The following is a 127687-nucleotide window of genomic DNA, read 5'->3' on the forward strand; positions in this document are numbered from 1 at the left end:
CCGACCACCTGCGCTCGAGCTGCCCGATCTGTCGGCGTGAGCCGAAGGAGCGCAGGCGGCGGCGAACCTCCGCATAGGCGGATCGCTTCTGGCGGTTGCTGATGGGGGAGGCTGGCTGGTGATCCGACGGTCCATCACCTCCGTTAGGACCAAAAGCGCCCGCCTGGTAAACGCGGAGGCTCTCATGATGGCAATGGTTTTTTTTTTTAAAAAACAGTTTTAATAAAGGCCAGAGAAAAAATTTGATTGGCTAATGTAGTTGGTAAATTAACAGGAACCATTCTATTGGTAATTGTATGAGTCATGTGTCCTCCAGGCTAAAAAATATAATGTGAGTTATGATAGGCTTGATGCAGTGACATTCGTAAGGTAATTTAAATAAAGAAATGAAAAAACTAAAATATGCCTAGCACAAACACAGGAAAACAATAGGATCATTGGTTCAAACATGTATTTTTTATAAAGTTAAACATTGTTGAAACCATACGTATTCTGCGGGAAAAATGACACACGGACAAGATTAAAGTTTGTTGAAAATGAAAAAAAAACGGATTGCAAACATGTGAAGAGCAATTAAGCTAATTAATATATTGATTTGCATGAAACGATTAAAGTATGTATGCAGAATGAACGAGCAGGTAATCGAAATCTGACAGGCCCACTTCCGGTTTGGACTTGTGCGAGCGTTCTCTGCAACCAAATTGGGAGATGGATGGTCGCAATTTTGCTCGCTCGTTAGCTAGAGGAGGGGTTGGGAGATTTTGGGGCGGAAGATTAGCTACGAGCGAACTTTCAAGCGGGCGCTGGAATTTACATTTTCTCGCTCGTTCGTCGAACGAGCGTACTGCTGCTTACGAGCGTCTCTGAATCAGGCCCTTAATGCATGAATGAGAAGTTCACAGGGGTAAGACAGTAATAACAGATTCAGAGATTTACACAATGCCAATATTTATGCAGATTGAGCGTTTGTTAGTCATTGCGCATGCGTAAATGCACTGTGCACGCGCAGCGATTGTATTGCGATCATGCTTGCACAGAGGATTCACTCGCAAAAGTGAGTGACAGGTAGTCAGCATTTGGGGGAGGTAACAGTGTGGTTAGGCAAACACGGGCATGTTGGGAACGTTTAAACTCTGTTTCATGGGCGTCCATAAATTAGCCATTGCGATATCCTTCACAGCATCAGAGCTCTCAGCGTGTCAGGAGAGCTGCAGTGTTTGCGGCTGGTCAGACTTGACTTAAAAGCTACCTGGCTGCACGATCTGCATCGATGTTACTGATGTTTATACTGTTGTACGTTGTTGGACGGATAGGAAGGCATTAATATTTTAGCAATTGCGATCCGTAAGAGATCACAGTTGAGATTGCTTTAGCATACATCTCAGAACAGGGGCGGATTGGGCCGCCGGGACGTTTCCCGCTGGGCCGGTCCCTTTGTTCCCCTTTTGTGGCCGCTACCCTTTGCTCACCCCTGCACCGCTGGCCGGGCTGCTGCGATCGGATCGGGCAGCTCACTGAAGTAAAGAAAAAAAATGGCCGACGGGGGAGCTGCTGCGCATGCCCAACTGCAGCAGCTCCTCCCATAGGCCATTGCGGAGTCCGTCAGTAATCACTGACGGCTCCGCTTGCAGCCCGCCCTCTCTCCGGCTTGTACATCAGCCGCTCTCCTCTCTCTGGCGGCTACATCAGCCCGCCCCCCTCTCCGGCATTTGCATCAGCCCGCCCCCCTCTCCGGCGTCTGCAGCAGCAGCAGCAGCTGTCCCCTGCACAGTGCAGAACACACAGAGCACAGGGTCAGGAGGAGCCGCCATTCTGCCAATAAGTAAGTAAACTAAACTTTGTGTATATATATATATATATATATATATATATATATATATGTGTGTGTGTGTGTGTGTGAAAATCTACCTGCCTGTTTATGATAGGCTCAGCTACTGTGGCAAGAAAAGTAGTGTGTGTATATATATATATATATATATATATATAAACACATACTACTTTTCTTGCCACAGCAGCTAAGCTATTATATACTATATTAAAAAAAATATATATATATCTATATATATGATTTTATATATATATATATATATATATATACATACATACATATATATACATGTAAATACACACACACACACGTCCAGTGCCGCCCAGCCATTTGCTATATATATATATTTATATATATATACACATATACATACACACACACACATGGCCCCCCTCAACAGACCCGCCCCCATTAGGGCTGCTACCGGAATTTCCCGGGCTGGTTTTCGATCCCAATCCGCCCCTGTCTCAGAATCATGCTCTGTGACAACACTGAGGAGAACAGCAGTGTTTAATTATCTCAATATTTTAGATTAAACTATTGAACACCATCCAAAACTAAATTGGGTTGAGCTCAATTGTTTCTATAAATGGCATTGGCATCAACACAGCAGAAATCTTGTTTTCTGAAGATCTAGAAATCTATTTATAATGTTACTGGCAGGAGTGAGAAATTACATCAGTGTCCCAACCACAAATAAGAACATTGTCTACTGCCAGCATTGCTGCATTATTGTCAATAGGAAATGATGAGCCCTTGTCACCATCATCCCAAAATCTTACCTCCTGTTTACATCTCAAATATTTTTGGAGCTGTTTCGTTTTACTCTGCTAATGTCCTTGGTTTAAATAAATATGTGGAATGTTAGTATTGGCTAGGATATAAGAATGATGTAGTGACTTTCCAGACATGTCTCATATCACTAATATTTTTTCATTTCCTAGAAGACTGGCATATGTGTACAAGCCTGTGTGCTGCAATATGAGTATTTTACAACCATTTAAACAACTGAAGAGAATGGACCATGCAGCCTTTCAGGCAGATATGGACTATTCAATGTGACATTTCATATCTTTCTGTTGTACTCCAAAATATTTCACATTCAAAGTCAGTGGAGTTCATTTTTGAAAGTAAGGGGACAGCAAAAGAAAAAGTGCTGACAGATATAATGTTCTAATAATATAATATATAATATATAATATAGCATCTCTAACGGGGAGAGCAGAGCCGGGAGTCGGTCCCAGTGATCAGCTGTGTGGTCTAAACAGACCGCAAGCTGATACACTGCAAAAAAAAATAGTAACAAAAAAAATTAACTTACCTGACTCCAGGGACCGGTGATTGGTGCTTTGGGTATTGTCCTCCCTCCGGTCAGCTGGTCTCCCATGCTGCACTGCGGCCTGGTCATCAGGTGAAAGGGTCCCAGTGCAGTTTGGGATATCACCTGACCGGAGGCATGGAGGACATCACCGGAGGCCCGGATCATGCAGGTAGGTGTAATTAAGGGAGGGGGGGTTGCGGGGGGGGTGGTCGCGGGGGGGTCTGCGATCGCATGGGTGGGGCTTAGTGTTGGGGGTGGGGCTTAGCGCCTGGGGGGGTAGCAGCGACGGTCGGTCGACGCATGCGCCTGGCACTAGTCACGGTATTTTTTGGCGAAAATATCATGACTAGAGTGCGGAGGGGATTCGCAGGGACAGAGCTTTCTTGCAAGCTCTGTCCCTGCAAGGGATTTGTAGTAAATCCCTGTGATATTGCCTGAATTCGCAATGCGAATTCAGTCGGTAATATCACACTACAATCTGCATTATAAATGCGGATTGTAGTAAATAGAGCACCTTACCCCCTTTATTAAGATTTGTGTCTGTTCGAGATTGCATTCCCGGCCATGTTTCGCTTGAGTTTCAAACACAGAGATTTACCAAAGGGAAATAAGGGTCTAAAAACATGATTCGATCTGCAAAACACAGCCGAACACACAAATACAAGTAAATACACCATTTAATACAATCCCCAGTGGGCCCCACTGCCTTAGGGCCCACCCCCCTCCTCTAGGTGTCAGGTTTCAGACCTCAAATTATAATTAAATTGTCACTCTATTAGACAGTCAGTTACCTGGTGGAGCAGGACCACTGATCAACATGGGGGCTTGGTTCCCTTCTATAGAAACTACACCAAGATTTGCCTAATGGTTAGCCAAGTGTCTGTGGTGGCTGGTCACACCCCCTCTGGTGGATGACCACACCCCTTAAACATGGGCCCTTACCACTGATTACCCCAGTGGGCCCCTCATGCCCCAGTCCGACACTGTGTGTACCTGTCAAATCAACCCCCCTTTCCTGCTGCACTATCACTGTGGGCCACTGCCACTGGTGACCTGACCTCCCCCTGTAACTTGGATCAGTACGTGCAGCCCCCCACAGGGTCTGTGCAGGAGGAGGAGACACTTAGATGTGATGGCAGTAGCGCACCCCTGGTCCGGACCGCAGTTGGTTTGTGGAGGTTCCTATGGTCTTACTAACTGACAGCCAAACAGAAAGAAGGGACACAGGAGGAGAGGAGGGAAAAAAAAGGCGGCTTAGAAAAGTAAGCGCAGGGTTCCCTGGGCTAAAATGGGGTGGTACGGATGAGGTGGGCACAGCTGGTATGAAATAGTGGTTCTATCCTCTCCTCTCCTCACCCTGCACTCTACAGCTGTACATGTGACGTGAGTGAGGGTCCCAGTGAGGAGTGAGGGGCGTATTAGCACTGGATGCCCGGGTGTTTGAATTCTGTATCCACAATACTGTGAAGCCACATATGGTACAAGCTCACATTCTATCTAGGATGGTACAAAAAGTGTTAACATTCCATAAAGCAGAAAAAGTGGTATCAGATCTCCAGCTATTTGGTGCCTATATAATAATTGTGATTTGTATTGTAAAAAGTTTTTATATTGAAACATTGTTTTAAAAAATGTAATATTTTTATTATATGTCAAAATGTTCACTATTGGGTACATTTGAATTAATGATATATCAACAATCAAGAGACAGAAACATCACTAGTTAATTAGACTACATATGTGACATACTAAGAATTAGCCATATACATACCAAAGCGCCCTTTAGATTCAAATTAGGTTTTTACATTGTTAGATAGAACTCTTGCTGGTGGGTTCTTTTCAAGAGGTGCAGCTGAGATTCAAGTTATAATAGTACTGTTAGCTGGTAATATTTTAATCATCATCTTGTGTTTAGCTATATATATATATATATATATATATATATATATATATACTACTGTGAGGACACTGACAAATTAGGTTTTTCTTGCATATAGACCAAACATCAGGCGATGGTTTTTCATGACCTCATGCACCAAGGCCATGTTTTTTGACTAACTATGGATTTGACAATTCGGTCTGTTTATATTTTGCCCCTCTGGCTGGGCATGTCATCACTGTCCCCATCAGTGTCATGGGTCTCCTGACAAGCCACCTCTTCTACCTCACTCTCTCCCTGACCTACCTCGGTCCTGGACATCCTCTACTCTGTTTTCTGTGGTGGGGAGACCACAGGATTGTTCCCTCTCAACATAACATTTTAAGCCTATTGCAGTCTGTCAGTTTAACCCCCCACTCCCTGTTCCTATAAGTCACAAAAATAGGTCTGTGTAAATGCAAATAAGGCATATATGGTATTCTTATCACACCATCTCCTAGGTCCGAAAACCCTACGGAGTAATACCTTTTTCTCAGATGGCCTTGTGTCCTTGTTCTTTATAGACCAAACATGACTGAAACATATGAGGCATATTTACCAATTATCAGGTTTTACACCCGATAATTACAATTTTTATTCATGGCAATAAGAATTTATGGATAGCCTAAATGTATTATTGATCACGCAGAGACAGGGTCCATGCGATTTGTTAGAAGTGAACTGATCGCTATTGCCATAATTTCTCTTCTCTATCAGGACCGCACAGTGCTACTGATATGTATATGAGTATTCCTTTGTCCTGGTTAGTATGAGAGGCTGGCTGGTTTTGGATTAACGTGTCACTTAAAAATTGACATATTAGTCCACAGAGTTTTAGGCCAACTATTTATGACAACAGCCATAAACCATTACCTGTCCTCTCGATCTAAGCAAATACATCATACATTTGGCTGACCCTTTGTCTATGAGAAGGTCATGAGAGAAAAACTACACATTTGAAATCCAATTGATCAAATAATATATTTATTTGTTGCATTTACACATGATAATTACATATTCTGTAATCAAATGTACAACTACAAGCAATGACAAAATAATCAGGAAATTGTGCACCCACCTGTTCCTACAAGTTTTTTAGAATTCCTATGCAGCATCAATATCTCAATATAGATGCAAAATGCATAAGAATAGTCACTGCAGTTGGAGCAAAGAGGTATAAAAAATATAACTTGTTAAAATAATATATTTAACAGTGAGAGAGGCTGTAATGATAACTGCACCATGACCCGATTTTAGCCACATTGGCCTTTCCCATAGGATCATCATGTGATTATCATAGTAGTAGTTCATTTATTTTCATTACTAGGTAAAAATACTTTCCACAAATATTATAAATGAGCACCAAGTTGTGTCCAGCACTTATTTCTGGTGCTGGAGTTTAAATGAAAGTCCCTGTTGTGCATTGCTCTGTTATATTTAGATGTTCAGTAGAAGAATGTGTGCTGACTAGGGCCAGCAACTAACCAGCATTTATAAGCAAAATAATAATATTATTATAACCAAGTACAGTAGACATATATATTGGGAAATGTAGTGCATGAAGGTTCATCTAGACATTGCAGCGGATAAAGGACTTACTGTAGATGCACTGACACAAAGCAACAAAATACATCCTGAAATCTATGTTATTTATGTATGCATGAGATAGACAAATAGCTGCATTTCTGTAACAATATGTTGCAGATGACATAGTTTGCACATTTGTTATACTGTGGTTTGAAAACCTGTGTTTGGCTACCAGAGCTGCCAGGAAACAACATACAGCAAATAGGCCTGATTCAGATTTGTACGTAAACCTGATGGTTTACGTACATATCTGTTGTTTCGGGGTCTGTGCATGACCCATTCTGCACATGTGCAAAACGGGTCCTGCGTGAACGCTAACAGGTTCAGATTCAGTCCTGCTCGCTGGGCTGCGTTCGCACGCAGCCAGCCGATTTTTGCAATCTGCGCATGCATATACATCGCAGTGCGCGTACTAGTCCATGTGATCGCTAGCTAGAGTGACAGGACACGCTGTTTGTGGGTGGTGACAGGGGATGGTCCATGAAGACAGGGTAGTGGTGGAGCGAACGCAGGCTGAGCATCTTAACGCCATTTAAGAGGCATGCATAATTAGGACGCAGCATCAAAGTACACGTCGCTTGGTTGTATTTCACACTGAAGCACTCGCAGTGCTTGCGGAAGGGTATGGTCCACCACAAGAGCTGCGATCGCATCCGATGGTACTCGATGTTACTGATGGTTGCATACACTTCCTGGAGATGACGTGGGACAGTGCGCGTCTTAGGACACGCTGGTAGGCATCTGCATACACAAAGCGATCGCACGCTAAGACAGTGGGCGCATGCTAATGCCTAGCTGTGCAATCGCGGATTTGCATACTTTTGCAGTGTGCATACGCATCTAGTGAGCGGGTCTGAATCGAGCCCACAGCCCCCCCTTAGCCACAGCATGATTGACTGGGACCGTTCTACCTAATGGGGGTGCGATGACACAGCTTTGGAGACGTGCCAAGCTCAGGGTCTACGTCGTCGGGCGCAGACTTCAGCATTTGCAGCCTGGCTGGGGGCAGCAACCATCGTGACTGATGGTCATGTTGGTGATCCCAAGCTGTGTCTACGGATGCTGCACTTGGATCACAGATGCAGGCAGGCGGTGTCTATTTCTTACAGATACCTCCTGCTGCATTGGCATTTAGTTGGAGAGTATTAGACATTATTAATCTTGCGGGTGTGCAATGCCAACCACATCTGAACCAGGCCCAATGTGTTATAAAGAGTTTTGCAGTTTTTGTGGCTGTTTATAAAAGCAGGATAGGCTAGAGAGCCTTGATATTCCATATTATGGTACAGTGGATGAGTGTCATACTAATGCATCAGAACATAGCATTTGGTAAGTCAGGGTCACTACCTGACCAAGTTGTGTTCCGAAAATATACGTACACATGCCTACATGTCTCATTTAGCTTGTGGGCACAATGTAACACAGGGCATGATTCAATAGTGGACACTATTGCGATTTCAGCTGTGATTTTGCACGGAATGCTGCTGTAAAAATATTCTAATGCCTGTCAAAGCTCAGCCAGCATAAAGATACCCACTGCTGCTTTCTCATATCCATCCAATGTCGCTCTTCTGCATAGCCATCGGTACCATCGATGCACATAGGTCAGTCACGCAACATTTACAAGTCTGACCAGTTGCAAGCACTGTAAGTCTCCCCACATGCAGAGAGCTCTCATGCTGCGTAAGCAATCGCAGTGGCTAATTGGTGACTGACAAACGGACAGACCCGCCTGCATTCTTCCAACCACCCCTCCGTTACCACTCCCAAATGCTGACAGCCTGTCATTCACTTTGCAATGAATTCCTCTGTATCCGTAATCACAATGCAATCACTGCACACGCACGGATTTAGTATGAAATAAAGTCAGTTGGGATCCCGGCGGTAAGAATCTTGACAGGGTTAACATACTGACATTTGTTGGTCAGTACGCTAACTCTCCCCCTCTCCCTTCCCTAATCCCTTCCTCTTTGGTGCCTAACCCTAACTTGCCTCCTTATGCCTGAACCTAACCTCCCCCTCCCCACACCCTAAACCTAACCCTCCCCCCTTAGTGCCTAACCTAAACCCTCCCCCTAGTTCCTAATCCCTAAACCTAACCCCCCCACCCCGTTACTTACCTTAGGCATCCCGCCGGTCGGGATGCCGGCATCGGGTTTCTGACCGGGGGTTGTTATTCTGGCGCCGGTAATATAAGCGTCGGCATCCCGACTACCGGGATGCCGAACGCATACCGCACGCGCAGTGCAGCTTATGCGCATGTGCAATGGAAAACAATCTGACACAGAGCAACGTGCTCCCATACCTTTTATCAGCCCATAGTGAGGTTATGGCCATGTCTCTGATGACATGGAGTGCTTCCTGGTTTAGAATCTGTGCACATATGAGTCAGTGGGGGATGACGGAGAAGGATCTGGAGGATTCTTTACTGAAAAAAATCTGTGCAACAAAAGCCCATAGGCTATTATAGGTTAATACAAAGCAACAGAATGCTTCACATTCCAGAGATATCTGCTGCAGTCCCTCCATATTAAAACCCAGGGATCCTTAATATTTGCGGGTTTGCGAGATTCACAGGTGGAACTTATAAACAACTGTCAGAGTTAGAAGAAAAAATTGGGGCACAGTAATCATTGATAAGACACCAATTCTAAAAAAAAAAGATGCAAATGGTATACCAAATTAGCAAATACAGTTTAATAATATAAAATGGTTAGATCAGGGAAGCTCACATTTTCCCCCGCCCCAAAAATTCTGTGTCAGGATTTCTTTCATTTGTTTTGTTTTGTGACTTACCCCTGCCATCTGACCTGTGGATCTGGATGTTCTGCAGCCATGGCCAAAAGTTTTGAGAATGACACAAGTATTGGTTGTCACAAAGTCTGCTGCTTCAGTGTTTATGATGGCATTTTGCATATACTCCAGAATGTCATGAAGAGGGTTAAAATGAATTGGAATTATTAATATTATAATTTATTTATATGGCACCACAAATGTTCCACAGCGCCTTACAAAGTACATAAACAAGTTGTAGACAAGCGACTTATAGAACAATACAATACAGGACCAGGACATGGATAATATACATTGCTACATTAGCGACCATAACACCCAGATAAGCAACAGAGCATAAGCAACCAAGTGTTAGGTGCCCTAGTGGTGAGTAAGAAGTAGATGAAACTAAAGTAAGGAGAAGCACAAGAGGGTAGAGGGCCCTGCTCGTAAGAGCTTACAATTAAATGCAAAGTCCCTCTTTACCATGACAATGAGTTTAATTCCAAAAACATTTCCACTGCATTTCAGCCCTGCCACAACACTACCAGCTGACATCATGTCAGAGATTCTCTCATTAACACAGGTAAGAGTGTTGACAAGGACAAGGCTGGAGATCACTCTGTCATGCTGATTAAGTTAGAATAACAGACTGGAAACTTTAAAAGGAGGGTGGAGCCTGAAATCATTGTTCTTCCTCTGTTAACCATGGTTACCTGCAAGGAAACACATGCAGTCATCATTGTTTTGCACAAAAAGGGCTTCACAGGCAAGGATATTGCTGCTAGTAAGATTGCACCTAAATCAACCATTTATTGGATCATCAATAACTTCAATAGTTGTGAAGAAGGCTTCAGGGCAACCAAGAACGTCCAGCAAGTGCCAGGGCCATCTCCTAAAGTTGATTCAGCTATGGGATAGGGGCACCGACAGTGCAGAGCTTGCTCAGGAATGGCAGCAGGCAGATGTAAGTGCATCTTCACGCACAGTGAGGTGAAGACTTTTGGAGGATGGCCTGGTGTCAAGAAGGGCAGCAAAGAAGCCACTTTTCTCCAGGAAAAACATCAGGGACAGACTGATATCCTGAAAAAGGTACAGGGATTGGACTGCTGAGGACTGGGGTAAAGTTATTTTCTCTGATGAATTCCCTTTCAGATTGTTTGGGGCATCTGGAAAAATGCTTGTCCGGATAAGGAAAGGTGAGCGCTACCATCAGTCCTGTGTCATGCCAACAGTAAAGCATCCTGAGACCATTCATGAGTGGGCTCACTCATAATTTTGCATAAGAGAACACAGCCTGAAACAGGTAACTCTGTCACGACACCCGTCGTGACATTCTGTTACTATGTATTATTTAGTCAAGCCTCTGTTGTATGATAATGACACTGGTTATATTTCTACGCAACCAGGTGTCATCCAGACCATGTGATCTCCTGGATGAATATTGAATACCAACTGAAAACACTATCTGCCCAGGGATTCTCTGTTTATTCCCTGTTATATTGAAACCACCATATAAGTAAGAAAAGATTTAAGCCGAGCTGCCTGTACCTATAGGGCAGGGCTGTGGGCCTCCCTAAAACATGAGTGTACCAGGCCCCAAATGTCTGTTTCCACCCTTGTGGGTGTTTTCAGGGGATATCCTGCAAATTATTTACAAATATGCCCAATAATTAGAGAGAATTTGGTAAAAGAGATGGGCTCTCATCTTTTTGGTCACTGCTACTATTATCACAGCTACTATTTTTTATTATGTAATTTATGTGTTGGCAAACGATATATGCATCAATATTACTCGAGGGGTAGTATAAAAAAAAAATAATAGTTTTTGTTCCCGCACATGTAATAATGTCAAAGCCCAAGGAGCATATTTATTAACATTATTTTTGCTAAAATAATGTGAAACGTGTTTTCACACCCTTTTCACATTATTTTAGTATCACATATATTTATTACAAGGCAATTGGAGTAGTTTTCAGGAAAAACTAGTCCATCTCCTCCAGTTCACATATTTTTAGTAAGCAGATTGCATTCCCATAATTGTAATGGCAAATGCGATCTGCCTGAAATTTACTAAAAATAAATGGTGAAAAAATACATGGGGAAGCCCTGTCATAATAACGCCACCTTCAGATGGCGTTATTAGGGCTTTCCCTGGTTTCCCGACTCCTGCTCTGCTCTGACAGCCAGAGCAGAGCCGGGAGCTGGCCCCTGTGATCAGCTGTGTGGTCGAAATAGATCACAAGCTGATCACTTAAAAAAAAATAGTTAAAAAAAACCCCCAAACACTTACCTCATACATGCTGACATTGTGGCTGCAGCCATAACTGTACAGCATGGGGGCGTGCAGCTAATTTAGGGGCGGATCGAGGGGCGTGACTTCGCGATTGCGTCATCGCGGCCACGCCCCCACACACAATGCCGAGATTACCGGCATCGTACGGCTGGGGGGCGGGGCCACGGTGACGAGATTCAGCACGAATCACATCATCGGCTCCCCTGGACCGCCCACATTGGCACTTACAAGCAGGAGAGGATGCCGGAGGAGGGGGGGAGCCAGGGGATGTGGCGCCGACTGGGAGACTTGCCCAACTTTTCGGGGGGGCGGGAGCGCAACCCAATTTTTGGGAGGCTTCCAACCTTCCCGGTAGAGTAGGCAAGTATGATTTACTTGCATCCAGGTTCCAGCGATCCTGGGGTGAGACAATCGTTGGGGAGGGGGGTGCACGTTGGTGAGCTGACGGTGCATGTGTAGACACCTCACTGCAATTTTTGTGAAAAATACAGTGAAAAGTATGTTTAGTGGATTCATAGGAACAGAGCTTTATCGCAAGCTCTGTCCCTGCATGCGATACCTGTGATGTATTCTAAAATCACATTGCACTATTGGCCGAATTTACACAACCAATCTGCATCCTGAGATGCAGCTTGGGATATATATGCCCCCCAATGGTCCTATGTATCAAAATCCAGATTATTAATTTAAATAATTTTTGCTTAAATAAGCAATGTGAAAGTTAATATTTTCAGAGGAATTTACCAAGAAGCTCTTACAGGCACACGGGAGAGACTGTCAAGGCAAAGACTGAAAGCGGAGTGATCAATCTGCCTCCTGGTTTGTATCTACCATGGCTAATGTGTCATCGGGGGCCGACAGAGAGGAACCCTGAGGTAAAATTTGGGTACAATACTTGTATTTTGCATCCACGAGTAGCACTGACTGACTACTCACTCTACACACAGGTACCTTTCCTTTCTCCCCCCTCACCACTCTGGTCTGGTAGTGGTTCCCTGCAATGCTAACGCCAGACAGCAGAAGCGATCTTACATCCCTACCCGTTTACCCACAGCTGGTCACTACATTATGCACAGAGCAGGAGGCAAGAGATAGGGGTTAGGATTGGCTTCTTTTTTTTTTGAGCCAAATTTTTATTGGTTTTTACAACATGAAGTACAGTGATAATGGAAGGATAATTACCAACAAGAGAAAAAAAATCACATACAGTAGTCTGCAGAGAAATGAATGGCAAAAGGGTAGATTTCTATCTCAAAATTAAAAATTTACCATGTGAAAGAAAGATAGCAATATGTAAACTCTTGTTATGGTATGATATGACAGTATTCACAAATACTGAAATATAAATCCACCATACTTAAAATGACAAACTGCAGAAACAGTTAAAAAAAAGGGGAGAAGTAGTGGAAAAAGAAAAACATGGGGGAGTGGGTTACAAGAGGGAAGAAGAGGGAAGGGAGATTGGAGAAAAATTTATATATTATTAGCTTGTCTCAAACTAGAGTTAGTATATAATACATAGCGATCATAAAAAGTACAAAAGGCATGTGTATATGAGTAGGAAAAGGGTTTGATCTCAGCTGCTTAAACAGAAGATGAAATACATCTAAAGTAGGGATGTGCAGGCTCGGTTCTACTCGGTTCCGTTCGTTTTTTTTTACCAAATCTTATTGGCTATCCAAAACTCGTGACAGCTGAAACCCAATAAGATTCGGGAAAAAAAACCTAACGGAACCGAGTAGAACCGCGCCTGCACATCCCTAATCTAAAGAGATACCGATCAGTACTTTTGAAAAGTTTAATAATGTGGTCTTGAGATGATATTTCTAAGGTGTTAATAAAGGGTTCCCATTTCTGATAACATTTCTCTACTCCTTTGTAATATCGGGTATGGTTGAGCAGTAATCATAGTAGAGGAGTTGTAGCATTCTGTGCTTAACCTCAGAAGGGGATGGAGAAGTTTTACTGTTCCAATGTAAAAGAATAACTTTCTTAGCAACCGTTGTAAAAGCAGTCAAAAGACAGATTTTAGTTGCTTTATCCCGGCCTAAATTCCATATTTTAACCTTACCACAAATACATGCTAATGGGTTGGGTGTTAGTTGAAGGGAGAACATATTATTTAGAGATTTAACTAATTTGTTTACACCAAAATTTTTTTCACTTTTCTACATCCCCATATACAATGAAAGAATGTGGCATTGGTCATTTGGCATTTTGGACAATTACCAGATTCTGAGTCTATCATGTGCATCCGTTGAGCTGGTTAATTGTACACCTTATGAATTGTACGGATATGAACTTCATGTAAATAAGCAGATTGCAAATACTTGATAGTGGAATCGAAATGGGTAAGAAGGTCAGGTAGTATGGTTAAGGAAGGAATATCTGTTCTCCATGTATTAAGTAGAGAAGTCCAGGAAGTGTTACAAGTCGCGGTCACGACTTGTTTCCCTCCAGCAATATACCTTCATCTGCCAGTGTTTCTCCTGGAGTCATTCAGTTGGTTGCTAGGCGATCTGGACGCTGCAGGAAGTTACGTGTGAACCACAACACAGCGTGATTGGATCCTTTCCTTATTTGTACACGCTGGTCTTTTGCCGCCTCGCCAACTATAGCGTTTCTTTTTGGATCCCTTGGCTTTTTGGTGTTACTATTGTTCCTTATTTCAAACTATATCATTTACCAGCTTCCATGCTGTTCCGGCTCACCAAGCCACACTACCGGCTCTCTAGCCACACCACCGGCTCTCAGGCCACGTTCCTGGCTCACAAGCGGCACCGGCTCTCAAGCCACACCGGATCTCAGAGCCGCATCACCTGCTCACAAGGCCACACCACTGGCTCCCAAGTCGCACCACCGGCTCTCAAGCCACACTACTGGCTCTCAAGTCACGCCACTGGCTCTCAAGTTGCATCACCTGCTCACAAGGCCGCATCATCGGCTCTCAAGCTGCACCACCGGCTCTCAAAGCCACATCACCTGCTCACAAGGTCACACCACTGGCTCTCAAGCCAAACCACCAGCTCTCAAGCCTCTCCACTGGCTCTCAAGCCACATCACCTGCTCACAAGGCCGCACCACCAGCTCTCAAGCCGCACGACAAAGCTGAACCACTTGCTCACAAAGCCGTTCTACCAGCTCTCCAGTAACACCACCAGCTCTCAAGTCACATCATTGGCTCTTAAGCTGTACCACTGGCTTGCAAGCTGCATCAGCTCTCAAAGCTGCACCATCTGCTCATCAAGCCGCTCCACTAGTTCTCAAGCTGCACCACAGGCTCTCCAGCCGCACCACCGGCCCACAAGCCATGCCTGCTCTTGAAGCCACACTATAGGCTCTCAAAGCTGCATGACTGGCTCTGTTGCCACACCATCAACAAACCAGTTGCATCCAAATCTCTGGCTGTATTAGTCACACTATTTCCCATCAAGCACCTACTCTCTCACCTGAAACTCTGGTCTTCCTAGGTATCTGTGTAAACCACTACTACTCCAAGTTTTAAGTCCAGACGGCCACCTAAGTACCTGTGAACATTATCAGTTCTAAGGGAACAATGGGTGGTTGTTATTGGTGGAAGACCTCATTAGCTAGAGTTCTATGGGGTTTACACAGGGTGGCCTTGGAAACCGTAACATTATAGTTGGCCACATTAATAATATAAGACATTTGTGGCTTATGGAACAGTCACAGAACCCTGCTCAGGTGCTTGCTGCACAGATTCAAGTGCTTACTCAAAAAGTTCAGGAGCTTACTCTTCAAGTAGAGGATGGCCGAACTACGGCAGCTCCTGGTGGTCTTAAAGAACCAAAAATGAACTTGTCAGGTCGATTCTTTGGAGATCACAACAGTTCCTTAAATTCCGTGAGAGTTGTAAACTTCACTTCAGATTATAACCCGCTTCTTTGGATCTGAGTCTCAGTGGGTAGGCCTGGCTTTATCCTTACTCCAAGGAGACCCTCAGACTTGGGCATTTAGGTTACCCTCGACTTCAATCAGCTAACACTTTCTTTACCGCTCTGGGGATTTTGTAAGATGATCTAGATATAACTACCTTGGCTGAGTCAAAGCTGCGCTTCCTCAGACTAGGATAAAAAACAGCGGAGGATTATGCTTCTGAATTTCGTAGATGGGCAGTTGACTCCAGGTGGAATGATCCAGCATTATGCAGTCAATTCCATCTTGGGCTCTCAGAAGCTATAAAAGATATTCTTGTCCAGCATCCTCTTTCTGAATCATTAGATGCTCTTATGCATTTGGCTATCTGCATTGATCATCATCTCCGTGAGATAAGATGAGAACAGAATCTTCCTACAAGATCTCCTCGGTCTCCCACCTGGGTTCCATCTTTAGATCAGGAGGAACCCATGCAAATTGGTGCCTTTTACTTACCACCAGAAGAGAGGAGCAGGAGGTGTTCCCAAGGTCTCTGTATGTATTGCGGAGAGAAGGGACATTCCTTGAGTAACTGTCCACTCAAACCAGTAAAAGGCATGGCCTAAATGTCCAGGAGGAGTAACATTTAGGCCTGGCTCCAATCTCCTCCAAGAATCAAGAATCCCGTTCTTATTCCTGCGGCAATCCAACTTTCCAATTTTACTTTGGCCACTTCCACATTCTTGGATAGCGGTGCAGCTGGTAATTTTATGGATTTCTTTTTTTTAAGTCTCTGGGTCTTTCCATTGTTCCTTTGGATCAACACATTCCCATTTGCGGACTGGATGGAGGACTGGTCTCCAATGGATTCATCAAATTCAAGTCACCTCCCATTTGTTTGTCCATTGGTCTTTTATATTTGGAGGTCATCTTTATCTACCTTCTCCAGTGTCCTCTTGTGTCTATTGTTCTTGGTCTCCCTTGGCTCAGGGATCATAATCTCATTATAGATTGGTCCTCTGGGGAAATCATAAAATGGAGTCCTGCATGCCATTCTCAATGTCTCACCTTACCTATTAGGATGATTCAACTGCTGCACCTGAAACACCTACAGCTATACCTGTCCAGTATCAGGATTTTTCCAATGTCTTCTCTAAATAAATGCTCTTCCACCTCATTGTTTGTATGATTGTGCCATCAATTTGGTCCCTGGTGCTAAGTTACCAATAGGTCGGTTATATTTCCAAAAACAAAGCTATGGAAGAATACATCGAGGATGCATTAGCTAAAGGTTTTATCCGTCCTTCCAAGTCTCCAGTTGGGGCTGGGTTTTCTTTGTAGAGAAGAAAGACTGTTCCCTCCTTGCATTGACTTCAGGGGCCTTAGTAATATAACCATCAAGAATTCCTACCCAGTACCGCTCATTTCGGTCCTCTTTGATCAACTACGTCAAGCCACTATCTTCTCAAAAATCAACCTTTGGGGAGCCTACAACTTGATCCGGATTAAGAGTGGTGACAAATGGATGACGGCCTTCAATACTTACTCAGGACACTATGAGTAATTGATCATGCCATAAGGGCTTTCCAATGCCCCAGCGGTTTTTCAGGATCTTATTATGTGGCCTGAGAGCTGATGTTCTTCGTGAATTCCTGGGAGTCTTCGTGGTAGAATACCTTGACAACATTCTCATTTACTCACATCAACACAGTCGTATCAACACCATCAACATGTTTGCCAGGTACTGCAAAAATTGCGACAAAACCATCTTTTCGCTAAATTGGATAAGTGCGATTTCAACGTCACTCAAATCTCTTTCCTAGGCTACATCATATCTTCCCAGGGCTTTTCTGTGGATCCTGATAAGACCAAAGCAATTCTGGAGTGGGTCCAACCAACTACCTTAAAGCTATTCAGCGAATCCTCGGTTTCGCTAATTATTATTGAAGATTCCTCAGTTCATTATCAACTATTGTGGCACCCATTGTGGAGTTAACCAAAAAGGGAGCTGACACTCTCAACTGGTCATCCAAGGCTGTTCAAGACTTTGAAGATCTAAAGGCTGCTTTTACTCATGCTCCTGTTCTCCGTCATCCTAATATGGATCTGCCATTCATCCTAAAAGTAGATGCTTCTGAGATAGGAGCCGTAGGGATCCTCTTCACAAATTGCACCCCAGTGCTTTTTGTTCCCATAAATTCACCACTGCGGAACGTAATTACGATGTGGGCAATCAGGATTTACTCACTATTAAATGGGCTTTTGAGGACTGGAGGCACTGGCTGGAGGGGGCAAAGCATCAAATTACTGTTCTTACTGACCATAAGAACTTATCATACATCAAGTCTGCTAAAAGATTGGATTCCCAACAGACATGTTGGGCGTTGTTTTTCACCCATTTTAATTACATAATTTCTTTCTGTCCTGGGTCAAGAAACATTAAGGCTGATGCGCTTTCCAGAAGCTTTGTACTGGTTCAACAAACTACTGTTTCCAATGAACCTATTGTTCCCAATTCTCGCATCCAATTTGCTCTCACCCGGAATTTGGCTGAGCTCATTCAGGCCTGTCAGTCAGAAACTCCATCGGACAAGCATCCTGGTCTTTTGTTTGTTCCAAAAAGGTTCAGAAAGTCAGTTTTGTTGGATTTCCACTCTCAACAAGCTTTTGGTCATCCCGGCATTAGCAAGACTCTGGAGTCACTATCCCACTCAGTTTGGTGGCCTTCTCTGACCAAATATGTCCGCAAGTTTGTCCTAGCATGTGAGGTTTGTGCCCGAAATAAGACACCTCGGACAGCCCCTTCAGGTCTATTGCTTCCTCTCTCTCTATACCTAAGAGATCTTGGATCCACATTGCCATTAACTTATTGTCGATCTCCCAGTTTCTGCTTGCTGCTCCGTTATCTGGACAGTTGTGGACCGCTTAAGCAAAATGGCACACTTCATTCCTTTGTCTTAATTGCCCACTGCCAAAGAACTCTCTGTGTTGTTCCTCCAGCATATCTTTCGCCTGCATGGATTGCCTGTGTCGGATCAGGGAACACAATTTGTTGCACAGTTCTGGAGAGCCTTCTGTTCCTCTTTAGGCATCTACCTCAGCCTTTTCTTCAGGATATCATCCTCAAGCCAATGGGCAAAAAGAATGCACCAACCAATCTCTGGAACAATATTTATGCTGCTTTTTCTCCAAATGCCATAACAACTGGGTTTCTCATCTGCCTCTTGTGGAATTTGCATTTAACAACTCGTGTCATTTAGCATCTTCAGTCTCTCCTTTCTTTTGTCTAACTGGTCAACATCCCACAGCAAATTTGTTTGATTCCAGCTCCTCCAATTTGCCTGATTCACATTCTGTTTCTTGGCTCCGTCGCATTTGGAGCAATGTGCATCAAAGACTCTGGCCACACCACCGGCTCTCAGGCTGCATTCCCAACTCACAAGCTGCACCACCGGCTCTCAAGCTGCACTGGCTCTCAAAGCCACTTCACCTGCTCTCAAAGCCGCACCACCAGCTCTCAAGCCACACCATCAGCTCGCAAGCTGCATCGGCTTTTAAGTCGCACCACCGGCTCTCAAGCCGCATCACCTGCTCACATGGCCGCATCATCAGCTCTCAAACCGCACCACCGGCTTTCAAGCTGCACCGGCTCTCAAAGCCACTTCACTTGCTCACAAGGTGCATCATTGACTCTCAAGCCGCACCATTGGCTCTCAAGCCACACCAGCTCTCAAAGCTGCATCTCCTGCTCACAAGGCTGCACCACCGACTCTCAAGCCACACCGGCTCTCAACTCGCATCACCTTCTCACAAGGGCACATCATCGGCTCTCAAGCCGCACCACCGGCTTTCAAGCCACAACGGCTCTCAAAGCCGCATCTCCTGCTCACAAGATTGCACCACCGGCTCTCAAGCCGCACCGGCTCTCAAGTCACACCACCAGCTGTCAAGCCGCATCACCTTCTCACAAGGCCGCATCATCGGCTCTCAAGCCGCACCGCCAGCTCTCAAGCCGCACCGCCAGCTCTCAAAGCCACTTCACTTGCTCACAAGGCCACATCATTGGCTCTCAAGCCACACCACCACTGTCAAGCTGCACCGACTCTCAAGCTGCACCACCTGCTCATAAATCCGCACTACCAGCTCTCCAGTCACACCACTGGCACTCAAGCCACGCCGGCTTTCAAAGCCGCACCATAGGCTCTCAAAGCCGCATGACTGGCTCTTTTGCCACACCATCAACATACCAGTTGCATCCAAATCTCCGGCTGTATTAGTTACACTATTTCCCATCAAGCACCTACTCTCTCATATGAAACTCTGGTCTTCCTAGGTACCTGTGTAAACCACTACTACTCTGAGTTTAGTTCAGATGGCCACCTAAGTACCGGTGAACATTATCAGTTCTAAGGGAACAATGGGTGGTTGTTATTGGTGGAAGACCTCATTAGCTTGAGTTCTAGGTGGTTGACACAGGGTGGCCTTGGAAACCATAACAGGAAGTAGTCGATTGATTATACGTCAGATATGTGTAAAGCATTTTAATTTTATAAGGTATTGTAGAAATCAAAGTCAGAAGTGAGAGGAGCGGTTTTGGACTAGTCTCCGCAACTGGATTTGTACATAAAGAAGATATATAGCGCCTGGTTTGAAGGTACAAATAAAAATGGTGTTTTGGCAGCTGAAATTTTTGTGCTGTCCTCCTGGATCAAATACTTTGGAGGTGATGGATAAACTTCTCTCCATTGGAGATAATTACAATTGGTTAAAGAGGGAGGAAAAGCTGGATTTGCCCATAGAGGTACATATGGGGAGTAGAGAGTATTGCAGGATTGGCTTCTTTATATTTCTTCTATGCAACATACTCAATACCACCTGTATACAATTACCACCTTTATAATATAGGCATCAGGGACCCCAATAGGTATCCCTGATTTAGCAATGCTTAAGTCAGAGCCTATGACTGTATCACCCTGACTGGTACTACACTAGCGTCAGGACTGTGATCACGCAAATGTCAGTGCTATGCACAGAACCCAAAGTGCCTATGTAGTGAGGGCAAAGCTGAATATAATACAATGAATATGCTATTACTGTTCCCGCTATACAATATATCTCTCTACTGTGGTAAATACACAAAGGAGCCACAGGTCACCTAACATTCTATCACAATTGTACAAGCTCGCTGACACAAACCACCACTCTCTTAGTTGGTCTCCTCCTGCTTCTAGCAATACATGTTAGTTATAGCATAACCTTAGTGATCTAATAGCTTCTTCAAAGAGCATATAGGAAATAGACTAAACAAGGATTACTTTACAAAAGGAAATACAATGCTTAGTAACAAACATATTAATAGAAAGGGTTAATGATTACATAGACAAACATGATTTCAAAATAACAGCGAGAAACTTTAGAATTAATCCCCCAAGTCTGAAACAGAGCAACATGCTCCCATACCTTTTATCACCCCATAGTGAGATCATGACCATGTCCCTGATGACTGGCTGGCTTATTAATTAACCCAGGATTCATACCATGACTGCTCACTTACTTTTTAACCTAAGTACAAATAACTGTACATAATTTCTCTTGTGTAATACTGTAGCTACATTAAATATGATATCTTCACATTAATCTATATTATTAAACTCCACCCTCCGGCGATCCCTGCAAGTCCCCAAACGCATCAGCCTAGTGTACGTTGCCACCAGACAACACATATACTGGCAATTAATCCTACTTGTGTGTGAAAAAACAATTAGCCACAGAAGTATGCTTATCATTCGCAGATACCATTGAGAAAAATTATTTTCTATACGTTATCTGCATTCATACATGTGTATGACCGATGCAAGTATAAAATAGTGCTAGTTATAGCATGTATGTTACTCTTACCACCATGTTGTACATCTACCCCATAGACAGAATTGCAGGCTAATCTGGGTTATGTTTATGCACAGGGGTGGCTCAAGGGGCGGGCTCGCAGGGCTATTGCCCGGGGCGCTGTAGCCTGGGTATGTTTGTGTGTCACAGCTGCAGCCCCCTCCCCCACTAGAGCCATCTGTTAGAGGCATGCTCTGAATGTGCACTGCCTCTTTTTATTGCCGGGCCTGGCCAACAGGCGATGGTCACTAGGACCCAGGGACCTTCCATGCAGCGTTGCTTGGTGTACTTCATGACTTCATCATGCAGTGCTGCCAGAGTAGTGCAAACTGGAGGAGCATGCATGCAGTCAATAAGAGGCTGGAGGAGGCTGGGGAGACAAAGGAGGCAGGAGAGACACAGGAGGTGGAAACAAATGGTTGCAGGAGCCTGAAGTGACGGGGAAGGATGCTAGATTGACACGGGGGGAGGAGGATGAAAATACAGGAAGCTGGAGTGACAGGTGGCAGGAGAGACACAGTGCATTAGGCTAGAGAGATACAGGGGGCAGGAGGCTGATAGGGACACGGGGCAGAAGGTGACACATTGGGGATGAATTTGGTAGTACCTTTTTTGTATGATGATGACACTCCCCGTTACCTCCCCCAAATGCTCCCTGACTGTCAATCACTCTGTGACTAAATAGTCACTCCGGGCGACTACGGCAATATACCTTGACGCATGCACAGTTTGACTCAGATGCATGCACAGATGGCCAGTAATTGCTCAACTGCGAAAACATTGGCATAGCACACAACTCTGAAAATAAATATAAATAACTGCAAAAGTGCTGATGCTGCCAACTTGATTGGCAAATCCATGTACCTACCTATTAACTCAACTGATTTTTTTGTTTAAAACCGCTCCAAAATTGTAAGGTTTTTTTATGATTGAATTTAGTCAAGAACATCTATTTAATACTTATCCAACACAACTTTATTACAAAAAGTAAATCTTTTTTTAAACATTTAGGGCGGGATGTACTAAAAGGGAAAATGAGGTAAAATCCCTGAAAATGCAATTTTTCGGGATGCCTCTCCTGAGAGGGATCCAATCGGATCCCTCACATCACCCCCCGCAGCCTTTTGTGCATTCACAGAAGGAAGCTAGAGGGACTTCTGTGTGTTACACCCGGAAGTCCATCTCCCTGGAGCCATTGCAAAGGACAGCTCTTATCTGGAGAGCTGTCCTTTGTGATATTCTAGGTACATACCGCGGTATGTACCCGAAGACAGGTGGGATGTACCACATCACGGATGCGATGCTTAGTACATCCTGCCCTTAATATTAACATTGATTTTTTAATATATCAGTCATCAATTTGAAGGACTATGGATTGCGACCATTGCGACTTTGCTCTCCCCCACAGCTGCTCCTCTGAGTACACAATGGGGCGCTTGGGGGGTAATTTACATCTCCTCCCGACTGCTGCAGCTCTCTGCAGCCACCAGGTGGGGGGTCCTGCCAAACTGACCGATCAGCAGTGTCTTGCTGCATGGCAGTCACTGGGGGAGGGTGCAGGGATGCAGACAGGCCAGGAGGTCCCTCTGCTAGTGGCGGCTGCTATAAGATTATCTGTTGTCAGCCGACCACTGTACATTACTGACAGGTTGCATTGTTTGCGACCATATCAGATAATGCACTGCTTGGTGTGGTCGCAAATGATGCAACCACGCCAGACAAGTGGGTAAAACGAATAGGGGAGTGTTGTCATGTACAGTATTTGCGCTGCAGGTCTGCACTTTTGCACTTATAGGAGCACAATAAACTATATTCCGAATTAACAATGCATTTCGCTTAGCGTGTAATTTAGCATCAACTTTTATTATTATTTTAATGATAATGAGACTTTGCAACCTCAGGTCAACAACTCCTTTGTGTGCAGGTTTGCAACAGTGAAAAATGAATTTGAAATCTCTGCTTGCCCCATACTTGCCTACTTTTGAAAAAGCATTTCAGGGAGATTGTGAAAGCAGCACTTATGAGCGTGGCGGTAAGTGGACGTGTACTAATACATGTGGGAAGGCGTATCATAAAATTGACTTGTATCCAAATGTAAATGAGCTGCAAAGCAGTTAGTAAGATCTTCATGTTGAGGAAAATACACTGATACTTTTCAGAAAATGCATGTAGCCATATGGATCATTGTGCCTTGTTACCAATACAGGGACATGATACTAATTATCTCATTTGAATGTAGATATCTCTATTTTTTTCTTTTATATAACAGCTACATAATAGGGGTAAGGTGCAATCAGAGGGATTGGCAGACTCTTCAGGGAGACAGGGAGATTGCTACTACTTCAGGGAGTCTCCCTGACAATCAGGGAGAGTTGGCAAGTATGGCTTACCCCCATATTGGACCTTCACCTGTATTGACATTGACATTGGCTTTTCACAATTTTAATTGGTCTTCATTTAAATAATAGAAACATAGAATTTGACAGCAGATAAGAACCACTTGGCCCATCTAGTCTGCCCCATTTTTAAACATATTATTACCTCAACCCTTATTGATGCTTACTTCTTCTGAAGGATATCCTTATGTCTATCCCATGCATGTTTAAATTGCTCTACTGTCTTAGCCTCTACCACCTCTGATGGGAGGCTATTCCACTTGTCCACTACCCTTTCTGTGAAGTAATTTTTAATCAAATTTCCCCTGAACCTACTACCCTCCAGTTTCAGAACATGTCCTCTTGTTCTAATACTTCTCTTTCTTTGAAGAATGTCTCCTTCCTTTACCTTGTTAAAACCCATTATATATTTGAATGTTTCTATCATGTCCCCCCTATCCCTTCCCTGCTCCAAACTATACATATTAAGATCTTTTAGTCTTTCCTGGTACGTTTTGTGGTGTAGACCTTGCACCATTTTAGTTGCCCTTCTTTGTACAGTCTGTAATGTATTTATATCCTTCTGGAGATATGGCCTCCAGAACTAAACACAGTATCCGAGATGAGGACGTACCAATGACCTATACAGTGGTATTATCACTTCTTTCTTTCTGTTACTGATTCCTCTCCCTATGCAACCAAGCATCTGACTTGCCTTCCTCATTGCTTTGTTACAATGATTGCTTGCCTTTAAGTCACCTGAAATTGTGACTCCTAGATCCCTTTCCTCTTCAGTAGTTTCCAGTATAGTTCCATGAATACTATATTTAGCCTTTGGATTTTTGAGACCCAAGTGCATGATCTTGCATTTTTTGGTATTAAACTGTAGTTGCCACATTCTTGACCATTCCTCTAGTCTACCTAGATCATCAATCATTTGTTTTACCCCTCCTGGTGTGTCTACCCTGTTGCATACCTTTGTGACATCTGCAAAAAGGCATAGTTTCCCTTCAATACCATTTGCAATGTCACAAATAAAAATATTAAAAAGCACTGGTCCAAGTACAGATCCCTGAGATACTCCACTGGTAACATTTCCCTCTTGAGACTACACTCCTAAATCTTAAATAAATCCCCCAATTCCCTATAGTAAATGAACATTAGAGTTGTCTTTATTTTAGCCATCATACATGTGGAAATTTTCAGTCTTATCACACTAATACATTTGATATTTTGTATTTGGCTTTTCAAACAGCACCCTATATTTGTATTGGACCGATAGCTAGTCTGTGGGGAGGGGCGTATTTATAAATGGGTGCAGGGTGTGCGGTGCACACGGGCCCATGGGTCCAGGGGGGCCCACATCGCACGACGTGCACCCATATTTAGTTATACTTATCTTTCCACCAACCCTGGTGTGCAGAGCTGTAAAAAAATCACAGGGAAAATGGCGGTGGACATTTTGCCGGTGACTTGCGCATGCGCAGAAAAGATATCCCCGGGGAAAGGGCACAAGCACCATTTTTCATGGAGACCTGCATATGAGCAGTGGATTCTGGCATTAATCCAGAATACACTGCACCGACAGAGAGGAGAGGGCCCAAACGGAAGCTGCACACCGGCCCTCTCCTATCTTAAAACGCCCCTCTCTGTGGATGCTTATAAGCTTCTAGAAGATATATGTACATGTACCATCCTATTAACGGTTTTAAAGATTAACAGTTTGGTAAAAATGTCAAATTATGAGAAAAAAAAATTATTTTCTATTTTCATGGAAATGTAACAGTGACCTCTAGTGAGCAGAGCATACAACCACAGGCTGTCCTTCAGTTTCTTTGGTGTAACTTCTTTGGTGTAACTTTTCCAGACTGCATTTATCTAATGTTATTGTACCACTTGTTCACCTTTGATTGGATTATGGGAGACAAGACACGTTACATCAATAAGATCAGTTTCTTCTCTATTCCTAATCTCTTTCTGGCAGTCATGGTGCCTCCTACCTAAGTCTTCTTGTTGTTGAGTGAAGAGGGGAATCCACCAGGGATCAACACAAGGACCTCCCTGGTCCAACATGTTGATGTGGTGGACTATGTTCCGAGCCTTCAAATAAGTCAGTAATACAACAATGAATAAATAGGGTAATAGTATTTTATTCAAGGATGCAAAGAGGGGTCAGGTAAAAGGCAACACCCAAAATATTACAATTAACAATTCAGTTATTTAAATAGTTGAAAATATATAGCCCTTTATATTAAAGTTGTTACTCTAATGAAACTACACCTTTAAACAAAATATAAGAAATGATCTCTTAGGCTTAGCAATGCAATTTACAACTTCCTCCATAGGCGTTAACTATCATAGGGTTGTGGCTGCTATAGGGTGGGAGGTGTGGCTGCCGCAGGGCGCAGGCTGGCCTGGGCCACCTCTAAGGACCTGCCCTCGTCCTGCACCCAGTCATGGTGCACTATGGAAGGATTATAGCTTGCTGCTGCCTGGCCTGCTAGGATGTACCTGCACCATGGCCACGCTCCCTCCTAATGTCAAAGAGGAGAGATGGAGTCAGTCAGGACTGGAGTCTGCAGCAGCTTTGCAATGCCTGCACACTGCTAAGAAGAAATAAGAAGCTGCTGGCACCTAATAGCACTAGAACTCGGGAGGGGAGCGTCCACCTCTGAGTTGTGACTAGTGTGGTAGATTGAAGGCAGAGGAGCTCAATTTGGTAGATGTGCCTCGCTGGCACATGGGGTAGCGGTGGCCAGTCAGCGTATGCGCAGCCACCACGTCACTGTATTTTTCCCGAAAAATACAGTGATAAGGCTGCTGAGGGAATTCACAGGGACAGAGCTTTATCGCAAGCTCTGTCCCTGCAAGGGATTTTTAATAAATCCCTGTGATATTGCCTGAATTCGCAATGCGTATTGTAGTAAATAGAGCACTATGTGAGTAGAGGGACAGAAGCGCTAACTGTAGCTATATAATTTTGCAACCGTTTTTGTATATTGTTGAAAAATGTTGCATAGGCACTTTATATTACTCTGTTTGTTTTTTATTTATGTTACAATTTCACGCATTTATTTTCATTTTTTAACACTTCCATCACTAAGCAGCTACTTTCACTTATATAACACTTCAACATTTCACTATTATTTTATTATGTGTGGTGCTCTGGGGTGGTTTGACTGGGATGGTTTGGGGGTGCCCCATGCCCCAGACATGAACCCCCATAATGTTAGGGACTTACCTGATGAAGGTTACCTTGACGTTGGTGGGTAAGCTCATAACTTTGGCCAAATTTATGCCAAAAACCTTATATATGATGTATAATTAATAATGGTTATATGGTGCATCTGCTCTCCCCCTTTTTTCTATCCTTTATGCATCATGCACTCCAAGTAGTGGAATTTTATGGTCCTTTCATTAAAACAGTCATAGCGCTGTATTATTTACAAAGCAATTGTGTTAGTCTTTACTCACGGATGTTCCTCTTCTCCATATATAATCAAAAGCGGGACTAGGTAGTGTCGTACCATCTCTTTTATCTCACTATAGAATCCAGACATCACAAGCATCAATGTTTTATGATCCGTGGCAGCGGATCATCTTGGTGGCAGGTCCCGGCTATATTAGGCGACTGGGACACTGTGTTATGCCTTGATTCCAGTTCCGGCTCTGCAGGTAGCTGGAACTCTGTCTATTTCTGTGTGCAGCTTATTGCTGCATTTCTGCCTGTCAGTTTGTGTGCAGAGATCAGCTGTGATTAGGGAAGCTCTCTGCAGGGATTGCGCTGATTGGTTCCAGTTTCTAATAAATTTCAGCCAGCCCTACACTTCCTGCCGGTGATATTGTCTGACTTCCAGAGTAGGTGTTTTTCCTGTGCTCAGAAGCCTGAGTTTTAACCGGTCTCACCTCGTTCTGCAGTTCCTGCATGCTGAGATTATTTCTCCTGTGTCCTGTGCCTGTCTACCTGATCAGATGTCTCCTGTGAGTCATCTGCTGTGGTTCCATCTACTCATGTCCTTACTGTTGAGAAATCCTGAAACTGTGATTTCTGCATACGCGGCCTACAGTACCTCTCCACAGCCTGCGGCATTTCAATAGCGCAACCCAGTCCAGCCGCATCAGCCTGTGTCCAACCGATTCAAGCCAGCAGTGTTCTCTTCCTCGCTGCCTCCAGCCTGTGTTCCAGCTGCGCCTGTGTTCACCTGTCTGCTCAGTCAGTGGCTTGTCGTACATTGGCCCTCAAGGCTGCAGTTTGGCCCTCAAAGCTGCTCCGTGTTGTTTCTGCCACATCTTGGCCCTCATGTTCACTCTGTGTTGTTCCTGTCGCACTTCGGCCCTCTAGGCCACACCATGTTGTTCTTGTCGCACCTCGGCCCTCAAGGCCGCACCATGGCCCACAAGGCTGCATTGTGTTGTTCCTGTTGCACCTCGGCCCTCATGGTTGCTCCATGTTATTCCTGCCACATCTCGGCCCTCAAGGTTGATCCGTGTTGTTCCTGTTGCACCTAGCCCCTCAAAGCTGCACCGTGTTGTCCCATCACATCTCGGCCCTCAAGGCCACACTTCGGTCCTCAAGGCTGCACCGTGTTGTTTTTGTCGCACCTCGGACAGCAAGGCCACACCTTGAACCTAGCCTGTTACTTCAGCGAGCTGCCCAGCCACATTATAGTGCATTTTCTGTCTGTCCTGTCATAGCCTGCAACGTGGCCACGCCGCATCTGTTGTCTTGCCTGTCTAGTCCTAGTCTGTAAATCCTGCAGTATCACAGTCCAGGTCACTCCGGTTCCTCAGCTTGTATTCATTGTTTAGCCGTTTCTTGAGTGAAGATCTAGATGCACCATAGTCCCAATAGATGCACCATAGTCCCAATAAATAACCTGAGACCTTCATCATATGCTGCTGCTAGTGAACCTTGTCCTTCACATCTCTGCAAGTAACCATCTGCCTGCAGCCTCACTCCAGCTGGTTCCAGTAGTGGTGGGACTGCCACTCCTCAGCTCTGCCTTGTTTTTAGTCAGCAGTTCTGTGGTCTCTTGTCGGTTGTGTAAGCCTCTACTGCTGGAGGCTTAAATCCAGGCGCCACCTAAGTACCTGTGTGAGTATAAATCCCTAAGGGAACAATGTGTGGCTGTTATTGGTGGAAGATCCTCTCCTTGGCTCTAGAGGTCTTACACAACCGTGCGAGAACCATAACAAAATGCTGGCTTATTCTAGCATAATTGCTGTTTCATGGTGACGATATTCTTCTCACTATTAATAAACCCCATATATCCCATCACATCTCGGCCCTCAAGGCCACACTTCGGTCCTCAAGGCTGCACCGTGTTGTTTTTGTCGCACCTCGGACAGCAAGGCCACACCTTGAACCTAGCCTGTTACTTCAGCGAGCTGCCCAGCCACATTATAGTGCATTTTCTGTCTGTCCTGTCATAGCCTGCAACGTGGCCACGCCGCATCTGTTGTCTTGCCTGTCTAGTCCTAGTCTGTAAATCCTGCAGTATAAAGTGTGAGTATAAATCCCTAAGGGAACAATGTGTGGCTGTTATTGGTGGAAGATCCTCTCCTTGGCTCTAGAGGTCTTACACAACCGTGCGAGAACCATAACAAAATGCTGGCTTATTCTAGCATAATTGCTGTTTCATGGTGACGATATTCTTCTCACTATTAATAAACCCCATATATCTTTTTCCTCCGTATTGAATAACATTTTAATTTATAGTCTGCTATCCAATTTTAACGTCAATCCCAATAATACAGAACTTCTAGTCCTTAATATTTCCCCAAACAAATAGCAGCAGCACAATCTTTCTAATTTTCAGTTTAAAAGGCAGCCTTAGAAGCTGAAATACATAATTATCTATCTTGCTAAACGTTATTGTGACCAACTTTTTGAGATATACTGTATATCCTCTCCCTCAGAGTCTGTTAAAAAAAAGTCTTTCTGCATGGGCCAATCAATGTATTTATGGTATGGGCAGAATTTCTGCTGTGAAAATGAATGCCTTACCCAGGCTTCTCTACTTGTTTCAAACCTTTGCAGTCAGAGGTCCCTCCACTGTCCTTAAGGATACACAACAATGCCAACAATGCATTTTGTGGTTCATCTGGTCATGAAGGAGACCCAGAGTCCATCTTAGAGTTCTGTAATAGACATGCTAGGGATGGAATCTGTGATCTACACACTAATACAATCTTGCTACTCATCTAAGTCAGATTGCACTACCCTCCCGATTTGGTCGAGAGCCTCCCGAATATCGGGTGCTGCTCCCGACCCCCTGTAAAGGCAGGCAAGCCGCCTGCCGCCTGCCTTCCCAACAACCTACTAGAAACCCCCGCAGCGGGGGGCCCGATGACGCAATTTGCGCTGAATCACGTCATTGTGGCTCCGCCCTCTGCTTCACAATGCCTTTATTTTCAGCATTGTGAGGAGGGGCGGAGCCACGATGACACGATCATGTGACCACGCCCCCAAAATGGACCAATTGCTCAGCCACGCCCCCCGCAGTGTGCAGGCATTCAGCTCCCTCCCGGAAGGAGGGAGCTGAATGTCGGCAAGTATGGTTCAACATTCTGCATATGGTCTTTGCATACACTCTGGTTTGGATGGCACCAAAATATAATCCTTGTATTTCGCTCATCCCTAAGGTGCTTTTTCTCTGGTAACTAATCCCCACAGGATGATTCCCCTATGGAATAACCTGACATTTCCCCCAGGCCTTGACCCTATGATGTTTCACCACTGGATGTGGCATGATATTAAGTTCTTATCGCCATAATTTTCTGGAATTCTATCAGCTCTGCAATCTCCTAAATCTCTTACCTAACTGAATTTACCAATATTTGCATCTTTGCCGTAGCTAAACCTAGTGGTCCAATTCAACCCTCCACATTTGAGGGTCTGTGTATATGCAGATCCCCTGATAGAGGCTGTGGCCGGAGGCCGGCCCCACGTGTATAATGGCGGCCACAGCACTGAAGGGGTTAACCCCCGTGCTGCGGCGCCATTTTTGAATTGTGTTACCGGCGCTAGGCGCCGGGTGTGTAGGGGATGTGTTTTGTGCTGCCGCGGCCGGACCGCTCTGTGGCCACGGCAGCGTTGTGGTTTAACCCCCGGTGCAGCGACTGTAGTGAAGCGCCGCACGCTGCCGGAGGTGAGCTGCGGAGATGGCGGAGGCTGCCCCTGCAGTCAGGCTGAGTCCTGGGCTGCTGGGTGGGGTGCAGAGCGCTGGAGATCAGGTCACCAGGAGCACAGCTCCCGGCCCTCCAGCACGCTCCAGGTCAGACAGAAGCCACTGCAGCCGGAATGAGTGTCCCCAACTGCAGGGCTGAGCACTGCACGCGGGGGGACTGGGCAAGCCAGCCACCCATACAACAACACTGCAGGCCAGAGTAGCTGCATACAGGGGACGGAAGCACTGGCTCCCGATACCCCGTGCAGCGAGAGAGGGGCAGATGCCGCTGCAGCCGGGACAAGTGTCCCGGACTGCAGGGCCGAGAGCCACGCATGAGGAGACTGGGCTAGCCGGCTCCCTGTGCGCCGCTAGTTAGGACAGAGCACTGACCGCTGGGGACCGAGAGCGTTGCCCCCAATGCCCCAGCATTCCCAGGCAGATTAGCTGCCCGCTGGGGGCAGGGACAGTCAGCTCCCTGTACCCCCAGCGCAGAGAGGGGGACAGCAGCTGAGAGCTGCTGGGTGAAAAGTACAACTACTGCAGCCAGGGCATGGTCCCAGGCTGTAGAGCTAAAAGCCCTATGTTGGGGACTGGGAGCTCGGCTCCCAGAGTCCCAGCATGTAAGGGCTGAGTTAAGTAAAGCCCAGCGCTGGGCACAGTTAAAAGCACACCCCTAGGTACTTATTGTTAAATAAAATGTGTATATAAATTGTATGTAAAAGGTATAATTTTAAATGTATAATTTAAGAAAATATGGTCTGTGAAGGTCCAGGGGGATCCGGAGCCCTCTGTGGGCTGCTGGGTCCCCCAGCCTCTTCCCTAGGGGAATAAAATGTTCTCCTATGCAGCATTCCTGGAAGTGGTATGAGGGGGTGCATAACTCTGGCAGGGAGCTCCAAATGAGCTTCCCTTCCGTGGCCAGGAGTCCATGCCCAGGGACCCTGCTAGCCCACCTTTGGAGTCCAGATTCAGGCAGAGGTAGCAAGCTTGGTCCCTTAGCAGATTCCTGGAAGTCTATTTTTGGAGGGAGATCCTTATCTCCCCAGGCTGTATCCAGATGGAGCAGAGCTGTGGGTGTTGCCCAGCTCTGAGGTTGAGCCCAGGCACAGGGGAGTCACCACTCCCCCTTGCCATAAGGGACAATGTTAAATGTGCATGAGGCCAGCACATGCACAGCTCATGCACTTCAATTGATTGGTTAGGGACCACAGGGCGGACTTACCCCCTGTGGCACTGTGCCCTGAGGGAGCATAAAAGAAGGGCTTGTGGGCTCTGAAATGTACATCTTTGACAATCCTTTGTGGAGAAGGACTGTTGTTAAGATTCCTGTAACATCTTGTACTGTATGCTGATTATTCTCCTTCAATCCGAAGGGACGAGTCTGTTTTAAGACATGGAGCAATAAACACCTTTTTGCCTTTACTTTGATTACATCTGTACCCTGCGACCAACAGAATTGCGCCAAACGCTATTCCATTCTCCGGCTGTTCTGGGTAAGAGCTCAGCGTCTCCAAGTTCAAGCCCTCTGCCAAGCTACCGTGCAGACCTGGTCCATTGCGAGGGATCAGGGGGAATCAGCCGACACCAATCAGGGGGTGTGGCTGCAGCTAATCAAATGCATATGCAGCAGAAGCGGTTCCAGGTGCCGAGGTAGGAGCCTGATTGTACGTAAAAAGCGATTCCAAGCGCCGCTGAAAGGAGCTTTGTGGTGGCAGCTTCAGTAAATGCCCACGGTGCAGTGGGCAGAGTCAGTGACAGGCGGTCACTGATGGTGAGTGGGAGTCCAAAAGTGCTAACCCATGACCAGGGCCGGCCTAGACGAAAGGCGTCCGGTCACAGAGGTCTTATATTCATGTTTTACTCATTATTGTTTAAATATGGCCAGCCTGACAAAGAGCTGTGTGAGTGTAGGTGGGAGGAGGACACGGGGAAGACACTCAAACGTGAAGTCTGGTCTCAAATCAGAGAAGAAATGGCCAAGATCTCAATATGCACACACTTTAAGAAGAATTCTTATAAACTTGTTTCGCTGGTACCAAGTACCGCATCAACTGCATGCAATTTACCCATCTTCATCTGACCACTGCTGGAAGAATTGCATTCCACAAGGCACCTTGTCCCAGATTTGGCAGAGCTGCTCTAAGTTACACTTGTTCTGGCATAAAGTAATTGATTTAATACAGTCTGTTACACAAGTCAGCCTCCCCATTAATTTGTCCTACTCCTTTCTCCCACAAGCAGCTCCTGAAGTACTCAGAAGCTTATAAACCATATACTCACTTTGTCTAGATACCTTATAAACTGAAAGCAATCAGACCCAACCTCAATCCCTGCTGTAATTAACAAAGTCTGGAAGATTAACACATCTGAGCAAACACTGGAATCCTTCATGACTGCCCCCAGTACTTGGAACGCTTGGTTACTACATTTTGAATCCAACACCTCTTCTGGCAGGTGAACTCCCCTACAGAATGTCTCTTTATTATTTTTTTCACATGCAATTACGAATTCCACGTCTGCTTTTTCCCATCCCTTCTTCAAAACCTATAATTGCACTCATGTTTCCTATTCTCTCTTATACAGTACATACTGATTTCCTTCTCCGAAACATTTGATTTTATGATTACAACCATTACTCTCAAATGGTTGTGAACTCCAAAGTTTCCAATCTTGACAACTGCTTTATATAACATCTCATAATGTTGTTGATCGCCATCTGGTTTGTAATTCTGTTTCCCCTGCTCCACATTATGATCATCCCTGCATGTCCATTCCTTTTTTTTTCTTCTATACACGCCTCCTTGAATTGTAGCCTACTAAATTTTGGCTCTACACGTATTGGACAGACCGACTAGCTCTAGTGAACACATCCTGCTAACCATTCAAAGATCCACCTCATAAGACAAGAGGTATGGGTCTATCTATAATGGGTGCACATGGTCCCTTGGGTTCAGCGGGCCCGCATCCTGTACTTATTTGCAATCGTTACCTCTCTCCGTCACCGCCACAGATATCACTGGAACATGTTGCAAGCACCATGTTTCTTGATATCTATGTCCAATATATCAACATAAACATGACACAGGCACTATGTTTTCATAGATCTGTGCATGCGCACTACATAATTCACTGGGAAAATGGTGCACGCACACATGCACAGTAGGAAACTGAGGAAATCTGCTGGCAAGAGGGGGACACACAGACGCTACAAGCGAGAACAGGTAACTAGACATAATTAAAAGAAGGACCCATGGGGATGTGAAAAGATATACCTATATGCCCACCCAAACATCTGCATGAGAGAAGAAGAGGATGAGGTAGAATACTCACATTCCGCCGTTTCAGTTTACTCCTTTTATATCTGGTCTGTGGTGAAGTTGACAAATCCCTGTTTTTTTGGAGCGACTGCTCTTGAGTGCATATAACACTAGTTCATATCGAAGAGATATGCTCTACAAGTCATCACATTTATACACTTGGTTTCACTTCTGTAAATTGGTGCAACAGAAATGTTATAGATGAATCTATTTTTATTTATAGTCTGTCAGGGAAGTCAATGCTTTTGTTGCACCCTCTTTAAAACTTTATTTTTTAACAGGGGCGTATTATACTGTAATTGGTGCAGAGTGTGCGGTGCACATGGGTCCCTGCGGGAAATCACCAGTAGGGAAATCACCAGGAAAATGTCTGCCAACATTTTCCTGGTGTCCTACAATGCACAGTAGACTCCGGGCACAGACTAGTGCCCAGAGTCTACTGCTTCTGTCAGTTTATTTATTTATTTTATTTATTACCAGTTATTTATATAGCGCACACATATTCCGCAGCGCTTTACAGAGAATATCTTACCATTCACATCAGTCCCTGCCCCAGTGGAGCTTACACTCTATATTCCCTACCACATGCTCACACACATACACACTAGGGTCAATTTTGGGAGGAGCCAATTAACCTACCAGTATATTTTTGGAGTGTGGGAGGAAACCGGAGTACCCGGAGGAAACCCACGCAAGCACAGGGAGAATATACAAACTCCACACAGTTAGGGCCGTAGTGGGAATCGAACCCATGACCTCAGTGCTGTGAGGCAGTAACGCTAACCATTACACCGTCTGTGCTGCCCCTACTGGTGGCCGCCGGGGAGAGAGGGGGGGGGGGCCCTGGAAGGGGAATGCACATGGGCCCCCTCCTCTCTTAATCCACCCCTGATATTCAAAGATGTATAACACAGCCAAAGAAACAAAAAAATTGTTTCATTGCCAAGGATATTTGAACGAATTGAGATATTTGGGTAGCAGTTCTTGAGATAATGGATACCCTCAAATAATAGTGATCTCAGCCATAAGTAAATCTATCTGAACATTCTAGAAGGTGAGACACATGCATATTCTAGGTGTTCACCCTGCGATCATTCTAGAATATTCCCCCTCAGTATATAAGTGATTGGCCACCCAACCAGTTGTTTGTTGTTCATTGTGTTTTTCTTGTTTTTAGTGTGTATATCTTAAAAATTAGAGCCAATTTTTTAGCCCCTATCTGGGCAGCAATCCATACTCTCATCCTTCAGGTTACTAATGTCACCATGCCGGCTTCACCAACTTATTACCTCCTGCCCAGGACTACAGCTATTGTCTATAGACACATGCAAGAACTTATATGGTATATTTTAAACGTGGTCAAGTGCCGTATAGCATATATCTGGAAATCTCTTCTACCCGCCTGCCTGACCTTCATTACAGAAGCCGTCTGGGTCACTTACCAAATGGAATTTATCTCTAGTGTCATTGACAATAAATCTGCTCTTTTTTCTTCCTCCTGGCTCCCTTGGTTATTATTTAATAAAGCCTCGCAGCCTATGACCCATGGGCTTTAACTTTGATTTTTGTTGTGATTAATCTCCCAGGTGCGATGGGCCCTCTTATGTGTGACTACGCCTCCTGTAGCTGCTACTATCTGATTCTTCTCATTGGAGATGCAGGAAGAGCTTGTTGTCATTTTCAAGTTTGTTGATAAAGATTTTTTTTTTTAAAGCCACTGCTGCCGGCTGGGATGGTGAGTCAGACACAGGCTGTCAGGGGAAAGGGGTCTCAGCTGTTACCGAGGGGGTGACTTAGCGGTCACTCTCCTTGGCAGGTTTATTTTTAGTAACAGCTGCGGTAGCCGGCTCCTGCTTTGCAGTGCTAGCATTAACTCCACGGTATGTGGAATGTTGATAAATAGACCTTATAGTTACTGTAGCAATATTATTTTTACTAAAATAATGTGAAAATGGGTGTTTTCACATCCTTTTCACATTATCAGCTAACTGTATGAAAAGGCTTCTGTAGGAGAATTCCCAAAATTCTCCTCCAAGTCCTTAAATTCGCATTACTTTTAGTAAGCAGACTACATTTCCCAAGGGGTAATGTGATCTGATAAAATGTGCTAAATAACAGAGGGAGCCCTGTGATACTAACACTATCTTCCAATGGTGTTATTTTGGCTTCCCTCCCGTTTCCCCTTCTCCAGCTATGCTCTGACAGCCAGAACAGAGCTCAGAGATGGCACCTGTAATCATAAATGTGTGTCTAAATAGACCACAGGCTGATTACTGAAGAAAATAAAAAGTTAAAAAAGAAAATAATAAACTAACACTTACCTGCACGCTGCTGCCGCCAGGGATTGGTGTCCGGCTCCAGTGACCCCAGTCAACTGATGCTGTGAAACTCTTAGCTGGAATCTCACATGCGCGGTCACAATCTCTGCAATAAATAGCCTGAGAGTTGCGGAGACTGGATTCGCATCGACAGAGCTTTCTCACAAGCTTTGTCCCTGCATATGATATTTGATACATCCTTGCAATGCAAATTTTCAAACAATTTATCACATCCCATCTGCATCTGAGAGGAGGGTCATTCCATGTCAGTTCACCCAGGCCATGACACCCACCGACTCAGATTTTCATTAAACTTTGTACACTTAATAAATACTACCCATACTTGCCTACTTTTGAAAAAGCATTTCAGGGAGATTGTGAAAGCAACAGCTTTGAGCGTGGCTGTAAAGTGGGCGTGTACTGCTACATATGAGAGGCGTCATAACACTGACTTACATCCAAATGTAAATGAGCCCCAAAGCAGTTAGTAAGATCTATTTTTTTTATGAAAACACACTAACACATTACAGAAAGTGCATGTAGCCATAGGGATCACTGTGCCTTATAACCAATGCAGAGAAATTATATTAATGATCCCATTTGAATGTAAATATCTCTGTTTATTTTTATATATAACATATTCGTAATGGGGGTAAGCTAGAATCAGGGAGATTGCTAGGCTCTTCAGGGAGACAGGGAGATTGCTAGTGTTTCAGGGAGTCTCCCTGGTAATCAGGGAGAGTTGGCAATTATGATACTACCACATAGCTACAAACCCATGTTCAATTTTCTTCTCTAGCCATCATAGTGTTTGAGATGTAGGGGGTCAAAGTTGAAAAAAAATGCTGGGAAATGTCACTCCCGATGCTCCTTTTTTATGTGAGGTGTATGTGCCTAGTCCACATATCACTTTGAAATTTTGGCCCTTTGTCAATCAGAATATGGAGATTCCAGAAAATGAAAATGTTTTATCAACCTTGCCTGACTCTGAGAGTCATTATACATTCCTTTACTTTAATACTTAATACTTAATTATTTTTTTGGTGCAAAAAAAAAGGTGGGTTCAATTCTCATTATCAACCTAAGGCAGATGAGTTATCATTTCCCTTTTTTTTTAATTGAACCTTAAAGTATACTTTAAAAGCCTATGGAAGAAAACTAATGGATGTTGATTGCCTGTATGAGTGTTTTAATGTTTAATTAAAAATCTCTCTTTAAAAATGAAAATTACCATTAAGCATAATTTTGCTCGCCAGGGGAGTATTTTGATTTGTATATTTATTTATATCCAGAGTCTTGGGACTCTCTGGTGGTAGCTTTGTGGTGGCTCTCCTGTCCTGACAAAGGTCCTGTCGTGACCGAAACGTCGACCATTACTATGTGATTCGTGAGTAATTAAAATATGCCTTTTACTGATTGGTGAGTGCCCATCCTTTTTGCTTGTATTTTGGACTTTACTGTCTCTAATGGAGTACTTCTCATTATACACTCTGTGATATAACAGTGCAGCTTCTCGGATTGATTGTATTTTATATATATTTTTTTATATATATATATAAATATACAGTATATATATATATATTAGGGGTGAGCGGGTTCGGATTTCTGAAATCCGAACCCCCCCGAGCCCCCCCAATCCGAGGCCGATCCGAGTCAGGCTCGACTTTTCCCGCCTGACTCGGATCTGAAATCGAGGCAAAACGTCATCATTCTGCCTTCCGGGTCTCGCGGGTTTTGGATCCTATATAAGGTACCCGCGTTGGCGCCATTTTCTCACTCGGCTGTGGACAGTGAAGAGGGAGGGTGGGAGTTAGGGCTGGCTGGGCTGTGTAGTGTAGTGTAGTGTAGTGTTGTGCTGTGCTGCGCTGTGCTGCTGTTGTCCATAGGGGCAGTGTCCACTACTTCAAAGTCCATAGGGGCTGGCTGGACTGTGTTGTGCAGTCAGTTGTCCATAGGGGCTGTGCCCACTCCAAAGTCCTGTGCAGTGTCCCTGTCCTAAAAGGGTGCTGTAGTGTTGTCCAGGGGGTGCTCTGTCTGTCAGGGGTGCTCCCCCCAAGTGCAAAAAAAATATATATTTTTTCTGTGTTTGTGAATTGTGTGCACTGTGGCTGCACAAGCATCAACAAAGGAGCAGCGCCAAGCGTGCGCCTGTGTCCCATAAGTAAAAGGCCGGCTGGCTTGTCCGTTAAAGGGTGCTGTAACCCCCAAAGGGCACTCCAAACAAAATAAAAAAATATATTTTTTTGTGTTTGTGAATTGTGTGCGTAGTAGCCGCACGTGCATCAACAAAGTAGTGCCAAGTGTGCGCCTGTGTCCCATAAATAAAGGGCCGGCTGGATTGACCGCTAAAGGGTGCTGTAACCCCCAAAGGGCACTCCAAACAAAATAAAAAAAAATATTTTTTTGTGTTTGTGAATTGTGTGCGCAGTAGCAGCACATGCATCAACAAAGTAGTGCCAAGCGTGCGCCTGTGTCCCATAAATAAAGGGCTGGCTGGATTGACCGCTAAAGGGTGCTGTAACCCCCAAAGGGCACTCCAAACAAAATAAAAAAATATATCTTTATGTGTTTGTGAATTGTGTGCGCTGTAGCCGCACTTGCATCAACAAAGTAGTGCCAAGCGTGCGCCTGTGTCCCATAAATAAAGGGCCGGCTGGATTGACCGCTAAAGGGTGCTGTAACCCCCAAATGGCACTCCAAACAAAATAAAAAATGTTTTTCTGTGTTTGTGAATTGTGTGCACTGTGGCTGCACGTGCATCAACAAAGGAGCAGCGCCAAGCATGCGCCTGTGTCCCATAAGTAAAGGGCCAGCTGGCTTGTCCGTTAAAGGGTGCTGTAACCCCCAAAGTACACTCCAAACAAAATAAAAAAATATTTTCTGTGTTTGTGAATTGTGTGCACTGTGGCTGCTCGTGCATCAACAAAGGAGCAGCGCCAAGCATGCGCCTGTGTCCCATAAGTAAAGGGCCGGCTGGCTCATTTCTTAAAGGGTGGTGTAACCCACAAAGTGCACTACTCTCCAGCAAAAATAAAAAATATTTTCTGTGTTTGTGTGCGCCTTAGCCGCACGTATATATCAATATCACATAAATGGAGGACCAAACTTTCTCCGATAAAAATAAAATAGGGAAAGATCAAGAACCACTTCCTCCTAGTGCTGTTGCTGCTGCTAGGAGTTGTTCATCATCCCAGAGAGGAAGTAGGAACACCCCTACTTTTACTAAACAATTGACCCTTCAACAGTCCCTAGCGAGGAGGATGAATTACGACAGCAGTCATCGTGAAGCAAAATGTATAACTGAGGCCTTGACTGCTATGTTGGTGTTAGACGTGCGTCCGGTATCCGCCATTGGTGCAGTGGGATTTAGACAATTGATGGAGGTAGTGTGTCCCCGGTTCCAAATCCCATCTAGATTCCACCTGCATCCTCAAAGCAGCAGCGACAAGCGTGCGTCTGTCTGTTAAAGGGTGGTGTAAGCCTCAAACTGTGCTCCACAAACAATAAAAAAATTCTTCTTTTTTTTTCTGTCTTTGTGAAATGTGTGGGCTGTAGCCGCAGCTGCATCCTTAAAGCAGCAGCGACAAGCGTGCGTCTGTCTGTTAAAGGGTGGTGTAACCCTCAAAGTGCGCTCCACAAACAATAAAAAAATTATTATTTTTTCTGTCTTTGTGAAATGTGTGGGCTGTAGCTGCACCTGCATCCTTAAAGCAGCAGCGACAAGCGTACGTCTGTCTGTTAAAGGGTGGTGTAACCCTCAAAGTGCGCTCCACAAACAATAAAAAAATTCTTCTTTTTTTTTTCTGTCTTTGTGAAATGTGTGGGCTGTAGCCACACCTGCATCCTTAAAGCAGCAGCGACAAGCGTGCGTCTGTCTGTTAAAGGGTGGTGTAACCCTCAAAGTGCGCTCCACAAACAATAAAAAAATTCTTCTTTTTTTTTTCTGTCTTTGTGAAATGTGTGGGCTGTAGCCACACCTGCATCCTTAAAGCAGCAGCGACAAGCATGCGTCTGTCTGTTAAAGGGTGGTGTAACCCTCAAAGTGCGCTCCACAAACAATAAAAAAATTCTTTTTTTTCTGTCTTTGTGAATTATGTGTGCCTGTGTCCCATAAGTCTGTTAATGGGTGGTGTAACCTCCAAAGTGCTCCAAAAAATAAAAAATAAAAATTTTCTGTCTTTGTGACTTGTGTGCGATGTAGCCGCACGTGCATCAACACAGTAGCAGCGCCAAGCGTGCGCCTGTGTCATAAGTCAAGGGCCGGTTTGGACATCTGGCCGGACTGAAGGACGTGCCAACAATTTCTGACAAGTCTACTGTCACTGCATATGATACTGTCCTCAAAGCAGCAGCGACAAGCGTGCGTCTGTCTGTTAAAGGGTGGTGTAACCCTCAAAGTGCGCTCCACAAACAATTAAAAAATTCTTATTTTTTTTTCTGTCTTTGTGAAATGTGTTGGCTGTAGCCGCACTTGCATCCTCAAAGCAGCAGCGACAAGCGTGCGTCTGTCTGTTAAAGGGTGGTGTAACCCTCAAAGTGCTCCAAAAAATAAAAAATATTTTTTTAATGTGTTTGTGACTTGTGTGCGATGTAGCCGCACGTGCATTGTGTGGGCTGCATCCTCAAAGCAGCAGCGACAAGCATGCGTCTGTCTGTTAAAGGATTACATCGGTGACAGCATCCAAGTAGGCATGTCAGACAGTCCGTACCTGTACTGGCAGGAAAAAGAGGCAATTTGGAGGCCCCTGTACAAACTGGCTCTATTTTACCTGAGTTGCCCCCCCTCCAGTGTGTACTCCGAAAGAGTGGTTAGTGCAGCCGGGATCCTTGTCAGCAAAAGGCGTAGGAGGTTGCTTCCACAAAATGTGGAGAAGATGATGTTCATAAAAATGAATTATCAACTCTTCCAGGGAGACCAGCCTCCAGAACGTACAGAGGGACCTGTGGTTGTGGATTCCAGCGGGGACGAATTAATACTCTGTGAGGATGAGGATGTACACAACACTGAAGAGGGTGAGGAATCGGTGGATGAGGAGGATGAGGATGACATCTTGCCTCCGTAGAGCCAGATTGTGCAGGGACAGATTAATTGCCAGCTTGTTTTGTGGGGGCCCAAACGAACCAATCATTTCAGCCACAGTCGTGTGGCAGACCCTGGCGCTGAAATGATTGGTTTGTTAAAGTGTGCATGTCCTGTTTATACAACATAAGGGTGGGTGGGAGGGCCCAAGGACAATTCCATCTTGCACCTCTTTTTTTTCTTTGCATTATGTAGTGTTTGGGGCCTAGTTTTTCAAACTGCCATCCTGTCTGCCACTGCAGTGCCACTCCTAGATGGACCACGTGTTTGTGCCGCCCACTCGTGTCGCTTAGCATAGTCATCCAGCTACCTCGGTGCAACCTTTTGGACATAAAAACACTATTGTGAGGTGTGAGGTGTTCAGAATAGACTGGAAATGAGTGGAAATTAAGGTTATTGAGGTTAATAATAGTATAGGAGCGGAAAAACCCACAAATTCTGTGATTTTAGCTGTTTTTATGCTTTTTAAAAAAAAAAAATACAGATCCAAAACACAAAACCCAGAACCCAAAACACAGAAGGGTGGTTTTGGCAAAACCAATCCAGATCCAAAACACGAAGAAAGATCCAGATCCAAAACCAAAACACGAAAAGTGGCCGGTGCACACCCCTAATATATATATATATATATATATATATATATATATATATATATATATATATATATATATATAACCACTAACACTTCCTGAAGCAGCAAAGTGTAAAAGGCTGCACTCACGTGTAGTGGGTAGAAATGTTCCTTTATTCACATAGTGATGAGCAGCACTGCTGCAACAGCTCAAGGTCTAAGGGCTAAGGAGAGTATTCCCGATAAATTATTACAGCTAATTGAAAAGGTTTTTTTCGCAGTAAAATAGCAGTTTTTCGCACGAAAACGTGTAATCGCAGGTTAATTGAATACCCCCTATGTATAATAAGAAATCTGCACAGATATATAGAAGTATACAACTTAAAATACTCCCCAGTGGGCAAAATTATGCCTAATGTTATTTTTCATTTTTAAAGAGAGATTTTTAATTAAACATTAAAATACTCATACAGGCAATCAAAATACCATTATTTTTCTTTAATAGGCTTCTAAAGTATACTTTAAGGTTAATTAAAAAAAAAAAAAAAAAATGGATATGGTAACTTATCTGCCTTAGGTTGATAATGAGTTTTGAACCCACCTTTTTTTTGGCATCAATCATTAAGTATGAAGTAAAGGAATGAAGTAAAGGAATGAAGTAAAGGACTCTCAGAGTTAGGCAAGGTCGATAAAACATGTTTTCTGAAAGCTCCATATTCTGATTGACAAAGGGCCAAAATTTCAAAGTAATATGCGGATTAGGTACAAAGATAAAATTTGAAATGGGTTGTTGCTCTGAGGTAGTATCAAGTGTACAAAGTTTTATGAAAATCTGAGACTGTGGGTGGCATAATAATTTTTTTCTGGGTGATTTCACATGGAATGACCCAGGAGGATTGTGATAACTATGCCCCAAAGTGAGATAAGATAAGGCGGTGATCATGGCATTGGTTGATTACTGTTGTGAATTAAGTAGAGTCCTGTTTGACTGGTACAGATGAGTGCTCTGACTTCTCCCCAAATATTACACACCAACTATTGGGGTAAAAAGACAGCATTAATGTTATAAAAAAGTTCTGGGGCTGGAAAGTAGCTAACCCGGGTAAAAACAGCACACTTTGACATTGGAAGAGAGCGACAGACTAGTAAAAGTAGACTCCTATTTTACTTTTATGTGGCCTAACATTTTAATCTCAGCCGGTAAAACAGCATCTAAAATTAATTTCACACTAACATAATCACTTTGTTTACTTACTTTAGATTCCATTACATAACTATGTGCATGTGGTATCATCGCTGTCATACATATGTTTTGACTTTCTCTTGTGCTTCACTAATTGTGTTTCCATTGTGTGTTTATTTGAGTACAGTAGATAAACAAAAAATTTAAGTTTTCAAGGGGCAAATTTTTGCAATGGGGATTATCAATACCAGTTATTCCTCTGATCTAAGTGATTATGATACATGCTACATTATATTGCTTTACATACCGTAACTACTAGAATCACAATTTAAAATAATAAACTAGATAGCCATTAGAATGGCAATAATAGAAACAGAAGAGTTTGTGCTATGTAACATACATTAACATCCCAAGAATGCTACTAAGTCAGTGGGCACGATTCTATTCAATTCAAAGTGAATAGCGGCGGGAATCAGCTCCTGGAGCTATTCAATTCATATGCGCTGTTAAGCCCGACTAGGATTTCTTCTCGCATCCCTTCGGGGATGCGAGCAGAAATCTCACAAAAGTCCAGGCACAATGCTGTTTTCTGCCCTTAGCGCCGGGAAAACAACATCGCGCCGGGAAGTTTAGTAGGAGAATGCCCGTTTAAGGCGCAAGAACGAGCCTTCCCCGACCTAACATCGTGATGTATTGAATAGCTCCGGGAGCTCATTCCTGGCTCTATTCACTTTGCGTTTAATTGAATCGTGCCCAGTGTCTTTATTTAGTCCTGTTGATGTTAGAGTATTAAGTTGGTGTATTCAGAAGGGCTCCCTTTTGCACAGTAGTAACTCTCTATTCCCTCCTAAAGAGACATGTTCAATTGCTTTACATTTAAACGTATCCAGATGTTTCCAATATTTAGTCATATGTTGTGATAAGCTAAAAGTAGTAAGTACATTTTCAATGTACATAATGTGTTCCTTCATATGATTTTTATCTGCCTCTTAGGGGTAAATTTACTAAGCGTCAAGTTTTGTGTTTTTCTGCATTTTTCAGATTCTGGCCCGTATTCAATTAGACATGAAAAGTCGGAAAGGTTTGCCTGTCCGACTGTCCGCCTACATCGCCAGTTTCAGACGCGAAAACTTTTCGTGCGTTTCCCCACTTTTCGCCCTATTCAATTCCAAACCAATGGAAAACAGCAAGCAGGGAATGTAGAACAGGCAGAAAGTACTGTCAGAAGTCGGGAAATCAGTCTGTACCCCAAAAAAAGATGCACTAACATAGAGAATCAATGTAGATGTGTACTAATAGCCCTAATAAAAGTGTTTCTGCTACTTATTAGCGTCTTTGCAAAAGTGGTGAAGAATGGCATAAAGCAGTATTTTTTGGTGAAATAAGTAGTCCAGTCAAATTTGGGATACTTGAAAATGGGTGCTAGCATGTTTTTTAGTCTCTAAAGTGAAGTTTAAAAAACATAAAAAACCACCCTCACACATGCACCTGCAATCCTAAAAACACTTGGCCCCTCCATACAACACCCCAAGAACCTTATTTCGCTAGTTTTTATAATTGTCCCCCCACTTTTTTGCCCCCAAAGTACTTTTTTGAGGTGTTTTGAGGTAATTATTTGGGTAGATTTGTCCCTTGGGTGTCTGCCCCAAGGGTTCTGGGTGGTTTCCCCATGTTTGCACCCCAAAATATAGATTATGCACTTCTTTTCACCTGCTATTCATAGGCAAATATTTTTCGCCTATTACATTGCATTGAGTTACCGCTTATTCCATCCTGGAATTGAATATGGAGATACTTTGAAAACAGGCGGAAAGTCTGAATCTGCAGAAACTTTTTGCCAAACGGCAATTTTGTGGGTCTTACAAATCGGAGATTCAGTAAGGGCATATCCATCATAAATTCAACTTTAGACGGCAACAGAACATAGGACCAAGATTCAGGGATGCTAAATGAACTGAAGAGGATGTGAACCGTTATATTTTGTGAGTAATAAATGGTTCAACAAGGGCTGTGTGGGAGTGTTTTTATTTTTCAGAATAATACAATATCCAGTGTGTGTCTCTTATCTTTTGTTTAATATTTTTTTTTACAGATGGAGTACAGGTGCCTGCGGGCCCTTGATGTCCTGGCATGCTAGCACTTGTGGTTCAACAAGTGTCACCAAGCCTGGTCAGCCTTACTGGGGCAGGTAGTTCATCTGTAAAGAATAATATTATTTATCCATTTCATGTCACTATCACATCTGCACCCAAAGCCCAGAGGGTGCGTAGAAGAGTTCTGGGCTGGTTGTCCATGGAGAAGGGGGACCCCATTTCCATAGGGATTCTAGTCATGGGCTGACCAGTTTCGGGTTGGTTGCCGTTATGGCAGAGAGACCCCTCGCTGTGTGTCCTCCTGCTATAGCGTCAGCTGCACTGGCTGTTTCAGCCTACTGCTGGTTATTGGAAAATAGGGGGGGACCTCATGCCATTTCCCCCCCCCCCAGTTTTCCAATACCAGTCTGGATTCAGAGGCAGATTATTGATTTTAAAAATTAGTATTTAAGAATAAAACAAAGCATGCACAGATCATAGTGATCAGTGCAGTGCTTTAAATCGGCCGCAGATTAACGGTGGATTCTATCAGAAACAGGTAATCCGACGGGGTTTTAGACACAAAATATACTTCATCGACATTGGACTTCTATTGATGCTCAAATCCGATTCTTACTAAATGCTGGGTTTATTTGATGGCAATCCAACAGCGATGTCCATCGGGTTGCAATGGATGGCAAAACCGATTTTTAGTAGACCCTTTAGTTTCACAGTAACTATATATATTATTAACTAAAGAAAAACATATAAAAGCATGGCTATATAGGTTTTTTTTTTTTAGTCACAAGTTAACACATATATTAAAGTATAAACAGTGGTTGCATCCCCTGTTACAAAGTCAATTTAGCCAATTATTTGTGGTCATAATATTTAATACTGAATTGGGGCTAATATAGAACAATAAGCTCTTCTATATACTGTAGCAGATTTGTGTCACAAGCCGCCACACTGAGAACGCAGGGTGAGGCGAACGCCGGGCAATCGTTTGCTGAACTCCTCCCCATCAGCTGTCCATGATCCTTGGTCTCTCCTGGATTGGCTCCTGTGACTATTTACTGCTGGTGCGAAGGCTGCTCCGGTGCTGGTGATAGCGTTTCATGTGTTTCCAGTTTTGGTGTTGTCTCCTGTTATCCAGTCAAGTTTGTGTCATCTAGGCGGCACGGTTCGCGTATCCACGCTCTGACCTTTGTGTTATCCAGGCGGCACAGTTAGCACTCTGAGTCCAGAGTGTGCAGTTCTGCGTCCAGCTGCTTGTGTCAACCCAGCGGCACAGGGCGCACTTCAGCGTCCAGCTGCTTGTGTCAACCCGACAGCACAGGCTGCAATGCAGCGCACCATCGCTTGTGTCAATCCGGCGGCACAGGCCGCAATCCAGAGTTCAAAGTATGCAATCCAGTGTACCAACGCTTGTGTCAACCCAGCGACACAGACCACAACACAGCATCCTAAGTATGCAACCCAGCGTACCATCGCCTGTGTCAACCCGGCGGCACAGGTCCTTCATCAGTCTACCGCAGCCAAGGTTGATGCACGGCCCAAAGGCCACATCTTGTTCTACGGCCCACAGGTCACAGCTTGCCAAGGTTTACCAGCCCACAAGGCTGCTGCATGGCCCAAAGGCTGCATATCATTATACGGCCCACAGGCCACAGCTTGCCAAGGCTGCTACACGGTCCAAAGGCCACATCTTGCCCTACGCCGTCAGGCCACAACAAGCCAAGGCTTACCAGCCCTCAAAGCTGCTACACGGCCCAAAGACCGCATCCTGTCCTACGGCCCACAGGCCACAACAAGCCAAGGCTTACCAGCCCTCAAGGCTGCTACACGGCCCAAAAGCCGCATCTTGTCTTATGGTCCACAGGCCACAACAAGCCAAGTCTTACCAGCCCTCAAGGCTGCTACATGGCCCACAGGCCGCAACTCATCTCATCTCACTGCCCTCGGGTCACGACTAGTCAAAGACTTACCAGCCCTCAAGGCTGCTTACCAGCCCTCAAGCTGCAGCTAGCCAGTGTTCCAGCCCTCAAGGCTGTTGCAGGACTATACCCTCTAAAAGATTATACCCGTTCCTTAACAGTTTGTGAGGTAGGCAAGTACCTAAAATTCCTTTAGTCAAATTATATATTTTATGCCCAGAACATCTGTATCTAGGGAATCGTTATGTTATACCACCAGACGTCAGTCCGGGGGATGAAATACCGACACTGAAAGTCCGCCAGATGAAGATCTCGATGGGGAAGGTAAGTAGGCTATCCCTAACTTCCTCCGCCCCCTAACCCTCCCTTAGGGGTGCCTAACCTTCCCCTTAGTGCCTAACCCTAGCCTCCCACCAGGGATGCCTAAACCTAACCCCCCCTCCCCGCACCCTAAACCTAACCCTCCCGGGGGGTGCCTCTCCCTTACCTCCCCCTTCCCCCAGCCTAACTGTAACCCTCCAGGGGGGGGGTGCCTAACCCTAAGTCCTCCCGGGAGACCCTAAACCTAACCCTCCCCCCGCGCGGCTATTCGCTCCCGACGCCCAGCTTACCTACAATCGGTATGCCAGGCGTCAGAAGAGGATTTCGGCATGGGGCTAATGATAGGCGTCGTTATTTAGACGCCTATCATTAGTGCCATGCTGGGATTTCACTGTCGGGAAGCTGGCGGTCGGCATTTCGACCGCCGGCTGCCTGAGAACATACCGTATCTAGTAATAAGGGATAAACAGGATCTTGTGATAAATTCTTATCTTGTTTAGATATTGAAACCTTTTTATATTTTCTATATTGTAATAGATCACATCACAATCTCTCTATGTTTTAAGTTCTTTTGGCTGTACTGTGACTGTACTGTGAATCAAGTGATCTGAAAAGTTAAACCCAGCATAAATACATTTTGTTTATTGATGATTCTCTAGTGCTGCCATTTATATTAATATGTCCTGTATATACTTTTCAAATGCATTTGAGTGGGCATCACTTTTAAGATCCAAGTCTGTGTGATTAATGTATTATTGCTTAAAATAGTTATATAAAATAAATGATCAGGAAAAATAGTATATATGGAAATGCACAGAGGGCTTGATTCAGCAGTGCACACAAGTGCACTGCTGAAAGCAGATTCCCAATTGTCGGGAATCTGCGCGTGTGCAGGATACATTCTGCGAGTGTGCATTTAAGCTGAGGTTTACTCAGCTGTCCGGCCGTCCACCATTGCGACCATCGACCACCAACAGTCGTGATGGTGATCCCAGCCTGTGACCTTCGTCGCAGTGCTGGGATCGCAAATGCACCTCCTGCTGCATTTGCTTTATTACATGCGTGCAGCTTTGCACTTGCGATCCTTGCTCAATTAGGTCCAGAGTTGGAAGGTTTTTTGTTGTTGTAAAATCTCTTGGAAGCCCACTAGGTGGCAGTATGTATTACTAATCTAGACCTGAAGAAAGCACGTTTCATGTGTGCACCCTGTTAAACACAATATGACACACTATATAATTTCAAGGTCATAAAGGAGTCTTTTTAAAAATAAATTGTACAAACCTCACATTTATTATCAAGGCTAGCATAAAATACAATCAGGATTTCGAGATTTGTCCTGAAAATATTTGCAACTGATTAATTCTGATCTTTTAATAAAGATTATTTACAAACTTTTACTATGGGGCTTATGCATCATGGTGAATGGGCCAGTTAATAAAATAATGGTAGTTTCTGTATGTTTTAAGTTAAGGACCCATACAACAAAGTAACAATACAAGAACTATCTCCTGCACACACAAAAGACCTAATATGCAATGTACATTACACTAATATGTGGACGTATTAATTATTCTATTCATGAAAGTACAAAAACTGAAAGTTTTTGGAAATTGAATGCTGTACTGCTATTCCCTATGGAAAGTAGTGCCATATTGTGAAGATGATCCTTTTGGATCCCTCTAACTTCTCCGGGCCTCATAGTGCACATGTGTGACTTAAGAATGCACATGTGCAGTAACACTGTCAGGACAGAACCTGGAAGTGCTGTTACTATTAGCAGCAAAAGTGGTAATGTTAGGGTTTTGTTGGATAGCTGCTTTTTGGATCCTGGCTGTAATTTAAGGGAAGGAAGGATTAAATTCTATTTTCATTTAGTGTCGTAAATAATTGTTAATGCACACCGCCATCTACTTTTGCATCCTGACCTGGCCAACTGTTTGCATAGCGACCGGTACACTGGTTTATACACTGCAGCAGTCACATTGGCCAAATTTTGAATAGTCACAATTTAGGCTTCCATAATTTGTGGGATAAAGGAGGAGGGGTAAGGAAGGGATAAGCAATAATTACAGAGTTAAGTTAAGTGATAAGGGTTATTTCTTTGGCATCATTTTTAAAAAGAGTTGGTAAAGACATGACATCCACTCAGTGGCGTCCCTCCCTGCTGTGACACCCAGTGCAGGGAAGTTTGCCATGCATGTGGCTGTGCCATGCGCCGCTGAAAAGAGAGTGTGGCCTCACAGATGGGGCATGGTCTCACTAACAGGTTGCATGGCTTCCCAACCCAAACCCCGGCCCGTGCCATGGGTATCATCACTGGCGTGGTGGGGGGTGTCGGAGGTGCGGAGTTCCAGCTCCCTCACTGTGACAGGAGCCGAGCTGCACTTAATGCTACAGTTATGGGTTAGGGTTAGGCACTAGAGGGAGGGTTAGCAGGGCCAAAACTAGGGTCTTTGTCACCCGGGGCAAGACAGTAATTTGGCACCCTCCTGGTAATTCCCCTATAGTAATGCCCCCTTCAGCAGTGCACCTATAGTAATTTCCCTGTACTAGTGGCCATATGGTAATGTCCCCATAGTGATGCCCCTGTAGTGCCCATATGGTAATGCCCCTGTAGTGCCCAAATAGTAATGCCCCTGTAGAGCCCCCTGTAGTGTCCCCTGGTAATGCCCCTGTAGAGCCCCCTGGTAATGCCACCTGGTAATGCCCCTGTAGAGCCCCCTGGTAATGCAACTGTAGTCCTCCTGTAGAGCCCCCTGGTAATGTCCCTGTAGTGCCCCCTGGTAATGCCTCTGTAGAGCCCCCTGGTAATGCCCCTTAAGGCAATGCCACTGTAGTCCCCCTGTAGAGACCCCTGGTAATGCCACCTATAGTGCCCCCTGATAATACCCCTGTAAAGCCCCCTGGTAATGACCCTGTAGAGCCCCCTGGTAATGCCCCTGTAGAGATCCCTGGTAATGCCCCTGTAGTGCCCCCTGGTAATGCCTCTGTAGAACCCCCTGGTAATGCCCCTGTAGGTAATGCCACTGTAGTCCCCCTGCAGTACCCCCTGTTAATGCCCCCGTAGTGCCACATACACACACACACACAAAAAAAAAACTTACCTTAAACCCCCTCCTGTGACTGACGCCGTCGGGTCTGCACGGCTGCTCCCTGGAACTATGGGACAGATGTCATTACATCCCTCCCATAGTGCCTGTGGGGAGAGCCGGAAGCTGGAGTTCAGGAGAGAACTCCAGCCTCCGGCTAGCGCGGCGCTGCAGAGAAGGAGCTGGTAATAAAATCTCAGCGGGCGTCCAGCTTGGAATCTCCCTGCGGCGCCGGGCTGGAGGACACTGGCGCCAGGTGCAGCGGCGCACCCGGTGCACGTGCACCTCCAGCCCCCCCTAGTTGCGGCCCTGGGGTTAGGCTGTGGGGGGGAGGGTTAGGTTTAGGCTGTGGGGGGATGGGTTAGGTTTAGGCTGCGGGGAGGGTTTGGTTTAGGGGTAGGGTTAGCTTACTTACCGGTAGGTGTCGGCATTATAGCCCAGTCGGGATGAGCGCCAGGATCTTGAGCACAGGCATCCCGTACCCAACCCCTCCAAAGTGAATGTGAACAGTGAGCCCGGATGGCAGAACACTGTTTGCCTGCAGCCTGTCTCACCCCACTCACTGTAACTCTTTCCACACTACACTAAGCTTCAGTGTCTATTGATTTCCCTACCTGCATCGCTATGTCTTCTCTTGCTGCTGCTGACTGAGCTCCGATCTCTAGACACTGCAGTACACTTCCTGGTCACGAAACATCCAAGGTGTCCATCAGTGCTCAAGGCACGCACCCCATACTCAGAGGCATGCCTTTGTTAGCTCTCTTTCTGTGCAGCTTATCAATATAAAATGACCTTAAACAAACAGGAATACAATTCAGATAAAATTTATTTTTTCAACAGCACTTTTATTATCATTTATTATCATTTATTATCATTTTATGGCACATGTTTGATAGTTCACAAAATGCAGTGTGACATCATATCATTTACAAATAATATATTGATGGGAACAGAGTAAATCACTGTAACTGGAATATGCTATGTAGAATTTGAAACTAGAATTTTTAAAGGAAAATGATAAGAGGTTGAACGTTTCAACTGGTTTTATATCTATCCAAACACATTGGACCTGTCTCAGAGACGCACGCAATGCCGATATTCATGGAGTTCAGTGATATTTTTCTACTGTGCGTGCACAAAGATACCTAAAAACTCAGATGCACAAAGGCGCTGTTGTGATTGAGATGCATGGTATCAGAAATGTCTCGGAAAAGACCTGGGTGTTCCTGGGCAGTGACTTTTGCTAAACAGATGCATGGAGATGGGGGCGTGTTATGGGTGTTTTATTGGAGTGTCGCGGGCGTGTTGCTATAGTCTTTGCTTAAACAGACGCTTCATTGTTCACATAGGAGGCCATACTTAGATGAAAATCTGCCTTTGCCATAGGGCTGGTGCAAGCTTTCATGGTGCCACTGATGGTGGCTTTCATGGTGCCACTGATGGTGGCTTTCATGGTGCCACTGATGGTGATGTCTAAGGATGCACCAGGCGGTATAACAGCATCTACAGACGCTCACAGTGGCCGTCTCATTCCTTGCACCGTCATACGCACAGATGTATAGTAGGGAATTGATTTGTAGTGGCATTTCCATTAAAGTCGCAGACGTACAACCGGCAATAGACGCAGCAACGGTCGCATAGCGCTCACCTCTTAAACATGCCCATTGTCTCCTATTTCATCGTATGAATTCCTTATGCTACAGTCTGCTGCCACCTGCCATGAGCTTTATTGTAGGATTAATCTGCCAGACTACTCAAAAAAGATTTTATGACTAAAATAAAACTAGTGTATGTAGGAGGATTACAGAGAGTGAGCAAGGTTCTGTATGGTTCCTTGTATGCCACAAGTGGCTGCATCTTTTGAACCCTTAATATTTTTTTATAAAATCGAGTTAGAAACGTTATTTGTGTCCATAATATATTACAGTGATTTTCTAATGACAATTCCCTGTAATCATGTCTCTATCTAGTGTCACATCACTCAGTCTCTAGGTGTTTAGTGGTAATTATTTGCAGTCCTACTATTAATTGTGTTGCTGGCTACTGTCACTGTCACTTTCAGAGGAACTGTGTCTGTGATAGTGAGGATGACGACGGCTACCACCGTATTTCGCAGCCCGTTGTCTGTGCCTTCTGCTAAATTTGACATTTCTTCCAGTGCTGTATTTTTTCGGGGATTCTTTTTCATTCACTTTAGACTTGTCAGGTTTCTTTTTCCCTTTATTCTTGTTTGTTGAAACAGTTTTTATTGGTTTTGCGCTCCCTTTGACAGTGCGGTTTACTGTATTTTGCTCTTTGGTTACATATGCAACAGTACCAGGGCTGCTTATTGTGGTTTGCAAAAAGTCTTCATCTGTTGTTTGTTGTGTCACAAGATCTTCTAAGTAGTTGGATGAGTTTCTGCATAGTCCACCAGTGCATCCAAGAGTGCTACTGAATTCATCATTATTAGAGGGAAGATATATATTTGGGTCTTTTATGTCTGCATCACTGTCATTGTAGGCTGGAAGGTCAGTGAGTGTGCTTCCTTCTGTACTATAATAACCATCACTTTGTTCATTGGTCCTACGCACCTCTCTGTTGTGTGTTGTCTCCGCTTGGCTTCCTCCTGCGATTTTAGATCCTGGAGCACTGTCTCCATACATTTCAGTGTCATCCTGTATAACAGTGCCCTGGTCATTAATTGTATCCAAATCAGGCATATAAATGCTGCTCTGGGTACTACTCATCAGCTTATCTGAAAATATTGAAAAAGTACTTTTCTGTGTGTCCCCTACCTCTGTGGTTTCATTGATGAAATCATTCTGCATGTCTGACATCCGATTGTTCCCATATGTACTTGCCGGTATATTGGTTTCAGGAATTGTGTCTCCATATTGTTCTCCATTACCTATATGTAGATTTTCTTCACCTTTCAAAACATCTTTCATAGTTGTGTATTCAGCATATTCATCTTTCATCTAGATTATATGAAAAAAAATAATAAAATTTTTTGTGTCAAGTTTCAAATGCTTTCATAGATTCATGAAGTAAAATCGAGGGGCTAACTAATTCCATAACATATTTCGTACACAAAGGGCCGCATTCAAATAGTTGCGACTTTGCCGCGATTCATGGGTCAAAACTTGCATTCGTGAGTCTTTGCTATTTGCTTAGAAATCCAAGTTATGTTGCGTACAGACGGGACGATCGACAACGATATCGTTGTTTGATCTCCCGGGTGTGCTGGACAATCGATATCGATCATCCAGCACACCATGTACCCACCAACTACTATAACGATAGTTATAGTAACCTGGTCGATATCGACCAGGTTGGTCTGCATACACGGGCGATGGTCGATATCGTTCATACATTAACGGCAATCGCAGGTGGTTGGTAGGCGGAAAATGCACGATATGAACGATAACTATATGATCAATATGATTATCGTTCATATAGTCCATTTTAATCTTACCGTGTGTACACATCTTTAGTTTACCGTAGTTGTCAATGGAGTTACCATGGCGTTTGGTATACACTTCGTGAGTACCGCAGTTGTCAATAGGAGTTAATATGGCATTTAGTACACACCTCGTGAGTAGGTGAAAAGGTGGAAAAAAATTCTTAATCTTAGGGTAAAAGTGTTGGGACATGTAACAGAACCTCTGGTACAAACACTCCCAACCCCCATAAATAATAATGCTCTTGAGAGGCATTTAAATTAGAGATGAGTGGTTCGGTTGTACTCAGTTATGTTCAGATGTCAAAAATGGCATCCTATTGGCTATCCGTCTCTCCCGTGTTTTGGATAGCCAATAACATAAATCCAAACTTGCGCTAATTTGGCAAAAGGAACCCAGTCAAAACCGAACCATTCATCTCTAATTTAAATAGTAAGGTCTAGTCAGTAAAGCCATGTCATTTTTCATGTCATTATGAGTAAATTGCTCACAGATGAGTATATTTTGTGGGTCCAAGTCACCGTTCCTGGAAACGGGGATGCAGATTCCTGGCCTCTTACATGACCAGCACTCAGACAGGATGCGGGAAGCTTCAGCTCGACAGAAACTTGATCGAAGGCGCAACCATTGCGAACAGTGGCGGAACTCCCGAAGACAATGGAGTCATTTGCCGCCGGGCGCCAGCCCTGAAGGGTGCACCTTGCTCCATTGTCCCCCGGCCGTTCCGGGCACTGCTGAGGAGCAGCATGGAGAAGGAGCGCCGCTGATCAGCTCTCCTCCTCCAGTGTCATAACTATGGGCGGTGCAGGGGGTGCGGTCACATCCCCTGCACCTTCCATTTGCCGGGTGCCCACTGAGTGTAATGCCCGCTCCTTCTTTCTTCCCCCCCCCGGCGCCAGCGGCAGCCGGAGCGCACTCCTGAGTTCCGCCCTCCGTGTCCCGCAATGCACTATGGGAGTGACGTCATGATGGAAGATGGTCGCGATGGTCTTGACCATCGCGACCATCGGGCTTGCGACGAGACCCTTGTGGTAGGGTCTTGTCTGCCGCAAGCCCTGGAGTGCTTTCGGCTCTATCAGAGCCGAGAGCACTCCCACTGACATCACTTGTGATGTCAGTGGGGCCGGCCCCAGACGGTAGGCGTTCCCATGGGAATGCCTCCGACTGGGCAGCCATGTCCCCGGCACGCCCACCAAAGGGGGCGTGCTGTCACTCACCATCGACAGCACGCCCCATTTGTAGCGAGACCCGGAGCGACGGCTTGTCCGTCGCTATCAGGGTCTCGCACATGCGCACGACGGAGCCGCCTCTGTCGTGCGCATGCGCACTGGCCCAACATCGACCCGCTTGTGAGCGCTCATTTTTTCATGATGGAAAGGAAACAACAGTTATAAAGCATACTTTGCAGCATGCACTTGTGCCCACCTAGGCATATGCATTGCAAATTTGCATATTTTAAGAAACAGACATATGCCTTACTCAGCATGAGCCCCACAGTATGTAATGTGTGTGGGCAGCACCTATGTACTGTATATACTACTGGATTTTAATGCGTTGGCGTAGGAAGTGGGTGTCCTTATGTTAGGATGCGATTGCAATGTGAATGCAAATATTTAAATAGCACCGCTCATATTAGCAGCTGTGGTGCATGCGTATAAGCAGAATAGCGATCCATAGTGAATCAGGCCCTGTAAATGTAAATATAGTCTACCCTACTGTCCACACAGCACAGCAGTGCTGCTAGCTACACTACAGAAGACATAGTGTATACGTTGCTCCGGGCCCCGGCCCTAGCCACGCCCCGATCCCACCCCCTGCAAATTGCGCTGCAGGGTTTTTTACACATGCACAAATCATATAAATAGGTTTTACCATCAAATACTTTTGCTGCTGCTTCCGATGTTCATCCCTACTCCCTACCTAGACAATAATATTAACAGAATACCTGAAAATAGTGCCACTCGATCTCAGGAGCCACGCAGCACAGGTGGCATTTTGTGGAAAATTGCAATATTTTGACCTTTTGGGGGGGGGGGGCACTGACCCCTCTTAAACGTCTATCCCGAAGGTTTGTATCTAACTGAGTTCAACTGAAGCGTTTTCACCTAAAAACAACTTAATTGCCAAAATATGTGCCCCAAAGCCGTGTCTTCACCTGATTACAAAATATCCTAATTTGTGTCAAATTTTCAAAACTTCAAGCGCCAACGGGGGATAATAAAATGATCCAACCGAGCTGAAATTTTGCACAAATGTTATTGTTATGGATCCACAACTTTTCCGCACTATTGGAATTTCGAACTCGCAATTTAGTTTTTTCCAACCCACCCTAGTACATATCCACGGGCCCCCTCCTCTAGAGAGGAGGGGGCCCATGTGCAGTCTCTGACATGGGCCCCCTCTTCTCTGTCCTGCGGCCAGCAGCGCACTGAGCTGTGCGCGGCCAGCACCGTAGTTATAAACTCTGGGCACTAGAGTGCGCCCAGAGTCTATAGAGTTTGCGCAGGTGACCGGGAAAATGGCTGCGGCGGCCATTTTCCAGTAGTTTTTACAGCGCCAGACCACCGCGCCGACGTGGGACTCCAGAGAGGTAAGTAATACTATGGGTGCAGGGTGTGTGCACCCATTATAGATACGCCCCTGTACATATCCCAGTTGCCATGATGAATTAGAAATGCACCCACATGTCCTCGTGTCCAGAGCATGTCTCTTTCTGTTATTGCTTCTACTTCCTTTTAGCACTGGTACTGCATAGTTGCTTACTGTCCTTGGGTGGCACTTCCCGAGCAAAGTGGGCGATAACGGCGTCTGATGACGTGATTCGAGCTGAATCGCGTCATCATAGCTACATTCCCTGCTTTACAATGCAGATAATCTCAGCATTGTATAGCAGGTGGCGGGGCCATGATGACACAATCGCACCACCCACCTATGCCGCGACACCCCACACGCCACCTTGCTGTGGCGACCAGCAAGAAAGTTGCCATGTATGTTTTACTAATTTTACTATAGTGTTACTCTGGCTGCAATAACAGGGCAAGCATGTCATGTTGCTGATTTTTGGAGCTGCTATAGCTGAAGACCTAGTAATTACTTGTGGAAGGTATACAGCACAGCAGAGGAGGAAGAACGTCATGCAGTTACTGGCATGCAAAGTAATTTGGACACAGATCAGCTATGTGTATTGGTGGACAAAGGGCCAAGTCATAGATGTACGCTGTCAAAGCTGGATAATTGGATGAGACAAGATCAGCTTAAAATTAGATCATAAAGATGACATCTTGAAAATGAGATCGCAAGACGCCATTTTGTGAATGGCCGCCCAGCGCCATTTTAGCAAAATTCACACTTAATATGGCGATGTTACTATTAGCATCATGCGATTGCATCTTTTCACTATTTCTCATACACACATAAACACGCACAATTGCACTGTTAACGAGTCGCAGATTAGCGAATGAAAACGCTGTTTATTAGCCTCATGCGCACGCATCTGCCCCAAGTTAACTAGCGTCTTTACATCAAACCCCACATACTTACACATTACATATTTACATACAAGGTTCCATAAGCTTTAAAGTATAAGAATCAAGTTTGTCCATTTATTTTAAATGCTGTGAGATAAAGGTTATTTAGTAGCTCAGGTTTAATACATGATAAGTATGCCGTGCTTGGTATTTTACTGATCTGCATCCTCTCAACAGCTTCCCGGTATCATCGGTGGAAAGATCGCAACATGCATCCGCAACTTATGGACCGCAGAGACTTAAAGCACCGAAATGTACATGATATGACCAACTGTTAGGATTTGCATGAGGCGGGAAATAGAGGCAACCAGCTGTCGGAGGTTGGACTGTGTCTATTTGAATCAACCTGTTAAATGCTCTGTAACAGATGCGTCCCCCTTGGGAACCAATGGCATCAGCGACAAGCCTCTCCTTTATGTTGTCTGTTTCTGTGAGGGTATAAATGTGTGTGTTGTGACCCCAGTCGAAAGTCTTCTTGCTGAATGCTGATTGACGGAGGTTTCTTGCTGATGCCAGGATCTGGTCCATAGCGCATGCGTATGTATAACTGTACTTGGGTCTGTATAATTCTTAGCGCTAAATTGTACTTAGATCATAGCGTGTAACTGACTGTACTTTTGCTTGAATAATACTTTGTGCTTTGGAAACACAGGTTAAAGGTCTAAAGTCTTTATTTAATGTATGACTGCGTACACAAATAGCGTCAACCTTAGAGGTTTATAGGCAGGATACTAGAAGGTATAGGCAGGATATTAGAAGGTATAGGCAGGAGTGTATAGAGACAAACAATAATAAGATAAAGCGCTCTGTGGTAATTGGTCTACTGTATAAAGTTAATTGACTTTCTGTAGTCCCGTATAATATATATGTAAGTGCTTCGTACAAAGACTGGTTAGCAAAAACTTGGGGCTGTGTGTTCAAAATGGATTGATTTGGTGGGAGGTGTCTAAGCAGAAAGACAGCTCTCTAATATATAAGTGTATATATATATATATATATAACACAGTCTGCTTATGTTATCAAGCTGGTGGGCAATAACTTGAGGCTGGATTTTCAGGACTAGAATTTTATACGTCTGGAGTTCAAGTTTGGCATGAATACCAATATGATGTAGTCAGGATATGTCTCTCCAATGAATGTAATGTAACAATCAACAAGTAATATGCATATCAGGTGGGCAAAAGCTGTTGGCAGGATATTCAAAAATTCTTATAGCATTAAGCTAATTGCAGATAGGCAAAAACTGTAGGCAGGTATTTGTATGCAAAAGAGACCTTTAACCAGGGTATGGTGAGAACGTGAACTCCTCTCCTCCACTGCACTCTCCACCTCAGGAAAGGAACGTAGTATCAGAGAGACATGCGACACTAGAATTGCAGTGACTTTAGGTATGGAATGTTTGCTTACCTGACCATGAAGTCTGCTGGTCCTGTGTCAATCTGTATCCGCAATCCCTGTGTGTGAGTATGCAGGGGGAGGCTATGGTACTATAAATGACTGATTGTCAAATAATACAACACTGTTTTATTGAACAGTATTGAAATGGTACAAAATAGAAAAAAATGGCAAAATACCCTTCAAACAGGGATTAAGGTTAAAAGTACATATGCTAATATATATGTCCCAACGCGTTTCATCTCTTCCAGAGACTTTATCAAGGGCAAGTGATGTTCCTAGTGTGCAATCCATCTTTTATAGGCATCCTCTTTGATCATCAGTCCCCATGTGAAGCGGCGCCGCACTTCCGGTTGAATCACTTCCGGGTCGTGCGCGCCGCGTGTGTGGGGGCGGGAGTTGAATATGATTGTTGTTACCAGCGTCTGCCTGGGTGTCAGGTGATGTGACCATACACGTGGCAGGAGTGTATAGAGGTTCAAAGTCAGTATCATTAACGCTAATGCCACCGCTGTTGCGAATTTGTACGCAGCAGCTGTGCAAAAGTATGCAAATGTTGCAGCCTCCAGTGGCTTTACATATCCAAGCAACTGTGTACAAAGATGCAGCACCAGCCGCTGATCTGTCGATTATCGGAGTTCTGGTTACTCAGAATGGCCGCTGAAACTGAGACGCTGGAGCCATTTTTACTGCATATGAGATCGCAGACTGAGACACTCTCCAAAAGCAGTCATGAGATGCCTGCATTGGAGTCATCACCTCCCTCCATTGTTGCCCACAAACGGTCCCTGCTCTGCTCCCCTCACAGCCACCCACCAGATGGGCATCAGAAAGCTGCATCCGATGGCTGGCAACCATCAAATTCCCGCTATTCGATGGAAAAAGTACTTCCATCGAATTGGAATCATTGTTGGTTGCTAACCATCAGCCTCTGATGTCCATCCCTACTGTATAGTAGGGATGGGCAATAAGTGGTCCTCCAGATGTTGTTGAACTACAAATACCAGCATGCATTGCAACATTTTTAGCATGTCCACATAGCAAAACTGTGGCAGGGTATACTGGGGTGTTTTAAAACATCTGGGGGGCCACTTATTGCCCACCCCTAGTGTAGAGAGTTTCTTATTCTACATACTTAACTATTAACCATATAATCCAACAAATACAGTGATGTGATACATCTTCTGTGCATAGGTTTTTATTTGAATGATCTCTAACAAACTATTTTATGACAATGTCTGTTTATTCATATAGGTACCTTTGTTGCACTTTAATGCATCATTTACACATGTTGTTTGGGCTGCAAGCATCATGTTTAGTATAAGGAGCTGAATGGGTTAATACTGTTGGGGCATGCACACAGTGCTGCTTCTCATGCTGCACTCAGGGGAGTGAGAAGGGCTTGCAACCTGCATCGGGTTGACTGAGATGACTCCCAAGTGTAACCTCTGCATCTATCACATGTTGTGTTCTGGGACTGGCTTGTTTATTCACAGAGCAGTCACAGACTGTCATACACGGGGGTTGTTCCAAAAGTCTGTGTCCTGACGTAATAGTAGATGTACGTACTAGAGGTCTTATTAGAACACTATTGAATATTACAGCACAATTCTTTTATTTTTGCAGATGTTGAATAATAAAAAGAACAACATCACTAAAAGTTGACAAATGGAGAATACTGAAAAGTGGAGAAAAATGAATAAATAACTGCAAAAGAAGAAGATGACGCCTACTGTAATTCACACTTAAACTCGGAGAACATTCGTGGGAAGACTTTTGCGTCTGATGACGATGTCATGACTACTGGTTTGAGGACCATTCACCAGACGTTTTCCTAGATGTTGGAGCTTCGATGGGAGAAGTGTATTGAAGTAATTGGAGACTATGTTAAAAAATTATATGTCATTTGAACATAAATTGCCAGCATGAACATGTCAACATGCTATAATAAACAAGCAAAGTAAACGTGGCACTCAGGGGCTTCAATAAGACACGTAACATCAAATTTCCTGGAATATAGACCCCAGGAAATTAGGTGTTACGAGTCTTATTGAGACCCCTGAGTGCTGCGTTTACTTTGCTTGTTTTTATATATATATATATATATTTATATATATATATATATATATATAGCACAACATAAGCAGATGGCACTCCGAGACATGAAAAAAATACAGACAAACCGTGTCTAATAAAAGTATTTTATTATACACGGCCTGTCTGTATTTTTTTCAAGTCTCGGAGTGCCATCTGCTTCTGTTGTGCTATACATCCAGGCACCCCGGTATGTTGTATTTATCCTTTTTCTGAGTGACGGTCCACATTTGTTTTGCTATATATATATATATCCCTTGAAGAAGTCCAACAATCGGACGAAACGCGTTGGAGACTCCTGATTCCGCCTTCCATGAACTTACCTTTAATATCCAGATAAGCCATTCCCTATTTATTTCCTCTCTCCCCCCCTTTTTATTCCCTTATGCTAACTGTTTTTTAACATCTGCCAGTGGCATTTTTATTTCTATTGTATGTTGTTGCCTTGTATATTCAGAGTTTTTTTGTAATTAAATTTATATATATTTTTTATGATTATAAGAACTTGATTTTCACTTTATTCTATATGCACGTTATACACTTTATATTGCGATAATTGCACATTACGTTTATATATTGTTATTGCTCAGTTTATCATTTACACTTTGGTTGTGTTTACTTAGCACAGTGCGCTTTACATCAGTTTTATTATTTATATACTTTTCTTTTAACAAATCACCATTGTTAATATTTTTACTGATAAGCTGACACCCACACCTATGGGGAGTGCTTTGTTGGAAAAAAACTTATCACCTGAATAACGGGTTTTAACTTTAATTAAAGGAATCTCATTTGTCTTTGGTGCTATAATTTCTCATACATATATATATATATATATATATATATATATATATATATTAGGGGTGTGCACCGGCCACTTTTCGTGTTTTGGTTTTGGATCTGGATCTTTCTTCGTGTTTTGGATCTGGACTGGTTTTGCCAAAACCACCCTTCCGTGTTTTGGGTTCTGGGTTTTGTGTTTTGGATCTGTATTTTTTTTTAAAAAAAGCATAAAAACAGCTAAAATCACAGAATTTGTGTGTTTTTCTGCTCCTATGCTATTATTAACCTCAATAACCTTAATTTCCACTCATTTCCAGTCTATTCTGAACACCTCACACCTCACAATAGTGTTTTTATATCCAAAAGGTTGCACCGAGGTAGCTGGATGACTATGCTAAGAGATACGAGTGGGCGGCACAAACACGTGGTCCATCTAGGAGTGACACTGCAGTGGCAGACAGGATGGCAGTTTGAAAAACTAGGCCCCAAACAGTAAATAATTCAAAGAAAAAAAAGAGGTGCAAGATGGAATTGTCCTCCCACCCACCCTTATGTTGTATAAACAGGACATGCACACTTTAACAAACCAAACATTTCAGCGCCAGGGTCTGCCACACGACTGTGGCTGAAATGATTGGTTCGTTTGGGCCCCCACAAAACAAGCTGGCAATTAATCTGTCCCTGCACAATCTGGCTCTACGGAGGCAAGATGTCGTCCTCATCCTCCGATTCCTCACCCTCTTCAGTGTTGTGTACATCCTCATCCTCACAGAGTATTAATTCGTCCCCGCTGGAATCCACAACCACAGGTCCCTCTGTACGTTCTGGAGGCTGGTCTCCCTGGAAGAGTTGATAATTCATTTTATGAACATCATCTTCTCCACATTTTGTGGAAGCAACCTCCTACGCCTTTTGCTGACAAGGTTCCCGGCTGCACTAAACACTCTTTCGGAGTACACACTGGAGGGGAGGCAACTCAGGTAAAATAGAGCCAGTTTGTACAGGGACCTCCAAATTGCTTCTTTTTCCTGCCAGTACAGTTACGGACTGTCTGACATGCCTACTTGGATGCTGTCACCGATGTAATCCTTTAATAGACAGACGCACGCTTGTCGCTGCTGCTTTAAGGATGCAGGTGCGGCTACAGCCCACACATTTCACAAAGACAGAAAAAAAAAGAAGAATATTTTTATTGTTTGTGGAGCGCACGTTGAGGGTGTCACCACCCTTTAACAGACAGACGCACGCTTGTCGCTGCTGCATTTAGGATGCAGGTGCGGCTACAGCCCACACATTTCACAAAGACAGAAAAAAAATAAGAATTTTTTAATTGCTTGTGGAGCGCACTTTGAGGGTTACACCACCCTTTAACAGACAGACGCACGCTTGTCGCTGCTGCTTTAAGGATGCGGGTGCGGCTACAGCCCACACATTTCACAAAGACAGAAAAAAAAATAAGAATTTTTTTATTGTTTGTGGAGCGCACTTTGAGGGTTACATCACCCTTTAACAGACAGACGCACACTTGTCACTGCTGCTTAAAGGATGCAGGTGCGGCTACAGCCCACACATTTCACAAAGACAGAAAAAAAAATAAGAATTTTTTTATTGTTTGTGGAGCGCACTTTGAGGGTTACACCACCCTTTAACAGACAGATGCACGCTTGTCGCTGCTGCTTTAAGGATGCTGGTGCGGCTACAGCCGACACATTTCACAAAGACAGAAAAAAAAAGAAGAATATTTTTATTGTTTGTGGAGCACACTTTAAGGGTTACACCACCCTTTAACAGACAGACGCACGCTTGTCGCTGCTGCTTTAAGGATGCTGGTGCGGCTACAGCCGACACATTTCACAAAGACAGAAAAAAAAAGAAGAATATTTTTATTGTTTGTGGAGCACACTTTAAGGGTTACACCACCCTTTAACAGACAGACGCACGCTTGTCGCTGCTGCTTTGAGGATGCAAGTGCGGCTACAGCCCACACAATTCACAAAGACAGAAAAAAAAAGAATATTTTTATTGTTTGTGGAGTGCACTTTGAGGGTTACAACACCCTTTAACAGACAGATGCACGCTTGTCGCTGCTGCTTTGAGGACAGTATCATATGCAGTGACAGTAGACTTGTCAGAAATTGTTGGCACGTCCTTCAGTCCGAACCAGATGTCCAAACCGGCCCTTGACTTATGACACAGGCGCACGCTTGGCGCTGCTACTGTGTTGCTGCACGTGCGGCTACATCGCACACAAGTCACAAACACATACAAAAAAAAATATTATTTTTTGGAGCACTTTGAGGGTTACACCACCCTTTAACAGACAGACGCACGCTTCTCGCTGCTGCTTTGAGGATGCAAGTGCGGCTACAGCCCACACATTTCACAAAGACAGAAAAAAAAATAAGAATTTTTTAATTGTTTGTGGAGCTCACTTTGAGGGTTACACCACCCTTTAACAGACAGAGGCACGCTTGTCGCTGCTGCTTTGAGGACAGTATCATATGCAGTGACAGTAGACTTGTCAGAAATTGTTGGAACGTCCTTCAGTCCGAACCAGATGTCCAAACCGGCCCTTGACTTATGACACAGGCGCACGCTTGGCGCTGCTACTGTGTTGCTGCACGTGCGGCTACATCGCACACAAGTCACAAACACATAAAAAAAATCTTTTTTATTTTTTGGAGCACTTTGAGGGTTACACCACCCTTTAACAGACAGACGCACGCTTGTCGCTGCTGCTTTAAGGATGCAGGTGCGGCTACAGCCCACACATTTCACAAAGACAGAAAAAAAAAGAAGAATATTTTTATTGTTTGTGGAGCGCACTTTGAGGGTGTCACCACCCTTTAACAGACAGACGCACGCTTGTCGCTGCTGCTTTAAGGATGCAGGTGCGGCTACAGCCCACACATTTCACAAAGACAGAAAAAAAAATAAGAATTTTTTTATTGTTTGTGGAGCGCACTTTGAGGGTTACACCACCCTTTAACAGACAGACGCACACTTGTCGCTGCTGCTTTAAGGATGCAGGTGCGGCTACAGCCCACACATTTCGCAAAGACAGAAAAAAAAAAAAGAATTTTTTTATTGTTTGTGGAGCGCACTTTGAGGGTTACACCACCCTTTAACAGACAGATGCACGCTTGTCGCTGCTGCTTTAAGGATGCAGGTGCGGCTACAGCCCACACATTTCACAAAGACAGAAAAAAAAGAATTTTTTTATTGTTTGTGGAGCGCACTTTGAGGGTTACACCACCCTTTAACAGACAGACGCACGCTTGTCACTGCTGCTTTGAGGACAGTATCATATGCAGTGACAGTAGACTTGTCAGAAATTGTTGGAACGTCCTACAGTCCGAACCAGATGTCCAAACCGGCCCTTGACTTATGACACAGGTGCACGCTTGGCGCTGCTACTGTGTTGCTGCACGTGCGGCTACATCGCACACAAGTAACAAACACATAAAAAAATATTTTTTATTTTTTGGAGCACTTTGAGGGTTACACCACCCTTTAACAGACAGACGCACGCTTCTCGCTGCTGCTTTGAGGATGCAAGTGCGGCTACAGCCCACACATTTCACAAAGACAGAAAAAAAAATAAGAATTTTTTAATTGTTTGTGGAGCTCACTTTGAGGGTTACACCACCCTTTAACAGACAGAGGCACGCTTGTCGCTGCTGCTTTGAGGACAGTATCATATGCAGTGACAGTAGACTTGTCAGAAATTGTTGGAACGTCCTTCAGTCCGAACCAGATGTCCAAACCGGCCCTTGACTTATGACACAGGCGCACGCTTGGCGCTGCTACTGTGTTGCTGCACGTGCGGCTACATCGCACACAAGTCACAAACACATAAAAAAAATCTTTTTTATTTTTTGGAGCACTTTGAGGGTTACACCACCCTTTAACAGACAGACGCACGCTTGTCGCTGCTGCTTTAAGGATGCAGGTGCGGCTACAGCCCACACATTTCACAAAGACAGAAAAAAAAAGAAGAATATTTTTATTGTTTGTGGAGCGCACTTTGAGGGTGTCACCACCCTTTAACAGACAGACGCACGCTTGTCGCTGCTGCTTTAAGGATGCAGGTGCGGCTACAGCCCACACATTTCACAAAGACAGAAAAAAAAATAAGAATTTTTTTATTGTTTGTGGAGCGCACTTTGAGGGTTACACCACCCTTTAACAGACAGACGCACACTTGTCGCTGCTGCTTTAAGGATGCAGGTGCGGCTACAGCCCACACATTTCGCAAAGACAGAAAAAAAAAAAAGAATTTTTTTATTGTTTGTGGAGCGCACTTTGAGGGTTACACCACCCTTTAACAGACAGATGCACGCTTGTCGCTGCTGCTTTAAGGATGCAGGTGCGGCTACAGCCCACACATTTCACAAAGACAGAAAAAAAAGAATTTTTTTATTGTTTGTGGAGCGCACTTTGAGGGTTACACCACCCTTTAACAGACAGACGCACGCTTGTCACTGCTGCTTTGAGGACAGTATCATATGCAGTGACAGTAGACTTGTCAGAAATTGTTGGAACGTCCTACAGTCCGAACCAGATGTCCAAACCGGCCCTTGACTTATGACACAGGTGCACGCTTGGCGCTGCTACTGTGTTGCTGCACGTGCGGCTACATCGCACACAAGTAACAAACACATAAAAAAATATTTTTTATTTTTTGGAGCACTTTGAGGGTTACACCACCCTTTAACAGACAGACGCACGCTTGTCGCTGCTGCTTTGAGGATGCAAGTGCGGCTACAGCCAACACATTTCACAAAGGCAGAAAAAAAAATAAGAATTTTTTAATTGTTTGTGGAGCGCACTTTGAGGGTTACACCACCCTTTAACAGACAGACGCACGCTTGTCGCTGCTGCTTTGAGGACAGTATCATATGCAGTGACAGTAGACTTGTCAGAAATTGTTGGCACGTCCTTAAGTCCGGACCAGATGTCCAAACCGGCCCTTGACTTATGACACAGGCGCACGCTTGGCGCTGCTACTGTGTTGCTGCACGTGCGGCTACATCGCACACAAATCACAAACACATAAAAAAAATATTTTTTATTTTTTGGAGCACTTTGAGGGTTACACCACCCTTTAACAGACAGACGCACGCTTGTCGCTGCTGCTTTGAGGATGCAAGTGCGGCTACAGCCAACACATTTCACAAAGACAAAAAAAAATAAGAATTTTTTAATTGTTTGTGGAGCGCACTTTGAGGGTTACACCACCCTTTAACAGACCGACGCACGCTTGTCGCTGCTGCTTTGAGGACAGTATCATATGCAGTGACAGTAGACTTGTCAGAAATTGTTGGCACGTCCTTCAGTCCGGACCAGATGTCCAAACCGGCCCTTGACTTATGACACAGGCGCACGCTTGGCACTGCTACTGTGTTGCTGCACGTGCGGCTACATCGCACACAAATCACAAACACATAAAAAAAAAATTTTTTTATTTTTTGGAGCACTTTGAGGGTTACACCACCCTTTAACAGACAGACGCACGCTTGTCGCTGCTGCTTTAAGGATGCAGGTGCGGCTACAGCCCACACAATTCACAAAGACAGAAAAAAAAAGAAGAATATTTTTATTGTTTGTGGAGCACACTTTGAGGGTTACACCACCCTTTAACAGACAGACGCACGCTTGTCGCTGCTGCTTTGAGGATGCAAGTGCGGCTACAGCCCACACAATTCACAAAGACAGAAAAAAAAAGAAGAATATTTTTATTGTTTGTGGAGCGCACTTTGAGGGTTACACCACCCTTTAACAGACAGACGCACGCTTGTCGCTGCTGCTTTAAGGATGCAGGTGCGGCTACAGCCCACACATTTCACAAAGACAGAAAAAAAAATAAGAATTTTTTAACTGTTTGTGGGGCGCACTTTGAGGGTTACAGCACCCTTTAACAGACAGACGCATGCTTGTTGCTGCTGCTTTAAGGATGCGGGTGCGGCTACAGCCCACACATTTCACAAAGACAGAAAAAAAAAAAGAATTTTTTTATTGTTCGTGGAGCGCACTTTGAGGGTTACACCACCCTTTAACAGACAGACGCACGCTTGTCGCTGCTGCTTTGAGGATGCAGGTGGAATCTAGACGGGATTTGGAACCGGGGACACACTACCTCCATCAATTGTCTACATCCCACTGCACTAATGGCGGATACCGGACCCACGTCTAACACCAACATAGCAGTCAAGGCCTCAGTTATACGTTTTGCTTCAGGATGACTGCTGTCATACTTCATCCTCATCGCTAGGGGCTGTTGGAGGGTCAATTGTTTAGTAAAAGTGGTGGTGTTCCTACTTCCTCTCTGGGATGATGAACAACTCCCAGCAGCAGCAACAGAACTAGGAGGAAGTGGTTCTTGATCTTTCCCTATTTTATTTTTATCAGAGAAAGTTTGGTCCTCCATTTATGTTATATTGATATATACGTGCGGCTAAAGCGCACACAAACACAGAAAATATTTTTTTATTTTTGCTGGAGAGTAGTGCACTTTGTGGGTTACACCACCCTTTAAGAAATGAGCCAGCCGGCTCTTTACTTATGGGACACAGGCGCACGCTTGGCGCTGCTCCTTTGTTGATGCACGTGCAGCCACAGTGCACACAATTCACAAACACAGAAAATATTTTTTTTTTTGGTTTGGACTGGAGTGTACTTTGGGGGTTACAGCACCCTTTAACGGTCAAGCCAGCTGGCCCTTTACTTATGACACAGGCGCACGCTTGGCACTACTTTGTTGATGCACGTGCGGCTACTGCGCACACAATTCACAAACACAGAAAATATATATTTTTTTGGTTTGGACTGGAGTGTATTTTGGGGGTTACAGCACCCTTTAACGGTCAAGCCAGCCGGCCCTTTACTTAAGACACAGGCGCACGCTTGGCACCACTTTGTTGATGCACGTGCGGCTATTGCGCACACAATTCACAAAGACAGAAAAAAAAAGAAGAATATTTTTATTGTTTGTGGAGCACACTTTGAGGGTTACACCACCCTTTAACAGACAGACGCACGCTTGTCGCTGCTGCTTTGAGGATGCAAGTGCGGCTACAGCCCACACAATTCACAAAGACAGAAAAAAAAAGAAGAATATTTTTATTGTTTGTGGAGCACACTTTGAGGGTTACACCACCCTTTAACAGACAGACGCACGCTTGTCGCTGCTGCTTTGAGGATGCACGTGCGGCTACTGCGCACACAATTCACAAACACAGAAAATATTTTGTTATTTGGTTTGGAGTGTACTTTGGAGGTTACAGCACCCTTTAACGGTCAAGCCAGCCGGCCCTTTACTTATGACACAGTCGCACGCTTGGCACTACTTTGATGATGCACGTGCGGCTACTGCGCACACAATTCACAAACACAGAAAATATTTTTTTATTTGGTTTGGACTGGAGTGTACTTTGGGTGTTACAGCACCCTTTAACGGTCAAGCCAGCCGGCCCTTTACTTATGACACAGGCGCACGCTTGGCACTACTTTGTTGATGCACGTGCGGCTACTGCGCACACAATTCACAAACACAGAAAATATTTTGTTATTTGGTTTACAGTGTACTTTGGGGGTTACAGCACCCTTTAACGGTCAAGCCAGCCGGCCCTTTACTTATGACACAGGCGCACGCTTGGCACTACTTTGTTGATGCACGTGCGGCTACTGCTCACACAATTCACAAACACAGAAAAAATATTTTGTTATTTGGTTTGGAGTGTACTTTGGGGGTTACAGCACCCTTTAACGGTGAAGCCAGCTGGCCCTTTACTTATGACACAGGCGCACGCTTGGCAGTACTTTGTTGATGCACGTGCGGCTACTGCGCACACAATTCACAAACACAGAAAATTATTATTTTTTTGGTTTGGACTGGAGTATACATTGGGGGTTACAGCACCCTTTAACGGTCAAGCCAGCCGGCCCTTTACTTATGACACAGGCGCACGCTTGGCACTACTTTGTTGATGCAAGTGCGGCTACTGCGCACACAATTCACAAACACAGAAAATATTTTTTTTTTGGTTTGGAGCGTACTTTCGGGGTTTCAGCACCCTTTAACGGTCAAGCCAGATGGCCCTTTACTTATGACACAGGCGCACACTTGGCATTACTTTGTTGATGCACGTGCGGCTACTGCGCACACAATTCACAAACACAGAAAATAATTTTTTTTTTGGTTTGGACTGGAGTGTACTTTGGAGGTTACAGCACCCTTTAACGGTCAAGTCAGCCGGCCCTTTACTTATGACACAGGCGCACGCTTGGCACTACTTTGTTGATGCACGTGCGGCTACTGCGCACACAATTCACAAACACAGAAAATATATATTTTTTTGGTTTGGAGTGTACTTTGGGGGTTACAGCACCCTTTAACGGTCAAGCCAGCTGGCCCTTTACTTATGACACAGGCGCACGCTTGGCTCTACTTTGTTGATGCACGTGCGGCTACTGCGCACACAATTCACAAACACAGAAAAAATATTTTGTTATTTGGTTTGGAGTGTACTTTGGGGGTTACAGCACCCTTTAATGGTCAAGCCAGCAGGCGCATTACTTATGACACAGGCGCACGCTTGGCACTACTTTGTTGATGCACGTGCGGCTACTGCGCACACAATTCACAAACACAGAAAATATTTTTTTTTTGGTTTGGACTGGAGTGTACTTTGGGGGTTACAGCACCCTTTAACGGTGAAGCCAGCCGGCCCTTTACTTATGACACAGGCGCACACTTGGCATTACTTTGTTGATGCACGTGCGGCTACTGCGCACACAATTCACAAACACAGAAAATAATTTTTTTTTGGTTTGGACTGGAGTGTACTTTGGGGGTTACAGCACCCTTTAACGGTCAAGCCAGCCGGCCCTTTACTTATGACACAGGCGCACTCTTGGCATTACTTTGTTGATGCACGTGCGGCTACTGCGCACACAATTCACAAACACAGAAAATATATATTTTTTAGGTTTGGAGTGTACTTTGGGGGTTACAGCACCCTTTAACGGTCAAGCCAGCCGGCCCTTTACTTATGACACAGGCGCACGCTTGGCACTACTTTGTTGATGCACGTGCGGCTACTGCGCACACAATTCACAAACACAGAAAATTATTTTTTTGTTGGTTTGGACTGGAGTGTACTTTGGGGGTTACAGCACCCTTTAACAGTCAAGCCAGCCGGCCCTTTACTTATGACACAGGCGCACGCTTGGCACTACTTTGTTGATGCACGTGCGGCTACTGCGCACACAATTCACAAACACAGAACATATTTTTTTTTTTGGTTTGGACTGGAGGTTACTTTGGGGGTTACAGCACCCTTTAACGGTCAAGCCAGCCGGCCCTTTACTTATGACACAGGCGCACACTTGGCACTACTTTGTTGATGCACGTGCGTCTACTGCGCTCACAATTCACAAACACAGAAAATATTTTTTTTTTGGTTTGGACTGGAGTGTACTTTGGGGATTACAGCACCCTTTAACGGTCAAGCCAGCCGGCCCTTTACTTATGACACAGGCGCACGCTTGGCACTACTTTGTTGATGCACGTGCGGCTACTGCGCACACAATTCACAAACACAGAAAAAATATTTTGTTATTTGGTTTGGAGTGTACTTTGGGGGTTACAGCACCCTTTAATGGTCAAGCCAGCTGGCCCTTTACTTATGACACAGGCGCACGCTTGGCACTAGTTTGTTGATGCACGTGCGGCTACTGCGCACACAATTCACAAACACAGAAAATATTTTTTTTTTGGTTTGGAGTGTACTTTCGGGGTTTCAGCACCCTTTAGCAGTCAAGCCAGATGGCCCTTTACTTATGACACAGGCGCACACTTGACATTACTTTGTTGATGCACGTGCGGCTACTGCGCACACAATTCACAAACACAGTAAATAATTTTTTTTTTGGTTTGGACTGGAGTGTACTTTGGGGGTTACAGCACCCTTTAACGGTCAAGCCAGCCAGGCCTTTACTTATGACACAGGCGCACGCTTGGCACTACTTTGTTGATGCACGTGCGGCTACTGCGCACACAATTCACAAACAGAAAATATATATTTTTTTGGTTTGGAGTGTACTTTGGGGGTTACAGCACCCTTTAACCGTCAAGCCAGCCGGCCCTTTACTTATGACACAGGCGCACGCTTGGCACTACTTTGTTGATGCACGTGCGGCTACTGCGCACACAATTCACAAACACAGAAAAAGTATTTTGTTATTTGGTTTGGAGTGTACTTTGGAGGTTACAGCACCCTTTAACGGTCAAGCCAGCCGGCCCTTTACTTATGACACAGGCGCACGCTTGCCACTACTTTGTTGATGCACGTGCGGCTACTGCGCACACAATTCACAAACACAGAAAATATTATTTTTTTTGGTTTGGACTGGAGTGTACTTTGGGGGTTACAGCACCCTTTAACAGTCAAGCCAGCCAGCCCTTTACTTATGACACAGGCGCACGCTTGGCACTACTTTGTTGATGCACGTGCGGCTACTGCGCACACAATTCACAAACACAGAACATATTTTTTTTTTTGGTTTGGACTGGAGTGTACTTTGGGGGTTACAGCACCCTTTAACGGTCATGCCAGCCGGCCCTTTACTTATGACACAGGCGCACGCTTGGCACTACTTTGCTGATGCACGTGCGGCTACAGCGCACACAATTCACAAATACAGAAAATATTTTTTTTTTGGTTTGGAGTGTACTTTCGGGGTTTCAGCACCCTTTAACGGTCAAGCCAGATGGCCCTTTACTTATGACACAGGCGCACACTTGGCATTACTTTGTTGATGCACGTGCGGCTACTGCGCACTCAATTCACAAACACAGAAAATAATTTTTTTTTTGGTTTGGTCTGGAGTGTACTTTGGGGGTTACAGCACCCTTTAATGGTCAAGCCAGCCGGCCCTTTACTTATGACACAGGCGCACGCTTGGCACTACTTTGTTGATGCACGTGCGGCTACGGCGCACACAATTCACAAACACAGAAAATATATATTTTTTTGGTTTGGAGTGTACTTTGGGGGTTACAGCACCCTTTAACGGTCAAGCCAGCCGGCCCTTTACTTATGACACAGGCGCACGCTTGGCACTACTTTGTTGATGCACGTGCGGCTACTGCGCACACAATTCACAAACACAGCAAAAATATTTTGATATTTGGTTTGGAGTGTACTTTGGGGGTTACAGCACCCTTTAACGGTCAAGCCAGCCAGCCCTTTACTTATGACACAGGCGCACGCTTGGCACTACTTTGTTGATGCACGTGCGGCTACTGCGCACACAATTCACAAACACAGAACTTTTATATTTTTTTGGTTTGGACTGGAGTGTACTTTGGGGGTTACAGCACCCTTTAACGGTCAAGCCAGCCGGCCCTTTACTTATGACACAGGCGCACGCTTGGCACTACTTTGCTGATGCACGTGCGGCTACAGCGCACACAATTCACAAACACAGAAAATATTATTTTTTTGGTTTGGAGTGTACTTTCGGGGTTTCAGCACCCTTTAACGGTCAAGCCAGATGGCCCTTTACTTATGACACAGGCGCACACTTGGCATTACTTTGTTGATGCACGTGCGGCTACTGCGCACTCAATTCACAAACACAGAAAATTATTTTTTTTTTGGTTTGGTCTGGAGTGAACTTTGGGGGTTACAGCACCCTTTAATGGTCAAGCCAGCCGGCCCTTTACTTATGACACAGGCGCACGCTTGGCACTACTTTGTTGATGCACGTGCGGCTACTGCGCACACAATTCACAAACACAGCAAAAATATTTTGTTATTTGGTTTGGAGTGTACTTTGGGGGTTACAGCACCCTTTAACGGTCAAGCTTGCCGGCCCTTTACTTATGACACAGGCGCACGCTTGGCACTACTTTGTTGATGCACGTGCGGCTACTGCGCACACAATTCACAAACACAGAAAATTATTTTTTTTTGGTTTGGACTGGAGTGTACTTTGGGGGTTACAGCACCCTTTAACGGTCAAGCCAGCCGGCCCTTTACTTATGACACAGGCGCACGCTTGGCACTACTTTGTTGATGCATTTGCGGCTACTGCGCTCACAATTCACAAACACAGAAAATATATTTTTTTTTTGGTTTGGACTGGAGTGTACTTTGGGGGTTACAGCACCCTTTAACGGTCAAGCAAGCCGGCCCTTTACTTATGACACAGGCGCACGCTTGGCACTACTTTGTTGATGCACGTGCGGCTACTGCGCCCACAATTCACAAACACAGAAAAAATGGTTTGTTATTTGGTTTGGAGTGTACTTTGGGGGTTACAGCACCCTTTAATGGTCAAGCCAGCTGGCCCTTTACTTATGACACAGGCGCACGCTTGGCACTACTTTGTTGATGCACGTGCGGCTACTGCGCACACAATTCACAAACACAGAAAATATTTTTTTTTGGTTTGGAGTGTACTTTGGGGGTTACAGCACCCTTTAACGGTCAAGCCAGCCGGCCCTTTACTTATGACACAGGCGCATGCTTGGCACTACTTTGTTGATGCACGTGCGGCTACGGCGCACACAATTCACAAACTCAGAAAATTATTATTTTTTTGGTTTGGACTGGAGTGTACTTTGGGGGTTACAGCACCCTTTACTGGTCAAGCCAGCCGGCCCTTTACTTATGACACAGGCGCATGCTTGGCACTACTTTGTTGATGCACGTGCGGCTACTGCGCCCACAATTCACAAACACAGCAAAAATATTTTGTTATTTGGTTTGGAGTGTACTTTGGGGGTTACAGCACCCTTTAACGGTCAAGCCAGCCAGCCCTTTACTTATGACACAGGCGCACGCTTGGCACTACTTTGTTGATGCACGTGCGGCTACTGCGCACACAATTCACAAACACAGAACATATATTTTTTTTGGTTTGGACTGGAGTGTACTTTGGGGGTTACAGCACCCTTTAACGGTCAAGCCAGCCGGCCCTTTACTTATGACACAGGCGCACGCTTGGCACTACTTTGCTGATGCACGTGCGGCTACAGCGCACACAATTCACAAACACAGAAAATATTTTTTTTTTGGTTTGGAGTGTACTTTCGGGGTTTCAGCACCCTTTAACGGTCAAGCCAGATGGCCCTTTACTTATGACACAGGCGCACACTTGGCATTACTTTGTTGATGCACGTGCGGCTACTGCGCACTCAATTCACAAACACAGAAAATTATTTTTTTTTTGGTTTGGTCTGGAGGGAACTTTGGGGGTTACAGCACCCTTTAATGGTCAAGCCAGCCGGCCCTTTACTTATGACACAGGCGCATGCTTGGCACTACTTTGTTGATGCACGTGCGGCTACTGCGCACACAATTCACAAACACAGCAAAAATATTTTGTTATTTGGTTTGGAGTGTACTTTGGGGGTTACAGCACCCTTTAACGGTTAAGCTTGCCGGCCCTTTACTTATGACACAGGCGCACGCTTGGCACTACTTTGTTGATGCACGTGCGGCTACTGCGCACACAATTCACAAACACAGAAAATTATTTTTTTTTGGTTTGGACTGGAGTGTACTTTGGGGGTTACAGCACCCTTTAACGGTCAAGCCAGCCGGCCCTTTACTTATGACACAGGCGCACGCTTGGCACTACTTTGTTGATGCATGTGCGGCTACTGCGCTCACAATTCACAAACACAGAAAATATTTTTTTTTTTGGTTTGGACTGGAGTGTACTTTGGGGGTTACAGCACCCTTTAACGGTCAAGCAAGCCGGCCCTTTACTTATGACACAGGCGCACGCTTGGCACTACTTTGTTGATGCACGTGCGGCTACTGCGCACACAATTCACAAACACAGAAAAAATGGTTTGTTATTTGGTTTGGAGTGTACTTTGGGGGTTACAGCACCCTTTAACGGTCAAGCCAGCTGGCCCTTTACTTATGACACAGGCGCACGCTTGGCACTACTTTGTTGATGCACGTGCGGCTACTGCGCACACAATTCACAAACACAGAAAATATTTTTTTTTGGTTTGGAGTGTACTTTGGGGGTTACAGCACCCTTTAACGGTCAAGCCAGCCGGCCCTTTACTTATGACACAGGCGCATGCTTGGCACTACTTTGTTGATGCACGTGCGGCTACGGCGCACACAATTCACAAACTCAGAAAATTATTTTTTTTTTGGTTTGGACTGGAGTGTACTTTGGGGGTTACAGCACCCTTTACTGGTCAAGCCAGCCGGCCCTTTACTTATGACACAGGCGCATGCTTGGCACTACTTTGTTGATGCACGTGCGGCTACTGCGCCCACAATTCACAAACAAAGAAAAAATAGTTTGTTATTTGGTTTGGAGTGTACTTTGGGGGTTACAGCACCCTTTAATGGTCAAGCCAGCTGGCCCTTTACTTATGACACAGGCGCACGCTTGGCACTACTTTGTTGATGCATGTGCGGCTACTGCGCACACAATTCACAAACACAGAAAATATTTTTTTTTTGGTTTGGAGTGTACTTTGGGGGTTACAGCACCCTTTAACGGTCAAGCCAGCCGGCCCTTTACTTATGACACAGGCGCATGCTTGGCACTACTTTGTTGATGCACGTGCGGCTACTGCGCACACAATTCACAAACACAGCAAAAATATTTTGTTATTTGGTTTGGAGTGTACTTTGGGGGTTACAGCACCCTTTAACGGTTAAGCTTGCCGGCCCTTTACTTATGACACAGGCGCACGCTTGGCACTACTTTGTTGATGCACGTGCGGCTACTGCGCACACAATTCACAAACACAGAAAATTATTTTTTTTTGGTTTGGACTGGAGTGTACTTTGGGGGTTACAGCACCCTTTAACGGTCAAGCCAGCTGGCCCTTTACTTATGACACAGGCGCACGCTTGGCACTACTTTGTTGATGCATGTGCGGCTACTGCGCTCACAATTCACAAACACAGAAAATATTTTTTTTTTTGGTTTGGACTGGAGTGTACTTTGGGGGTTACAGCACCCTTTAACGGTCAAGCAAGCCGGCCCTTTACTTATGACACAGGCGCACGCTTGGCACTACTTTGTTGATGCACGTGCGGCTACTGCGCCCACAATTCACAAACACAGAAAAAATGGTTTGTTATTTGGTTTGGAGTGTACTTTGGGGGTTACAGCACCCTTTAACGGTCAAGCCAGCTGGCCCTTTACTTATGACACAGGCGCACGCTTGGCACTACTTTGTTGATGCACGTGCGGCTACTGCGCACACAATTCACAAACACAGAAAATATTTTTTTTTGGTTTGGAGTGTACTTTGGGGGTTACAGCACCCTTTAACGGTCAAGCCAGCCGGCCCTTTACTTATGACACAGGCGCATGCTTGGCACTACTTTGTTGATGCACGTGCGGCTACGGCGCACACAATTCACAAACTCAGAAAATTATTTTTTTTTTGGTTTGGACTGGAGTGTACTTTGGGGGTTACAGCACCCTTTACTGGTCAAGCCAGCCGGCCCTTTACTTATGACACAGGCGCATGCTTGGCACTACTTTGTTGATGCACGTACGGCTACTGCGCCCACAATTCACAAACACAGAAAAAATAGTTTGTTATTTGGTTTGGAGTGTACTTTGGGGGTTACAGCACCCTTTAACGGTCAAGCCAGCTGGCCCTTTACTTATGACACAGGCGCACGCTTGGCACTACTTTGTTGATGCATGTGCGGCTACTGCGCACACAATTCACAAACACAGAAAATATTTTTTTTTTGGTTTGGAGTGTACTTTGGGGGTTACAGCACCCTTTAACGGTCAAGCCAGCCGGCCCTTTACTTATGACACAGGCGCACGCTTGGCACTACTTTGTTGATGCACGTACGGCAACGGCGCACACAATTCACAAACACAGAAAATTATTTTTTTTTTGGTTTGGACTGGAGTGTACTTTGGGGGTTACAGCACCCTTTAATGGTCAAGCCAGCCGGCCCTTTACTTATGACACAGGCGCACGCTTGGCACTACTTTGTTGATGCACGTGCGGCTACTGCGCACACAATTCACAAACACAGAAAATATATATTTTTTTGGTTTGGAGTGTACTTTGGGGGTTACAGCACCCTTTAACGGTCAAGCCAGCCGGCCCTTTACTTATGACACAGGCGCACGCTTGGCACTACTTTGTTGATGCACGTGCGGCTACTGCGCACACAATTCACAAACACAGCAAAAATATTTTGTTATTTGGTTTGGAGTGTACTTTGGGGGTTACAGCACCCTTTACCGGTCAAGCCAGCCAGCCCTTTACTTATGACACAGGCGCACACTTGGCACTACTTTGTTGATGCACGTGCGGCTACTGCGCACACAATTCACAAACACAGAACATATTTTTTTTTTTGGTTTGGACTGGAGTGTACTTTGGGGGTTACAGCACCCTTTAACGGTCAAGCCAGCCGGCCCTTTACTTATGACACAGGCGCACGCTTGGCACTACTTTGCTGAAGCACGTGCGGCTACAGCGCACACAATTCACAAACACAGAAAATATATTTTTTTTGGTTTGGAGTGTACTTTCGGGGTTTCAGCACCCTTTAACAGTCAAGCCAGATGGCCCTTTACTTATGACACAGGCGCACACTTGGCATTACTTTGTTGATGCACGTGCGGCTACTGCGCACTCAATTCAAAAACACAGAAAATAATTTTTTTTTTCGGTTTGGTCTGGAGTGTACTTTGGGGGTTACAGCACCCTTTAATCGTCAAGCCAGCCGGCCCTTTACTTATGACACAGGCGCACGCTTGGCACTACTTTGTTGATGCACGTGCGGCTACTGCGCACACAATTCACAAACACAGCAAAAATATTTTGTTATTTGGTTTGGAGTGTACTTTGGGGGTTACAGCACCCTTTAACGGTCAAGCCAGCCGGCCCTTTACTTATGACACAGGCGCACGCTTGGCACTACTTTGTTGATGCACGTGCGGCTACTGCGCACACAATTCACAAACACAGAAAATTATTTTTTTTTTGGTTTGGACTGGAGTGTACTTTGGGGGTTACAGCACCCTTTAACGGTCAAGCCAGCTGGCCCTTTACTTATGACACAGGCGCACGCTTGGCACTACTTTGTTGATGCACGTGCGGCTACTGCGCACACAATTCACAAACACAGAACATATTTTTTTTTTTGGTTTGGACTGGAGTGTACTTTGGGGGTTACAGCACCCTTTAATGGTCAAGCCGGCCGGCCCTTTACTTATGACACAGGCGCACGCTTGGCACTACTTTGTTGATGCACGTGCGGCTACTGCGCTCACAATTCACAAACACAGAAAATAATTTTTTTTTTGGCTTGGACTGGAGTGTACTTTGGGGGTTACAGCACCCTTTAACGGTCAAGCCAGATGGCCCTTTACTTAAGACACAGGCGCACGCTTGGCACTACTTTGTTGATGACGTGCGGCTACTGCGCCCACAATTCACAAACACAGAAAAAATGTTTTGTTATTTGGTTTGGAGTGTACTTTGGGGGTTACAGCACCCTTTAACGGTCAAGCCAGCTGGCCCTTTACTTATGACACAGGCGCACGCTTGGCACTACTTTGTTGATGCACGTGCGGCTACTGCGCACACAATTCACAAACACAGAAAATATTTTTTTTTTTGGTTTGGAGTGTACTTTGGGGGTTGCAGCACCCTTTAACGGTCAAGCCAGCCGGCCCTTTACTTATGACACAGGCGCACGCTTGGCACTACTTTGTTGATGCACGTGCGGCTACGGCGCACACAATTCACAAACACAGAAAATTATTTTTTTTTTGGTTTGGACTGGAGTGTACTTTGGGGGTTACAGCACCCTTTACCGGTCAAGCCAGCCGGCCCTTTACTTATGACACAGGCGCATGCTTGGCACTACTTTGTTGATGCACGTGCGGCTACTGCGCACACAATTCACAAACACAGAAAATATATATTTTTTTGGTTTGGAGTGTACTTTGGGGGTTACAGCACCCTTTAACGGTCAAGCCAGCCGGCCCTTTACTTATGACACAGGCGCACGCTTGGCACTACTTTGTTGATGCACGTGCGGCTACTGCGCACACAATTCACAAACACAGCAAAATATTTTGTTATTTGGTTTGGAGTGTACTTTGGGGGTTACAGCACCCTTTAATGGTCAAGCCAGCTGGCCCTTTACTTATGACACAGGCGCACGCTTGGCACTACTTTGTTGATGCACGTGCGGCTACTGCGTACACAATTCACAAACACAGAAAATATTTTTTTTTTGGTTTGGTCTGGAGTGCACTTTGGGGGTTACAGCACCCTTTAACGGTCAAGCCAGCCGGCCCTTTACTTATGACACAGGCGCACGCTTGGCACTACTTTGTTGATGCACGTGCGGCCACTGCGCCCACAATTCACAAACACAGAAAAAATGTTTTGTTATTTGGTTTGGAGTGTACTTTGGGGGTTACAGCACCCTTTAATGGTCAAGCCAGCCGGCCCTTTACTTATGACACAGGCGCACGCTTGGCACTACTTTGTTGATGCACGTGCGGCTACGGCGCACACAATTCACAAACACAGAAAATTATTTTTTTTTTGGTTTTGACTGGAGTGTACTTTGGGGGTTACAGCACCCTTTACCGGTCAAGCCAGCCGGCCCTTTACTTATGACACAGGCGCACGCTTGGCACTACTTTGTTGATGCACGTGCGGCTACTGCGCACACAATTCACAAACACAGAAAATATAAATTTTTTTGGTTTGGAGTGTACTTTGGGGGTTACAGCACCCTTTAACGGTCAAGCCAGCTGGCCCTTTACTTATGACACAGGCGCACGCTTGGCACTACTTTGTTGATGCACGTGCGGCTACTGCGCACACAATTCACAAACACAGAAAAAATATTTTGTTATTTGGTTTGGAGTGTACTTTGGGGGTTACAACACCCTTTAACGGTCAAGCCAGCTGGCCCTTTACTTATGACACAGGCGCACGCTTGGCACTACTTTGTTGATGCACGTGCGGCTACTGCGCACACAATTCACAAACACAGAAAATAATTTTTTTTTTGGTTTGGTCTGGAGTGTACTTTGGGGGTTACAGCACCCTTTAACGGTCAAGCCAGCCGGCCCTTTACTTATGACACAGGCGCACGCTTGGCACTACTTTGTTGATGCACGTGCGGCTACTGTGCACACAGTTCACAAACACAGAAAATATTTTTTTTTTTGGTTTGGACTGGAGGGTACTTTGGGTGTTACAGCACCCTTTAACGGTCAAGCCAGCTGGCCCTTTACTTATGACACAGGCGCACGCTTGGCACTACTTTGTTGATGCACGTGCGGCTACTGCGCACACAATTCACAAACACAGAAAATAATTTTTTTTTTGGTTTGGACTGGAGTGTACTTTGGGGTTTACAGCACCCTTTAACGGTCAAGGCAGCCGGCCCTTTACTTATGACACAGGTGCACGCTTGGCACTACTTTGTTGATGCACGTGCGGCTACTGCGCACACAATTCACAAACACAAAAAATATTATTTTTTTAGCACTTGGGGGTAGCACCCCTGATGGACAGAGCACCCCCTGGACAACACTACAGCACCCCTTTAGGACTGGGACACTGCACAGGACTTTGGAGTGGACACAGCCCCTATGGAGAACTGACTGCACAACACAGTCCAGCCAGCCCCTATGGACTTTGAAGTAGTGGACACAGACCCTATTAACAACAGCAGCACAGCACAACACAACACAGCCAGCCCCTATGGACTTTGAAGTGGTGGACAACAGCAGCACAGCGCAGCACAGCACAGCACAACACTACTCTGCACTACACTACACTACACTACACAGCCCAGCCAGCCCTAACTCCCACCCTCCCTCTTCACTGTCCACAGCCGAGTGAGAAAATGGCGCCGACGCGGGTACCTTATATAGGATCCAAAACCCGCGAGACTCGGAAGGCGGGATGATGATGTTTTGCCTTGATTTCAGATCCGAGTCAGGCGGGAAAAGTCGAGCCTGACTCGGATCGGCCTCGGATCGGGGGGGCTCGGGGGGGTTCGGATTTCTGAAATCCGAACCCGCTCACCCCTAATATATATATATATAGCATACAGAAGGCGGCGGCACTCGTCAATAATATAATTAAGGAAACGGGTCACAGACCATCAGTGAAGTTTCAACGTTTCAATCTTAATAGATTTTCATCAGGAATAGTATACAATACAAAAAGCACTTACCTAAATACACTTCTAAAACACCCCCAGTGAGCTGAAGCCCGAGTCCATCTGAACAACGTATTGACGTCATCACGTTGCATAGTGCAAGCGGATGTGACGCCCACCCGTCAGAAGTTACTGTGGCAACAGTAAACAAAAGACAGTGAGCCCTGCACCACATGAAACAAATACAAAATATGTAACAGCAGCGGAGAAAAAACATTGATGGGTATCAAGATATCCTGTCTTACGGAAATGTCGGCATTAATAATAATACATACATATTAAAGAAAACATGTCAAACTTCGATTTTCATTCAAACCGTACGGTTGTACGGTATTAAGAATGTGAATCCAGCGTGCTTCACATTTTAAAAGTGCTTTGGCTCTGTCTCCTCCCCTCAGACTGTCTGGGACAAAATCTATCATTTTATAACGTAACGTAGATAGGGCATGTTTATGTTCTTTAAAATGCCTAGCAACAGGCTGATCCTCTTCTCTACCCTGTAGTGCTAGTCTAATAGATGACCTATGTAAGGCCATCCGTTCTTTGAATTGTCTTGTAGTTTTCTCTACGTACATGTGTCCACACGGACACCTGATGTAATATACAACATACTGACTAGAGCATGTTAAGATATGTCTGATTCTGAACTTTTTTCCGGAATAAGGGTGCACAAATGTGTTCCCCGTTTCTAGGTAGCCACAGGTGGTGCAACCCAGGCATTTATAATTGCCCATTTTTTTCATCAAAAAGTAGGTAGGGTGGGTAGCTTTCCGTCATGATGACGTGATGACGTCAATACGTTGTTCAGATGGACTCGGGCTTCAGCTCACTGGGGGTGTTTTAGAAGTGTATTTAGGTAAGTGCTTTTTGTATTGTATACTATTCCTGATGAAAATCTATTAAGATTGAAACGTTGAAACTTCACTGATGGTCTGTGACCCGTTTCTTTAATTATATTATTGACGAGTGCCGCCGCCTTCTGTATGCTGTATTCATCTTATTGCGGAGGGCACCGATATTTCATTTGCTGTGGAAGAGTGCCAAGCCTTTGCTGTATATATATATATATATATATATATATATATATATATATAATTAGGTATCTCTTCTAATCATTATGCCTGTTGGAATGACATGCTAAAAAGTCTAATTACAACACCAGTGGGATATGTTCAGTATCCCAGCACAGGGGATGCCGGCGCTTAGAATACCGGTGCCGGAAATCCCGATTCCTGTCAGAATCCTGGCGCCGGTATCCCGTCTGATGGCATCCTGAAGGAAAGTAGCAGGGTTGGTGAGAGGGCTAGGGTTAAAGTTAGGGAGGTTAGGTTTAGGCACTAGGGGAGGGTAAGGGATAGTGTAGGGAGAGGGGGAGGATACCTACCGACAGGTGTCAGTAACCTAACGCTGTTGGGATGCTGGCATTGGGATGTTGACCAGCAGGGTCCCGAGCACCGGCATTCCGTATCCATTCCACATCAGCTACACCTGCATGTAGCAGCTAACAAATTCAATCAGTCTCTCATAAGCAACTTGTGATAGAGTCACCGGTGAGTAAAACGCATTAGAGGGACAGATATACAGCGACTACCAGAAAGGATTTCATGTATAAGAAGGAATTCCCTTGATTTTTCCACTAGCCTGCTGCGGTAAGAAGCCAGAACACCAGTGAATGATTGCCCCTCAAGAAAGCATCGGACCAGTGACACAGCAGGGAAGAGAAGGAAGACTGGAAGCAAGGGATATATATCCCAGAGCAGTGGTAAAGATGGGACTTCTAGGAGCTTACTGGTAAGCACATAACATTAAGCAGGATATTCTCATTCGTACCATTTCGATTAGCTGTATAAGTGCCGGCCTTAAGGAAGGCTGTGATGTGGCATCCCTACCATCATAGACGGAGCTTTTGCGCTGCTATCCGGTGGGTCCCTGCAGGTCCGGTAAGCTACTCCAGTCTTGTCATATACGGAGTTAACATCACTGAATGGCATTAGCGTGACTTGAAAGAGATTTACTGTTTCTAAAGAAGATCTGTTTGGAATCTCGTTTTTTGTTTTTATTGTGACTGTTTTTTTTTAATTTTATTAAAAGGATTTGCTTTGGGAGAGTATCGAGACTTTTATATTTATTTCTGGGTGAATTACAATAATTTGATCCACCTTTTAGGATCTACATTTGAAGATGGCTTTGAGGAATAGAGTCCTCCTTTTGCCTTTGTGACTAATAAAACCCGCCCAGGACGGTTATTAAGTTGTATACAGGAACTGTTACTTACTTGGACATTATTCATATAATATCATCAGACGCTATATGGTGTTGTCCGTTATAAGGAATACCCTTTATTGCTATCCATTACAAGGAACACCCTTTTAGTGTACTATTTGATGGACATATAATTTCCCTTTTTTTATTTGGATGTGGTTTATGTATATTACGATCTGTCATATCACATCAGATTTGAACATTTAAAAACACAGCGCTGCAGAGTCTACCACGGTGTATTGCACCATTTGCATAGTAGTGATTATCTACACCCAGCTGTCGGGTGTTAGTGGTAGAAGCAGCAGCAGTGTGAAGCGCTCTATTGATAATCCTTTGTATATCTTACACTGGTATTTATGTTTAAGCTGCACCCAGCAAGCAGGTCGCAGCCCTTTGCTCAGGTATCCAACACAAGTGGGGAATAGAGAAACACAATCACAGGTAGAGATGAGCGGGTTCGGATCTCAGAGATCCATACCCACCCGAACTAAGTGATCCGAGCTGAGCCGAGATCCGAGTCGGCTCGGGTTTTCCCGCCTGACTCGGATCTTAAAACGAGACAAAACATCATCATCCCGCTGTCGGATTCTCGGAGGTTTTGGATTCTAGAAAAGGTCCCACAATCGCCGCCATTCCGGCTGTGGAGAGTGAAGAGGAAAGAGGGGGCTGTGATCGCTGTGCTGTGCTGTTGCTGTGTTTGCATAGGGGCTGGCTGCTTAATGTCCATACTGCATAGTGGCTGGATGGCTGTTGTCACTTGTCATAGGGGCTGGCTGACTGTTATCCACTAGTCCATATTAGGGCTGGCTGCTGGGCTGTGCTGTGCCTCTTGTCCATAAGGGCTGTATTACTCTATACTAGGAGCTGTGCTGCAGACAGAAGAGGGGGGCTTCAGTGGCTCCTATGTCACTGCAGTCCATAAGGGGTACTGCTGTGTTGTCCAGGGGGTGCTCTGTCCATCAGGGGTGCTCTCTTCACCCCCAGTGTGAAAAAATAAAGAAATTGTTTTTTTTTCTGTATGTGTGCGTGCGTTACCCACACTTATCAGCAATGTAGCTGCGCAGGGGTGCTGCCTGTGTCGTTTATCAAGGGGCTGCTGCCTCATTCAGGAGTGCTCTCCTTCCCCAAGTGCCAAAAAAAAAATGAATCAATCAATTTGTTTTTTTTTCTGTGTGTGTGTATGCATTATCCACACTTATCACCAGCAACATAGCTGCGTGGAGTTGCTGCCTGTGTCATTTATCAAGGGGCTGCTGCCTCATTCAGGGGTGCTCTCCCTCCCAAGTGCCACAAAAAATGAATGAATCAATGTGTTTTTTATTTCTGTGTGTGTGTGTGTGTGTGCGTTAGCCATGACATCACAAACACCTCAGCTGAGATTTGCGTAAACATTTTCAAAAGGTGAAAATAGAGAATATGGTTTAAAAAATAGAATAAAGCAGCTAAAACTGCATTCTCTGATTATAGTGTCCCTACTTCCAGTCCCTACCCATGGCCCCTCTAGCTGCATTTCAGCGAGTCAGAGGGGCAACTTCATGCAACTGTATTCCAGAGTGCAGCTGCTCCTCTTGTAGCCCAGGTCAGAAGATGTGTAGGGGGTGTGGTGATGATATGGCCTAAAATGGAGCTCACATCCACCAAAGTGGACAATGAATCCTAAATCTAACAGGGAGCGCAGCTGAAATTTATACACAACACAGGATGGGATGACGATATAGGCTTGGGTGCTGGTAGAATCTGGGGTGATATATACATCATCTTCTTCACACAATATTAATTTGTCCCCGCTGGAATCCACCAATACAGGTGCCTCTGTAATTTTTGAATGTAATTGATGGTAAAGGTCTTTCTCGTAGAATTTGTAGTTCATTTTGATGGACATCATCTATTCCACATTTTGGGGAAGTAGTCTCAGGATGATCACTGACAAGGTTCCTGGCTGTGCTGAAAACTCTTTCTGAGTACACACTGGAAGGTGGGCAGCTCAAATAAAGTAAAGGCAGTTTTTCCTGCCAGTAGTTATTTACATCTCTTCAGATCTGTGTCCATTGGAAAGATGAAACAATGTCTTCAACCCTTCTGCAATGAAAATCCACTCCCAGCAGCAGGCATGGCGCTCAAGAATTCTCAAGCAAGACACAACGTAATACTTACACCTTAAATCTGAAATGTTGCATTTGCTGCTTTGTTCTGCTTATCCACATATCTGCTCTGGTTAAGTGGACAGTGGGAACAACAGCAGTTGGAAGGCCACTAACTATGTTTTTTTAATGTCCCTGTACAGGTTGAGAAATGTTCATGTAGAAGCTTTGCAAATGATTATTTTACAGTCAATTGTTTTGGAAAGCAGTCTTCCTGAGTCCCTTCTTTGATGAAAATCCACTCCTAGCAGCAGAAGTTGGCACAGGATTCTAAAGAAAGACAACGTAAGACCTTAAGGGGTAAATTTAATTTACTAAAGTGAGAGTTTTTAGAAGTGAGTTTTAGAAGTGTTGTTGCTTGCCCATAGCAACCAATAATATTCTAGCTATTATCTTCTAGAAAGTGCTAGGTAATTGTTAAGTAGAATCTGATTGGTTGCTATGGGCAACATCACTTCTAAAACTCACTTGTAAACACTCTAAGTTTAGTAAATTAAATTTACCCATTAATCTTAAATCTTGCACTTGTCCACATATCTGTGCTGGCTAAGTGGCAGTTTGGAGGCCACTAACTAACTATGTTTTTTTTAATGTCCCTGTACAGGTTGGGAAATGCTTTTTCATGTGGAAGCTTTGCAAAGGATTATTTAACAGTCAATTGTTTTGGAAAGCACTACTAGAAGTCTTCCTGGTCCCCTTCTGGGATAAGAAAATCCACTCCCAGCAGCAGCATCAGGCATGGCGCTTAAGGATTCTTCTGGGGCAAGGACTGATGTGAATGAGTAAAATATTTTTTTGTAAATGCATCCCCTCCTCCACTCCCCTTCTCCCTCATAAATTTACTTCAGAATCCAAAAATGAAATAAAATTTACTACCAATCAACCCTTCCTGCCCCTGCCTTCAACTACATACATACTCCAACTCCCTCAGGCCTCTCTTGAATAATAAAAACATTTGTTTCCTGATGTGCCATGTTGGAAGTTGAACTGCCACGTGTTTGTGCCGCCCACTGCTGCTGCTTAGCTTAATCAGCCAGCTAGCTTGGTGCAATTGACTGGAAATGAGTGGAAAAAAATGTTATTGAGGTTAAAAATACTGTAGGAACAAAAACAGGCCCATTTTATGTGATGTTAGCTGTTTTTATGATTTTTTAAGGAAAAATCCAGATCCAAAAACAAAAAACAAAACATGGAAGGGAGGTTTTTTCTCAAAATCAATCCAGATCCAAAACCAGGGGAGATACAGATCCAAAACCAAAACACGGGGGTCGGCGCACATCTCTAATCACAGGTCAGGCACAGGAGGATGAGATGGAGGGTTAGTACTCAGGTGACGTACTGAGTACCCACACTCAATGGCATCATTGGGGGGGTGCGTGCCGCAGGGTGTCACCCGCCAAGGGGTAACACCAAGGTGCAGACTCAACCCTCAGTGACAGGAACTGGGTGCTGCACTGTAGAATTACATGCAGCACTCAGCTCCTGACACAGTGAGGGAGCCGGCACTTCAGACAGGCTGGTCCCCGGAGGCAGCCCGCACCTCTGGCACCCCCTATGTGACAAAAACAGGGACAGTACCGCAATGTCATGCCCCTCCCGTGAGGCCACGCCCCCTTCTCCCCGTTTCAAACTATGAATCCAGCCATCACTACTCCCCGCACCATGTGTCAAATGAGGTAGGGATGCCACTGCCCACACTGTAGATGCAGAACTGGCACAAGAGAATGACACTTCTAGTTAGTACTCAGATGGCGTATATTGAGTACGCATGCTGTGAACCCAGATGCAGTACTTGACACAGGAGAATGACACTTCAGAGTTAGTACTCAGATGGTGTACTGAGTACACATGCTGTGGACCCAGATACAGCACTGGCACAGGAGAATGACACTTAGTAGTTAGTACTCAGGTGGCGTATTGAGTACACAGGCTGTGGATCTACATGCAGAACTGGCACAGGAGAATGACACTTCGAAGTTAGTACTCAGATAGTGTACTAAGTACACACACATTGAGAGTAGACACTAGGAATAGATCTTGAGAAGAATCGAGAATGGAATCTGGAATGTTGAAACAGCAAGTAAACAGTAGAAGCAATGACGTTGTACAGGCAACTTCCTGTTGTTCAGAGCAACCAGTGCTACAATTGGGTAAAGGGCTAGTCAGGTGATGAAGACTGTCATGGCTGCGCGGTAACTGCAGGAACCAAGTCACGGAGCAACGCATGGATGTCCTAGCGGACCCTAGGTATACTCCTCAGCGCGTCACTCGCCACAAACACCTGGCGTCTGACCGCTCAAGAAGTCAGGGGAAGTAGGCGCTGAGGTGAGTAGCGGCTGATCCTAGGCCGAAACCTGACAATTCCATAATTATCCCACAAACAAGAATCTATATATTAGAGATGAGCGGTTCGGATTCTGTGGAATCCGAACCGCTCCGAACATTGGGGATCCGAGTCCACCCGAACCCTGTTCGGGTGTTCACCGCCTGACTCGGATCCCCGTTCGGGGCCGAACGGCGGCCGCCTGATGTCGGATTCTCACTAGAGAATCCGACATCAGGTCTCCTCGCGTGTAGGGCAGAGCGCAGTGATAGCGCTCTGCCCTACACAGACACAGACACACAGCCGCCAGCGGCAGCTGTGTGTTTGTTACAGCAGCCAATGAGAGTCACACAGACTCTCATTGGCTGCTGCACGGAGGGAGCCGGCTGGAGCTCACACATGAGCTCCGTCTTCCGGCTCCCTCCTCAGCGTGTGACAGAGCGGACGGCGCGGGAGCGGGGATACAGGTAAGTTTTATTTTTTTTATTTTTTTACTTGTCAAAGGTCCGGGGGCGCTACTGGGGGGGGGGTCTGCACTACTGGGGGGGTCTGCTACTGGGGGGGGGCTATACTACTGGGGGGGCCATACTACAGAGGGGCCTGCTACTGGGGGGGCTATACTACTGGGGGGGGTCTGCACTACTGGGGGGGGGTCTGCTACTGGGGGAGGCAATACTACTGGGGGGCCATACTACAGAGGGGCCTGCTACTGGGGGGGGCTATACTACTGGGGGGGGGTCTGCTACTGGGGGGGCCATACTACTGGGGGGGATCTGCACTATTGGGGGGCCATACTACAGAGGGGCCTGCTACTGGGGGGGGGCTATACTACTGGGGGGGTCTGCACTACTGGGGGGGTCTGCTACTGGGCAGGGCTATACTACTGGGGGGGCCATACTACAGAGGGGCCTGCTACTGGGGGGGACTATACTACTGGGGGGGGTCTGCTACTGGGGGGGCCATACTAGTGAGGGGCCTGCTACTGGGGGGGGCCATACTACTGGGGGGGCCTACTACAGGGGGGGCCATACTACAGGGGGGGGCCCATACTACAGGGGGGGCTACTACTGGAGCAGCCTACTACTGGGGGGGCCTGCTACTGGGGCAGCCTACTACTGGGGGAGCCATACTACTGGGGGGGCATACTACTGGGTGGCATGCTAATGGGGGGCATACTACTGGGGGGGCCTGCTAATGGGGGACATACTACTGGGGGGGCCTGCTAATGGGGGGCATACTACTGGGGAGCATTCAACTGGGGGCACTGCATAGTGGACCGTACTACTAAGGGGACTGCATAGGGGGCACCACTGCTGGGGGACATTGTGTAAGGGACACCGCTACTGTGGGCATTGTGTAAAAGGGTCACTACTGTGGGCATTGTGTAAAAGGGGCACTACTGTGTGTCGTAACATAAATAAGAGACACTACTTTATGGTGTAATGTGAATCAGGCCCTATGTGCGGTGTAATGCTAATAAGATTGTGCACTGTGACTCCTAGGGCCGTAGCCCACTTTGTAAACAAGTACTGTGACTCTGCTGGCCGTACCCCACTGGGTGGGTGCACTACTTTTCATTTCTGCCACTGCTGTGTGGCAATGTGTCATAGATGTGCTTTATACTGTGGTGTCTGTGTCGTTGTGCCGCTGCTTTGTCGCTTAGTAACCAGTCAGCTCACTGCAACCTTTGGCCAATAATGTTGAAAACAATATTATAAGCTGTGATATGGTCTAAATTGACTGGAAATTAATGTTATTGAGGTTAATAATACTCTAGGAAGAAAAAAAAGACCAATTTATGTGATTTTAGCTTTTTTTGTCAATTTTTGTAAAAAAATCCAAATCCAAATCCAAATCCAAATCCAAAGCCAGTCACCGCAGTTTGGCAAATCCAAATCCAAATCCAAAGCCGGACGACGAATTAGAACCAAATCCAAATCCAAATCCGGCAAAAATGGTCCGGCGCACATCCCTACTATATATTACACCTGCATGCAGGGCCGGACTGACCATCGGGCACCTCTGGCAAATGCCAGAAGGGCCGATAGCTGCGTGGGCCGGTCTGTCCATCTACAGGGATACAGTACTATTGAAATTGTCTCTCCCAAAATGGCCGCCGCCTCATAGGAGACATCGTAGCACATTGACATTTGAGAGGTCTTCATTTGCCATGTTCTGCTGCCAGACGCTAGAGGACCAGCTGTACCTCTAGTAACAGGGAGCAGCTAGTTCAGCAAAATACCGGGCAAGACCTGCATGCTGCCTCCCCTGCCTTTCAGGTAAGTGTTTTTTTTTTCTTCATTATGTGTGCGTCTACTGGGGGGTGGCACTACTGTGGGGGGATTACTACTAGGGGGACTACTACTACAAGGGGGGGACAACTACTAGGGACACTGTATCAGGGGTGCTACTACTGTGGGGGAATTACTACTAGGGGGACTACTATTACAAGGGAGGGAACAACTACTAGGGGTACTGCTGTGGGGGGATTACTACTAGGGGGACTACTACTACTACAAGGGGGGGCTACTAGTAGGGGCACTGCATCAGGGGACCACTACTGGGGGTACTGCATATGGAGGGACTACTAATAGGGGCACTACAAGGGGGGACTACTACTAGGGGCACTACAAGGGGAGGGGACTACTACTAGTGGCACTACAAGGGGAGGGGACTACTACTAGGGGCACTGCATAGGGGGGAGACTACCACTGGGATCACTGCACCACTACTGGGAGCTCTATATAAAGGGCAATACTGGGGGCACTACATCGGGGCATAACTACTGGGGGCTCTATATAAAAGGCAATACTGGGGGTACTGCATAGGGGGGGACTACCACTGAGGGGGACTGCATCATGGGACCACTACTGGGGGCTCTATATAAAGGGCAATACTGGGGATACTGCATAGGGAGGGGGGGAGACTACAACTGGGGCCACTATTTAAAGGGCACTGCATAAGGGGTACCATTATTGGTGGCACTGCATGGGGGGACTACGACTGGGGGCACTGCATAGGGTGTACCACTACTGGGGGCACTGCATAGGGGGCACTACTACTGGGGACACTATATAAGGGGCTTACTACTGGGGGCACAAGGGGCACTGCACAGGGGGGACCACTACTGGGGCACTGTATAAGGGGCACTGCATAGGGGGGATCACTACTGGGGGCACTACTGGAGGCCTGCATAAGGGGGACCTCTCCTGGAGCACAAGGGGCACTGCATAAGGGGACCACTACTGGGGGCACTGAATAGGGAGGACCACTACAGGGGGTGCTGTATAAAGGGTACTGCATAGGGGTGACCACTACTGGGGGCACTGCATAGGGAGAGACTACTACTGGGGGCACTATATAAGGGGCACTACTGGGAGACTGCATAAGGGGGACCACTCCTCGGGCACTGCATTGCACAGGGGGAGGGGACAACTACTGGGAGCACAGTAGAAGGGGGATCACTACTGGGGGCCTACATAGGGTGACCACTACTGGGGGCATTGTGTACTTTGAGTACTGTATAACGGGAACTACTGGGGGGACTGCATTAAGGTACATATGGAAAGGACTGTTACCAGAGTGAAGAGAAAGGGGTATGTGTAATGATTATGGCTTTTTCATGAGACCACGGCCCCTTAATTTGTTTGGGCACGCGCAATAATATGCCTGGGGGCACCAAAAAATATATTTGCTTACCAAAAAATTTGGGCTTTGGCCGTTCCTGTCTATACGGCTGGGATTCTACAAACTGCTGGTGACTGGGCAAGATAGAGGAGGAGGCTTGTGTACTGTACCATATGCGTATTTATATATCCACAACATGTTCTATTGGATTGCTGCAATAGCCCTCTCTGAGTGTTGTTTACTGTGTGCCTTGGACACATTACAGCTAGTGTGAACTATATATACACATATTGTTTCCCATATTTTTCTCACTTTTCATCAAATTTCTTTGTTTGTTAGAAACTGAGCTTTTCATACTTACCCTCCCCCCTTCTCCCCCTAACCTTCCCCATTAGTGCCTAATGGTGCGTACACACTGGGCGATTAAAGTGGACGACTGAACGATAACGATATCGTTATCGTTCAGTCGTCCACTTTATCGTCCATTTTTAACACAAAAAAGATGAACGATGACGACGACGCGCGTTCCCGCGGGTCGTTCGTCATCCTCGTTCATCGGGCTGACATGCAGGCCAACCTGACGACCTCGTCAGGTTGCTGCATGTCAGGGAATGGGTGAGAGAGCCCGGCGCTGAACGATATCGCTAATGATATCGTTCAGCGGCTGTGCTCAATGTCATGAACGACATTGAGCACAGCCTGCCGGGGACACACTAGACGATATCGCTCAGGGAGCATATCGTCTAGTGTGTATGCACCTTAAACCTAACCCCCCCCCCCTTCGTGTCAGGATTAGTAAGGGGAGGAGTCTATGCCAAGAGCCAGGTGCTGACGCGAGGTGGGCCTGTGTGCTTTAAAATGCCAGGGCCTATTTTTAGTCCCAGTCCGGCCCTGCCTGCATGGGTTACATAAATCTAGATCCATTAGTCATTAATTGAGGATTATTTGTGAGACAACATTGTATTTTTTTTTCTATCTATATATATGTTTAGAATTTAATTTGTATCTGTTATTCAAAACAATTGTAGAACAGTATAAAATATTAGGTATTGCATATGTTGGATTTTATATTTCTGTAAATTTTTACGGTAAATAAATTTAAGTATAGTAAACATATAATACTAACATTCTTACACACTCAGCGCCAATTACTCCTACTGCCCTTATTTAACGCTGTTCACAAGGGAGGAACCCTCAGACATGGAGTAGACTGCCGACGCGCATGAAGGGGGGGTTTCTGAGTACCTAGAAACTCCCCCTAGCCGCCGATTTATCGCAGCTGACCAGTGCTCAAAGTGCACTTCACTTCGGCACCTGGCGGCTATCACTGTCCCCTTTAAATTTGAGCGCTGGCGCCAGTTGCACGAGTCAATCACAGCTCGCGTACTGGCAGCCAATCAGGGGCGGCTGTCCTTAATTGGCTGTCTGCGCGACCAGCACCATATTCAATATACCGCTGAGGAACCAGATGGGAAGGGAGCACGGCGATCAGGCGAGTGATGCGGGGCCATGATGTGTGTAACTGTGTACAAACGGAGGAGGGAAAGAGCTGTATGTGTACAGATAGAGGAGGAAAGGGAATTAAGACTGTTCAAGAGACCAAAGGAACCAGAATCATCAGTCAGTAAAAACATATAGCACAATTAAAAAGAATTGATTTACATGCCATAAAACTGTAACAAATACTTGCCAACATTTACCTTACTTTCTTCAGTTAGTGGTGGAAACTCAAACACGTAGACATTTATACCATGCTTGGGAGCACGACCCTGGTAAATTAGCTGGAAAGGGAACAGTAGGAAGAAAGAAAACTATTTTTAAAACAAATTTTAAAAAAGTATAAGCCAAAAATGCATCTAATATGGGATTTAGATTACTAATTTATTGTCTTCCTAAACTGAATGTTCAGAGTTAAATACAAAAAAATATTAAGTGTCAGAGTGTATCTAACCAATAACAGCTAGAAAGGGACGTTTAGGTGAATTATGGCTCTATAGCTATAAATCAACTATAATGGAAAATGCTTTGCTTAGCCATACCCGTCCATGCCACTTCTACTTTGTTCAAATTAAATAAAAAAATATTTCCTGCCAATCCATCACATATGTACAACTACACCCTTAGTATGTACTCAGAGGCCCTATGCTAGTTACTTTTTGGAGTCTCCTTATTATTTTGAGGCCACTACAATCATCTTCTTGGGGATATGCACCTATATATGAATAAGGCCTTTAGACATAAAATAATGTTGATAATGCCAAAGTTCAAATTAAACTTTTGTCTGCTAGTTTTGTTCGCTGTGACATTACAGGCCCTATATGTGGGCAGAAATCCATATACTGCAGTGTGTACACAGCCTGTCTGCAACTAGAAAAAAAATTGCAGCCTAAAAGTATGTTATATATTATCTGTCATCAGGGCCATTTCTAGGGGCGGGTGAGCCATGCAACTGCTGACATTTAACTTCACTGCAGCGGCCGGTGCAATAAAGTTTTTGTTTATTGCGGCGTGCATGGCTGGCTGGAGGGACACTGGGGGCTGGCTGGTGGAACACTGTGGGGATTGGCTGGAGCCTGGAGGCACACTATGAGGGCTGGCTGGAGGGACACTAGGTGCTGGCTGTAAGCAGGGAAAGATTCCCTGCAAGGCCACGCCCCCTGCTGTGAGGCCACACTGTGAGGACTGCCTGGAGGGACACTAGGGGCTGGCTCTAAGCATGGCAGGATTTCCTACAAGGCCACGCCTTCTGTTGTGAGGCCACACCTTTTTTTGTGCTTGCCTGAGGCATGCACATATATATTCATTATAAAAATACCTGTGGGGGGGGCACATTTTGACTCTTTGCACTGGGAGCCATATTGTCTAGAAACTGCCCTGCATGTCATTATAGCTCAGTGATGCACATTATATTAATACCTGTAAGCGATTTAACTTGCTCTTCAAGATTTACATTTTATCTCAAACGACTTTCTATTCTTGACTTCTATGATTGCTTTTATGCATAATGTTGTTGGCTTTTGTTGCAGATAACTGAGTGAGGAGCAGGTGCACTTCATGTGCGAGAGAGAGCTTAAACCATTAGGTAGTTTCAAATTAGGGGATTAGTTGCAGGGAGCTATGTGGTTAATTGTTTGATAGGTAGTCAATCAGAGTCTTGCAAGGGGGTGTGTTGATGGGTTGGAAAGGTGAACTTAGTGGTGTGTTAGGCAGGGCTCTGCCTCTTTTACTTTGGTCTCACTACATCCCTGTTTTTTTTTTCTCTTTTTTCCATGCTTTTTTTCGACCTTTTTATGGGAAAGAACGGCAGTCCAGGGAAAACTCTTTGCAATACCATCTGGATATGCTTCCCTGCAGTACATTATTGTGGCTAACTTTACCCTACAGGGGTCAGCGGCAGTGGCTTTCTGGCCTGGCCGCATTTTGTTTTTATACTTTAGGAGTGGTGCTTCCTAACTCTTGCCGTTGAGAAGGGCAATTGGCCCTGCAAGTTTGTTGTTACCATCTTGTTGTCACTGATCAGCTGCCATTCTTTGCCAACATTAGTTTTCATTTTGGAATTGTAAATAAAAGGTTGATCTTGGTTGTCGGTGTCGTTATTTTTAGTTATTATAATAGGTGTTAAGTTACCTGCATTATTGGTTCACATCTGAATTGGCGTTTAATTGGGCACATAGAGACTTTTTGTCAGCAAATTTCACTGGTGTTTTTCATTATGAAAAACATAATTGTGTTGTTTATTATCCTAAATTATGTTTATAAGATTTGCCATATTTAATAGTTTTAATTTTATTTAGTGATTACATACCTGTGGTTGTCCAACACAACAAGGCTTTTTATTTTCAAATTTGCGAGGAGGCTCTGTCTACAAGTAACAATGAAAGCAAAGCATTATATACTAATACTGCTAGACTGGCATCTTACTGCATAGTCAGGGGCGTATTTATAATGGGTGCAGGGTGTGTGGTGCACACGGCCCTTGGGCTCACACCGCACACCCCGCATCCATATGTTTTAATACTTACCCCTCCGAAGTCCCGCGTCGGGCTGTAGCGCTGGAAAAACACCTGAAAAATGGCTGCCGTGGCCATTTTTGCAGTGTTTTGCGCATGCGCACTAGGAGAATCACTGGGAAAATGGCAGCCGCGCCATTAAGTCGGTGACCTGCTCACACTCTACTGCCCAGAGTCTACAGGTCCAGCACTGAGTGCTGCTGGCTGCCGGAGAGAGAGGAGGGGGCCTTGACGGAGACTGCACACGGGCCCCCTCCTCTCTAGAAACAACCTTGTGCATAGTAGTGCAACATGTCTGTTTCATTAGTTTATGTTTGACTTTTGTTAAAGACAGGCATAAAAATACTACTAAGTAGATAATTAATTAAATACTGTAAGTAAATGAGAAAGTACATAAGCCTTCTCTAAACAATTTCATATACAGTACATAGCTGGTATATAATGCCAACAGAACCAGAAAATGTTTGCTTATTCTTTACCATAGCAATTGTTGGAGAGACATGTACATCTTTTAGTAGGTGCCCAAGTGTATAAGGGGTCTATGTACTAAACCTCAGAGAGAGATAAAGTGCAAACCAATCAGCTCCTAGGTATCACTTTACAGGCTGTGTTTGAAAAATGACAGTTAGGAGCTGATTGGTTGGTACTTTATCTCCGTCCACTTTATCTCTCTCTAAAGCTTATTACATAGACCCTTTTATACACAGAACAGTATGGCGACATCCTGAGATGCAAACCCGAAAAAGAACCAACTTGCCGACAGTTACTTATATCTCATGAATGTAACATGTGGAACAATGTCTTCTGATTATGCCCTGCACTGTAAGATATGTTAGAGATCCGTATAATTTGAACTAGAGCACTACTATGGTTCATAAAATAGGGAACTACTATAGGGCATAACATAAACTATAGTTCAGAAAATTAACTAGGGCACTATTCAGCAGGATTAAATGAACAACTGCTGCTGAGAGATGTCTCTCTAGAAGCATATATAATATTGCTATGGGGCCCACATAGTTCTGGCTACGCCCCTGTCTGTGGTGTCATGATGTCACATGTGTTGGGGCAGCGAGGGCCAGCCCAGGACCAGAACTACCCTGCTAAGACTCTGTGTTATTATTAGTCTTTTGTCAATAAGAACATATGAGGCACTGTAAGACAAGATAAAGTTGCTTAATTTGTGGATATGAGACTCTGAGGGGTACTGTATATTTACTAAAGTGCAGGTTTTTAGAAGTGGAGATGTTGCCTATAGCAACCAATCAGATTCTAGCTATTATCTGCTAGAAGGTGCTAGATAAATGATAAGTAGAATCTGATTGGTTGCTATGGGCAACATTTCCACTTTTAAAAACCTGCTCTTTAGTAAATAAACCCATGGGTCTGGAATCTGGATAGGAGGATTGTCAGGCTCTTGACCTTACTTAATGTGCTTACTCCTTACTCAGTGTTGCATTGTCTTGAAGTTGCTTTACCCTGTAATGACAACAGATGTATTTTGCTCCAAAGGGTAAAACTGACTTGTATAGCCACATACACTACTGAGGGAGACTCTAGTTGCAGTGCAGGGTCAACACATGAAGGTGTCTATTCATCATCCCTTAATTTCTTCAAAAGTAGATTTAAAAAATTAACATTTTCACCTACTTTTGAAGAAATTAATTACCAGGCCTTTCATTCTAAAGGTAATGCAGGACATATCACGTTTATATATCTCCTGCTTACCTTTCAGCCCTGATCTGGCTGCGGGAACCTAAATTAATCAAGCCCCAAAATACAACATTTTCAGAGCTTAACAGCGAGAATCTTCGCCATCTTCAGATGGCCGTTTGTTCAGGAAGGAGGTCTGGTGTTGCGGAGACCGTCACTGCTCCGCTCCTTCAGCTGGATGCTGTCACAACTGACCATAGAGACCCCAGAATCAGACCCCGGCACTTAACTCTCAGAGTGTTGCGGCGCAGCTTCCTGCTTCCCCGCCGGTCAGTTCCTGCATGCGATCACTCCCTCTGCTCCCCGGCGGCTTCTGCATTCTGTTCTCAGCCTCAGGTCCGGTTTCTCACTCGTGGGTCCACCACGGGTCTCCGGTCCATGGGTGCGGCCATCTTGGATTGCCCATGTGATGTGATTTCCTCCAATAGACTTGCTTCTCCCTCTCTTCCAGCCAGTCAGCATCCAGCACTCCCTTTAAAAGGATCTTCATCGCTCTCACGAGTTGCCAGTGCAACAAGTCCCCTTAGCCTGTCTAAGTGAGCCTCCACACTGCACTCTGATAGTGTTTGCTGACTTCTCTGCTTACAGCCGCAACAAGTAGCTTCCACGCTACCATCCAACCATCTACGGCTCCCAGGCCGCGATAAGTAGCTTCCATGCTACCACCAACCATCTACGGCTCCCAAGCCGCAACAAGTAGCCTCCACGCTACCATTCACCACCTACAGCTCCCAAGCAGCGACAAGTAGCTTCCATGCTACCACCAACCATCTACGGCTCCCAAGCCGCGACAAGTAGCTTCCACGCTACCATCCACCACCTACGGCTTCCAAGCCACGACAAGTAGCTTCCACACTGCCACCAACCACCTACGGCTCCCAAGCCACAACAAGTAGCTTCCACGCTATCACCAACCATCTACGGCTCCCAGACCGTGAGAAGTAGCTTCCACGCTACCACCAACCAATCTACGGGTCCCAGGCCATGACAAGTAGCCTGCGCTACCACCATTCATCTCATGGCTAATCTGCTGCACCAAGTAGCCTGTACTACCACCGTTCACCTCACGGCTAATCTGCCACACCAAGTAGCCTGTACTACCTCCATTCACCTTGCAACTTCCTGGTCGCTCACAGCAGTGCCCTAACTACTAACCCACTCTCAGTCACTCCAGTATCCTCTTCATGCGTAGGAACTTCATTAGACCTAGTCTCCTCCAGAGGGCAACTGAGTTGAATAGAGCTAGTCCTAACCCCAGCCCGGGAACACAACTAAAAGAAACCACATCCGTGACAGATGCAGGGTTCTTGTGCGCATGTGTGAACTCTAGTCTACTCATGCGCACTAGCACTGCTGAGTCTAAAGTAGCTATTATAGGAATTGCGGGAAGTTATGCAGGGGTTTCATTGCAGCTTTCTTCAGCGGGCTTTCAGAAAGGCTTAAAAGATGACTTGGCTTCTCGAGATCCTGCTCCCAAATTGGATGAATTAATTTCCCTTTGTAATAAGGTGGATCTCCGGCACAGAGAACGCACTTTAGAGAGGGGCAGATTCGACCGGAGCAAACTTCGACCTGCTCCCCAATTCCATTCACCACCTGTGGGAGAGGAAGTTATGCAGGTCAATCTTTCCCACTTATCCATGGAGGAGCGACTGAAAAGGCAGAGACAGAATCTTTGCATGTATTGCGGTTCATCTCAACATTTAATTAAAGCTTGTCCCCTCCGTCCGGGAAACGCCCCCTCCTAACTTATTGCAGAGAGGTTAAGTTAGGCGTAGCCTTTGAATCGCCTAGGAAGTCAGATTCCACCACTCAAGCTCAAGCGACACTTCCGCGGGGTCCTACTGCCGTTCTAGCCCTTCTCGATTCTGGAGCTGCAGAAAATTTTATGACTACAGATTTTGTTCATAAATACCGGATTCCTGTTGAAACCCTAACTCGAGTGGTGACCTTAACTGCCATCGATGGTAGTCGAATTAATAGTGGAACCATCACCCAACGAACCAAACCACTTAAACTTACCATCTGGGTTCTCCACTGTGAGGAACTATCATTTCTAGTGATTCCCAAAGCCTCTCATTCTCTAGTTCTCGGCCTACCCTGGCTACAGAGACATTCTCCACAAATTGACTGGTCAACCATGCAAATTATCTCCAGGAGTACCAATTGCTTCAAGGATTGTCAACATCGGGTGGTTCCAGTTCGGTCCTCTGACCTGCAACATCCTGTGGGCCTGTCTGAATCCTATTCAGATTTCTCAGATGTGTTCAGTAAGCAAAAGGCGGATCTACTACCTCCTCATCGCAATTGGGACTGTCCCATAGATCTAATTCCTGGGAAGAACCCTCCTATGGGACGCACCTATCCGCTCTCACTCCCTAAAACTCAAGCTATGTCCGAATACATTGAGGAAAATAAAAAAAAAGGTTTCATTCATCATTCTTCTTCTCCAGCAGGGGCTGGATTTTTCTTTGTCAAAAAGAAAGACAGAGGATTACGTCCATGCATTGACTTCCGCGGATTCAATGACGTAACTATAAAAAATTGGTATTCTCTACCTCTCATAACTGAGCTGTTCGACATAGTCAAAGGAGCCACAATCTTCACAAAGCTTGATTTAAGAGGAGCCTACTACTTCATTTGGGATGCGATCGGGAAGCCAGCTGCCTTAATACTGACAGCCGGCTTCCCGACTGTCATATCCCGGCGAGGGTGAAATGCCGGCCATCTAGATGTAGACGCCTGACATTTTCCCGACGCCGGGAGACAGGCGCCCGGCATCCCGATCGAAGGGATGCCGGGCGCCGCGAGCGGACAGCCGTGGGGGGGTAGGGTTAGGTTTAGGGCACCCGGGGGGCACTTAGGGTTAGGCCCCCCCTCGTGAGGGTTAGGGATAGGCTAGGGGGAGAGATGGTTAGGGTTAGGCACCCCCGGGGGAAACTTAGGGTTAGGCACCCTCTGGGGGACTTAGGTTTAAGCAGCGGGGAAGGAGTGGGTTAGGGTTAGGCACTTAGAGGGGGGATTAGGGTTAGGCACTTGGGGGGAGATTAGGGTTAGGCACCCCTAAGGAGGGTTAGTGGGTTAGGTTAGTTTATACTTACCTTAGGGACGATCAGGATTTCCAACGCTGTCGGGCTTCCGCTGCTGGGAACTCTGCTTCTGTCGGCCTGCCAATGCCGGGAATCGAACCGTGCGGCCGGCGGTATTTCATACCAATTTCATACCAATTCCCTTCATTTGTATCCATCCCGGTGATGAATGGAAAACAGCTTTCAACAACAGAGATGGGCATTACGAGTATCTCGTCATGTCCTTCGGCCTCTGTAATGCCCCAGCTGTTTTCCAATTCTTTGTCAACGAGATCTTCCGAGATCTTCTGTATAAAAGTGTGGTCATCTACTTAGACGATATTTTGATCTTCTCTCAAGATTTGGCAAGTCATCGGAATCAGATTAAGGAGGTTCTTCAAAGGTTGCGCTCCAATCAACTTTACTGCAAGTTAGAAAAATGTGTTTTCGAAGTATCTAGTGTACCATTCCTGGGGTACATCATCTCTGGGTCTAATATTCAAATGGATCATGCAAAGCTTCAATCCGTCATCGATTGGACTATCCCTACATCCCTGAAGTCCATTCAATGATTTTTAGGTTTTGCTAACTATTATCGCAAGTTTATTAAAGGTTTCTCCACCCTGGTAGCTCCTATCACAGCTTTCCTCCGTAAGGGTGGCGGACCCAACCACTTGGTCAGTCGAGGCCACTTCTACCTTTCAACTCCTGAAACAGGCCTTCATTTCCGCTTCGGTGCTGAAACAATCAGATTTAACACGACCCTTCATTCTGGAGGTTGATGCCTCGTCTAAGGGAGTTGGAGCAGTTCTCTCTCAATGCTTCGAGGACGAGAAACTTCATCCCTGTGGATTCTACTCCCGGAAGTTTTTGCCTGCTGAGAGGAAGTAGTCCATTGGAGACCAGGAGTTACTTGCCATAAAATTGGCTCTCGAAGAATGGCGATATCTTTTAGAAGGGGCTCAGTATCCTATCACCATCTACACAGACCACAAAAACTTACTTTATTTGAAATCTGCTAATTGTTTGAAACCAAAGCAAGCTAGATGGGCGATGTTCTTCTCCTGATTCAACTACAAGCTCTCCTATCACCCTGGTTCACAAAACTGTAAAGCCAACGCTCTTTCCTGTTCCATGGAGAGTGGCTCTAAACAGCTCGCTGAACAAGTTCATCCCATCCTGGATCCAACTTTGTTTGCCGCTACCAACATCGCTATGACACCTTCCATTGGAAAGACATTTGTGGAGCCCCACCTTTGTAAGAAGTTGTTACAATGGGCTCACGCATCTCACTTCCCCGGACACTATGGCATTGAGAAAACGATTGAATTTATCCGGCAATCTTATTGGTGGCCTTCCATGAAAACAGATTTTGCTTCTTACGTCTCCTCATGTGTTAAGTGTGCTCAGCACAAAGTACCTCGACAAGCTTCATCCGAGCAACTCCAGCCATTAGCCATTCCTTCACAGCCATGAACACACTTATCCATGGATTTCATCACTGACCTCCCTCCATCTCAAGGCCACAACACAGTCTGGGTTATCGTGGACAGATTCTCCAAAATGGCCCATTTCGTGCCTCTCACTGGACTTCCATCCACTCCATTACTCGCTCAAAATTTCATTAAGGAGATCTTCAGACTTCATGGCAGCAAGAAATTGTCTCTGACAGAGGAGTACAGTTCGTAGCTAAATTTTGGAGGTCACTCTATTCAGCACTTCGGGTGAAACTTAACTTCTCTACCGGACCAACGGGCAAACCGAAAGGGTCAACCAAGCAGTTTCTTCGCACCTTTATCTCCTCTTCCCAAGATGATTGGATGGAGCTCCTCCCATGGACCGAATTCGCTCACAACAATCATTACCACACATCCACCAATTCCACTCCTTTTCTTACAGTGTTTGGTCATCATCCTCGAGTTCCAGATTCTCCACTTCTTCTGACACTGGATGTACCAGCTGCCAAGATTTCTCTCCAGCAGTTTTCTGAAATTTGGAAGAAGGTTCGCTCCTCGCTCGTTAAAACATCTGCTCAATATAAAAGATTTGCTGATCACAAGAGACGAGCGGTGCCTAGTCTTCAATATGGAGATATGGTCTGGCTCTCCACTCAAAACCTCAGACTCCGGGTTAGCTCAATGAAATTTGCCCCACGTTATATTGGTCCATTTCCTATTGCCAAGGTTCTGAATCCAGTAGCTTACAAGCTAAGACTACCTCCATACCTCCACATCCCTAATTCCTTCCATATCTCTCTCCTGAAACCATTGGTCCTCAACAGATTACAAAAGGATCCTCCTGAGGCTGCTAGTGTTCAAACCAGACAAGGACAGGAATTTGAGCTTGACAATATCCTAGACTCTCATTTTTGATTCAATCGTCTGCAATATCTCATCGACTGGAAGAGTTTCGGTCCAGAGGAGAGAATCTGGGTTAATGCTTCTGATGTGCATGCACCTGTCCAGAGGCCACTCGTCAAGGGGGGGTACTGTCACAACTCACCATAGAGACCCCAGAATCAGACCCCGGCACTTACCTCTCAGAGTGCTGCGGCGCGGCTTCCTACTTCCCCGCCGGTCAGTTCCTGCAGGTGATCACTCCTTCTGCTCCCCGGCGGCTTCTGCATCCTGTTCTCAGCCTCAGGTCCGGCGTCTCACTCGTGGGTCCACTGCGGGTCTCCGGTCCATGAGCGCGTCCATCTTGGATTGCCCATGTGACGCGATTTCCTCCAATAGACTTGCTTCTCCCTCTCTTCCAGCCAGTCAGCATCCAGCACTCCCTTTAAAAGGATCTTCACCTCTCTCACGAGTTGCCAGTGCAAAAAGTCCCCTTAGACTGTCTAAGTGAGCCTCCACACTGCACTCTGAAAGTGTTTGTGGACTTCTCTGCTGACAGCCGCGACAAGTAGCTTCCATGCTACCATCCAACCATCTACGGCTCCCAGGCCGTGACAAGTAGCTTCCATGCTACCACCAACCATCTATGGCTCCCTAGCCACGACAAGTAGCTTCCACGCTACCATCCACCACCTACAGCTCCCAAGTTGTGACAAGTAGCTTCCACGCTACCACCAACCACCAAAAGCTCCCAAGCCGCAACAAGTAGCTTCCACACTACCACCAACCATCTACGGCTCCCAGGCCATGACAAGTAGCTTCCACGCTACCACCAACCATCTACGGCTCCCAAGCCGCGACAAGTAGCTCCCACGCTACCACCCACCACCTTCGGCTCCCAAGCTGCGACAAGTAGCTCTCACGCTACCACCAACCACCTCCGGCTCCCAGGCCGCACCAAGTAGCCTGCGCTACCATCATTCACCTCACGGCTAATCTGCCGCACCAAGTAGCCTGTGCTATCACCATTCACATCACAGCTAATCTGCATTCACCTTGCGACTTCCTGGTCGCTCAAAGCAGTGCCCGAACTACTAACCCGCTCTCAGTCACTTCAGTATCCTCTTCATGTGTAGGAACTTCATTAGACCTAGTCTCCTCCAGAGGGCAACTGAGTTGAATAGAGCTAGTCCTAACCCCAGCCCGGGAACACAACTAAAAGAAACCACATCCGTGACAGATGCAGGGTTCTTGTGTGCATGTGTGAACTCTAGTTCACTCATGCGCACTAGCACTGCTGAGTCTAAAGTAGCTATTATAGGAATTGCGGGAACTGTTGATCTTCGGATCAGCTGTCTCTGCACCAGAACAATGTAGAATTGCCCCAGTGATTTTGTATCCACCACTGCCACTCGCAGCGAGTTGAATACTTAATTATCTGGGAGCCATTGACATGTTGAATAGCCACCTAAGTACATCAAGTATTTCAAACAACTTTCTGAGCACAACATTGGAAAGTGACAGGCTGGCACCCAGAGGAAAGGAGAAGACTGGAGAAGAACCACCCCTACTGTTGACTCTACCTCACTAACAAGTGAGAGTGCAGTGCCAGGGTCTGGGGGAGTTCCTGCGTCAGCTTTGGTCATCAGTAGTCCCTGCTGGCACTGATAGAGTAGGGATGGCCATCATCGATGGTTTATGGCCGATGTCGAATGCTTTTACCATCAATTGGGGAGAACCAGATGGTTTTCCTCCATCAATGGTAAAGCATAACCGAATGTTTTTTTTTTTAGCAAGGTATCGGGACTGAGTATAGCTCCGCCCCTGTCACCCATGATGCCCCGCCCACAGGTTCTGATTGGCCCATGGGCCAGTCAGTCAAAGAACAGGGATATCCATCAGTTGGTGAAACCATTGATGGTCATCCATTGCATAGTTGGTTACCATCAATGGCCACTTGCTAATTCGCCATCAATGGTAACCATCGATGGTAACCACACCGATAGCCATCCCTATGATAGAGACATCCTTCTTTTTTTTTATGGACTTAGCAGCGACCTCCAGTGGCTGGTGCTCTTCGGCAGCCACCTAAAGTGGCCTAATGGTAGCATTGGCCCTGAGTGAATGCTGCAAATCGGTAGATTCTACAGTGAGTGCAGTTAGCATTCGAAACGATATGAGATAGTTGCAAAGTTTAAATGCACATTTTCATTATCATATCTCTTTCCATATATGTATCCACTTACAGGAATAGCAATTAAGCACATATACAGTATAAATCCAATTCTTAGGGGCATTTATCGCTGTAACAAAGAATCCTTATTCACCCATACGTATTATAATTGTGAGTTGCCGGAAATTACCCGTTTTCCGGGAGTGGCCAGCCCAGGATCTGCGTTGATGAACGCAGTATGATCAGTGTGATCGCTCCCCCCCACAGGCATAGGAGACTGCTGTGTGCTGGGCTGCTGTGAGGGAGGTGAGGGGGTAATCCTCTGGTAATTTTTACCTGCCCCCCCCCTCTCAGTGCCCTGACCATAGCGACCATCGACCACTGATGGTCGCGATGGTGATCCCAGCACTGTGACCTCTGTCATAGTGCTGGAATCGTAAATGCAGCAGGGGGTGTCATACACCTCTGGTGCAGTTGCATTATTGCAAGGACGCAATTGCAATGCTGGCTGCATGCAGCTTTTCTTGCTGAATCAGGGCCTGCTGCTGCTGTTGGAAATGGAGGGACCACGGCAGATATGGAGATATTTGCTGCAGTTCCATCATGGTATATTGGGATGATACTTAAAATTTACAGGGGATATCCCACAAAATATTATTTCATAAATAGACCCTTTAACATGTATTTTCCCCCTATAATATCACATGTCTAATATACCTTGGCCAACAATATCTAATCCATGCTTGCTGGCTTTCTGGCTGCCCCATTCGGGAGAGTCGGCAAGTATGAATTCTAATCCCTTTATTTAAAAATATTGATGTTGGAAGTATAACTGGGGTCCCTAGACATATAAAACATGCCTTTTTAAGAATATGGTGCAGTGAGCAATTTCAATTTTATATTTTCAGGCTAATATCTGACAAGTTCCTATGGGTTACAGCACATCATTGTGCTGTAATTCATGGCAATTTATGGGGCAGCACAGTGGCTGAGTGGTTAGTTTTGCTGTGTCATAGCACTATGGAGCAGGGTATGTATGTTTGTTTGGTAGGGAATTTAGACTGTAAGCTCCAACGGGGCAGGGGTTGATGTGAATGCTTACATATTCTCTGTACAGCACTGGGTAATGTGGTGGTGCTCAGGGGCATTTCAGGAGAGGAGGGAGTCCGTGTGCCGTCTCTCTCTGGGGCCCCCTCCTCTCTCTCCGGCAGCACATACTTGCCTGCCCTTCCAATTCGGCCCGGGAGCCTCCCAAAAATCAGGTTCCGCTCCCGGCCCCCCGGAAAGGTAGACAAGCCTCCAGGCAGCAGCTGAACCATCCGGCCCTCCCAGACTGCAATAGAAACCCCCCGCGGCTGAATCACGTCATCATGGCCGGCCCCTGCTTCACAATGCCCTTAACTTCGGCATTGAGAAGAGGGGACGGGGCTACAATGACGCGATACTGCGGTCACGCCCTTACTCCGCCCTCGCTGCCACTTCATCTCCCTCAAAACGCCCCCTTTATGCCGCACCACGTCCCCCGCCGAAGAAGACTGGCTTCTGCCTCCCGGAATGCTGGCCCTGGATGTCGGCAAGTATGCACTGAGCGCAGCGCCACAGCGGTAGACTCTGGGCACTAGTCTGTGTTTTTCCTACTGTTCATGCACAAAACGCCGGGAAAATGGCCGCAGTGGTCATTTTCCAGGTGATTTTGATAGCACTGATACCGGCAGCGATGTGGGATTCCAGAGGCAGAGTGGTAAGTATTAAAAATATGGGTGCGGGGTGCACCCATTTAGATACACCCCTGGTGGTGCTGTATAAATAAACAATAAAAAAATTGCCTTATGCTACTCCCTTATAATTATTTGTCATATGACAACAAAATATTTACAATACACTTTTCTGTCCTCCAGTTGCTGGGACACAATTGACGATATGGAACCGTACAATATGACAACACAACACTTCCAAATATAAAAAATGTGCACAATTAAACACAGGGAGAACCATCTTTATATTGATGATTTGATGTTAATGTTTATGGCCATTATTCCTCCAAATAGCAATTTGCATGTGATTAGTACAAAATCTTGTTATATAAACAATACATAATGTAGTTAGCATACTTACTGGAAATGCAAATGTCTCAGAAATGACACAGAGCCAGAAAAGAATAAGCTTCATTTTTATATGTTACTGTGGACAAAACACAACAATTACAGGTTGTCTAGCAGTTAAGAATTTATATTTTTTACAGTTGTTGCTTTAATATCATTATGAACCAGAACAAAGAATATGTTTATGCAGGGTATTATGCAGGGTATTATGCAGGGCATTATGCAGGGTATTATGCAGGGTATTATGCAGGGTATTATTTGCACTACGGGGCCTTTTTCTCATATCACCCCAAAAAAAAACATTTTTCCAGAGCACAGCGGCTGTACTTGTTTAATTGGCATTTCCCTATGCTTTCCACCTGGAAGCTATCACAGGAGTAGGCTACCAACGGCTATACTCGTTGATAGCCACTAATAACAAAAAACCCTAAGGGGTATATTTACTAATGTTCGATTTTGAGCTTTGTGTGATAACCTTTAGTAACCTAGCGGTTTTCACCATTGAAATCAATGGTGGGAACCGTTCATTGGCTGTGAGAGTGGGGGAGACTCGCCTTTCTCAGCCAATGAACTCTCAGCCAATGCATTTCAAAGTGAAATGCCACAGCTAAGCTGTCATTCGGGAAGTCCTTGGCTCTGGACTTTGTATTTTTTTGTTTTAAGAAGACACGAATGCCTACATGGAGAAGAGGACGTGTACAGGAATTTTTGGGTTTAAATGAGAGTATAATAAAGTTCTACTTTCAATGTGTGTGTCTTGTGTTTATTTTAATATTTATTTTTCAGGTGAACTAGAGGTACCAGCGGCCCGTAATGCCCCACATGCTGGTACTTGTGGTTCTCCAAGTACCAGCATGCGGGGGAAGCTTGCTGGGATCTCTAGTCCTACTGTAAAAGACAATATTTTTTTGTCTCTATTTTATACACAATCAACCTGGCACCCTTCGGCCAGTGGTGCTGGGGATAGCCCCAGGCTAACAGCCCAGGCCTGGGGCACCCTGGAGAGGGGGAACCTCTGTTTTGGGGGTCCCTACCTCCCCAGGGATCCCAGACCTGGGCTGACTAGCGGTCAGGTATAATGCTTTGGCCGGGGGACCCGGTGAAAGGGTACCCAGGCTGTGGTATTACATCCAGGCTCGGCAACAGGGGAGACTAAGGGGACACCCGTACTGGGCCCTGAGGTCAAGAGGGGCCCCGAGGTCCAGACAAGAACCATAGCCACCACCGCTCAGCCCCAGCTCCCTTGTAGCCTGGCGCATGCAGCGCTGGGCTCTTCCAGGTGGCTCAGCTGCAGCCCAGGCATGACCTTTACATCATTAGTCACATGGCCGCACATCTTCCCTGCCCGGGCAGGGATGGATCCCCGGCCAGCCATTAGTTTGTAAGTAGTTGAGGCTGCTGTTAGGGCTGGGGATGGTAGAAGGTGCAAGGGGCAGATGAAGCTGACGGGGGCTGGGGGTGGAAGGTGATGGGCTGGACGCAGAGGAAGGTGATGGTGCCTGGTGACGGAGGAAGGTGATTGGAGCTGGGGCAGAAGGTGACAGGGGCTGGACGCAGAAGAAGATGAAGGGGGCAGAGGAAGATGAAGGAGGCTGGGGCACAGGAAGGTGCAGGGGGCACAAGGTGACAGGGGCTGGAAGCAGAGGAAGATGAAGGGGGCAGAGGAAGATGAAGGAGGCTGTGGGCAGAGGAAGGTGATGGGGGCTGGGGGCAGAAGCTGACGGGATGGAGGCAGAGGAAGGGCATGGGGGCTGGGGGCTGGGGGCAGAAGGGGACAGGGGTTGGAAGGTGATGGTGCCTGGGGACGGAGGAAGGTGAAGGGGGCAGAGGAAGATGAAGGAGACTGGGGGCAGAGGAAGGTGCTGGGGGCAGAAGGTGACAGGGGTTAGAAACCGAGGAAGGTGATGGTGCCTGGGGACGGAGGAAGGTGAAGGGGCAGAGGAAGATGAAGGGGGCTGTGGGCAGTAGAAGGGGATGGGGAGCTGGGGGCAGAAGGTGATAGGGGCTGGGGACTGAGGATGGGGTCTGGGGACGGAGAAAGGTGATGGGGGCTTCTGGGCTGAGGATGGTGATGAGAGGCTGAATTTGAGGAAGGTGATGAGAGGCTGACGACTGAGGATGGCTGGCTGCAGACACATCCCTCCTACCCCTGAGGCATCCACAGCACTGACATCAAGAAGATCTTGCAAGAGACTGCAGACAAGAACTACAGCCTGCATCATCAGTGACAGAGAGATAGTGTGGTAAGTCATAGTGTATTTTTACTTTATTTAAAGGCTGTCATATCTTTCAGTTAACATTCTCATCAGGGGCGTCTTTAGAGGGGAAGGGGCCCCCCGTCACGGGCCCCCTCCTCTCTGGCGGCTGCCCGGCCACCACAGAATCAATAAACTCTGGGCACTAGAGTGTGCCCAGAGTCTTTTGTGCATGCGCAGATCGCCGGGGAAATGGAGTGGCCACCATTTTCCCAGCAATTTCCTCAAAACACTAGAAAAATGCCCGTGGTGGCATTTTCCGGCGTTTGAGCAGCGCTGGGAGACCCAACGCGGGACCTCGGAGAGGTACGTTTTACATAATATGGGTGCAGTGTGTGTGGTGCGGGCCCCCTCTGGACCCAGGGGCCGGTGTGCACCGCACAGCCTGCACCCATTACAGATACGCCCCTAATTCTCATGCTTCACATAACACACATAGTGTACTGAGCCCCGAGATTTCTGTTGCCAGCCCTGATTACACCCCCGCTAGAAAGAGTCGGGTATTGGTTTTGGAAAATACGAGGGACCCCTACGTTTTTTGTTCCCCGTATTATCAAAACCAGAATTTTCAAAAATTCAAGCATGAAGCAGGTCTATTATTTTGAGGATTTGAAGTTTGTACTTGTGTTTGATTTGGTGCTTGTTTTGGACATGGGCATGCAAAATCAAACAAGAAATCATTGTTCAAAATGTAACCAAATCGAATTTGATTTAGAAAAAGCTTCCAAAAATCTAATTTTAGTAAATGTGGGATTTTGACAGGGATTTCTACATTCGATTTGATTTGATTTTAGGTGAGCTTAATCGAACATAAAATCGTATGCAAAATCGAACTTGGATAAATACACCCCTAATTATCTGTTTCAATGGAATTAGAGTTTTTCATGGTTTAATAAATAGACCCTTAAGGCCTCTGGTTATCAAAATGATTGTGTCACTTATCGCTGCAATTTATCTATAAAATATCGTAAATTCTAGGGGCAAATGCAGGATTTCTAGAGGAGGGCTTCCAAATGCTTGATTAAGAGTGAGTGTGGCACTTAATAAGCTAGTCTGCCTTCTACAAGCAGAAGCATCACAAAGAGTGGTGACACACGGGCAGCACCTACTGTCCTGCAAAATGGGTGTGATGTTTTCGAGGCGTGACCGCGTGTCATGCCCCTGTCCTTGTCATGCTGGGGAGCTTGCCCAGCGTTCCGGGAGCTGATGGGCAGCCCCTAGCTTCTCCCAGCACAGTGTTGATGATGAGCGTCACCATTACCACTGCATCGCTGTTTGGTGACACTATACGCGGGGATGACACCAGCAGAGCAGCTCACTGGCACGGATGGTGTCACCCATTGCAGCCCGTACCCCCTGCACCCCCTTGTGATGGTATACTTTAGACATATACAAGGTCAGCTATCACTGTAAGGTGTTAAAATGCTGCAGTAGGGTCAGTTTGCATGATTGAATGTATTTTTTTCCCAGAATGTAGGCACAATAGAGGTTATATTCAGATGGAGAAACTGCACCTGCGATAGGGCAGACACAGATGTGTCCACATACGTACATCTATCCTCCGTGCGCTACAAGTCGCGTTACATATATTGCGTGAGTGCCGTGTGACTCGGTAGTGTTGAGCGTCTTTTAATTCTTTTTTATTATATTAACACTTATTGATTCATCTTTAACACATCTATACTTTACACTTCACTATCACCTTTCTTCCATTTTTCGTGTGATGCCCTGGGAGTGGTCCTTGGCTGGGTTCTTTTGGGCTGCTCTGCACCTCGGAAGTGAACCTCTTAAAGTTAGGGATGCCGGTATAGAGGAGCCTTGACGTTGGCCTGGCGCTTAATCATATATTTGCAAATGTATATAACTAATACCTCTGAATTTCTATTATCATGTAGGATTCAAGTATTTTTGCCAATATTGCTGCAGTGTGCTGGAGGGAATATCATCTTTTTTTTCTGTGATTCAGTGTAAACCCCGCCCTTTACAAGCACCTGGGCAATATCATTAAGCTGATTTGAGCGACCACCATACTTTCTATATGTAGTGTTGAGCGTCTTGTCATTTAACTTTTTTCTTGATATGCATCTTATTCACAAAATGATGCAAACTGGATGAACAAGCTTCTGCAGAATAAAATGATATGTGGCATGCCTATATTCTCTGTGTGACTGCGGTTATATCTGCATGCGAAACGCTACATTACAGTGTCAGCAGCTGCTTTGTGAATAAGACGCATTTGAAGGGAAAAGTTGCACGAAAAGATGCTCAACAACAAGTCACATGGCGCTCATGCAATATGTGTATCAAAACTTGTAGCACACGGAGGATAGATGTATGTGGACACTCCTGTACCTGCCCTATGGTAGGTGCAGTTTCTCCATATGAGTATGGCCTCCTATGTGAGTGGCTGAGCATCTCTGTACACAACCACTTTGAACGACATGCCTCCGACACTACTATAAGATTCTCCAAGATCTGTGTGCATCTTTTTAGCCCAGGAATGCCCCTTCCATTTCTAATACCAGGCGTCTAAATCTTTACTGCGACTCTGTACATACAAAATCGGGACACATGCGCAGTGTGACTCAGATGCATTACAGTAGCGCACGTAGGGAGGTTTCTGAGTACCCAGAAACCCCCTTGACAGACTGGAGTGCAGACACCATATTCTTAAGCCCCGCCCCCTTGTGGTAAATTGTTTGCGATTAGCGTGTTGATAATGGAGGAGGCGGAGCCAATATGACACAATTTCATTAGAATCGAGTCATTTGGCCCCGCCCCGCTCCCGATTGACCCGCGAATCGTGGCATTTTACCACGAGGGGGAGGGGCCTAATTACATGGTGCCAGCCTGCTAAGTCCTGTACCAATCAGATCTGCTGCAAGGTAAGTTTGTTTGTAATGTATATGTGACATATGTGTGTGTGTGCAAGGTATGTGTGACATGCATATGTGTGTATGTATATATGTGTGTATATCTATATGCGTGTGTATGCATATATGTATGTATGCATCCAAACCATTTGGACGGTATATATATATAAATGGTTCGGCACTCACAGCTCCTTTATAGATAAAATGACTTGGGTGCTCGCACAATCCATGGCATAAAGTTACAAGGTGCAAAGCCACCAACCATGACAGAACACATGGCGTCACTCCAGGATTTGATATATCGATATTTATTACAGCTTCAACGTTTCAAGGCCCTCCTGGCCCCGTCATGAGGAATACAGTACATAAAGACATAAAAACACACCTATATACCCCACCCAGTGGCAAACACAGGATTTCTAGAGAGGGGTTTCCAAATGCTTGATTTTAAAGCAAATGTATCCATGAAGAGGGCATAATCAGCACTTAACCAGCTATAATATTATATGGCATGCGAAGTACATATACAGGACCAGCGATCGCATCTAGCCTTTATATGTGGCAGTAGGGCCATCCTGTCTGAGCTAAAAGTTTTTATTTCAGATGTGGGCTCCTATAGATGGTCTATATCAGTGCACCCCTAACAGTGCATGTTTTCCATATCTCCTAGTTGGTGCACAATTATATTCATTACTGACTGACTGACACATTTTAAAAGATCAACAGGAGGAGCTAATAATGTCATTTGTGACACTGAGGGTATTTTAAAAACATACTATTTTTGTATTATATGCTACTTCAATTGTGGACATCATTGTGTGTGCTTTGTAGGGGGGTTTCCAGGCAACCTGAACCCCCCTCCCCGCGTTTGCCTATGACCCCACCCAGCGTGTGCTGAATGTAATACTGCCGCTGGACCGCGTTCACGTGACTGGAGGGCGCGAGTCGCACAGAAAGTGACGTAACTCAGCTCACCTCCGGAGGTTGCATGTCAACCAAAAACGCTCCTGCGGCCATTGATTGTCTGAAAAACAGCCATATAAAACAAACACATTAATAAGTTACATTGTAGCTAGTGAATACAATACAATAGAGTAGGGATGAGCGGGTTCGGATTTCTGAAATCTGAACCCCCCCGAGCCCCCCCCGATCCAAGTCGTATCCGAGTCAGGCTCGACTTTTCCCACCTGACTCGGAACTGAAATCGAGGCAAAACGTCATCATCCCGCCTTCCGGATCTCGTGGGTTTTGGATTCTATAAAAGGTCCCTGCGTCGGCGCCATTTCTCACTCCGGCTGTGGACAGTGAAGAGGGAGGGTGGGAGCTAGGGCTGGCTGGGCTGTGTTGTGCTGCTGTTGTCCATAGGGGCTGTGACCACTCAGTCCATAGGGGCTGACTGGGCTGTGTTGTGCTGCTGTTGTCCATAGGGGCTAGCTGGGCTGTGTTGTGCTGCTGTCATAGGGGCTGGTTGGGCTGTGTTGTGCAGTGTCCCATAAAGGCTGTAGTCCTAGAGGGGTGCTGTAGTGTTGTCCAGGAGGTGATCTGTACATCAGGGGTGCTCCCCCAAAGTGCACTCCAAAAAAAAAAATATATATTTTTTTGTGTTTGTGAATTGTGTGCGCAGTAGCCGCACGTGCATCAACAAAGTAGCGTCAAGCATGCGCCTGTGTCATAAGTGAAGGGCCGGCTGGCTTGACCGTTAAAGGGTGCTGTAACCCCCAGAGTGCACTCCAAAAAAAATAAAAATATATATTTTTTTGTGTTTGTGAATTGTGTGCGCAGTAGCTGCACGTGCATCAACAAAGTAGCGCCAAGCGTACGCCTGTGTCATAAGTGAATGGCCGGCTGGCTTGACCGTTAAAGGGTGCTGTAACCCCCAAAGTGCTCTCCAAACAAAATAAAAAAATTTTTTTTGTGTTTGTGAATTGTGTGCGCAGTAGCTGCACGTGCAACAACAAAGTAGCGCCAAGCGTGCGCCTGTGTCCCATAAGTAAAGGGCCAGCTGGCTTGACCGTTAAAGGGTGCTGTAACCCCCAAAGTGCACTCCAAACAACATAAAAAATTATTTTCTGTGTTTGTGAATTGTGTGCGCAGTAGCCCCACGTGCATCAACAAAGTAGCGCCAAGCGTGCGCCTGTGTCATAAATAAAGGGCCGGCTGGTTCGTCTGTTAAAGAGTGGTTTAACCCCCAAAGTGCACTCCAAACAAAATAAAAAAATATTTTCTGTGTTTGTGAATTGTGTGCACTGTGGCTGCATGTGCATCAACAAAGGAGCAGCGCCAAGCGTGCTACTGTGTCCCATAAGTAAAGGGCCGGCTGGCTTGTCCATTAAAGGGTGCTGTAACCCCCAGAGTGCACTCCAAAAAAAATAAAAATATATATTTTTTTGTGTTTGTGAATTGTGTGCGCAGTAGCTGCACGTGCATCAACAAAGTAGCGCCAAGCGTACGCCTGTGTCATAAGTGAAGGGCCGGCTGTCTTGACCATTAAAGGGTGCTGTAACCCCCAAAGTGCACTCCAAACAAAATAAAAAATAATTTTTTGTGTTTGTGAATTGTGTGCGCAGTAGCCGCACGTGCAACAACAAAGTAGCGCCAAGCATGCGCCTGTGTCTTAAGTAAAGGGCCGGTTGGCTCGTCCATTAAAGGGTGCTGTAACCCCCAAAGTGCACTCCAAAAAATATAGTTTTTTCTCTGTGTTTGTGAACTGTGTGCACTGTACGTGCATCCTCAAAGCAGCAGCGTCAAGCGTGCGTCTGTCTGTTAAAGGGTGGTGTAATCCCCAAAGTGCACTCCAACAAAAATAAAACATTTTCTTCTGTGTTTGTGAATTGTCTGCACTGTACGTGCATCCTCAAAGCAGCAGCGTCAAGCGTGCGTCTGTCTGTTAAAGGGTGGTGTAACCCTCAAAGTGCGCTCCACAAAAAATAAAAAATTCTTCTTTTTTTTCTGTCTTTGTGATTTGTGTGCACTGTAGCTGCACGTGCATCAACAAAGGAGCAGCACCAAGCGTGCGCCTGTGTCCCATAAGTAAAGAGCCGGCTGGCTCATTTCTTAAAGGGTGGTGTAACCCACAAAGTGCACTAGTCTCCAACAAAAATAAATAATTATTTTCTGTGTTTGTGTGCGCCTTAGCCGCATGTATATATCAATATGACATAAATGGAGGACCAAACTTTCTCCGATTAAAATAAAATCGGGAAAGATCAAGAACCACTTCCTCCTAATGCTGAAGCTGCTGCCACTAGTCATGACATAGACAATAACATGCCATCAACGTCGTCTGCCAAGGCCGATGCCCAATGTCATAGTAGAGGGCACATACAATCCCAAATGACAAAGTTCAGGAAAATGACCTTAAAAAAAACATTTAAATCATCTGAGGAGAAACGTAAACTTGCCAATATGCCATTTACGACACGGAGTGGCAAGGAACGGCTAAGGTCTTTCCCTATGTTCATGACTAGTGGTTCAGCTTCACATAACAATGGAAGCCCTCCTCCCGCTAAAAAAAATCAAACGAGTTAAGCTGGCAAAAGCACAGCGAAGAACTGTGCATTCTAAGAAGATATCACAAATCCCCAAGGAGAGTCCTAGTGTGGTGGCGGTTGCGATGCCTGACCTTCCCACCACTGGACGGGAAGAGGTGGCTCTTTCCATCATTTGCACGCCCCCTGCAAGTGCTGAAAGGAGCACCCACAGTCCACTTGCTGATATGCAAATTGAAGATGTCACTGTTGAAGTGCAACAGGATGAGGATACTAGTGTAGCTGGCGCTGAGGAGGAAGTTGGCGATGAAGATTCTGATGGTGATGTGTTTTGTTTAAATCATGCTCCGGGGGAGACAGTTGTTGTCCGTGGGATGAAAAAGCCCATCACGGTCATGCCTGGGTAGAAGACCAAACATTCCACCTCTTTGGTCTGGCAATATTTCTATCCAAATCCGGACAACAACTGTCTTGCCATATGTACCATATGTAAAGGTGAAATGAGTAGGGGTAGGGACGTTAACCACCTAGGAACATCCTCCCTTATACGTCACCTGCAGCGCGTTCATAAAAAGTTACTGTCAAGTTCAGAAACTTTGGCTAAGACCGTAAGCAGTCCAGGGACACCTAAATCCCTTTGTCCTGTTGTATCCAAGCGCCTGCAAACCACACCGTCAACTCCCTCCTCGTCAATTTCCTCCTTAGTCAGGATCGGAAGTAGTCCTGCAGGCCATGTCACTGGCATGACTGACTCTCCTATACGGGATTCCTCCAGAGGATCCTGCATTGCTACGCCTACTGCTGCCACTGCTGCTGTTGCTGCTGGGAGTCGTTCAACATCCCAGAGAGGAAGTAGGAACACCACTACTTTTACTAAACAATTGACCCTCCAACAGTCCTTAGCGAGGAGGATGAAGTACGACAGCAGTCATCCTGAAGCAAAACGTATAACTGAGGCCTTGACTGCTATGTTGGTGTTAGACGTGTATCCGGTATCCGCCATTAGTGCAGTGGGATTTAGACAATTGATGGAGGTAGTGTGTCTACGGTTCCAAATCCCGTCTAGATTCCACTTCACTAGGCAGGCGATACTGAGACTGTACAGAAATGTCAGAAAAAGTGTCCTCAGTGTCCTGAAAAATGCGGTTGTACCCAATGTCCACTTAACCACGGACATGTGGACAAGTGGAACAGGGCAGACTAAGGACTATATGACTGTGACAGCCCACTGGGTAGATGTATCACCTTACGCAGCAACAACAGCAGCGTCACCAGTAGCAGCATCTCAGAAACGCCAGCTCGTTCCAAGGCAGGCTACGTAAGAGGCACACCGCCGACAACCTCTTAGAGAATGAGGGAAATCATCGCCCAGTGGCTTACCCCACTTAGACTCTCCTGGGGATTTGTGATATCTGACAACACCGCCAATATTGTGCGGGCATTACATCTGGGCAAATTCCAGCACGTCCCATGTTTTGCTCACACAATAAACTTGGTGATGCAGAATTTTCTGAAAAGCAACAGGGGCGTGCAGGAGACGCTTTGTGTGGCCAAAATAATTTCTGGCCACTTTCACCATTCAGCGACTGCATGCCGAAGACTGGAGCACCAGCAAACACTCTTGAACCTGCCCCGCCATCACCTGAAGCAAGAGGTTGTGACGCGGTGGAACTCAAACCTCTATATGCTTCAGAGGATGGAGGAGCAGCAAAAGGTCTTTCAAGCCTATACATCCACCTATGACATAGGCAAAGGAGGGGGTATGCACCTGACTCAAGTGCAGTGGAGAATGATTTCCGTGTTGTGCAAGGTTCTCCAGCCCTTCGAACTTGCCACACGTGAAGTCAGTTCAGACACTGCCAGCTTGAGTCAGGTCATTCCCCTCATCAGGCTTTTGCAGAATCAGCTGGAGAAAGTGAAGGAGGAGCTAAGATGGAGCGATTCCGCTCAGCATGTGGGACTTGTGGATGAAGCCCTTCATTTGCTTTGCCAGGATTCGAGGGTGGTCAATCTGCTGAAATCAGACCACTACATTTTGGCCACCGTGCTCGATCCTATGTTTAAAGCCTATGTGGTGTCTCTCTTTCTGGCCGACACAAGCCTGCAGAGGTGCAAAGACCTGCTGGTGAAAACACTGTCAGCTGAAGCGGAACGTGACAGCTTGTTTTGTGGGGGCCCAAATGAACCAATCATTTCAGCCACAGTCGTGTGGCAGACCCTGGCACTGAAATGATTGGTTTGTTAAAGTGTGCATGTCCTGTTTATACAACATAAGGGTAGGTGCGAGGGCCCAAGGACAATTCCATCTTGCACCTCTTATTTTTCTTTGCATTATGTACTGTTTGTGGCCTAGTTTTTCAAACTGCCATCCTATCTGCCACTGCAGTGTCACTCCTAGATTGTCCACGTGTTTGTGCAGCCCACTCGTGTCGCTTAGCATAGTCATCCAGCTACCTCGGTGCAACCTTTTGGACATAAAAACACTATTGTGAGGTGTGAGGTGTTCAGAATAGACTGGAAATTAGTGGAAATTAAGGTTATTGAGGATAATAATAGCATAGGAGCAGAAAAACCAACAAATTCTGTGATTTTAGCTGTTTTTATGCTTTTTTTCAACAAAATACACATCCAAAACACAAAACCCAGAACCCAAAACACGGAAGGGTGGTTTTGGCAAAACAAATCCAGATCCAAAACACGAAGAAAGATCCAGATCCAAAACCAAAACACAAAACACGAAAAGTGGCCTGTGCACACCCCTACAATAGAGGTGTGGAATCTAAACATACAACATGTAAGGTATGGAATCTGATCATGTGACATAAAAAAAGCAAGCAGTATAAAATAAAGGGTGGCATAACATGAACAATGAAAACTGCATGTTAGATGTCATAAATCATAGATAATACATCTATTATATGCATCTGTAATATGTACACAATAATAAGAGATTACAATATTCAATCTTACAAGTATTAAAGGAAGGAATTCCAAGCAATCCGTTCATTGAGTCCAAAAGGCCGGACTGTATTCATCCTTAGAATCCATTTAGCTTCCAATGTGGTGAGAGCTGCCATTCGGTTACCCCCCCCCCCCCCCCCTGGGATATGGTCTATTATTTTATAACGTAATGTGGACAGTTTATGTCCCTTCCCTTTGAAATGTTTGGCAACCGGCTGATCTATTTCTCTGCCATTGAGGGCCATGCGGATGGCAGGCCTATGTAAGGCCATGCGTTCTTTAAATGACGGGGAAGTCATGCCTATATAACATAAGGCACACGTGCATGTCATCAGATAGATAACAAATTTAGTATTGCACGACTACACATGCCTGATTTTGTATTTTGTGCCCTTTCTGTCACGGTTGGTGGCTTTGCACCTTGAAACTTTATATATATATATATATATATATATATATATAGAAACCCCCCATGAAAATCTTGTGTTTGCCACTACATTAGAAGAGGAAAAACATTTGTGTGAGTCAGGCCCAATGTTTATTTGGATCCCTCTCCAGTAATTGGAACTATAGCACATTTCAATTTGCTGCAGTACTGTATGTGGAACGTTCATTTTCAGGGCCTCAACATCAACACAAGAAAATAATAAATAGGCTCCAAAGTATAAAATGTGGGTTTGTCTCAAAGTGAACAACCTCTTTTGTGAAATACAGCATGAGTAATAATAACCAGTGGTGGCTCCAGAGGTGTGGCTACAGCGCAGTCCAAGATTCAAATAGGGGAACCACACCAACTGTGCTTCCAAACATCGCCAGCCGGGTCTCACTGACAGTTGGTGTGGCTCCCCTATTTGAATTTTAGACTGTGCTGCAGTCCCACCTCTGAAGCCACCACTGATAATATCTGATCATTAATTGCATATACTATATGTTCTATTGAATTATACTTATTGTTATGTTACACTTTTATGGAACAAACTATGGAAGTAATGACACCTGCAGCATGTATACTTTGTAAGACAAATATATTAAACTCAGGGAAAAAAATAATTAGAAATATATTTTCTCTAACAATGAAAGTTTTCCACTGCAGTACATAAAGAAAGAGCTGTTTTAGACTCCAGAACCACATAAATCACTATGGTAATCAATAAATAACACACTGCGGGGCATTTATGAAATTAAAATATGAGGAGTTGGACAATGCAACCGATCAGATTTTTTATTTTATTTTGCAAGCTTCATTAAGAAAATGACAGAATCTTTGTGGTAGTTATTGATAACACAGACTTTTTCGTAATTCCCCTTAGTAGCAATTTAGTAATATTTCCTCCCAGAGGGTAAAACCTAACAAGACAAGAAAACAACCATGTCTACATCTACTGTACAAACCACAAACTGCATTAATGGCACAGAAAAGAGCAATAATAGTTGATAAAGTTAATTCAGGTAATGCGTGCCTCTAATAATATCCCAATATTGTGACTTTATTTTTCTTTCTAATACAATTTCAATGAAGAATAAAATTACCACCCATTAAATCCACAAATACACAAATACATAAAAAAAAGAAAAGCATTCAAAAAGAGCTAATAAACAACAATAATGCATAATAAATAATCTTTACCTGGCTTCTATAATCCTTTCATCCCCAGCAGAATTTGTAGACTGGAAGTTCTTTATGTCAGAAATTTAAACTTAGTGACAGCCAATCAGATGCCGGTGCTCCAGAATACTGTGACATCATCAGCACAAGAAATTGTGATGGGTTTACTGTAAACTGAAATAATTCTGTGGTGAAAACAATTAGATGTTGCTAAGCAGAGTACTCTGCAGCCAAAGTGAAACAGATGAATGGAATATTTTTAGACGTTAAGTTCTGTGTCCTGTTAATAACAAATGGGAAGTTTTTTCCTTTACTTAAGACATTTGGAGACACTGCAAAATAAGATGAGCCAGAGTACAAGAGCAGCTAACCGCAGTTATACATAGGGGAGTACTTGTGGTTTACTTGAGAACACCACAGGAAACTGTGGAGTGCAATCAATAATTTCTGTCCTTAGGGTGGAAATTCAAATATTATTTTAGACCAATCAATAGTGTGATTTCTGGTTATTTGAAAGCATATTTTAGTAATTAAAACTCTCTCCAACATGCTATGATTTTCCTCTTTAAAACAAATTCGCAGATAGAGACATCATTTCCTGAAAATCTTAATTATAGTCTGGTATATTTAGGGTACACAGTGCTATAACAAACATGTGATATGATTACAAATGGGAACGTTTAATTTTAATTATAGTCTGGTATATTTAGGGTACACAGTGCTATAACAAACATGTGATATGATTACATGTGGGAATCATTTTACTGGTAACGTTTTGTCATAACAAGCTCATAAGTTAGCAATTATCAACACATATTTAGTAAATAAACCAGGTTAATTTGCTCCTGCAAAGTCTACATCTGTAGGCCTTATGGAATTATCTCTAAAGGTGCGTACACACATAACGATTTTTTTAATGATTTAACTATAACAACGTTGTTATCGTTAAATCATTTGTAAAATCGTTCACCTTTTTAAGCTGAACGATGAACGATAATCGTTCATGCGCGTTCACGTTTGTAGTTTGTAGTTCATCGTCCATTATGACTGTCCAACAAACGATTTTCATTCAGAAAATCATTCATGTTGTGCAGAATGAACGATAAACGATGAACAATTTCCATTCACTGTATGCATGATTAAAAAATCGTTCATCGTTCAACGTTTTTGAAAAACATTCATTATTTTAGTAACCAACGATTTTTAGTGAACAATTTTCGTTCACTTTTTCAAGGGAAAATCTGAACGAAAATCGTTCACTAAAATCGTTGGTTACTAACAGCTTAAAGGTGCATACACAAGTAACGATTTTTTGAACGGTTTAACTATGAACGATGAACGATTATCGTTCATACGCGTTCCCGTTTGTAGTTTGTAGTTCATTCTGACTGACCAACTGAACGATTTTCATTAAGGGAAGTTACAAAAATCGTTTGTAGTTCAAAAAATTGTTCGTTACACTTTAAAAAATCTGACAGATAATCTGACAGAAAATCTGACAGAAAATCGTTCATAAAATCGTTGGTAACAAAATCGTTGTGTGCTTAACAGTTATGAAAAGTTAGATGACAAATCATTCTCAAATGTTCATAAACAGGGAGACATTTTGCAAACAGAAATATAGTTTTTGGAATATTCAGAATTTATATGTTGAGATACCTAAGAAAAGTAATACACTTGCTTTATTACGTTTATTTATAGGATACTATATAGCCAGTGCTATCAGTATATTATACTTTTTGTGCCCCCAAGGCTGTACTTAGAACTTGTGCCACATTAGGCATAAAATGATGATGGTACCTTATTGGCATGCACTAAGGGCCTGATCAGAGATGGACCCAATGCTGATGTTTTCGGAGTTAACCAATTATAGATGAACTGCGCAAGTGTCTAAATCGCACTGTGCATGCATCAAAGATCAGGCCCCCTGCTGCAGTTGATCTCTGCGTTATTAACACTGTCATGCATGTGATGCTTGATACATCCCGTCCAGGTGCCGGACTATAGATAGGCAGTAAAAAGGTAGACAATGTCTAAATAGAGTTAAAGAACAGGGAAGGGAAAGAAATGGGATGTCACCATCACAGAGGTATATATTCACCAATAACATAAACAAACGAGTAAGGGGGCGCAGGGTGCTATAACCGCTAATAATCAGAAATAATTGTACTCTATGAATTAGGTAAATGTATGATAGTGGAGGTGCTTCTCAGAGTTAAATTAATCTAGAACAGCAAAAATTGGACGTCTTACAGACCACCAAAGACTCTATAATGAGAGCACTCTAATAGCATATTGATACCGACATTGCAAGTCTGGTTAAAGCTTAACCTTTATTACAACTACAATTTCATTTCAAATAAATTCACAAAAACGCATAACATAATAGAGTGTGACAAAGTGCAAAATAAATTACACATAAACACAGAATGATCATAAGTAATAGGAACACATATCAGGTTCCTATATACCTACAAGACTCAAAATATTACAAACATACATACAATACCATATAACATATAATGTTTAAAATGTATAGTTATAAAATACACAAGGTATAGGATAGCAAGTGAGAGACTCCTGTTATACAGAATCTCCTTGAAACAATAGTCAATATCAATGATTGTGTGCAGCCGTTCGCTTCTGCTTTCAAGTGTCGTGCCAAAACCACATTAGTGGATTAATGGGTATATGACATCTGATGAGAGAGTTAGTAAGTTGTCTTAACACTGAAAGGAGATGGATAGAGAAAGAGACATGAACTGATGACACAAAACTGTGTTAAATAATTCCCTTCTTCTATCCGGGATATATATCAAATATTTACATTCTAGGATTAGTTACCATTTACATGTTATTCTCCCCTTCCCCACTTACTGTAATTGTACAGTATTACCTGACAGAAAGGCATGGCGTAACTAGGGCAGGGCCGTCGGGGCTCGTGCCTTGGGCGCTGTGGTACCGGCGGTGCGGGGGGCACCGCCGGCCACGGTACCGGCCCGTCCTAGTTAGCCAATGTAGTGTCGACCTCAGTGAGTGCAGTCAGCACTACTCACTTACTCAGGACTGGCGCTAGGCTTCCCTGCGCCCAGCGCCATCCTGTGCTGCACAGCCGAGCCCCTTCCCTCCCCCTGAGTGCTTACCCAATAGCGCCAGGCGAAGGGTTAGAGGCGGGCTCAGGCTAGCCAGTGCATTTACACACACATCGCCGCTGACGCGGCGGCGATGTGTGTTTCAGCAGCCAATTAGAGTCAGACAGACTCTCATTGGCAGGTGCGCCCACTGAGAGCCGGGCTGGAGCTCAGTCATGAGCTCTGCCTTCCGGCTCCTGCAGAAGGTTATGGGAGAGATGTCATGATGTCTCTCCCATAATGCTGAGCGCGCCAGCCCAGGGAGACCGAGGCGCGGACAGCAGCGGGAGCAGGAGCCGGAGCGGGGATTCAGGTAAGTGGGTTTTTAAATTTTTTTTTTACTTGTGTGTCTGCACTACTGGGGGCACTGCATTGGGGGGGGGGGACCTCTACTGGAGGGATGAATACTACCGGGGGCACTGCATTGGGGGGACATCTACTGGGGACTACAACTGGGGGGGACTACTACTTGGGGCACTGCATCGGGGGGGACACCTCTACGGGGGACTACTTCTGGGGGCACTGCATTGGCGGGGGACCACTACTGGGGGCACTAATGGGGGGGACCTCTACTGGGGGCACTACTGGGGGGGACTACTACTGGGGACATTGCATCGATGGTCACAACTGGGGGCACTGTGTAGGGGGACCACTACTGGGGGAACTATCTAAAGGACACTGCATAGGGGGTACCACTACTGGGGGCACTGCATGTGGGGGACTACTACTGGGGGCACTATATAATGGGCACTGCATAGGGGGGACCGCTACAGGGGGCATTGTATAAGGGGGACTGGATAGGGGGGATCACTACTGGGGACCTGCATAAGAGGGACCACTACTGGGGGCATTGTATAAGGGGCACTACTGGGGCCACTGCATAGGGGGGACCACTGCATGGGGCAATGAATAATGGGGATCACTACTGGGGGCCTGCATAAGGGGGACCACTACTGGTGGCATTGTATAAGGGGAACTAATGGGGGCCTGCATAAGGGGGACCACTGGGGGCCTGCATAAGAGGCAGGGCTGCCATCAAGGAATGTGGGGCTCAGGACTTTCAAAATAGGCAGGGCCCCTCTCCTTTTGTTGGCGGGGGGGAGTTTGTCAGAGGTGGGTATTAACATGATAATCTACAGTATAATTTAGAGGTGAGAGTGAGAGAGTGGGGTGAGGGTATGAGAGCAAGGTGTGGCTGTGAGAGCAGGGTAAAAGTGGGAATGCAGGGTGAGGGTGGGAATGCAGGATAAAAGTGGGAATGCAGGGTAAAAGTGGAAAAGCAGGGTGAGGGTGGGGAAGCAAGAATCTCTGTACCTGTATGGGAAGTGGGACCCCCACAGCCTCTCTTGCTCCTGGCCGACTGAGCATTTCCTCTTCACTGTGGATGCCGCTGCTTTTCCCTCTCTGTCGGCTGCTTTCTTCATTGCCCAGCCTCTCCCCGCTGGCTGGCGGTTGCCGGACTGGCTGCCACTCACACTGTCACCCAGAGAGAGGGGCCCTGTCTCAGAGGCAGCAGCATTTTGAATTTGTTGCCGGCCGCGAGTTAATCAGAAATCGCAGACTGGCAGCCAATCAAGAGCCACCACTGTGGCCACTCCTGTTTGGCTGCCCGTCCGCGAGCTATGATTGGCTTGGTGCCAGCGCCACTTTCAAAACTCCATCCAGATATCCAGTATCTACGCCACTTCTGAGCAGACCTCCTTTCTGTCAGGGCTTGGGACTCTAGTCCTGGCAGTCCCCCCCTGATGGTGGCCCTGATAAGAGGGACCACTTCTGGAGACATTGCATACGGGGGGGTACTGTATAAGGGGCACTACTGGAGGACCACTACTGGGGGCACTGCATAGTGGGTACTGTATAAGGGGCACTATTGAGATTGTGCGGCCTGGGACTTTCAAAATAGGCAGGGCCCCTCTCCTTGGGTTGGGGCGGGGTTTGTCAGAGGTGGGTATTAACATGATAATCTACAGTATAATGTAGAAGTGAGAGAGTGGGTGAGTGTATGAGAGCAAGGTGTCGCTGTGAGAGCAGGGTAAAAGTGGGAATGCAGGGTGAGGGTGGGAAAGCAGGGTAAAAGCGGGAATGCAGGGTAAAAGTGGAAAAACAGGGTAAAAGTGGGAATACAGGATACAGGTACAGAATACAGGAGCAGGGCCACCATCAGGGGGGAACTGCCAGGCCTCCTGTCCCGGCCCGGAGAGAGATGGGGCCCGGGTGGCAGCAGCGAGGAAGAGCATCAGTGCTACGGCATTTGAACAACTAACATAGAGCCGGCCGCAAGCCAATCAAAGCTCGCAGAACGGTAGCAATCAGAAGAAGCCGCTCCTGATTGGCTGCTGTTCTGTGAGCCATGATTGGCTCACGGCCAGCTCAGTAGTATTCAGCTGGCCGCGAGCCAATCACAGCTCGCGGAACAGCAGCCAATCAGAAGTGGTTGCTTATTAGCCAATCATAGCTCGCGGCTGGCTCCATAGTTCTAATGCTGCAACACAGCCAGATGCTCTTTTTCTCCACCTGGCGTCTGCCGCCCGGTGCATTACTAGCCGCTGCCACCCTGGCCCCTTTCTCAGGTTTGTTTCCGTTGACCCTGTCTTGTGCCCCCACTCAATTACAGCCAGCCTTCCCTAAGCCCTCTCCTTCCCAGCCATCCTTCCATCCCTGCCCACACACCCCCAGTGCAGCCAGCTTTCCTTCCCTGCCCATCCCCCAAGTGCAGCCAGCCTTCCTTCCCTGCCCATTCCCCCAGTGCAGCCAGCCTTCCTTCCCTGCCCATCTCCCCAGTGCAGCCAGCCTTCCTTCCCTGCCTACCCCCAAGTCCAGCAAGCCATCCTTCCCTGCCCACCCCCAGTTCAGCCAGCATTCCTTCCCTGCCTACCCCCCCAGTTCAGCCAGCCTTCCCTGTACTCCCATCCCCTTCCAGTCCAGCCAACCAGCCAGTTTTCCCTGTCCTAGTCCAGCAAGTCTTCCCAGCGGCACCCCTATGTCTAGCCAGCCTGCCAGCCTTCTGTGCCCTGCCTCTCCCCTAGCCCAGCAGGCTTTCCCTGCCCTTTGTGAGAGCAGGGTAAAAGTGGGAAAGCAGGTTAAAAGTGGGAATGCAGGGTGAGGGTGGGAAAGCAGGATAAGAGTGGGAATGCAGGGTGAGGGTGGGAAAGCAGGGTAAAAGTGGGACTGCAGGGTGCATATAATGAGTACTCACAGGGCCTGATTCAGAGCCGGACGCTCTGAC

At 45.4% G+C, this 127687-nt stretch overlaps 1 protein-coding gene across 1 annotated transcript; it reads right to left on the minus strand.

Annotated features, from left to right (window-relative positions):
- Nucleotides 1-52943: 52943 nt before the first annotated feature.
- Nucleotides 52944-98860, minus strand: LOC148535189 (uncharacterized). The gene is made up of 4 exons (XM_088464458.1): nucleotides 98819-98860; nucleotides 96551-96607; nucleotides 94446-94526; nucleotides 52944-53879 (listed from the first exon to the last, which is right to left on the minus strand). The coding sequence occupies exons 1-4, from the start codon at nucleotides 98858-98860 to the stop codon at nucleotides 52944-52946; spliced, it is 1116 nt and encodes a 371-aa protein (XP_088320584.1).
- Between the last annotated feature and the right edge of the window lie 28827 nt (nucleotides 98861-127687).

This window comes from Taudactylus pleione, unplaced genomic scaffold (assembly GCF_031769625.1).
Source record: "Taudactylus pleione unplaced genomic scaffold, aTauple2 ptg000055l, whole genome shotgun sequence".
Lineage (NCBI taxonomy): Eukaryota > Metazoa > Chordata > Amphibia > Anura > Myobatrachidae > Taudactylus > Taudactylus pleione.

Coding starts and splice junctions, on each gene's coding strand:
- LOC148535189 (XM_088464458.1), bottom strand. CDS start 98,860: ATGGCCGCACCCATGGACCGGAGACCCGTGGTGGACCCACGA. Junction 94,527..96,550: donor GTTGTGTTGGACAACCACAG/GTATGTAATCAC, acceptor TTCCCTTTCCAG/CTAATTTACCAGGGTCGTGC. Junction 53,880..94,445: donor CACTAACTGAAGAAAGTAAG/GTAAATGTTGGC, acceptor CATATAATCTAG/ATGAAAGATGAATATGCTGA.